The 108,052-nt window shown below is 53.4% G+C and overlaps 3 protein-coding genes across 7 annotated transcripts; 1 reads left to right on the top strand and 2 right to left on the bottom strand.

Annotated features, from left to right (window-relative positions):
* The first annotated feature begins 29,483 nt into the window (after positions 1-29,483).
* PPARA (peroxisome proliferator activated receptor alpha) lies at positions 29,484-87,955 on the top strand. 3 transcript variants are annotated; one of them, XM_012757132.3, is made up of 8 exons: positions 29,484-29,618; positions 30,833-30,914; positions 61,178-61,421; positions 69,258-69,418; positions 71,161-71,299; positions 72,472-72,674; positions 77,348-77,795; positions 80,270-87,955. In XM_012757132.3, the coding sequence occupies exons 3-8, from the start codon at positions 61,214-61,216 to the stop codon at positions 80,518-80,520; spliced, it is 1,410 nt and encodes a 469-aa protein (XP_012612586.1). In that variant the 5' UTR covers positions 29,484-29,618; positions 30,833-30,914; positions 61,178-61,213; the 3' UTR covers positions 80,521-87,955. The 3 variants fall into 3 exon arrangements, with proteins under 3 accessions (XP_012612586.1, XP_012612608.1, XP_012612593.1); XM_012757154.3 differs by having other exon boundaries at positions 80,142-80,496; XM_012757139.3 differs by lacking the exon at positions 29,484-29,618 and having other exon boundaries at positions 30,456-30,914.
* A 1,076-nt stretch (positions 87,956-89,031) lies between these two features.
* CDPF1 (cysteine rich DPF motif domain containing 1) lies at positions 89,032-95,370 on the bottom strand. 3 transcript variants are annotated; one of them, XM_012757083.3, is made up of 4 exons: positions 95,336-95,370; positions 91,445-91,557; positions 90,456-90,567; positions 89,032-89,322 (listed from the first exon to the last, which is right to left on the bottom strand). In XM_012757083.3, exons 2-4 carry the CDS (start codon positions 91,555-91,557, stop codon positions 89,176-89,178), a joined length of 372 nt encoding a protein of 123 aa, XP_012612537.2. In that variant the 5' UTR covers positions 95,336-95,370; the 3' UTR covers positions 89,032-89,175. The 3 variants fall into 3 exon arrangements, with proteins under 3 accessions (XP_012612537.2, XP_075863030.1, XP_012612555.2); XM_076006915.1 differs by lacking the exon at positions 95,336-95,370 and adding an exon at positions 94,977-95,326; XM_012757101.3 differs by lacking the exon at positions 95,336-95,370 and adding an exon at positions 92,095-92,389.
* Positions 95,371-99,679: 4,309 nt separating this feature from the next.
* PKDREJ (polycystin family receptor for egg jelly) lies at positions 99,680-107,645 on the bottom strand. The gene has a single exon (XM_020287828.2). The coding sequence runs from the start codon at positions 107,643-107,645 to the stop codon at positions 100,824-100,826; it is 6,822 nt and encodes a 2,273-aa protein (XP_020143417.2). The 3' UTR covers positions 99,680-100,823.
* Positions 107,646-108,052: the final 407 nt, after the last annotated feature.

Below are 108,052 nucleotides of genomic sequence, written 5' to 3'. Positions count from 1 at the left end.
GAGGCCGCCGCCCACCGCCGCGGGCAGGGCGCAGGGGGCAGACGGCGCGGGGCCTCGCTTCCCTGAAAGCCGTTCTGACCTGAGTTTGTAATTGGCCTGCGTGGCCACGCCCGGGCAGAGCAGCACCCTGTCCCGACACCTGTCGGTGCCCGTCCTGCACCGCCAGCACCTCCGGGCCGGCCTTCCTGCCACGCTGGGCCGGCGGCCGGGGGAGCCCAGAGGGGTCCAGGGAGGGCTTCCTACAGCAGGGGCCTTCTGAGCTGGGTTTTGACAGCTGCGTAAGAGTTTGCAGCTGGAGACCATGGGAGCGCTCCGTCACCCCCTCCCTCGTTGTCCCCTGGGGCCAGGGTGGGTGACACACGGGCACCGTCCACCTCCCCTTCTTCACTTCATGGTCAGCGGTCAAGTCCGGCCATGCCTGTCCCCTGCACATCGTTCCTGCCCTTCCACACTCCCACCACCAGGCCTCTGCCGGCTCACCCCTGGGCCCACCCGCCCCGGTCCTCCTCTTGGCCCCGCACGGCTCCGGGCGCACAGCACCCCGCCCGCCCCCCAGCCGCAGCCCCGCCTGTGTCTGAGCAGACGGTGAACCCCCAAGCACTCAGCCTTTGCCTTCCGGCGCCTACGCTGCGTCGTTGGAAGCGGGTCAAGGCTGGTCGGGGCGCCCGCGGGCTGTGCGGGCTGGAGACCCTCCAAGACTCACTCCCACCCCGGACGTCGAGCTCCCCCGGCAGGCTGGGTGTCCCTCAGAGACGTGGATGAGTGTCCTGGAGCACGACCAGCCCGCCTGCAGCAGCGGAGCGGGGCACAAGGGCCCTCGGTGGCACGCGGGACCCCTCCCCGCCTCTCCTAGGAGGCGGCTCGACTGACTCAGTGGGCGTCCAGGGTGGGCCCTCTGAGAGGCCGCTGAGGTTCCAAAGGGCCACCTCCGACCTTGGCCTTCCTGGGCGGCATGGCCACGCAGACCCTGCAGCCCCGGCCCAGCCAAGGCCCGCCCGGCCTCAGGGACACGGAGAGACAGAGCCACCGTCCAGGGCCAGGCAGAGGACAAGGCCAGTGAGGTGACGAAGACACGGGCCTCTCGGGGACACCTTCCCTGGGCCGGCCATGCACCAGCGTGGGGCACAGGGCCGAGGGCCGCGTCTGACATCCGAGGGAAAAATGACCGTGACGATATCGAATGCGTGATACATAGGGAATGACACGTGACGTATGTAATACGCTCTTCTACACAGTACCGTGTTTCCCCGGAAATGAGACCTGCCCGTAAAGTAAGCCCCAGCAGGGTGTCTGAGCATGTGCACAATACGAGCCCTACCCCGAAAGTAAGAACCCAGTGGCGGGCGTGGCTGCGCAGCGCATCTGCACAACCCGTGCGTGTCGTCATCGCGGAGCGGGAAAGAAGACGGGCAGCCCTTCTCATCTGCCCCATCGTGGCAGCTGCTGTCCCAGAGGTGACCGGAAAGGTGCGGCAGCCCCACCAGCAAGGTCGGCTCCCCGTCGGGTCCCGGCCACCCTGCGCGTGCTGCGAGCTGAGGCTTTGAGGGGAAAAGAACACGTCCCCCGAAAATAAGCCCTGGGGTGTCTTCTTGAGGAAAAATAAACATAAGACCCCGTCTTATTTTCGGGGAAACGCGGTACGTAAGGCGCGTGTTTTACAATATAACGTTAGGTTTGCATCACGCAGCGCACAGTGACACGTCACGTCAAACACGCGGCGTGATCTCGCCCGGATGGGGATCTTTACGCCCCAGTCACAGCGTGGCTGGTGATTATGTCATGGAGGAAGGGCGGGAAGGCCAGGTGCCGGCCTGCTCTGGGCCCCGAGCGCCCTCCCCGGCCGCCCCCGCCCCCGGACTGCGCGCTTGCGGGCGGCGACACCGTGTGGCAGCAGGAGGCAGTGCACCAAACGTGGTGAGCCGCCAGCCCGCCCGCCTGCACCCCACCAAGGCCTGGAGGCCGAGGACCCCTTCTGGGCCGTGGAGGGGGGCTCAGCCACAGCTCAGGGGAGCCCCAGGGCGCGTCTCGCTCCCCTGGCACCGGGGCCTGCGGCGCAGCCTGGCAGTCCCCGAGCAGCGCGTGCCTCCACCTGCCCCAGGCCCGGTGCCCACCCTAGTGAAGCTCCGGATCCGCCCAGCCGCCTCCTGAGTCACAGCCAGGCCCTGCGCCCCAGGGGCCATGCCTGGCAGTGTTGCTGCCACCCACCAGGGGCACCCAGCAGCCTGAGGGGCGAGCGGAGGGGGCCGCCGCGTGCCCAGCAGAATTCAGACCTCACCTGTGTCCAGGTGCCGCCCGCCAGCCTGAGCCTGGGGGACTGGGCTATCTGGAGACACAGGGCGGCCCCGGGCAGAGGAGGTGGCCCAGTGGTGGCCACAGCATGGGAGGTGGGGCTGGGGCCCTGGCCAGGACCTCGCATGGGAGGAGGGCAGGCTCTAGGGCTGAGTGCAGGGCCTGGGTCTCACTCTCACTGTCACAGCCGTGGTCTCCCTGAACAGGCTTACGCCCTCCCAGGGGCCTATAGTGGAGATGGGCCTTTGATGTTGCCTCCTGAAACAGGCAAGGTCTGAAGTTTCAGGGCAGGCCATGGGGCCTGGGGGTGTCTCTGTGCCAGCAGGGTGAACATGGCTGGTCACTTTCCCATTCCGAGCTCAGGCTTTTTGTGTCTAGAATGGGGAGAGAGTGGTACCAGGTGGGTTGCACATGTCAGGCCTGGACAAGTGGAGGGCTGAGATGGACCAGGGAGGGGAGGGCCTTCAGGTCTGGCTTGCTCAAGGGGCATCTCTTAGCACAGCCCTAGCTGTTGCCAAGACTGAGGGCAGTGGCGTTGCAGGGTACCCCATGGCTGCCTGGGGAGGAGGGGTAATGGCAGTGTAGCGGGGAACAGGTAGGGTTCTGGGGTCCCTTCCCTGTGGTCAGGAATTGGGCCAGGCCCAGGATCCTTCTGGGCACCTCAGCCTCCTGCCTTGCCCTGATGGTCCATCTTGGGAGGAGAAAAGTGGCCACCCCGACACCCCAGTCTGACCTCCTCGGAAGGGACTCTCCTCTTGGCCTTGATCTGGGCTCACAATGGTGGCACCTGTCCCTGGTGGGCCTGGACCCCCACCCTCGGCCCTGGGCCCAAATCCTGGCATCCGGGCCCTGCCTCCAGCTGAGCCCCAGGCATGCGATGCCACCAATTGTGACAAGCAAGAAATCTGGACCCCCCCCCCTGGTCTCTAGAAGTAAAACAGAAAGGTGACCTTGCCCCTCCCTCCTCTCCTCTCCCCACACTCTCCCCCCCCCCCCCATCACCCAAGCCCGCCCCGCCCTCCTGGTCCCGGCCTCCAGTCTCCTGCTCACTTCCGGGATCAACACAGGTCCGGGAGCCTGGCGAGAGCCGGGCCGGTGCAGGGACGCTCCATCACACCTCATGGCCATCGGGGCCGGGTGTGGTGGGCAAGGCCAGGGTGCGAAGGCCGGGCCAGGCTGGGCTGGGATAAGAGGGGAGGGGAGGAGGACTTGGGGTGGGGGAGTAGGGGCACCAACAGGAGAAGAAAGGGGGCGGGGAGGTGGGAGGAGCCAGTGCGGGCCCTGGGAGGGAGGGGAGGGCGGTGAGCCACATCTGGCCCCAGATTCCCACTGGGATCAGTGTGGTTTCCTGGTGTCCTGAGCTGATGCCCACAGTGTCCTCTTAGAGTCGCTGCAGTGAGCCACCGAAGGCTCTGACAAGGCCTGCAGGAAGGAAACAGGCCCATGTGACCTGGCTTACACAGTTTCCCAGGTAAGTCCGACCACACCAGCTCTGGCTTTTCCAATCACTCCAGTGGCATTCCCACGGGACAGGAGTTGTCACAGGGGCTTCAGCCCAGCCTGGCCTGGCAGTCCTGTGCCGGCCGCCATGAGAAGAGAGGGTCCCGTGGAGGTGGGGAGCCCTGGGGGGGGGGGAGGGGGTGGGCACCAGTGCTCAGGCCACAGTGGTGACCAGCAGTGTTGGGTTGGGAGGCCGAGGCGGGTGGATCGTTTGAGCTCGGGAGTTCAAGACCAGCCTGAGCAAGGGCGAGACCCTGTCTCTACTAAAAAAAAACCAAAAAAACCCCAGTTAATTGGCCAACTGAAAATAGAAAAAAAAAAATAAAGAAATTAAAAAAAAAAAAAGGAGCGTTGGGTTGAGAAACTGTTGGGAGGGGACATCAGAGGGACCTGGGGACCAGCCGGGGCAGAGGCCCAGGCCACCCGGGGTTGATAGGTGGATGGGACAGAGGAGCCAGGCTGGGAACAGGTCCCTAGCGGGCGAGGCCAGGACCCGACATGGCCAGGTGCCCCAGGGGCGGACCTTGCGGACTGGAGGCCAGGCCTTCGCTGCCCAGGGAGCTGGGGGCCGCCCTGCCGGGAGGCAGACTCCTGCACCCCCTCCCTGCCCCCCTGCCCTCGGGGCATCCAAAGAGAGAACCGGCTGGCTCAGGCGCGGCCAGGGGACAGCAGCAGGGTGCCCAAGGACCCCGGCCCAGCCAGGCGCCAGGACGGAGCCGGGCAGTACACTGCGACATTTCAGGAAGGCCCGAGCGGGCTCAGGGCTTGGAACCCGCACAGGATCCCATATGCAATTCTGGGTGCGTCTGCTCCAGGCAAAGCCCTCGCTTGGCCATGGCGGAGTCCCCCTCCCGGGCCGGCGGGGCCTTGGGCCTGGGCAGGGCCGGATCCTAGGTGTGAAGCCCAACAGCGTCTGGGCCCGGGCGTGGCCGAGTCAGGCAGACCAGACCCCCTGTCTGCATTCTGTCCGGGCTGTTGTGGCTTCTGGCCTTGCAGGGCCCGCCAGAGGTCCCTACATCCCCTACACCCAGCCACCTGGACACGGGTACTGGACAGGCGTCAGGGGCCCTGGCCTCTGCCCCTAGTCTGGCCCTGCCTCCCCGAGGGGCCTAGGGAGCCCTGACCACCCCCCACCCTTCCGCTGCCTACAGTTTCCCACGCACAGGGGGCGGGCTGGACCTGAGCGTCCAGACACTTTCAGCTGTGGCCCAGGACGTGGCTGCTCCTGGCTTGACCACCAGGTGGCGCCCGTGCCCAGAGAAACGTGCAGCGGTTGGGCTGGTGTGGCCGCATGGGCGCTGCCCTTGGCCATGTCCCCGCCCTCCCGAGGCCCAGCAGCCGCGTCGACAGCCGAGGTGGGGGTGGGCGGGGGTGGGCTCAGCTCTGTCCTGGCGGCCACTGCAAGGAGCAGCGTCCCCTTCTCCCAGCAGCCGAGTTCCGGGAGGGGCCTGGCGCCCAGGTGCGGCTGGTGGCTGCTGGGGGAGGCCCCTGCCCTCGGTGGGGCTGCACTCACTCCCACTGTGGCGCTGGGCCTCTGAGCCTCAGTTTCTCCATCTGTGAGACAGATAGTAACCCCACCCCCTGTGGGCGGGGCTGGCCACGGGCCCACAAGGAGGCCCTGCCCAGCCTGCCTGCAAACGGGTGTGCCCAGCAGGGCTGCCCACGGAAAGCCGCAGCAGGAGGTGAGATGGCAAGACTAGGAAAGCCCTGTCGTCCTGTGGTGGCAGGAGGCCTCACCTGGCCTCACCTGGTCCCAGCACAGAGGCTAAGGCCTGAGCCCCCCCCCCAGTGTGGGCCCTGAGACCAGAGACGGCAGTCGGGCGCCCATAGCGGTGTCCCCAGGGACAGGGGCAGGCTCCCAGCAGGGAGGGGAGGGCGTGGGGGCGGCGGGGCAGGTGGGCGGGAGGCCCTGGCAGCCAGCTCTCAGGAGCCACCGGCTCACCCAGCCCGGCCGCCCTCCGCCCCAGTGGGTGAGGCCACAGGCGAGTTATTCCATCCACAGTGGGCGGCACAGCGGCCGCGGCCAGCACGGCGGAGCCTGGCGGGCAGGGGAGCAGCCTGGGCTGGGGTCCGGCCCGGCCGGTGGGTCTCGGCCGCTCCCCCAGACCCCGCCAGCCAGGCGGCGCCTCAGCTGGGCATCCTTGTCTGGGAGGGATGGGCACTGCCACCTCGCGGGGTCACCCTCGACAGGGCCACTCTCCCCTCAGCCCCCGAAGCCACCGTGGCCGCCTGCTGCCCAGAGCACAGGCCACCCAGCCCTGCCTGGGACGCCCCTCCTGCTGGCGGTCGCCGCTGCCCACCCCCGCCCGGGCCTCCCCTCCCGCCACCCAGCTTGGGTTGCCCACTGCGTGTGCGCCGGGCACCGCCCGAGGGTGCCCTGCAGACCGTGACGTCCGACACCCGTGGGTGCTGGTTTCTCCCCTTCTTGATGAGGAAACCGAGGTGCAGGGAGGTCCCGCAGCCGGAAGATGCCTGTCCCTGGGGCCCCCCGGCACGCTCGCTGAAACACGGCACGCCCAGCCCCGCTCCGCCAGCCCGGAAGGAACAACTTCTCTCATCTCTGGGGACCCTCCCCGGCCACTGTGTCTCCTCTTTGCCCCCACATTTGTTCCCAGACACCCCCAAGTCCTGGCGCCTGCAGGAGGCAGAGGGGGAGAAGCTCAAGGCCCAGGCAGCCTCAAATGCGCACCGATCAGGACACAATGACCGTCAACCTCAAGGAATCAGCCTGGTGCCACAGCCCCCAAAACTGTCCCTTGTGCAGTACGTGCCAACATGGCAGCTGGGAGACAGACCCAGGACGACAGGGTCAGAAGAGGAATGCCTGGGAGCCTTGGGAGCACAGGAGGGAGGACCCACACAGGGCGGCTGGGGCAAAGAGGGAAAGAGGAGGAGTTCATGGAGAGCGTCCTGGGGCAGGTAAGTCCTGAGTTGGGTTTTGTAGGATGAATAGGAGTTTGCCAGGTATGGCATAGGAAAAGTAATGAGAAGACAGGGCTCGGTGGCTCACGCCTGTAATCCTAGCACTCTGGGAGGCCGAGGCGGGCGGATCGTTTGAGCTCAGGAGTTCGAAACCAGCCTGAGCAAGAGCGAGATCCCGTCTCTACTATAAATAGAAAGAAATTAATTGGCCAACTAATATATATAAAAAAAATTAGCCGGGCATGGTGGCGCATGCCTGTGGTCCCAGCTACTCGGGAGGCTGAGGCAGCAGGATCGCTTGAGCCCAGGAGTTGGAGTTTGCTGTGAGCTAGGCTGACGCCACGGCACTCACTCTAGCCTGGGCAACAGAGTGAGACTCTGTCTCAAAAAAAAGGGAAAGTAATCAGAAGCCCCCACACCCACATCGCGACTGTGTGCGTGTGTCGTGGGAGCCTGTGTGTTGTTGTGTGGTGTGGATGGGAGGGCAGGGGACCCTCTGTGGGCACGGGCCCGCTCATGCCCAAAGCAGCACGTGGTTCCTGAGTTGTTCTCAGAACTAATCAGAAGCTTTAGCTGCGGGGGGCAGAGACGTAAGCCAGACTAGCTCAGGCCCAGGGGAGGGTTTATTGGTTTATGTAAGAGAAAAATCTCAGAATCGTTCCAGCTTCAGGTATGGCTGGATCAAGGGCATCCTCAGGACTGCGCTTCCTCCTGTCTCCCCTCAGGGCTCTCCTCCTTGTGGGGCCAGCCTCAGGCAGCCTCCCCGGGAGGCAGCGGAGGTGGCCATGCCTCCGTCCCGCCATTGCCGCCAGCAGGGCTCTCTTCCTCTCTCCAGCAGTCCCCACAAAAGTTGCCACGTCACCTCTGGGTGGCCAGGCTTGGGTCGGATGCTCGGCCCTGAGCCGATGACTGTGCGTGCCCAGTGGCCAAGCTGGGCCGGGGGAGGGACCAGCCCTGGGGGAGTCCCTTTAGGGGAGGGGCAGACGGGAGAGTGGTGCGTGCCCAGCGGGCCAGGCCAGCTGCTGCTCCTGGCACCCGGGGCTGAGAGTCCAGCGGACACGGGCCCCTGCGGGCAGGCTCCTTGCAGCGACCTTGCGACAACCTTGCAGCGGCCGAGTGTTCGAAGGGGCAGCACCGGTCTCGAGGCGGGACCAGGGTGGAGCTGGCGGTGGCCCCCGGGCGGGCAGGGAGTGGGCGTGAGCTCCCACCTGTCTCCGGGCGGCTCTGGGAGCCGGCGGTCCTGCTGCACCCTGGTCACTCGTGCCCCACGAGAATCCCAGAAGAGCCTCCGGCAGCCTGGAAGAGACGCTGTCGCGTCTGCCCCGTTGTGCGGGCGGGGCCGGGGCATGGCGGTCAGTGGGTCAGCCAGAGGGCTCCTGGAAGGGGGAGCCAGGGCTGGCCCCAGGCTGCGGGACAGTCTGGGCCTTCCTGGACAAGGCAAGGCGTCCATGCCAATGGCCACCCTTACCGAGTGCCCATCCCAAGGACCAAAGGGCAGCGTGGCACCCCACGCCCTGTCTGTCTCGGGGAGCAGCGTGTCCCCACCAGGCCAAGTGCCCCAGCCCGGGAGGGGCCAGTCGTACTTTCCCATCCTGACCGGGCGAGGCAGACACGATGGCATCGGCCGGGTGCTCACTGCTGCCCCGCGTCCGTTCTCTTGGCCTGGCCCTGCTGTCACCGTGGGGTGAAATGTCACCCACACGCTCTGCTCTGACCCTCACCTGGGAGGCATGGGTGGGAGGGATGGCGGGAGTGGCCCTTCCTCAAGTTGGGGGCCCCAGTCCACCCAGCCCCACAGACGGGAGGCGTGTCTGTGACCCAGAGGTTCAGAGCCCAGGGGTGTGCCCTGAGCCACCGCCCCAGGAGAAAGGTCACGAGGCAGGGGCCCACCCCGGGAGGCCGGAGCCTGGCACGGGCTGCTCCTCCCTCCTCCCCAAGACTCCTCCACCCTGCCTCCTAACTGGGCATTCAGTGCCACCGTGCTGTGCAACACACCCAGTGAGTCTCGGAAGCGCCCTCTCTGGTCAGTAAGACGCGAAAGTACAGGGATGCCGCCCAGGATGGTGACAGCTCGGGGAGACCCATGCCGTGGGGTCCACCTGGAAATCTTCCTTTGTGCCCCTGTGACTTGCAGCCCTCTGGCACAGAGCTGACACTAAGTGAGCATCTGTCAGACAGAAAAGCAAAGGAGGTGATGCTTGATCTGGGCTTTGAAGGCTGAATAGGAGTTCGTGGAGGAGGGAAGAGAGGGGCCTCCCAAGCGGGGGGCCCAGCAGGAGCTCTTGTGGTTGACACAGGCACACGGGGGGAGGGGTGGGCTCAGGAAGTTGAGGCCCCTCAGCCTAAAGGAGGAATTGGGGTCCTGGCCCCCACCAGGAGCCAATGTCCACTCCCCTCTGCCCCTGCTCGAGGCCCCTGGCCTCGCTGGTCTGTCCTCGGTCCTGGCTCCCAGCACAGTGCACAGCCCCACCCCTGACAGCCCCCCTTCTTCCTCCAGCCCCTATCACCTCCTCCAGGAAGCCCCTCCCGACCACCCCGGGCCTCCCGCACCTGTGTGCCCTCACACCCGCCCCGGCCAGCCCATGTGACCCCCACTGGTGGCTGGAGAGCACCCACTGCACAGGTGAGAACAGACGCCCAGGAGGTGCCAGTGGCCCAGAGTGACGCCCTCGGCCGGGCAGGTCAAGTTGGGGATCCCCAGGGCCGAGCCTGAGGCCAACTCCGAGAACAAGAGCAAGAGCCCTTCTGCCTCGAGGCTGCTCAGGGGCAGCTGCAACCGAGCCTGGAGCCGGGCAGAGCCTCCTCCGGTCCCTTCCTGTGGTGAGTGACACCTCGAGGCAGACGCCCAGCCCGTCCCGCTGCCTTCTCCTCAGCCAGGGCCTGGCTCTTCTGCCTCCCGGGGAGCCCGCGCCCAGCCCGCCCCTTGCCCCTTGCCCTGCCCGCTGTGGGCTCTGGGCTCCAGCTTCTCCCCTTTCCAAGGGGAACCGGGCAGCCCCTCCTGCAAAGCCATGGCCCTTAGCCTCACTGGCTCTGGGAACCGCTTCCCGGTAAGGGTCACCGGCTGCCTGTCCCCTCTAGGCCCGGCCACACTGCTCACCAGCTTTGCACCCCAGACTATTTCCTGTCTCCCTGCGTTGGGCCTGCCACCCTTCCCTGGGGTGCCCCCGCATCCGATCCCTGCCCCAGGCGCCTGGCTCGTTCCTCCCCACTCAGCCGGAGCTGAGCTCCTTCCCAGCTTCTCTTCCCTCCCCCAGACTGGGCTAGAGGCCACCCCGCCACACCCCGTCCTCCTGAGCACACACAGCTGGCCCCCTGCTGTGTCCAGGCAGCTCCGTGAGGACAGACTGGGCGGGCTGGGGCCAGACCCGAAGCAGGCGCTGGGAGGCCGGGCACCCAGGTGCAGGGGGGTGCCCATGTCCACCTGTGACCATCATGGCTGCCCTTGGCTGCCGCAGCTGTCCCTGCCTTTCTGACCGGGTGGGGGTGCTGGCCAGAGGCCTGCAGGGCTGGAAGCCATGGGCAGCTCCCCTCCCCGCCCCATGGTGTCCCCAGCAGCAGCAGCAGTGTGGCGAGTGTCGGGCTGGGGAGAGACAGGGCACCCTGGCCCGGCCCCACCGCAGTGCAGGGAGGCTCGGCCCAAGTGCAATCCCCGTGGTGACGGGGGCCACGGGCACGGGAGGCGCCAGCCTTGATCCCGCCTGTCTGCCCGGCCCCGCCGGCTCCGAGGACGCCCACGTTGCACAGTCCGACTGCCGCGCCAGCGCACAGGTGTCCCACCTCCCCAGTGAGCACCTGTGGCCGGGGCAGCAGAGAGGTCAGCAGGTCCACCCGGCCAGGCTGTGTGTCCTCAGGCACGTCCCGTCTGCGGTGAGCGGCCACACCGTGTGGAGTGGCCCTGCAGCTCCATAAAGCCTCCGTGCTCCCGCTCGTGGGGGACAGGCCCCGACTACCCCCCCCTGGGAAGTGCCCGGGTCCCCTGGCCCCCAGGCCATAAGCATCACTCCCTTCTCTTCTCCTTGCACCCCGCCCTGTGTCCCCCTGGCGTCAGCCTGTCCCGGAGTCGGCAGGCCAGCTGGAGGCCTTTTGCACAGGCCAAGGCCGGAGAGCTCTGCGTGGCGCTTGGTGGACAAAACGCTCAGCGGAGAGGGGAAGGGCCGGGGACACGCAGCACAGGGGTGAAGCGCTGTCCCCGCTCTGTGCAGGCGCCTTCACGCCTGGCACCACCCAGAGCCTGGCTCTGCTCGGAGGGTCTGGGCCAGGGCGGGGGCCGTGGCTGCCCGAGGTGATGGTGGCTGCGGAGGTGTATGCCCTTGGCGCCTCTGTCATTGCAGGAGGAGCAGGAGGAAGTGCCCAGTCTGCTCTATACGGCGGAGCCCCCGGTGCTAAATGCAGGAACACGGCTTGGCTGAGTGCCGCGTTCGGCCGGGTGGGCTCCCAGAACAGCTGGGCTCCCTGGCTGTCGTGCCCCAGGGCCTGGGAACACAGTGGGACCGGCCCTGCCGGGAGGCCTCCAACAGGCAGACAGCTTAGGAGGCCGGTGACCTTCCCAAGGGCGGACAGCAGGGGAGGCCAGGAGAGGCCAGCTGCAGTTGGCGTCTCCGTGTGCCCGGGCTGTGCTGGGTGGTGCCGTGACAACAGCATCCGCCTGACCACAGCTGGGAGGTCCCTGTGCACAGGGGATCTGGAGTTCTGGACGGGGGATGGGGAGGGAAGGTCAGCCTCGAGGTGACTCGGCCACCCTGAGGTGCACACCGCTGGCCTGGCCTGGCCGTGGAGGCAGTCATCCAGTTGCTGGCTGCCAGCCGGAGCCAGGAGGCTGAGGGCAGGGCAGCGTCTGGCCGGGTGGGCTGGGGCCACTCAAGGTCAGAGAGTGGCAGATTGTCATGGGCACAGCCATCTCCTGGAGCCACTAGGCCAAAGGGCCACCGCACTCTGCATCCGTGTGACAGGGTCCCAAGAGTCCACAGACCAGGCCAAGGTCATGCCACAGCCAGGGCCGTCCAGGGCTGGAAGCTGAGCCCCCTGACCCCAGCTGCAGGGCCAACTGCGGGGAGTCAGCCCGGGCACTGTGGGCTACTGGCTGGGGGTCGGCGGGCCGGAGCTGCTGGGGGGAGACTGAGCTCTGTGGATTTCCAGCGGGAGCCTATGATGCCTCAGCTTTGGGGCTGGCAGGGTGGGGGCAGGCGGCCAGCATGCTGGGGGCGGCCAGCTCTGGCAGGGCAGCTCAGTGCAGGCAGAGGTGTCTGAGTGCCTGGTCCCCAGGGAGGGGTGGCTCTGGGCCACCCTGCCAGGCCTCCTGCCCCACAGATGGTACGGTCACCGTGGTCCACTTGGCAGGCCCTCTGCAGCCTGACATGGGGTCACAGGTCCCATTGGCCCCTGAGGTCCCAGCCCACTGCTGCAGGGAACATCGGGCGTGAGCTCAGCTCCCTGTCCTTCCTCCCCCTTCACCCCAGCCCTCCCTGTCTCGAGCTCCTTCCAGGGCACAGGCCCCAGCGCCATCCTGGGCTCCCACCCGCCCTCCTGCCCTCATCTTACCCTGCCCTAGGCCCTCCCTTACCCTCCCAGAAACCCCCAGAGCCACCTGCCCTGCCCCCCAGCCTGGTGCAGGCTGAGGCTGGTCCCTGGCACCCTGTGGTGGTCCCGCCCCAGCCCCCAGCCCCACACGCTTGCCAGCCCAGCCTCCAGAGCTGGGTCCCGGGTTCAGATCCTGGCGGCAACAGTCCTAGCTCTGTGGCCTCTCTGCCTCAGTTTCCTCAGCTGACAGTGGGGGTCACTGGTGCCATCCCGCAGGGCCAGAGCAGAGTGGAGAGGGGTCGGTTCTTACAGAGCCTGAGGACAGGACTCCGTCCGTTGCTCCAGTCTGAGCCACGCTGTGCCCCGGGCCTCTTCCCACCACACGTCCCCACGGCCTCGGCTCCCAGCCTCTGCGCCCTGCTCCTCCAAGATCCCCACGGCACGCCCTGCTCGGCTCCCTCCTGCAGCTGCGCAGTGTCTGTGGAGCCCCTGGTCGTCTGCAGGCCAGCCACGTGGTCTCCGTCCCCTCCTGTGGCCGGGCGGGCGGCACACTCGGCCCTCGGGCTCCCGGACCCAGGGTCCCGGCCTCTGCACCCGCTGCTCCTTCAGGCCCCACTTCCACCGGACAGCAGCTGGCCTCAGGCCTGGGAGGACCTCTCCTGGGGTCAGGGAGGGGGGAAGGAGAGGCCAGGAGTTTCCCAGATACACACGTGGACGGGATGGAGGCCCCGGAAGGTGCAATAAGGACAGCCACCCCTCTGCCTGCCCCGGCCTCTCCCAAGAGCAGCCACCAGCCTGGTGACAGCTCAGATCAGGGAAGGGAAAAAATTCTTTGGGGCCCTTTCCCATGGCTGTTAAAATTCTTTGTTCCCTGGTAGAGTGAAGGACAGGGAAATGGACGGCATTGGGATCACACAGAAGCCCCCGAGAGCCGGGGGAAGGGCGGCGGGCGGCAGACAGGCGGGGACCCAGGCCGGTCCTTGGGAGGAGCCCGCCGCAGCCAGCCAGAGGGTGGAGCCTCCACAAGGCCCTGAACCCCAAGAGCACAGGCGAGATGGCCTCCAGGGCACAAGTGGGTGGCAGCAGTGGAGAAGGCTGGAGGCGCTGGCAGCCTGTCCTGGGAGCGTCCTGGCCATGTCGACCTCTGCTTTGCCAAGCGCAAGGTCTCAAGGCCTTTTTGTGTTTTGTTTTGTTTTTTGAGACAGAGTCTCACTCTGTGGCCCAGGCTAGAGTGAGTGCCGTGGCGTCAGCCTAGCTCTCAGCAACCTCAAACTCCTGGGCTCAAGCAATCCTTCTGCCTCAGCCTCCCGAGTAGCTGGGACTACAGGCATGTGCCACCATGCCCAGCTAATCTTTTCTATATATATTAGTTGGCCAATTAATTTCTTTCTATTTATAGTAGAGACGGGGTCTCGCTCTTGATCAGGCTGGTTTCGAACTCCTGACCTTGACCAATCCGCCAGCCTTGGCCTCCCAGAGTGCTAGGATTACAGGTGTGAGCCACCGCGCCCAGCCCTCAAGGCCTTTTTGGTTCTGAGCAGACTGTGGGTTGACACGGCAGGCCCCGGCCCAGGACGGCTGCCCCCCTGAGCTCTGTCCTTGCGCCACATCCATGCTCGTGATTGCCCAAGGGAGCAAACAAAAAAACCCCATGTGCACGCACACACAAACACGCATGTGCGCACACAGGAGCACACACAGAGAGACCCGTGTGTACATACAGAGACACGCACACATGCTCACTCCCATGCACACACACAGGAGAGCACTAATGCATGCACACGCATGCCTGTGTGTACACCGACACACACGTGTGTGCAAGCACACATGCATATTTGCACATCGGTGTGCATGCACATTCACACAGGTGCTGCACAAATACACACGTGCACACACGCTCATATGTATGCTCATGCACACGCATGAAGATGCAAGCACACACATGCACACGCCCAAGGTGGCAGGTGAGCTCCCTGAGAAAGTCCCTTGGCCCCCTGCTCCCCCAGGGACTTGGCGGTGTGCATTTGGGCGTCTCTCCGCCCTCATCCTTCTCCTCTGGGGCGTAAAGGTAGAGCCTTTGGACATCTTGGACGGCCCAGCGCCCCGCTGTGGGCAGCCGGCGGCGCGCAGCTGAAAGCCCGATGGGCCGTGGGCTCTGCTTGCTCTGGCGCGTTTCCGGGCTTCCAGCGTGGACAGCAGGGACTCCCCAGCGCCAGGGGAGGACACAACACAGGCGGAAACGCAAGTCCTCTTTTCTGTAAATCTGTGGAATCCAAGAAAAAGCCCCTCCCTGGCTGTACGGCCACAGGTGGCTCCGGCCACCGGCCTGCCCTCCTGGCCCTCGCTGTCCAGGGCGTTCTCTGGGGTGTGGGCGTAGTCGACCCTGGGCTTAGGGAGGGGTGGTGGGCAGCTGTCCTGCTCACTGGTCTAAGCGGTCGGTCCGTCCTCGGCTACAAGAGCCAGGGGCAGGAGAAGCTCCGGAAACATTGCCACCAGCCCCGCACCGCATTGGCAGGAGGAGTGTGGGGACAGCTTCAAGTCGGGGGCAGGAGCCAGGGGGCAGCGCGGCCCCCCAGGCTGGCTTGGCCTCCGCCTTCCCCCTGCAGAGCAGCTGGTGGCCCGGGACCTTTCTGGAGCCACAGCAGAGCAGCCGGGCTCTGCCCTTGAGGACCTTGCTCATGTTGTCTCATCGACTTTTTCAGCAAGCCGATGAGGCAGGACTGTCATTACCCCTCTGTGCAGGTGGAGAAACTGAGGCACGGAGCAGTGACATGACTTGCCCGAGGCTGCACAGGCAGCACGTGGCTGGGCCCACCTGCTCCCCGGCCAGGCTCTTGCCCCCTGACGTGTTCACATCGCAATGCGCAGAATCTGCAAGCGTGTCACCTTGCAGGGCACGAGGACTTTGCAAATATGAGTAAGAGTCTCGAGGTGGGAAGATTATCCTGGCTTATCTCCATGGGACCCTGGTGGTCACCTGGTCTTTTTTTTTATTTTATTTTTTTTTTTTTGAGACAGAGTCTCACTGTGTTGCCTGGGCTAGAGTGCTGTGGCGTCAGCCTAGCTCACTGCAACCTCAAACTCCTGGGCTCAAGCCATCCTCCTGCCTCAGCCTCCCGAGTAGCTGGGACTACAGGCATGCGCCACCGTGCCTGGCTAATTTTTTCTATATAGTTTTAGTTGGACAATTAATTTCTTTTTATTTTTAGTAGAGACGGGGTCTCACTCCTGCTCAGGCTGGTTTCGAACTTCTGACCTCGAGTGATCAGCTCGCTTCGGCCTCCCAGAGTGCTAGGATTACAGGCATGAGCCACCGCGCCCAGCGGTCTCCTGGTCTTTAAGAGAGGAGAGAGCTCGTGGTCGCAGAGGGATCTGAGGGGATCAAGGTGGGAGGGTGGGGCCAGTAGCCGCGGAAGACAGGCGCCTCTAGAAGCCGGGCGAGAAGGAGACATTCTCCCCGGGGCCTTCCAGAGGGAGCAAGCCCCCAAAACCTTACCTTCAGGGCCGGGCGCGGTGGCTCACGCCTGTAATCCTAGCTCTTGGGAGGCCGAGGCGGGCGGATTGCTCAAGGTCAGGAGTTCAAAACCAGCCTGAGCAAGAGCGAGACCCCGTCTCTACTATAAATAGAAAGAAATTAATTGGCCAACTGATATATATATAAAAAATTAGCCGGGCATGGTGGCGCATGCCTGTAGTCCCAGCTACTCGGGAGGCTGAGGCAGAAGGATCGCTCGAGCCCAGGAGTTTGAGGTTGCTGTGAGCTAGGCTGACGCCACGGCACTCACTCTAGCCTGGACAACAAACCGAGACTCTGTCTCAAAAAAAAAACAAAAACCTTACCTTCAGCCCAGAAGACCCCTTGCTGGCTCTGACCTGTGACACTCTAAGAGGGCAACACTGGGCTGTCTACAGCCGCTGAGTCTGGAGCTTTGTTAGGGCACCCGCAGGCAGTTCCTGCAGTCCCCGTGTTCCTGACACCCACTTCTCCGCTGCCTCGCCAGCGACACCTGCCCTGCGCTTCCCGCGTGTCCCCGTCCTAGGGACACATGAGGAGTTGGCACGGAGGTACTGGGCATGGGGACGTCTCCTTTTGATGGTTGCAAGCGATGCTGCTGAGACTCCTGTCCCCACAGGGCCTCAGGCAGGGGGAGAATGACTCTCAGCGTCCACCTGTCCATGGGGCACGAGGACCCCTGCCTTTCCTGGGAGGGCACCCCCTGCGCCCACCTGTCCTCCACGCCTCAGGCAGGGGGAGAATGGCCCTCAGCGTCCACCTGTCCATGGGGCACGAGGACCCCCGCCTTTCCTGGGAGGGCACCCCCTGCTCCCACCTGTCCCCCACGGCCCCCCAGGCTGGGCAAGTCCGGGGAGGGACGACCACAGGGAGGCCGTGTGTCCACCTGAGCACGTGGAGGCCAGACTTCCACCGCGGCCACCAGCCCGCCAGGGGACACCACGCATGCCACTCCCCCACTGGGCCCCCATTTTCCCACCTGCACCCCACGGTGACAGTGACTCCTCTGAGGGCGCTTGTGAAGACTGCACGAGAGAGCAGCCCATAGAGCGTCCCTGCTTCTAGCGCACTCTGGGGCCACCTCCCCTCTGCTCGGCCAGCCCCTCTGCCGCCTTCCTATTGGGGCAGGGACAGCCGGGTGGCCCCCCTCTGCCCACTGTGCCCTCCCTGATTTAGCCTGGCCCAAGCCCCCCATCATCTGTGCCCTCAGGCCCCCAGGGGAGAAGAGGTGATTGTGAGTGTTGTACCCCTGTGACTACACCGAGCACCTTTGAAAATCCTGCCCTTTAACCTGTGCGGTGTGCAGAGACTGCAGACAAGCTGTTACAGCAACAGTGCACCTGCCGGCTTTGGGGCAGAATCAAAGAATCCTCACGACGGTCTGAAACCACTATAACACCCCCCCCTCTTCCACCTGCAGTGCAGTAAGGCCGGAGCTTTTCATAGACATCAACAAAAACAACAGGGTGCAGAGGGAGTTGTGAGAATCCAGCACCTTCTATTAAAACAGGCATTAAAGGGATTTGCAAAATGTTTTAAAATATTTTTTTTTTTTTGCTTTGAAAAATACGATCACTTTGATGCAAACGTTATTTGTTAACCTCCGATGGCTTATTTCTATACGCACTCATAAATAGTTAAAGTCGTTCTCAGTTTTAAACTCTAACGCTGCAAGTCTGGACAAGGACGGCTGCGTGACCAAAACACTCTGGAATTCTCGGCAGCTTCGGAGAGCACCGAGGAGCCACGAAACCAACGTGTTTGAGGATCACGGCCTTGCATGACCACGGCTCGGCGATCACAATCGGGAAGTCAACAGTGACATCACACTATTATCTACACTACAGGCCTCATCCTGGCTTCCAAAAGTGTCCCCAATACTCGAGGGGGGAGGGGGGCATGGGCAATATAAGCAACCTTAACACTTGTACCCCCATGATACGCTAACATAAAAGTTTAAAAAATACATTTAACAAAAAAATAAATAAATAAATTACCAAAAAAAAAAAAAAAAGTGTCCCCAAAATCTCTTTTATAGCAAATAAAAGTCCTGAATGGGGAATGAGGGTTTTTATGGGTACAGAGTTTCCATTTAGAACAACGAAAAAGTCCTGGAGCTGGATGGTGGTGACGGTGGCACGGCAGTGGGAACGGACTTGATGCCTCCGAGCTGGACACTTACACTAGTAGAGGCAGACGCAGTGGCACCGCCCGTAGTCCCAGCTACTCGGGAGGCTGAGGCAGGAGGATCCCTTCAGCCTAGGAGTTGGAGGCTGCAGTGAGCTACGATGACACCCCCTGCACTCCAGCCTGGGTGACGGAGCAAGACCCTGGCTCTTAAAGAGAATAAAAGGACATTGAGTCCCTCTCAGCGTATTGTATCTGCAGGCCCGTGACGACGTGTCCCAGCCCTGCCATTCCCGGTGGTCTCCTGGCGCAGGTGGTCTGCCAGACCTCTCCACTGGAAAGTGAGTGTCCTGTGGGAGATGCTTTAAGACTTTGCAAATACCCTGTCACTCAAACTTTCACCCGCTAGTTTTAGCAGCCTTGGATCACTCCTGCCTGAATCAATTATTACATTACATATATTTTTTTCATCCAACAAGAAGCCATAACTTCATTAATGATAGAAACGGTATGAATTTCAAACCAAGCTGCAGTTACTCTTTTGAAACACCAAAAAAAAAAAAAAGTCCTTGTTTTCAGATGGTTACATTGTTAACTCCATAATAGCATTTACAATATCATTACTGTTGTTCTTCAGGGCTCGAAGTGCCTTTGCTCTCGACACATTTGCCTGTGACATGACCAAGTCTATGTCTTTAACTTCCACACCTGTTTCATCAGCCTCTTCCTCTTCGCTCTCCTCTTGCACAGTTGGAGTCTGTGTGTTTCCTTGAGTGTCTGAAACAGCTTCACCTTGAACTTTCAATTTCCCAGCAGCTGCTAGCTGTGCCTGCTGAGACACATCCTCGATCTCGGCTTCTCCAAAAACTATGTAGGCATCTGAAGCTGGGCTCTTGTAGACGTCTGGTTTCGTGATGACAAAGAGGATATTCTTTGGATAGTGACTCTAGTAACCCCTGTAACCTGTCGAAGACCCAGTTTGGACATAGCCTTCCGCGCCTTCTTTCCACTCCGACTCTGTTTTGCTTTACTGACTGCTTGCCGGAGGCTGATTTTTCCCCATCGTACTTGTTGTTACTGTTGGTGATCATCTCAGATGAGAGCCCAGTCCCCAAGAGGCTTCCAGCCCAGTGACCGAGACGAGGTGGTTGATAAACACATGACAGTGAGGTCAGCATGGGACTGAGTGAGCACAGTACAGCCCAGGAGGGGTGATCCGGGGGGCCTGCCCGGAGGAGGCAGTGCCTAAAGTAAGTCCTTATGGGAAAAGAGAAGAGCAAATGCACGGTGGTGGAATGGTGGTGGAGAGCAGGAGAGAGAGGTGATGGCGTGGCTGAGGGGTGGACCCCAGGGCTCAGGCCGAAGGGATCTGCCCAGGCCAGGGGGCAGCCAGCAGCGCAGGGGTGGACAAGTGGGAAACGAAAGGGCAGGCGGGCGGACGGGGACAGAGCCAGGGCTGTAGATTGTTGACGTGGGCCCTGCTGAGCTTTTTTACCTCTGGCCCCCACAGGGACCTCCAAGGGTGGTCGTCTTCTCCCCGGGAGAAACCGAGGCACAGAGAGGTGAGGCGACCAGCAAGGGTGCCCCAGAGCAGCCCAGACGCAGGGCAAACGGTGAAGGGGAGAGGGCACTTTTCCTACGGGCCTGTGCCCGGCCCTGGGGACCCACAGACGACTCCCTGGAGTCCTGCCCTCAAGGAACCCCTCAGCCCAGAAAGTTCCAGTTGGGCCTCAGGGCAAGCCAAGAGGTTCCTTCCCAGCTGACTTCTTGGGCTCCCACCCAAAGGGGGCAGAAGGGACTGGGCAAGGGAGCCCAGGCCTGGCCTTCATGCCCCAGGCCCCAAGTCCCCATCCTGGCACACGGGGTCGGGACCCAGGGAGCCAGCCTCGGGTCCCGCCACTTTGGTGATTTGCTGAAGCCCGTCGGTGACTGTCTACACCTTAGCAGGCCCGTCAGCCCTGCAGGTTTCCACAAGAAGCCAGAGCATATTTTTAGACCGGAGCAGCGGGTGGGACAGGGCTGGGATGGGACGTGGCTCTGAGCTTCTGCAAGGCAGAGGTGGTGACTTTCGGCTGACCTGCCTCGGCCCAGGCAGCGCCCGTGGAGAAAGGGCCACGAGCTCAGTTGGGGGCCGGTCCCGAGAGCGTTTCCAAAGCACAGAGCACGGGACGCTGCTGTAAGTCCCTCAAGCGCCCGGCCAGGGGATAATCATGTGTCTGCCCCGCCCCGGCCAGGAGAAATGCCTCCCTCGTGGCCCTGGCAGTGACCTCCTGGGGCATGTCACAGTCACACCCTGACACAGCGCAGAGTCCCGAGCTGGCAGGGACGTCTGGGATCAGCCAGCCCAGCCTCTCATTTTACGGACGGCTGTGGCTGTCCAAGGTCACAGGGCCTGGGAAGGAGCCATGGGCACAGTGGAAAGAGTGAGAACACGTGACCAGGCTGTGCGGGCACCAGGCCCAGGCCTGCCGCTCAGCGGGCGGCTCGGCCTCTCAGCCTCAGTTTCCACAGCTGGGGGCAGGCGGAGGCACACCGCCTGCAGGGCTGCTGGGGCACAGGCAGGGCTGAGCATGACATGCCTGTGCACAGTCACCCCTGCAGGCGGCTGAGGCCGGGAGGGACCCTCTGCCCAGGAAGAGGAGCAGGGAGCCGCTTCCCCCTGGATCAGTGGCACCCTTAGCAACCTGCCCCCAGTCCCTCCCTGTGCTGGGCCAGTGTGGGCACAGTGTGGACACATGGAGCACGAGGACAGGCCCAGACCGCCAGCTGCCTCACATCTGGACGGAAAGTAAATATCCGTCATTGAAATAACGGTCCCGGCTTCCACATCCAGCAACGGCTGGCTGGGTTACCTGGAGCACCTCTTCCTGGGAAAATAAGTACAGATTTTAGATTTAAAAAAAATAATTAGGCCGGGCGCGGTGGCTCACGCCTATAATCCTAGCACTCTGGGAGGCCTAGGCGGGTGGATTGCTCGAGGTCGGGAGTTCGAGACCAGCCTGAGCAAGACCCCGCCTCTACTAAAAATAGAAATTAATTGACCAACTAAAAATATGTATAGAAAAAATGAGCCAGGCATGGTGGCGCATGCCTGTAGTCCCAGCTACTCAGGAGGCTGAGGCAGGAGGATTGCCTGAGCCCAGGAGTTTGAGGTTGCTGTGAGCTAGGCTGACGCCACGGCACTCACTCTAGCCAGGGCAACAAAAGTGAAACTCTGTCTCAAAAAAAAAAAATAATAATTAAAAAATATATGTTAAAAGCATCAAAGAGTTGCTAAGATAGCAGGAAACACTGGGCCAAGTTCAGGCGAAAGCAGGAACCTAGAGGGGGGTGTGGGGCCATTCTGGCCCGAGGGTGTTTGCCAGGCAGGCTCTGGCCTTGGGGGGCGGTGGCAGATGGGAGCCAGGTGTGAGGAGTCTGACGGGGCATTCCCCTGCGTTGAGCTGGGGCCCGGAAGGCCTTTGACCTACCCCCAGCTTCCCCTGCCAATCTAGAAGAAACAGTTCCTTGGCATTAAAAGGAATGGGGGGAGGTACACACGGTGGCTCACGCCTGTAATCCCAGCACTTTGGGAGCCGAGGCAGGAGGATCAGTTGAGCCCAGGAGTTCAAGGCCACAGTGAGCTATGATTGGGCCACTGTACTCCAGCCTGGGTGATAGAGTGGGACCCTATCTAAAAACAAAAAGGGAATGAGGATAAAAAAAAAAAAGATAGGAAAAAGTAGACTCAACTGTAAAGAGCTGTGGCCCCTGCAGATTTGGAGCTCTGATTCTTATCACCCGGGCGGTCTGGGGAACTCTAAGCCATGCACTTGGCCGTCGGGGGCAGGTGGTCTGGGCTGGTAGATGTAGCAGCAAATACGAATCCTTGCTAGAAGGAACCTCCGCCCTTGGCCTCTTGTAAACCCCACAGATGCCCCTGCAAGGGCCCAGGGAAGCACACCAAGTCTGGAAGGAAACAAGGCACCGTGAGTGAGAGCCAGCGGGCAAGCAGGCGGGCGCCTGCACTGACTGCGTGCAGCGTGGTCACTAACGAGGTTCTAGATGACATTTCACACAGTAACGGAGGAGAAGGTGGCAGGTGCTCGGTGGCCAAGCCTAGTGTGCAGCTCAGCATTCCCCCGGGAATTCCACAGAGTGATGGAGACCTCTGGAGTTCGCCAGTTCGCCACGCCGTTAGGGGGGCAGCAGGGGTGCAGGTGGCTGATGCACAGAGAGGGGGAGGGGAGTTTCCTAGCAGCAGGTGGGAGAGGGACACGCAGCCCAGCGGCCTCACTGGCGGCCCCACGCACAGGTGCCTGCAGAGGTGTGTTCAGCCTCGGTGCAGGGGGACGGGGAGAAACCCATCTGCTGATCATAAAACGTGCGTGCACAGACTACTCACCGCCCACTTCTGCTGGTAGAAGGAAAGTCTGTTCTAAAACAAATTGGCATTGCTCTATGGTTGTTTTTCTGTCTCCAGTTTTGTTTGCAATTTTCTGAGCCTAACACCTTCTTGGGGGGAATGCTAAAGAGTTTGGAATTTAAATAATAGCCGAAGTCACTTGTCGAATCGCCCCCACTTGATGAGCAGCACACTCGTTAAGTTCTATCACTTTGCACTTGGCCTTTCCTGCGCGTGCTTGTCACAGAAATGCACAAGACAGAAACGCCCGTGCTTGTGCCACGCAGGGTGCTTTGCAATTCCCACTGCGTCTTTAGACTAGGGCAAGGCCGCCTTTAATTCTGGCCACCTTCGCAGCAGCGCTTCATTGTGCCTCAAGGAACAGTGCCTCAGGACACTGTCCCCTGCTCCCGCCTCTGGCGCTGGGCAGGTGAGGGCGGTGGGTGGAACGCCTCCTGCAGGTGAGGCTGCCGCTGCCCTGCCCGGGCGTCTTTCCTGGATGCCCAATGTCCACGGGGCAAAGCCCCGACTCCTGTGCCTGCTCTGCAAGGCGCTCCCCGTGCCCCCAGACTTTTCTACGGCCACACCCTTCGCCCGCCCGGGCCCCAGGTCTGACTCTGGCTCCCAGGGTGGGCAGCATGGGGCTGGCACCACTTTGCAGCAGGAGGCATAGCAGGGCAATTCTAGTTAGTTCTGGTCGGTTCTGCAACCTGCCCTGTGAGCCTCCTAGGTGTGGCGAGAGAGGCAGCGAGCAGAGATGCCGAGAGAGGGATGAGGCGCAAGGGGCGGTGGAGGTGGGCTCCTCGCCCGGCGGGCTGGGGAGGCGTCCTGGGCACACAGCCTTGTGTGGACAGCAACTGGGCCAGGCCAGAGAGAGGACCAGCCCAGCCCTCGGCACACCCTGAGTTCCCAGGGAGCCAAGGAACAAGGGGTGCTGAGAAAACGTCCTGGCAGGTGCCCAGAGCCCACCTTGCTCTCTGAGAGGGTGTCACCAGGCAGGGAGACAGGAGTCACTTGGAAAGGGCCTGCTCAGTCTCTGAAACCCACCTAGAGCTCACTAGATAGTTTTCTGATTTTGTTTTCAAAATCTAACACAGCACCAATGCTTGCCAAGATGCTTTGATTTAATCTAATGCTTCCACCTGGAGCAGTGAAACAACGGGTTTACAGTCCTCCACCGGCCATCCAAGAACCCTGCCTGCCAGGGTGCTGGTCCCACATCCACCTGCCCCATGCCACCGTCACCTGCCAGAGAAACACCGGGTGCCTTTGCACCCAATTGGGATTCAGCATTCTCTGCCTGCCTCCAGCCCGCCGCCCCCTCTGCGCACAGCTCCAGGCTCCCAGGCCGGGGGAGGCTCTTCCCCAGGCGTGGCCCCCTGGGAGGGTGCCCATCAGCTCTTGAGCCAAGGCCCCGCGTGGGCGGAACCCCTGCTGGCTCCCGAGGCAGCCGCCCACACCCCGTTCCCTCGCTTTGTCAAAGATCAGAATCAGGCCCCAGTGTAGAATTCCATGTTCCGTGTTGCAAGTCTCAACACAGGCCAACGTGCTGCCTTGAAAACAAACATCACGAGCAAAACAGGAGGAGAGGGCTGCCATGGGAAGACTGGGGAAGTGTCGGGAAGCCTTGGCAACGTGCTCTTTATCAGCCAATAGCATCCGGGCGGGGGCGGGGCCTCAGCTCTGACAGCTCTGGGGCTGACCTGGGGGTGCCCGGCCTAGGCTCTCCCCAGTCACCATGAACCCACCCGACCCCCGGCAGCGCTGAGCAGCGCTACATCTAAGAAATGTTCACCAAGAAAAGACATTTTCAACAACAACGGAAGAATATAAAGGCCATGCTCTTGGGAAGAGAAGGGGTATTTTTTCCTTAAAGCAACTAGATGAAGCTTTATAGAAAACTGTCGGAAATGTCATTTTTTCCCCCCTTTGCTGCAGACCAGGAAAACTCTGTCAAACAAGGCCTGTCCCTTCCAGGTGGTCAGGGACCACGGTCTAATTCCTCCTTCTAGGGGAAACCGAGGCCTGTGGATGGCGGCAAACCCCCCTCTGCACTGCTCGGCCGCACTCCGGGCGCCGGGAGCTGCGTGAGCCCTGCTCTCGGGTCTCTCGTGGGGGGCGGGGGGCTCGTCTTGGGGCAGCCAGGGGCCTGCAGGCTGCTCTGGGCTCAAGTTCAAATCGCCCTGACTGGCTTGCAGGACCTGCTATCTGGTGACAGGCAGATAACAGGGTGGGGCGGGGGACCACGTGAGGAACAAACGGCGGGCTGGGGGGGAGCGTGTGCGAGGTGGCGGGCTCCGTGCCAGCTGTGCTGCACGTGAAGACAGGGCAGGGACATGGGCCTCGTACAGGCCGTGCCCGTTTAGACGAGAGCCACACGCAGCACGGGAGGTTGCCGCAACGCGGGGCAGGGGGCGGCTTCGGCAGGCGGATGGTCGCCGAGCAGGCTTCTTGGAGGAGGTGACCGTTGGCAGAGCCCTCAGGCCAGCGGTCACCAGGTCCCAAATATGACCCAGCTGTCAGGCCCTGTCCCGGAACTCCTGGCCCCCACGGCAGGACGGTGGAGGTGGGCACCTCTGCCCGCTCCGCATGCGAGGAGGCTCAGGGCAGCGCCGCCTCCTCCAGGCTGTGGCCTGAGGGCAAGGCGGAGCCAGTTCCGCTGGACTCAAAGTCTCGGGCTGGGCCTGCTGGTCCCACGAGGGAAAGCAGGAGGGTGTCGGCGCGGCGGCGTGCACCGTGCCCGCGAGTGCTGCGCGTCTACGGCCGTGGCAAAGCACCGGGCCCCTCTCTGCACGCCCGCGGCAGCGCGCTCAGGAGCGGGCCCTGCCGGGGTCACTGTGTCCCGGAGCCCCTGTCCACGGGGAGCGGATGTCCTTTAAGGACCGCCTCCACCCAAGCGTGGCGCTCTGCGTGAGACACCCACGGCAGGTCACACAGGCCTGAGGCTCCAGTCCGTGCTCTGGACTGGATAAAAGACAGGCGTGTCCCAGCCCTGGAGCCTAGGCCGACCGGGGATGGGGCAGTGTGTGCCGGCGAGGAGAGCATGTGTCTCTTGACAGGGGCCGGGTGGGGAGGCGGTGTGGCGGGCGGGGAGGCGGCGTGGCTGGCGGGAGGGCTGCCTTGGCCTTCTCCAGAACTGGGGACGGGCATCTGACCATGGCGACCTGCAGCAGGGCCAGGCGGTAAACTTTGGCCAGTGACAGGTTAATTATCACAGGGGTAGAGTGTCTATGACAGCAGGAGTTTCCGGGCCTGCGGAAGGTTCCAGATCCTGCAGACCTAGAGCGAGTGCATAGCTTTACCCCAGCCTCATGGCAGTACCCGGCCATGGGTTCGAATGCTTTACTTCTCACTTGTTATAATCCCATGGGGTCACGCCCCCGCTTAGAACCCCCCTGGAAGGCTTCCACCGCCCTTAGAGCAAAGGCTAGACCCCTGCCAGTCCACAGGTCTGCCTGGCCAGGGCCCTGCCCCTCTGCCCATCTTGTACCATTCCCACCACTGCACGTGGCCCCTCGTGGCCACAGGTTTCTGCACGTGCTACTGTCCCCCCCCCTCGGAGCCGTGGGGCCAGGGCTGGCCCAGGGAATCTGGTCCTTAACCCCTGGCTCCTGGGTCTGCCAGAGAGGCTGAGGTCTCGGGCCAGCACAGCCTCTGCGCCAGACAGCCAACCCGGGGTGCCACGGGGCAGGTGCCGATGGCAGCGTGGACTTGGACCATGAGGGGTCTCACTCCCTCTTAGAGACCGTGGCCAAGAGCTGTCGCTCCCGGCCCTCAGTCTCCTCAACTGTAAAATGAGGGTAAACCCAGCTGCCTGGAGGGGTTGTTGTGAGCTCTGCACGTTAATGCGACAATACTTTGTTACCCGGGCCCGTGAGGTTTCCCTGTCAGTACCAGGGTGGCAGCCAAGCACGGGCCCATGGTTGGCCCTCACGGAGGTCCAGTCTCGGGCCACCAAGCAGCTCCCTACTCACTGTCACTGAGCTTTCCCAGCCCATGTCCCCCGCCTGTCCTGAGGGCACACTTCCAGGAACTCAGGGGCCACTGTCCTGGATGATGACAGCCCGGAAGCACAAACTCCAACTCCACGGGAGGGTTTGCGGATCAGCAAAGGGCAAGTCAGTGACCCTCGGAGGCTTCAGATGGTTCCTGGAAAAGGGCTTACCTAAGCCGCCGGGTAAACAGACCCAGCCTGGACCCCAGACCCGGGGGGGAGTGTCACCCTGGCAGGGTTGGGGCAAGCACACATTCTCTCCAAACACAGATGACCGACATCACCTGCTCCCGCTGGCCAGGGTCAGGCCCGAGGCCCGGTACCAAGTGGCAGACCCCACCACCCCAGGTGGCCGCCTCCTGCTCCCCCTCCCCTGCCTCTGCATGGCCCGGCTTCCTGGCTCTCCCCCAGGGCCGCGGGAGGGCCTCGCTGCTCTGGCCGCTTGGCAGGTGGGTACTCGAGAGAGCGGCTGAGCGGGGCCGCCAGGGGCCTTCCACACCTGCCTTCCGTCCCGGGCCTGCCACTGGCCGCGTGGCCTGGTACAGCCGGGCCTGCTGCGCTTCAGTCTCCCTCGGGAAACGTGGGCATGGTAGTCACCACCAATCAGGACATCTTCAAGATCAGAAAACATGAAAGGGGCCGGGCGCGGTGGCTCCCGCCTGCAATCCTAGCACTCTGGGAGGCCGAGGCGGGAGGATCACTCAAAGACAGGAGTTCGAAACCAGCCTGAGCAAGAGTGAGACCCCGTCTCTACTAAAAATAGAAAGAAATGAATTGGACAACTAAAAATATATAGAACAAAGTTAGCCGGGCATGGTGGCGCATGCCTGTAGTCCCAGCTACTCGGGAGGCTGAGGCAGGAGGATCGCTTGAGCCCAGGAGTTGAAGGTTGCTGGGAGCTAGGGTGACGCCACGGCACTCTAGCCCGGGCGACAGAGTGAGATTCTGTCTCAAAAAAAAAAAAAAGAAAGAAAGAAAGAAAGAAAGAAAGAAAGAAAGAAAGAAAGAAAGAAAGAAAGAAAGAAAGAAAGAAAGAAAGAAAGAAAGAAAGAAAGAAAGAAAACGTGAAGGGGACCTGCGATGGCATGGGCACAAACACAGGGAGGCCTCGAACCAAGGCGCGCTGGCTCTCACAAGAGCAGCTCAGGCCGTGCCCAGAGAGGTTTTCGAGAGCACTGACTTGTCCCCAAAGTTCCAGATGTCTACCCAGTCCCTGCCCGGGTGGTGTTCTGTTGTGATGCCCACACCCTGTCAGCACGGAGGGAGGGCAGGAGAGAGCCTGGAGCTGGCGGGGGTGCGGGGCGCCGTTTGTGACAGCTTCTCCCCTGCTGGGTGCCTGGCGAGGTCTTCGTGGCAAACAGAAGTTAGTTCCAGCTCTCTCATCTGAACGCGGACTCCCTCAAAATAAAACCCCACCGTCCTCTGGGGGCAGCAGACACGGGGCTGCTTCTGGCCTCGGGACGCTGCCATGAGAAAAGTCCTGAACTTGCTTCGACCTGCAGGTCGCTGGCTGAGAGCATTCGGTCCAAAGTGACGTCTCTTTACACATGGATGAAAAACAAGTTTTCTCTCCCTAAAACCTTGGGAGCCCCAAGTACCCAAGAATATCATTTTTTCTGTGTCTGCTGAGCGCACAGCTACTCCGTTGGGCCTTGTATGTCCTTTGTCCTCGTTCATCACAGTGTTTGCCAGGCCTCTCCAGCTGCCTGGTTGCACTGGGTTTATGACAGGTGTCCATGCACCTGTGTTTGGACTCTTGGTCCTTGAGAGCCTGGGATAGGATGGGATGGGGGGGGCAGGGAAGGTGTCTCAGCCTGGATGTCCTCTAAGGGTGCAGGCCACTCACCTCCCTGCTGGAGCCCTGACACCTAGCCGGGTAGGACGCTAGCTGGGTAAGCAGACAATGCTGCCATCGCCCAACCTGTGGGATCCCCGGACAGAAGCGGTACGGTCCGCTGTCACTCGGAAGCAGAACAAACGTTAGTGACCGCCAGCCAGCATGTGCAGAAACACGTGCGCCTGCCTGTGTGCCAGTGGGCGTCTGGGGAGGGGCAAAGTTCACCACTGGCAGGGACAATCAGCAAGGGCGAGTTTAAGAGTTTGTGGAAGGGCCAGGTACGGCTGGTCTGCAGCTCCCTGCGTAATGCGGGGTTTGTGCTGAAGCTGCGTGTCTTTGCTGGAACGGGTCTTTGGCGCTCCCCACCACAAATAGCACAGAGGCGGCGGGAGGGAGGGAGGGGCTGGCATCGCTCACGGTTCCTTCCCAAGGGCTGGGTGCCCTGGTGCGCTAGCACCGCGGGGCTTTTCGAGTTCCCAGCGGGGGGAGCTCGGAGTCCTGGCCAAACAAAGCCGCTTTGCAGCGCTCTCTCCTGCTCCCCGCCACTGGCTGCCGGGGCGCGACCTCCCCTGCGCCGGCAGAGTCCCAGAGCCTTGCGTGGGCACAAAGTCAGCCCCACAGCCCCAGCGCACGGCGGGGTGCTGGCACCGCGCTCTGGCAGCCGGCGGTGGCGCGGGGATGGGGGGGTTCCAGCGCTGCCAGCGCCTCCCTGCGCGCGTCCCGGTTGCCCTTCACCTCCTCACCCCTCTACACACACACACACCCACACACCCGCCCTGGCACCTCTGACACCTGTTGACACATTCTCCCGGCTCGCGTCTCCTTTCTCCTTATTTTGCATCCTGGGTAACAGGGACAAGACCCTTCCCCGCCCGCCCATCCCAATCACTTCCGAGACTCTGGGGTACCCAGTCCTTGGTCCCGGGTCTAGACCAGCTCATCGTACAGACTGGCAGAGCTGGGCTCGCCGAGGGAGGGGCCCCGCCAGCGTGGCACGGGCGCCGGGCAGGAACCTGCACCCGGGCCCGCGGCCTCGTGCCCGCTCCCGCCTCGAATTCAGCCCCCAAGTGCACGGGGCTGGACGGGCACGGAGGTCGGGCCGCATTGGCGCTGCACCGCCCGTCGGGTGACCTTGGGCAGCCGCTCCGCCTCAGTTTCCCCAAGTGTCAACTACCAAGTGGTAACCACTGAGAGCTGCCCCCGGGCTGCGGCGGCTCTGCTCCCGCCCCCGCGAGCAGCCAACCGGGCGCTGCCGTCTGGGGGGTGTGTCCCGCCCGGAGACTCGGGGGCGGGGCTTCCGGGTCGGTCCCCGGCGCAAGTTGTCCGCGCGGCGCGACCGGGGCGGGCCGAGGGGCGGTGCGTGTGGCGGGGGCGCGGCTGGCACGGGCGCGCGGAAGCGGCGCCGGGCATGGGCCAGGGCCGCGGCGGGGGCAGCGGGCGGCGGGGGCGGAGACGGCCGCTAGTGCCCTGCCCGGCGCCGCTTCCTCCGGCGCGCTCGCCCCGCGGACCAGCAGGCGGCGGACCGCAGCCCCAGGTGCTCGGGGGCGGGCGAGCACGCGCGGGGTCCGCGGGCTGGGCCTCCCGGGTCCCGGGAGCTAGAGGGCGACGGACGGGGGAGGGGCAGGGGCCAGCCGGCGCATGCGCGGGGCCGGGGGGCCTGGGGGCCCTGGAGCCCGGGGCTGGTGACCCGGGGGCGCAGGGCTAGGACACACACCAAGGACTCGTGTCGGGGCTCCCGGGGCCCAGCAGGCCTCCTCCTGCTCGGCCTCCTTTCTAGCGCTGGGGGCCTGCCTGGAACCCGGGCGTCACGGCCGTTGGTAGGGGTCGGGGCTGCGCAGGGGTCGGAGCCAGGGACTGTAGCGACGCGGGACCCTCCGGTTGGCCCCCGGAGGGAAGGCCCGCGGGCGGGACATCGAGGCGCGCGCTTCCCTTTGCTCGGTGAAGTTCGGGCGTCACTAACTTGGAGAGTTTCACCCGGGACAGCAGGGTTCCCAAGGCGAGGTATCCCAAGACCCCGACAGACCGTCCCCGGGGTGCGCCCGGCTGCCGCAGGGGTGGGAGACACTCACGTGAGTGTCAGTGCCACTGACCGCACGGCTCCCACTTCGCGCCCGAGCTCAGTGGGGCCACCCCGGGGCCAGGCTCCACTGGGTCGGGCGGCATCTCCGCAGAAGCCACACGACGTCCCTGTGGAGCCCGGGCCACCCGGGTCCCTTACAAGCCTTCTCAGTGCCCGGCTCTCCGCAGAGCCCCTGGGTGTGCGGCCCGCGCAGGGCGGGTGGAACCGGAGGGGCGCAGGCGCCCTGGGGGAAGTCGGGAGGGTCGGGTCGGCTCCCACGCCCTCCCGAGAACGACACGGGACAACTGCACGCTGCCGTGCTTCCCTCAAGCCGCTTTCTAACTTAAAGGAGAGAGGGTGTGCTCCAAATTGTCAAGATTATTTCTGAGAAAAATCCATGATTGTATAATGCCTTGGGCTTCGCGGGACCTTCAGGGATGCGCACCCCCCCACCAGCCCCAGCCAGTCCCTGCCCCCGCCCCGCGGTGACACTGGGAGGCCCCTCCTCTCCCCGGGCGCGCTGGGGAACTGGGAAGGGGAGGAGGGGCGCAGTGTTCCCGGACCCTGAGACAGCACTGGTTGCAAGAGGCAGGGTCAGGGTGACTTTCCCCCGTCCAAGGTGGTGGAGAGTTGGGGGCGATCCAGAGAACACATGGTAATCATTTCCTCTTTACCTCCTCCCTGCCAAGGCTGCAGCTAAGGGCCCTTCCTTCTCTGCCAAGTGACAGTTTGTGGCAAGACAAGCTCAGAACCAAGAAGTCTTCACTGCAGGTAAAGAGAAGGTTCGCTTTACTAATATTTCCAGAAATTATTGCTTTGTGATGGGAAGGGACAGAGTCCCTTTTAAGTTCCCAGCTTTTGTGGGGGGTTTCACTAGGAACCTCATTTCTTCATGGCGGGCTGGTTTCACGTCATTTAAAACTTGATCATATCAATATAACTCTGAGAAATGTTATTACTCAACGGACACCTGTTACACAGTCGTTGGTCTGAGCTGCTCCGTTTACTGTGGGTCGTATGCTGTGGGCTGGACGGGGTAGGTCGGTTCCAGGGCAGGGGTCGCCCCAAGAAATGGGCCAGAGGATACACATATTCGTAGTCACCGTTTGTGAAAGAGCAGAGACAGTGGGCCCGATGCAAAAGTGACATTAAATGACTCTTTCTTTTCCCACATCTTAAACATGTACGTAGTAAGAGGCATGCTAATCAGCAAATACTGTAGTTCTTTTCACTGGCTCGTGTTTGTCAAACTTGTAAATGGTTTTAAAAATGTATGTGTGTGAGAGAGAGAGAATGAGAGAAGAAACATGTTTCTTCTATATACACTATTTTGTAACTTGCTTTATTGACTGTTTAGGGTATGAGAAATCTTTCTATGTGGATAAGATATAGTTCTGCTTCGTCATTTTAAATGTCTATATAATATCCCATTGTGTATTTAGCTGATCTCTTTACATATATATATATATATATATATATTTAATTCATTTATTCTATAAATGTTTACTGAGTAGCCACTATGGGCTCCAGTGCCCAGCACTGTACAAGACAACCATGGATCGCTCATGACACTGATTTTCATACCAGAACATAAAAAAGAAACTTAAAGATGATCCTCACTGTGGTAAAAGATGAAGAAACCGTCTTTCCAGGACATCTTGCTCTTTTGTGATTGGAGAAAGGTGCTCTTCTTCTTGCACACTGTCTGTGAGCATCTGTGTTTTTGTAATAAATATTCTTTAAATAGTCTTCTCAAAAAACACACTAATTAAAATGTTTCTTTGCTTATTGTAAATAAATTTTAAATGCACCAGATTCACTCCTGTTTTTCTGCTCCCTCTGTGTGTATATTCTTAATGGCAAATAGGGTAAGTGTCTTAACTTCCAGGTAGCCAGCATTTGTGTTTAATGGCCATACTGATTTGGTTACATTGCAGTTATAGGATGTGGTCTAATTTCTGCCTTCTTGGAATTTGCAGGTCTCTGCTTTTATTTCTGTACAGAGTCAATTTTTCACATTTTCCACAGACACTTTTTTGAAAGGCAGGGTTTCTGCCTGTGGGATAGGCATTTGCTCTATCGGTTATTTAAGCCTTACTAATGATGTAGAATAAGCTAGATCACCTCTGAGGCCATGTGTTTAGGGAAACACAGGCACAGAATTGAAACTTACAACTTGGTAGCAAGATGTTTTTGAGGTAAGAATGAAATAGGAAAAGCCTTAGATGTTCCAGTGGGTCAGATTTCAAAATAAGAACTCGTTTCTTCTTCCAAGCACTCTGTCGCTTGCACACGCAGAACGCCCTATGGAGAGGTGCTCCGTGCGTGTGAATTTTCCAGCCTGTTTTTCGGATGACAGGCATATGCTCGTTATCTGGAGGTCTGTGTGCTCTTTGCTTCTAAAATATTTCATTACTTCGCATCTCGCAACAGTGACATTAGCGGCCGACCCGTCCGGGGCCCGCAGTGCGCGTGGGTGGAACGTGCACCGAGCTCTCCAACGGGCCGAGGGACAGTGCACTGGCCCCCTGTTTAAAAAGTTTGAGGACCCCCTGGTTTATACGCTTCAGAAACTGAAGCACTCAGTCCTTGCTGGTCAGCCACGTTACGGTCACCTTTGCAACTGAGTCGCACGTGTTGTGAGGCCCACACATGGGGAAAGAAACAGTACTTGAAAGTTTTTGGTTTGCATCAGGAAAGCAGCTTGATATTGTGGGAAAGGCATTAGGTCATTCGTCGTGAGATCTGGATTCCAGCCCCCTCGCCACTGCCTGCCAGGCCTGGGGGCCTTCGTCCGCCTCTCTGAGCTGCTGTTCTCGCGTCAGAAAACGGAGTTCCTCTTCATCCCGCCTCTCGGAAGGGTTGGAAAGCTCAAAAGCGGTGGCTTAAAACACCGTGTCCACCCTGCGTCTTCGGGAGGAAGGACATGCCCTCCGCCGCCTGCGTTTCTCGCGTGGCCGGATCTGACACCTGTGCTCATCTTGCTCAAACCACTTTGTGATTTTCCAGAGGCTTTCGGAAAGCGCCGCGCTACCGCCCCCGCACACGCCGGGATTTCTTTTTCCTCTTTGGGTAGGTTAGCAAGGTTCTCTACCAGTGAGAACAAAATTGTCACAGTGGTTCCTGTCTGTTTCCAATGTGACTACCGTGAGTGAGCTCAGGTTTGGTGGTGATACGTCTTGCTCTCGTTCTTACTCCCAAGTGTCTAGACCAGGCCAAGCGTTGTTCTGCAATCTCCCCAGACTGCAGCGTGACTGCGCTGTGCCACGTGACTCAGCAACGCCACGGATAGGTGCCGTCCCTGGTCCCCGTTCCTTGTTAGCTGGACTCTCCCCAGGAGTCTAACTGGCCTGCTAGACCTACGTAGGTACTTGTAGATGTTCGTGGAATATTTACAGAATTTCGTTCAGCAAGGATTTATTAGTGGGCCTCTATGGTCACCGCGGTACTCGAACGTGGCCGGGAGCTGGCTGGAGGGACCTAAACAGGACAGGCAGCCGTGGGCCTGCAATGGTGACACACCCCGTCCCACCGAAACAGGATTGCCCCTGGGCATGGTGCTGCCTCCCTCATCCCTGTGCGGCCAGAGCCCCTTCTTCCGTGACACGGGGCAGGTGGCCTTGCCGGCCAGCCAGCATGCAGCTCCCGTTGCCATAGCGTGGGAAAGGTGGCGGCGGGACTACAGGCATGCGCCACCGTGCCCGGCTAATTTTTTCTATATATATTAGTTGGCCAATTAATTTCTTTCTATTTTTAGTAGAGATGGGGTCTCGCTCTTGCTCAGGCTGGTTTCGAACTCCTGACCTCGAGCAATCCTCCCGCCTCAGCCTCCCAGAGTGCTAGGATCACAGGCGTGAGCCGCCGCGCCTGGCCAAGAAAGAGCATCATTTTGAACAGTAAGGGTTAGGAAAGCAAGACTGTTAATAGAATGACTGACTGTTTCTAAGGTTATGAAGATTCACGCGAATGATCTGAGATTAGCCTACAGTTAAACAAACGGCATGTCGTAGCCTCCCCTCCCTTTTTCTCTTCATTTTCAAGAGTGAGTGAGGCCCCAAGTTTTCTTGGATCCATTTGCAACCAAGTAAGTCCGTGGTTATGGGATGACCACACCGAAATGACAAATCTGGAAGCTTCAGCAAAGGAGACCCAGTTATTCAGAGGTCAGCATATGGGTGTGTTCCCTTTCTCAAACATTCTAGAAAGTCAGTGGCCAGCTTTGCATGAGTGTTTAAATGCATATTCACAATTAAGCGACACGGCTTATAAAGTACAGGATCGCACAACCGAGGGACTGACACACACATCTTGATGATCAGAAACAAGTTTTATCCTAGTACCCAGACGTTACATGGCATGTTTTTGACGGGAATATTTTTTGGGAGCGTTTTCAGGCAGCCAGCTTTCCTTATGGAACCAAATGAGACCTAGTGGCTGTCGACGCGAGGAAGGTGTCATGCTCTGTCTAGGATCGTAAGCAAATGTGATGAATTCTGGACTCAATCTCATTTTAGCTCATTTCTGTTTTTCAATGCATACGTTTAGGGATGGGATTAACATGAGCGATGTGTAAAGAAAAATTGTTTGGAGAAGTTTGAAATTTGTTTTAAATGGGAATCCTCTCTTAGCCTGCAGAGGTTATTCGTAACAGAAGCAAACAGAGCAATTATCCACCTGCTTGCAGTGTCCTGGGCTTTGCAGTTTCTGGGAGGAGCACTTAGCTCCAGTATCACAGCTGCCTTCCCCCCACCTTGAGAGATGTCCCGGAATCTGCCACCAGACACAGGCGAGGAGGGAGCTGGGGCCCCGCTGTGTCCCCACCGTTGTCGTTGCGACTCCCAAGCAAGGCGTCAAAAGGGCACGGACTTGCGGGACACGATCTTCGCTCTCCTCTCCCCTCTGGAGAACTCACTCTGTTGAGAGCACTTCCCAGAAAGGAAGACATTCTGTTGCTGCAGTTTTCAAGCCGTACAAATAAGCCTGATCCATCGCGTCCGGCAAGGACTTGCGAGAGAGGCGAAGAAAAATTTCTCAGAGAAAAGTTCAGCTGCGCAGACGAATTAAAGGCAGGAGGAGCTCGATGGAGAGGGACATCCTTAGAAAGCCTTGCAGCGTGAGAGGCGCGGTGGGGAGAGAAAGGGCCCTGGTCTGCAGCTGGGGTGCGGGCAGCAGGGGCAGGACAAGGTGCCGGGTCCTGTCCCACCACCACTGAGCACCCCTCAGACTGGGACAGATTTCTCAACTGACCCGTGCCTCAGTTTCCTTGCCTACAGCGGGGGTGACACTGGTACTTTTCGTAGATGGTTGTGCCTGGCAGGTGGTGGTGAGAGCCCGGCCCGCCTTGCCTTGCTCATTATTAACCCTCGCAGCTCCGTGTTCACGCGTCCAGGGGACGGTTATCGGAGAAAGCAGAGCGTCGAGGTGCATTTGAAGCCACTGATCCTTGGGCGCAAACGCCAACACTAACAGGGCTCAAAGAACTCGTGTGACAAGTGATGACTGAAGAACCCGGGGGTGGACGTGTTGGTGCCTGGCGTGTTTGTCCAAATCGGCAGAGAGGATTCTAGAGCCGGGGAAGAAGGGAGGAGGGGCGGACACCCGGGGGCAGCCGTGCTAAGACAGAGGGAGGCTCGCTCTCGGCGGCGAGTGCAGGCGCCGCCCCGCCACTGCGGCGGTCTGGGACGTACAGGTGAGGGCGTGCGGTGCTGGGCCCAGAGAGGAAGGCTGCGGCCCCCAGCTAATAGTGGTGGCCCTTCCAAGGGGAAGTTTAAGTGGAAAACTTCAAATGTAGGGAACAGGAAGTCCTCCCGGTCCCGAGCTGTGCGTGTGAGTAGAGTGTAGAGAGCGCCGTCTGGATGTCCGTGTAAGAAGGGGTCAACGTGGTGTTTTTCTTTCACTCTGTAAACCAAAAACTATTGACTTTTTCTCCTGCTCCATACTCTTTGCTTAGATGGATCTAACGAAGTTAGCTGTTGGTGTCTGGGTCAGAAGTCTAAGGGAAGGTGAATGTTTAACCACACTCAAGGACGGCTGATAATCTCTAATTGACAGGGGCACAAGACTTCGGAGAAAGCAGAATCCGGAAGGAAGAACATAGCCAGGGACGCACGTACGTCCATGGCAGCCTCCACAAGCCGGTGGTGGAAGCACCCGAGCTGGGAGCTTAGTCTTTTCAGAGCAAATGAATTCAAATGTGGGCTTTCTTAGCAGGTTAAATCATTTTCTAGAAGGTATTTCAGAAAGACGCAGGGCCCATGATGATGTCGGGTCTGGTACAGGCTCTTCAAGGATGAAGCCTCTGAAAGACAAGAGAGCAAACAAAACTAGAACTCAAAAAAGGAATTACTTCTTTTCTGAGACCGAGTCTCACTCTGTTGCCCAGGCTAGAGTGCCGTGGCGTCAGCCTAGCTCCCAGCAACCTCAAACTCCCAGGCTCAAGCGATCCTCCTGCCTCAGCCTCCTAAGTAGCTGGGACTACAGGCATGCGCCACCATGCCAGGCTAAATTTTTTTTCTATATATTTTTAGTTGGCCAATTAATTTATTTCTATTTTTAGTAGAGATGGGGTCTCGCTCTTGCTCAGGCTGGTCTTGAACTCCTGACCTTGAGCAATCCGCCCTCCTTGGCCTCCCAGATTGCCAGGATTACAGGCATGAGCCACCCTGCCCGGCCCCCAAAAGGAATTACTTTTAAGAGTTGAAAAGATGAAATTCCAGCCTCAGGTTTGACACCTCCACGCACCAGGCCCACAGACAGCTACGGCCACCCTATTCATACGAGTGCAGCCACATTGCCAAAGGGCCAGGGGAATGGGTGGTCCCTCTCTGGTGGCGCAAGTGCACCCTCCTGGGAGTCCTCTTCCCGTGGTGGCATCTAATCCCCGCCGTAAGGCACGTGCCGCCAGCCCCTCCGGCTCCCTGGAGACCTGCGCTTTGCCGTGGCTCTCGTGAGCTCCACTCGCACCATCCACCGCCTTCCAGACATCACCGGCGACCCTCCTTGGGGCTCTGGAACTCCGTGTGTCCGCTGAACCCCCCAAGTCTGCCCCACCCCTGGTGTCCTTTCCGTGTCTCGGTCCCTGATCTGCAGCTGGAGTGCGGGCAGCAGGGGCAGGACAAGGTGCCAGGTCCTGTCCCACCACCACTGAGAACCCCTCATACTGGGACAGATTTCTCAACTGACCCGTGCCTCAGTTTCCTTGCCTACAGCGGGGGTGACACTGGTACTTTTCGTAGATGGTTGTGCCTGGCAGGTGGTGAGAGCCCGGCCCGCCTTGCCTTGCTCATTATTAACCCTCGCAGCTCCGTGTTCACGCGTCCAGGGGACGGTTATCGGCTTCCGTGGTTCATAGCAATGCAGGGCCTGACTGTCGGGGCCCGACGCTCTTTCTACGCTGGCCCCTCCCGGTTCTTCTCCTGCGCTGTGCCTCCTCCACTGCTGCCCGGGACATGCTCCCGTACCCCGCCCGTCACCCCCATCTCGCCCCTGGAACCTCTACCCTGCAGGTGTCAGCTTAAAATCCTAGGGAAACCTCCCCAAACTGCCTCCCGGGGTCGTGCAGTCGGATGCAAGTACTGACAACGCCTCATGGCTGTCCTCCAGAGTGCCTGGCACCGCGTTTATTCGGGTGGTGGCTTGGTGGAAGCGGCTCTCCCTGGGGAGACCCCGTGGGGCGGGAAGCCTTGGCTGTCCCCAGTCACCGTGGTACCTGGAGCCCCTTCCCGGCAGGTGCTTGAGGACTGGCCGTGGCAGCTCCTGCCAGGACACCCTCTGCTCCAGCTCCCCCCAGGGCTTGCCCTAACACCGCCTCCTTCCGGAAGCCCTCCTTGCTGCTCCCCAAAACTGCATGCAGGGAGTTTGTCCGCCGGACACCCCATGGCAGTTTGAATTGCTCGGATTTGACGGAACGTCAGTCATTTGTTTGGAGTTCATTCATTCGTTCAGCAAATCTGTACTGAGCCGGGCACTGTCGTGGGTGCTGGGACAGCAGAGGGAAAACAGGCGGGATCCCCGCCGCTAGGAAGCGCTGCGCCTCCGATGGCTGCCAGCGGGAGGGGAGACCCCTGGGGACCCCGATGCTGACCGAGCGTGTGGGCAGCGGGGGCGCCTGCGCGGTGTTTGGCAGGGATCCCGACCCGCGGCCCTGTCCGTGTGCTCAGCTGTCTTTAAAATTCGGAATTTCCTTCCACTAAAGGAACAGAGTCCGGGGAGAGGAAAGAGTGAATGAAAATCATCCGAGAAACTTTAGAGCCCATTTTAGTCCTTCTGATTATGATCTTGAAGGCATTAAGTGCTCAAGCTAAACTCCTTTTGACCCACATAGGTGAGCAGAATTTAAATCTTAGGTGATTACTCGTCTAATCGCACATCTAGTGACCTCTATTCAGGCAGCGCTGTGCATTCAGTTACAGGGTGGCCTCTGCTCTGTCGCCGATAGTGACAGCCGGGACCGCAGATGAGCCCTCCGGGCAGCGGCTGTGCCTTCATCATAGGAGTGTGACGGCGGCTCCCGGGAAGGAGCCTTGGAGGGATGAGAGCAGGCGAGGGTGTGGCGAGCTGGGCCCCCTCTGGTTTGGGGGAGATGAATGAGGCAAAGGGGTCCCCGGACAAAGTCAGCTGTTACCCAAGCCTGTTGTCTGGGGCAACAAACGAGGGGCGGTGTCCTCGTTCTGCCCGCCAGGGGAGGGAGGGAGGCAGCTGTGTCTGCCGGGAGTCCTGTGATGTCAGGTGGGAGCAGGTGGCTCCCCGATGTCCCTGCAGAAGTCACCCTGCCACCCTCCTCCGTGGGGGCTTCGAAGCGCTGGGCAGCTTCCGGTGGCCGACACCCCTGCCCACTACACTCCCTGGACACCGGGCCCTGGGGGTGAGTTTGAGGGCTTTTTTAAGTCAGGTTGCTTGCGGTATGATTTATGTATGGCGAAACATGTCCTCTCTAGGTGAACAGTTCTGTGAGTCCTGAGAAACATACACAGGCCCCGGTTCCTTGCTGGCTGTCGGCCAGAGGCGGCTCTCGGCTTCCAGAGCCCGCCCGCACTCCTCGGCTCGGGGCCCCCTCTGTTGTCAACATGACCTCGCCTCTGCCTGACGGCTCTGCCCTGCTCCTCCCTGCCTCCCGCCGGAGAAAGTTCTCTGCTTCTAAGAGCTCAGGCAGTTCAATTGGGCCTGCCTGGACCGAGCAGGATCATGCATGGTCCCACATTGGGGTCTGCACCGAGTCAGCATCCCGGGGCTGCCATAGCAAGTGCTGCATCCTGGGGGCGCGTGCTCTCACTGTTCTGGAGGACAGAGGTCCCACGTCAGGGTGTCGGCAGGGACACACTCCCTCCCAAGGCTCCAGATAGAATCCTGCAGCTTCCGGTGGTGGCCGTCAGTCCTCGGCGTTCCTGGGCTTGTGGCCGCAGCCCCGCGTCTCTGCCTCCTCCACGTGGCCACCTCCCCCTGTGTCTGTGTCTGGGTACGAGGACACCAGTCACCTCGGCTTAGGGCCCCCCCACTCCAGTGTGACCTCATCCTAACTTTCATCGCACCTGCAATGACCCCGTCTCCAAGCACGGCTGCATGCTGAGGTCCAGGGGGCTAGGAAGGGATTCACGTCTTTTGGGAGAACACAAATGAGCCCACCGAGGCACCCTCAGCCGTGTCTGCAGAGCCCCTTTTGCCACGTAAGGTGACGGGTGTGCACGAGCTCCGGATCAGGCAGTGGCCGTCTTCGGGGTGTCGTCATCCGGCTGCCGCACCACAGCCCCTGCCTTCGTGGAGCGTGGAGTCGAGTGGCGGCTCGCGCTCGCGCCGGCAGTGTGGGGCACGGGGGCAGCCGAACACGCTTGCTCAACCTTGGACGTGGGGGACCCGGGCCGTGTCCAGCCGTGCCCATGAAGGACAATCCGAGACGAGCGCTGGGAGTCCCGGCCTCGCGCAGGGAGTGATTTGCAGGGCAGGGATGTCCACAGAGCACTGCGCGGGGAGCGTCAGAGCTTGGGCTGGTTTTGGGGGGACGCTGCTGCCGAGGCCACCGGGGGTGCGAGCGGGTGGCGGGATGCTGAGAGTCTGGGCGGGGCGGCCCCGGGATGGCGGTGGCTCCACGGCGCCTGTGTATGGGGAGCAGGCAGCTGTGAGTGTGCCCCACGCTGGCCGGGGATGTCTTCCCTGACCACCTTCGTTGTCACGGCAGCTCCTCCCTCCACCCTGTCGCCGTGTCACGTGGTCCCTGCTTGTTGTCTTTGCCTGGTTCTCACCGGTCTCTCTCGCTAGAGTGGCAGCCCCAGGAGGGCAGGGACATCTCTCTGTTTTCTTCACGGCCGGGCCTGAGCTGCCACAGGGCAGGTGGCCCAGCGCAGGAGGGACCGAACGGAGCCTGCCTCTCTGCTCAAATCTACGCCCTCGTGCTCGTTGAAAAGATGACAGTTTTTCTGTGTGAGAATTTTATTAGAGTTTTAATTAGAAAGTTGCTACCTGAGTAACGTTGCCCGAATACGAGGAAAAGCTTAAGGGTAGAAACGTACTAGCTTTGCTATGTTTCGCTCTGTAGATTTTATTGGAGAGCCCAGAAAAATACTTCTTTGTAACTCTGGAAGTAAAAGATAAGGAGGCAAATAGCCATTTCGAAGCGCACGGCCGGTAAATGTTCACGACTTTTGGATGGTCTGGAAAATGATAGTTAGGGAGCTCCACCTCTGACAGCAGCCGAGCAGCGTGGGAGTCCACCCGAAAAGGTGGACAGAAATCTCCAAACGCATGCCATGGTGTTGGACAGCTCACAAGTGAAGAATTGCCAGGCCAAGGTCTAGATAAGATGGAAACTTGACATTTGGGGCACTTTGTCCCTGGGGTATTTGCCAATTTATGGAAGAAGCAGTTAAGAGCCCAGATAGCACTTTTGGGGGCTTGGAGGCAAGAATTGGTACATAACTAAAACCACAATGTAAATGATAGTGTAATAAAGAAAAAGAAGTATATGCTTAAGAATGTAGATTATATAAGAAAAAAAATAAAAAAGAATTGGTACATAATGCCTACTGAAAAGGGAAGACCCTGGTACACATCCCAAACTTTGGATTGGGACCAAAGACAGCTGCACCTGAGAATGCAGGTGACCTGGAAGTGCATCAGCGTGGTGAAGGACCGAAGTTCAGTCGTAACTAATCTCGATCCTTGGGACTGGATTAAGGGGATCCCAGACTGCTCCGAGCCCAGACTCCCGGCAGGAGCACATGCGTGTCCCCTCTGGAGAAACAGAGCATCGTCCTTGGCCTCTAACTGTGGCTAAGGACAGTTTTCAAATGCGGGCTGCCCTCGCCCTGCACGGCTGCACTGTGTACACATTTCAATTACCACCGTTTAGTTTTCAATTACCATCGTTTAGTTAAAGAACACCAGCGTCTCCAGGACACAGCTCAAAGTCCAGCTCCCCTGGTACCGGAACTGTGAGCGACCGCATCAAGGGCCGGCTCTGCTGCCCGCAGCCCGGTCTGCTGATGGCTGCACAGACAGCAGGTGTGCCTGACGACCGGCAGCCAATCACGTGCCACGTCTTCCAAAGCCGGGCTGCGATTGGCCCCTGAGCATCTGTCCGGCAGGTGGCACACAACAGCAAAGCGTGTCGCTGTGCCACCTCCTTGTCTCCCACTTGTTCTTTTATAAAAATGGGTAAGTGGCCGGGCATGGTGGCTCACACCTGTAATCCTGGCACTCTGGGAGGCCGAGGCGGGAGGATCATTTGTGCTCAGGAGTTTGAGACCAGCCTGAGCAAGAGCAAGACCCCGTCTCTACCAAAAATAGAAAGAAATTAATTGGCCAGCTAAAAATATATATAGAAAAAATTAGCCGGGCATGGTGGCGCATGCCTGTAGTCGCAGCTACTCGGGAGGCTGAGGCAGGAGGATCGCTTGAGCCCAGGAGTTGGAGGTTGCTGTGAGCTAGGCTGACGTCACGGCACTCACTCTAGCCTGGGCAACAGAGTGAGACTCTGTCTCAAAAAAATAAGATATTATAAAAATGGGTAAGCAAAAGAGCAGTTGGCCAACAAAGATGAAAGTGCAGCAGATAAACGAAAAGGGGTAATGCTCGAAGTAAAATTAGAATCCAACATAAATGAATCACAGGAAAAAAACAGCGGACCCTAGATTCTAGGAGCATTCGAGAGACTCCTGAAAGTGCAGGTGTGCAGTGAGATCCACTCACCGCGTAAACGAGGAAAGGGTTGGGATGGAAAGGATGACAACCTCCCGGAGGAAGTAATCCCAGCGAACGGCCGCACATCAGAGGAGCTCTCGAAGACATTTCATGAAATCGAAAACAAAGGTTAAGGTGTAGGAAGCGGATCCAAACTTAAAACAGAGTATGACAGCTTGCTAGGGCATAGAAAAGAGGCTCACTCTGTTTCGTAAGCAACACAGTGAGGAGAAGGCAAGCGCTGTTCAGACTGATCTTCTTAAGTTTTTTTGCAAAGAATTAAAGCACTTTGATTCTCAGTGTTTCTAATCTTTTATATTTACTTAATACAGTGTACTAAATATTAGTTTTACTATCATTTTTATTTCCCTGTGCACTTACAACTGTTAGTAAGAGAGTTTTGTTTTGTTTTGTTTTTGTTTGTTTGTTTGTTTGTTTTTGAGACAGAGTCTCACTTTGTTGCCCAGGCTAGAGTGAGTGCCGTGGCGTCAGCCTAGCTCACAGCAACCTCAAACTCCTGGGCTCAAGCAATCCTGCTGCCTCAGCCTCCCGAGTAGCTGGGACTACAGGCATGCACCACCGTGCCCGGCTAATTTTTTCTATATGTATTAGTTGGCCAATTAATTTCTTTCTATTTATGGTAGAGACAGGGTCTCACTCTTGCTCAGGTTGGTTTTGAACTCCTGAACTCAAACGATCTGCCCGCCTTGGCCTCCCAGAGAGCTAGGATTACAGGCTTGAGCCACCGTGCCTGGCCAGTAAGAGAGTTTTTAATATTTTGACAAAAAAAAATGTTAAAGGTCATGAAACAATTGTAATTTTCCCCATCAATAATTAATTAAATCATTTCTCACAATTTCTGCTTGCATGCTCCTTCTTATGGTCTTGCATGACCAAGCATGGGTCTTGCACAACCATCAGTATAGGAATGACACACAACAAAACCAACCAACGACATGCAGAGAGAAGACCTCATGAACCAGCAGAGATGACTCATGGCAGAAACAGATTCTAATAGACTCTGAATGTTGGACTTATAAGACTTAAACTTTAAAATAACCTTGCTTGCTGTACTCAGGAAGATGAAAGATCACATTGAGACTTTTGGTCGAGCACTAGAAATTACATTTTAATACAGACACTGATTTGAAAATAACCAAATAGAAATTATAGAGCTAAAAAACTGAAACTATGTACTCTGTAGGCAGATATAACAGCAGGACAGACACAGCTGAAGAGAGAATTGGTGACTTGTAAGATAGATTAGAAAAAAAGTATCTAAAATAAAGCACAAAGAGGAAACAGGATGGAAATACAAACATAAAAGGATATGTAAAGGACACAGTGAAGAATTCTACCACACGGGTACAATAATTGGAACCCTGGGAGGAAGAGAGAGGAAGAGCGGGGTAGAAGCAATACCTGCAGACATAGTGGCCAGGGTTTTCCAGCACTGATAAAAGAATCCTAAAGAACTAAGCAGAAATTTTTAAAAAATCCATACCTAGCTGGGATTAAGAGAAGTCTAGACCTCGTATGAAAAAACAGACGGAGGTAATCTTAAAAGGAGCTAGAGGAAAAAGGAAAGACGTTACCTTCGAAGGAACAACAAGTGAGAGCTGATTTCCGAACCCCAAACAGCGGAAGCCAAAAGACGATGAGGAGACATCTCAACGTGCCGAGAGTTGGGTTTATCCCGGGAATATGAAGTTAGCTTAACATTTAAAAGCAATCAAGCTTCAAAATTATGAAATTCTTAGGGATGAAATATGTAGGGCCTGTACACTGAAATCTACAAAATGTTGCTGAGAGAAACTTAAAAGGACCTAAATAAGCGGCAAGTTAGATCATGCTCTTGAGCCAGAAGACTCAATGTCCTGGAGACAGCAGTTCTTTCCAGAATGATCTACAGACTCAAAACAATCGGTGTCGAATCTCAGCATGCCTATACGTGGAATCTGATGAGTTCATTCTAAAGATGACATGCAGATGCGAGGGACCTAGAGTTTACTGAAACAGCTTTGAGAAAGAGTAACGCAGTTAGAGGACTTAGGCTAGCTGATTTCAAGAATTATTATAAAGTAATAACAATTACAGGAATCAAGACAGTATGTTTTTTTCTTTCACACTTCCCACTTCATGGAAGGGAGTATGGTACTGATATGAAAACAGATAAATAGATGAACGGAAAAGAATAGCAAGTCTAGCAATAGACCCACAGGTGTATGGTCAATTGATTTTCAGCAAAGTTCCAAGTCATTTCAGTGGGGACGAGTTAATCTTTCCAACAAATGTTACCACTAGAGCAATTGGATAGCCACATGTAAAAAAAAAAAAAAAAAAGAAACTTCTCAATACTTACCTCATACCACATACAAAATAATAATTATTAAAATTAAAAACTATGGACCCTAGTTAATAGTAACATGCCAATACTGGCTCATCAATGGTAACAAAACACCACACCTCACCAATGGAGGATGTTAATAATAGGAAAACTGTGGTGGGGTGAGGTGGCTTATGGGGACTCTCTGTACTTTCCCCTCATTTTTTCCCGTAAGCCACACTGCTCTAAAGAGTAAGCCTATTAATCTAAAAATTAAACTTGCAATGCATATGTCCTATATCTAGGAATAAATCTGAAAAAGATACATAGGACCTCTACTCAGAAAACTGGTTACACACTCTGGGAGGCCGAGGCGGGCAGATTGCTCGAGGTCAGGAGTCCGAAACCAGCCTGAGCAAGAGCGAGACCCCGTCTCTACTATAAATAGAAAGAAATTCATTGGCCAACTAATAATAAATATATAAAATTAGCTGGGCATGGTGGCGCATGCCTGTAGTCCCAGCTACTCAGGAGGACGCTGAGGCAGGAGGATCTCTTGAGCCCAGGAGATTGAGGTTGCTGTGAGCTAGGCTGATGCCACGGCACTCACTCTAGCCTGGGCAACAAAGCGAGACTCTGTCTCAAAAAAAAAAAAAAAAAGAAAAGAAAACTGGTTACATTATTGAGAGAAATTAAACATAGCCTGGATAAATAGATGGATATACTATGTTCATGGAAGGGACGATCTGGTAGTGGAAAGGTTTCCGTCCTCTTTTTAAGGAAGGCCTCACCTGCCAAGCAAGGGGCACTGACATCTGGCGCCCAGCACATGCAGGCACCCTGTGTTTGACTGAACGAAGTAGACTCTACGGAGCTGATTACAGACAGTTCGAGTGGCCTGAAAACCCCTACATGCACCCCCTCCCAGCATGTCTGAGGATGCACTTCAGGAACTTTATAGCAAAAACTTCGATTTTTTTGCCTCAAACAGCTTGCTTCTCTTCCCTTAGTGTTCTCACCACTTTAAGTTGCACTCGTGCTTTTCTTAGACAAGGATTTGTTCTACAGCCAGCTGTCGTCCTTTAAACACCGGCAGGAGCCGCCGTACGGGCCCTTTTCATAGGTTCGTTCCTGACAGTGATTTGAGTTTTCCATAAGACGGGGAGCAGTGTTCAGAATCGGGCACCGTCGTTAGACTCGTCCAGCAGATATTTACTGACCACCTGACTTGTGCAGGAAAGGAGGGTGACCGGCGAGAATTCTGCCTCAAGGAGTTACAACTGGGACAGCTCCCTCCAGCAGGGGGGATCCAGGAGGGCTTCCTGGCGGAGCGGCCTCTGCCCTTCCCCTCGGCGGGCGCGTGAGGCTGGGAGGATTCCAGGCAGGAGGAGCCGGGGGCCTGGCGCCTGCCAAGTGGTTTATTTTGGCCAGAGGTTTGCCCGAGATGCACGGAGAAGACCACCCGTTCTTTCAGGATCCGACTTCATATCGACTCTTTACTGTGCTCCTCCTTCGTGCCAGGCTTGGTTCTAAGCAGCGCGGATGCGGGAGTGAGCAGCGCCCGTAGAGTCCCGCCTCTCAGAGTGCTGACGCCCTGGCCGGCCTGGCCGGGGAGGGAGAGGGCGCCGGGAGGAGGCCCAGGCGGTGGCCAGGTCGTGGTGCCTCCGGCGGTCCGGCAGCAGGCACAGAGCGGGTCTGGCAGAGGGCAGGCAGGGGCGTCCCTGCAGAGCGGGCAGCGGGCGGGCTCATGAGAGGAGCAGTGAGGAAGAGTGACTGGAGGAATGTTCCGGAGAGGAGGAGGAGGACATGAGGTCCCAGGAGAGGGCCAGTGGCAGGAGGTGGAGGCCGGGGGGGCAGTCCTGAGGACTCTGGTGTGTGCTTTTGGGAACGGCCGGGGGTGCGGCCGGTGGGGCTGCGACCCGCTCTGACGCCGCTGTTGAAAGGCTCCCGCTGCAGCCGGGGGTGGGTTCTGAGGCTGGGGGGCGCTTGCTGGGGGCCCGAAGGGGTGCGGCTGTCCACGAGACGCGGTGAGTTGGAAAAGCGCCCCACCCACCGCGTGGGGGCCAGGGAGACCTTCACTTCAGATCCAGCCCAGCCACTGAGCAGTTGCGGGCCCCTGGGTGATGCCTGTCCTTGGTCTGTTCCCTGGCCTGCAAGCCCAGGTCTGGGGGCGCGGTGCTCCTGAGAGGAGTCTGTCTGCAGGAGGTGATGAGGGCTCTCCCTCAGGACGCTGAGCCTGGCAGCCACGCAGGAGACCCTTGGAGACGGGAGGAGACAGTCGGGAGGCCGGGGAGGAGGCCGTGGCTGGGGTTGAGGCGGGAGGGAGTGATCCCAGGAGCCAGATGGAGAGGACGGGATGCATGCAAGTAATTTAAAAAGAAAACAGTCTTTCAAAACAAACCACAGACAGACAAACCAGGCTGTCCAAAGGACCGTAAGTTGTGGCTTTGAGCAGGTGTGAAAGACCGAGATCCTGTCAGGCTGTGTCAGGTCCAAGGCATGTTGGCAGCTGTGCCCAGCCTGAGACAGACTCTACTGCTGGCAGGGTGGCCCCGGGCACATGGCTGCTTCCCCAGGTTGCTCAGTGTGCTCTGCTCGTCAGTGACCCGGAAACGTGCCTGTCTCCTTGAAACCCCCGGCGCTGGGTCTCATGAACAAACCTTTAGTGGGTCTCCCGTTTTCTCTTATTTTTATGCAGGGCTTTACTTTATAGCAGAAAATTCCATTTTTTTTTCCCCCTTAAATAGCTTGCTACTGTTCCCTGAGCGTTCTTGTCACTTTAAATTGCATTCATCCTTGTTTCTTTTAGAAAAGGGGCCGTTTGGGGACCAGCTACTGAGAAGGTGCTTGGTTTATTGTTACCAGCCTTCGCCAAATGCTTGGATTATGCCGAGCTGCTTAAAATCAGTGTTACCAGGTAGACGGTGTGGCTGTTCTTCTCAGTCTCTTATTTAGGGATTTGCAGGATAATTGTGTCTTCGGTTTTCTTTCATTTGGTTGTGTTGAATAGGAGCTGAAGCTACGAGGCTCTGGGAACCTCTGGCAGCAAACAGGAAAGCCTTGTGCCCATCCCCGGCTGGCGGCGGGCAGAGCCGAGGGCTGGCGGCGGTCGCTGGGGAGGCTGGGAGCCTGCCTGGGAGCCAGCTTCAGGATGGGGCGCGGGAGCCTGGAGCTGGGGGTTCTCGAGTGTGCATTCTTCTCCAAAGACGCCTGCTGCAGCGGCCGTTACTGAGCAGGCGTTAAAGCAGCTCCCACGTTCTATTTAACCAGGCGAGGGGAGCTGGAAATGATATTCCTTAAAAATGTTGCTATTGCAAAAGACAAAGAAAAGCTGTGGCAATGTTTCAGATCAAAAGAGAAATGATGGCCGGGCGCGGTGGCTCACGCCGGCAATCCCAGCACTCTGGGAGGCCGAGGCGGGAGGATCATTTGAGCTCAGGAGTTCAAGACCAGCCTGAGCAAGAGTGAGACCCCGTCTCTACTAAAATAAATAGAAAGAAATTAACTAGACCAACTTAAAAAAAAAAAATATATATATATATATAATTAGCAGGGCATGGTGGCGCATGCCTGTAGTCCCAGCTACTTGGGAGGCTGAGGCAGGAGGATCGCTTGAGCCCAGGAGTTTGAGGTTGCTGGGAGCTAGGCTGATCCTACGGCACTATAGCCTGGGCAACACAGTGAGACTCTGTCTCAAAAAAAAAAAAAAAAAGAGAGAGAGAGAGATGACAACAAAATGCAATACCTGACCCTAAACTGCTTCCTTTACTGGAGGGAAAAAATACCATCAAGGACATTACTGGGCCGGCTGACAAGCTTTGACTGTGAATCATAGGTGACAGTGTGTGTCTCTGTTAGCCCTGCGGAAGTTCCGCACGCCCTCACGGTACGAGCACATGGCTATTCTTAGTGCAGCGTCACAGTCAGGATATCAGCACCGACAGTCAAGATGCGGCACATGCCGTCACCCGCTGATCCCTCATTATAGCCTCACTCACTTTTGCCCCATCCCCGATTCCTTTTAAACTTTGCCAACCATTAATCTGTTCTCCATTTCTATCATTTTGTCATGCTCGAGAACGTTACCTAGTGAATCGCACGGTGTGTAGCCTTCGGGGTTGGTGTTTCTCTCGCTGTGTAATTCCCAAGAAATTCATCCAAGTTGCTGGTGTGTCAATAGTCTGTCCCTTTTCGTGGCTGAGTAGTACTCCATGGTGTGGGTGTACCACAGTCTGTTGAACCATTCACCCATCCGAGGACACCTAGGCTGTTTCCAGCTTGGGTTGTTAGGAATAAAGGGTGCTGTGAACATGTGTGTACAGGTCTTCTGATTTTCTGTTTTGTTTTGTTTTAAATAGTTCTATTGAAATGCAGTTAACATACCATACAGCATTGATTTAAAATGTACAATTCCATAGTTTTTGGTATGCTCCCAGGATTGTGTAACTATCACCACAATTCTAGAACATTTTCATCGCCTCTAAAAGAAACGTCACGCCCATTGGTAATCACTGCCCATTCCTTCCCACTCTCTTCCCTGCCCTCCTCCAGCCCCTGGCAACCACTGATCTACCTCCCGACTCTCTCATTTGCCTGTCCCGGACGTTTTGTGTAAATACAGTCACACAATATGTGGTCTTTTGTGACTACCGTCTTTCACTTAGCATGATGCTTTCAAGGGTCATCCACGATATAGCGTATATCAGGATTGATTTCTTTTAATTGCCAAAAATATTCTGTTGTTGGACGTGCTATACTTTATTTATCCCTTTGTCAGTTGGTGGACATTGGTTTTAACTTTTTGGTCATTATGAATAATGCTGCTTTTAACATTCACATACAAGTTGTTGTATGGATGTATGTTTTTTATTTCCCTAGGAGTGGAATTACTGGGTCATATGGTAACTCTAGGTGTAACTTTTTGAGGAACCGCCAAACTGTTTTAGAAAAGACTCCATCATTCCCCTGGCAACGTCTGAGGGTTCCAACTTCTCCACATCTTTGCCAACACTTGTTATTGTCTGTCTTTTCAATTACACCCATTCCGATGCATGTGAAGTGGTACCTCACTGTGGTTTTGTTTTCATTGTGGTTTTGATTTGCATCTCCCTAATGACTAATGACACTTAGCACCTTTTCGTGCGGTTATTGTCCACTTTTATCTCTTCTTTGGAGAAATGTCTATTCAAATCCTTTGCCCATTTTTAAACTGAGAGGTTTATACATTCTGAATACAAGTATCTGAGTACAAGTCTCTTATCAGAGATACGATTTGCATTTTGTGGGTTGTCTTTTCACTTTCCTGGTGGTAGTATTTATAGCACAAAATTTAGAATTTAAAACTCTGATGTCCGATTTATTTAGTTTTTTTTTTTCTTTCTTGTTCTTTTAGTGTGTGTACAGGTTTTTGTGTGAACAGCAGTTTCATTTCACATGGATAAATGCCCAAGAGTGTACTTTCTGGGCCATGTGGTATGTTTAGTTTTATAAAAAACTGCCAGCCTAGGGCCGGGCGCTGTGGCTCACGCCTGTAATCCTAGCTCTTGGGAGGCCGAGGCGGGCGGATTGCTCAAGGTCAGGAGTTCAAAACCAGCCTGAGCAAGAGCGAGACCCCATCTCTACTATAAATAGAAAGAAATTAATTGGCCAACTGATATATATATAAAAAATTTAGCCGGGCATGGTGGCCCATGCCTGTAGTCCCAGCTACTCGGGAGGCTGAGGCAGAAGGATCACTCGAGCCCAGGAGTTTGAGGTTGCTGTGAGCTAGGCTGACGCCACGGCACTCACTCTAGCCTGGACAACAAAGGGAGACTCTGTCTCAAAAAAAAAAAAAAAAACTGCCAGCCTATTTTCCAGAGTTGCTGCACCCTTTTACATCCCCACCAGCCATGTGTGAGTGGTCCTGTCTGCCTGCATACTCGCGAGCATTTGGTGTTGTGATTGTATTCTATTTTAGCCCCTCTGATAGGCTTGTATGATATCTCATTGTGGTTTTAGCTTGCATTTCCCTGTTGGCTGATGATGTTAAACATCGTCTCGTGTGCTTATTCACCATTCGTACATCCTCTTGGGTGTAATGTCTCTTCATGTCTGTTTCCCATTTTCTAATTGGATTGTTTGGTTTTTTTGTTGTTGTTGTTTCAGTCTTGAAAGTTCTTATATATTCGAGATACTTGTCCTTTGTCAGACATTTAAGTCTATGATCCATTTTGAGTTAATTCTTTAAGATGTGAGACTTATGTTGAAGTTCTTTTCCCTCCGTGGATGTCCATTTGCATAATTTGCCAAAAAGGCTATCATTCCTTATGGAATTTTGTGCCTTTGTCCAAAGTCAGTTGGGCATGTTTTTGTGAGTCTGTTTCAGGGTTTTCTAGTCTGTACCATTGATGTATGTGTCTCTCCCTCTGCCAGGACCACGCTGTCTTGATTACTGAGTAGGTTTTAATATTATTAAGTGGAATGATTCCTCTCACATTATACTTCTTTGCATGATTATTTTAGCACTTATAGGGCATGTGCTTTTCTGTATACATTTAAGGGTAAGCCTACCTATGTCTATAAAAATTATTGCTGGGATTTTGATAAGAATTATAACAAACCTATAGATCAGTTTGGGGAGATTTAACATTTTTATTATGTTGAGTCTTCCAATCCATGAACATGGTATGTGTCTTCTTTATGTAGGTCTTCTTTGATTTTTTTTTCATCAACAGTTTGTAGTTTACAGCACATACATCCTGTGTATGTTTTGTTGGGTAATGAATACTTAAGTATTTCGTTTTCTTTAGAGTAATTACAAATGGCATTATTGTTTTAACTTTTGCTTCTGCCTATTTATTGCTAGTAGGTAGAAATGCAGTGTATTTTTGTATGCTGATCTTGCAATCTTGCTGTATTCACTTGTTACTTCCAAGAGAGTTTTTGTAGATTCCTAGGGATTTTTGTGACATCTGCAAATAGGGAGCATTTTCTTTCTCTCCATCTCTATGTCTTTTATTCCTTTTTCCTGCCTTATTACAGTAGCTAGAAATTCCAGCACTGTGTTGAGTACGAGTGTTGAAAGTAGACATCCTTGCTCTTGCTCCTATCTTAGCAAGAAAACATTCAGACTTTCTTCATTGGCTCTAATGTGAGCTGTAGGTTTTTGTAGATGTTCTTTTCCAAGTTGACACAGATGTTCTCCAAACTTGCTGAGAGCTTTTATCATGAGTGGGTTTCATAGTTTGTCAAATACATTTTCTGTATCAATTAATATAATCATGTGATTTTTTTCTTTTTTACCCTGGTGATATAGTGGACCACATTGATTGATTTTTTTTTTTTTTTCTAATGTTAAACCAACCTTGTATAACTGTGATGAATCCTGCTTGGCCATGGTGTATAATTCTCTTTAGACATTATTGGATTTGATTTGCTAATATATTGCTAAATACATTTATGTCTAAGCTCATGAGCTCATTTATGTCTAAGCTCATACATTTATGTCTAAGCTCACTATCTGTAGTTTTTTTCTATTTTATACTGGCTTTGTCTGGTTTTGATATTAGAGAAATACTAGCTTCGTGAAAAGAAATTGCCAAACTATTTCCTCCTCTTCCATTTTTTTGGGATGAGATTATATAAAACTGGTGTGGTGTTGTTTCTTCTTTAGATGTTTGGTAGAATTCTCCAGTGAAACCAGCTAGGCCTGGGAAATTGTTTTTTCAAGAGACTTTAAATCACAGTCTCAATTTTTAAATGGTTAGAGAGCTATTGAAATTGTTCACTTCATCTTGGCTGAGTTTTGGTCATCTGTGGCTTTTGAGGAATTGATCTAGTTCTTTTTATTTGTCGAATTTATGAGCCTAAAATTGTCTGTGTATTTTTCTATTATCCTTTTACTGGTTGTAGGATCTGTTGTGCTACCATTTTATCCCTGATATTGGTGATTTATATCTTGCCTCTTTTTATTTTTGTCAGTCTTGCTAAAGATTTATCAATTTTGTTGATTTTTTCAAAGAACTAGCTTTTTGTTTCATTGATTTTTCTCTATTGTTTTCTTGATTTCAATTTTATCAATTGCTGGCTCTTATCTTTATTATTTCCTTTCTTCTGCTTATTTTGGGTTGATTTTGTTATTCTTTTTCTAGTTCTTGATATAGGAATTTAGATTATTATTTTGAGAACTTTCATCTTCTCTGCTATAAACATTTAGTGACATAAATTTCTCTCTAAGCACTGTCCTTGCTGTAGCCTACATTTTTTTTTTTTTTTTTTTTTTTTTGAGACAGAGTCTCGGTTTGTTGTCCAGGCTAGAGTGAGTGCCGTGGCGTCAGCCTAGCTCACAGCAACCTCAAACTCCTGGGCTCGAGCGATCCTTCTGCCTCAGCCTCCCGAGTAGCTGGGACTACAGGCATGCGCCACCATGCCCGGCTAATTTTTTTTTATATATATATCAGTTGGCCAATTAATTTCTTTCTATTTATAGTAGAGACGGGGTCTCGCTCTTGCTCAGGCTGGTTTTGAACTCCTGACCTTGAGCAATCCGCCCGCCTCGGCCTCCCAAGAGCTAGGATTACAGGCATGAGCCACCGAGCCCGGCCTGTAGCCTACATTTTTAGATATATTTTTATTTTCATTCAGTTCCATATATTTTGTCATTTTCTTTGAGATTTTTTTCTTGACCCATGCATTATTTTGAAGTGTATTGTTTAATTTTAAAACATTTACAGATTTTCCTATTGTTTTTCTGTTATTAGTTTGAGTTATTATTCTAGTTTGTTATTATTCTAGTTATTATTCTTATTCTAGTTATTATTCTAGTTATCTAGAATTATTATTATTCTAGTTATTATTCTAGTCTGTTATTATTCTAGTTTGAGTCCGTCGTGATTATAATATGAATGCTGTATGGTTTTAGATTTAAATTCTTTTAAATTTGCTGAGGTTTGTTTAATGGCCCAGTATATGGACTGTCTTGGTGAATGTTTCAAAGGGTCTTGGGGGAAAAATAGTATATTCTGCTGTTGTTGGGTGGTGTCTTAGTCCACTCAGGCTGCTATAACGAAATACTATAAACTAGGTATATAAACAACAGAAATTGATTTCCCACAGTTCTGGAGGCTGGGAAGCCCAAGATCAGAGCTCTGGCAGATCCAGTGCTGGTGAGAACTCGCTTCCTGGTCCACAGGGCAAATTCGAGTGACACTGTTTGTTCCTGTCTTCTCTGAACTTTACTAAAGACTCCACCGAAGGATTATATCCATTCAGCGGAGCATCTACTCAATGTTGATAAAAGTGGGAAGGAAAAACAACTCGTGGGTAATTGACTGATCATGGACAGGAAAGCTGGGAAACGTCAGCGCCGGGCGGGGTACACGGGGCATCAGACCAGGGGTCAAGGATCGCCATGGGGCAGTTAGAAACAGATGCTAGAGGCTGGCTGCCTGGGGTCAAAAGCCGGCCCCACCCAGTCCCGTGGCCCTGGGCATGTTCCAACCTTTGTGTACATAGGTTTGTGCACCTGGGAAGTGAACATCATAGTAGTGCCCGCCTCACGGGGTCGTAAGAGTGCACGTTAGGTATGTGCTTGCGGCAGTGCTTGGCACATGATAAGGGCTCCTCCCTCTCTTCCTCCTTCTCCTCCTCCTCCTCGTCCTCCTGCTCCTCCCATACTTATGGCAGGGCTATGTCTAAGAAGTGGCTGAGGTCTGTAATACTATAGTAATGTAGTGCAAATAAAATACAAGCAACGTGTAGCACTCCACTGCAAGTTAGATGTCTAGAAAAGGTACCAGGAGTTAAATTCTACAACTTCATAAAAAAAAAAAAACTATGTTCGCTAAGAATTACTCCGACAGGAGAGAAGCACCGAGTACTGTGGCGGGAGAGATTCTAGCGTCTCAGAGACACGGCTGCCGCACTGCCATGGTGTTGGAAGTCACGGGTTGGAGGTTATTTTCCTCCTGCCTTTTTGTGACCATTTTTTTTATCCACCATTCGGGGAAGCGGCAAGAAGTGACCTGCAGGAGTAGGCGGGCCTTCGCCACCTTCGGGACTTTGCGCTTCACCCTGGAAGCAGTAGGGAGCCACAGAAGGCTGCTAGGCAGGAGGGGGACGTGGTAAGATGTGCACTGGGACTGTCTTGGTGGCCTGGCAGAATCCAGACTCGAAGGAAACAAGCCTAGAAGCAACAGCACTGCTCACGGGGCTGCCGTGACCGTCCCGAGAAGAGGCGAGGACACCTCTGGGAGGCAGGAGCACCGCGGGAGATGGGGCGCTGACGCCAGCACCTGGCGGCCGGGCAGGAGCGGGGGCGCCCAGGACGAGCCGTGCTCTGCCAGTTACCTAAGGTCCCGAGCGCCGAAAGGGAGGAGCAGGGCTGGCTGGGCGCTCAGAGTCGCAGGAGGCGGGAGACGAGTTCAGCTTTGAACCACATCCCTCGGGCGGGTAAGGTCCTCCTCCCCCTGCGGAGCAAAGATGATGTTCACCTCATGGGGGCTCTCGGCAGCTGCAGCGTCTGGGGGCATGCAAGTCCCACTGTCTGGGGACAGCAGTGCTGCCACCTTGAAAGCCGCAGGGGAGTAGACGCCCTTCCCCTCGCTGCACTGTCCACACCTGCAGTCACGTTACCTGCAGTACAGGACGGGGATGCTCAGGGAGGGAGAGGCCCTTTAAACACAGTGTATGTCGTCATTATTCTATTTCATTATCGCCATTGTTTACCTCTTACTATGGCTAATTTATGAATTAGACGTTATCACAGGTATGCACGAAGAAGAGAAAACACAGTATATTTAGGCCCCACCTTCCGTCCTGAGTCGGGCCACAGCGCCCGAGAGGTAAACACAGGTTCCACGTCAGTTTGCTATTGATTCTGGTGACAGGCTTCTCAGCAGTGGGCACCAAACGTGTCCAAACTTGCAGCTTTCCTTTCATTATTTGAATATCACGGTCCATAAAGGTGAGATTATAGTCAAAAACAATTAACTGCGAACTTTCAGAAAATTAAAAAGCGGTGCTGGGTTTGAAATGGAAGTCATGGATACTGTCATAGTGTGGGAACTTTGGGTCAAGCTCAGAGGGAGTTTTTCTTGGAAATGGTTCGGAACATTCTTTTTACACCTTTACAGGTAAAGGCATAGGAGCTCACGGTAGGTACTCTTGTGCACACTGGGCTTGTCACTCTCCCTTACATGCCAAATTCTTTTGATTACAAAATTTTGAGTTTAATGCCTTAGGCATTGTTGAGAAAGATCTAGATGTCTCTAGGTAAACCTAGGTGACATGCAAACTCTGTAGGATGCCTATGATATATATATATATTTTTTTTTTTTTGAGACACGATTTTGCTCCGTCACCCTGGGTAGAGTGCAGTGGTGTCATCCTAGCTCACTGCAACCTCAAACTCCTGGGCTCAAGCGATCCTCCTGCCTTGTAGCTGGGACTACAGGTATGCCATGACACCCAGCTAATTTCTTTCTATTTTTGGTAGAGACGGGGTCTCGCTCTTGCTCAGGCTGGTCTGGAACTCCTGAGCCCACGCGATCCTCCAGCCTCGGCCTCCCAGAGTGCTAAGACTACAGGCAAGCCACCACGCCCGGCCAATGCCTTTGATTTAATTCATCAACACACATAGTGCTAGCTTCTCTACCACTTTTATGTTCTGCCCCTTTCCTCCTCTGTCCCAACTGTGTTTGCGTGGGCATTTTCTGCACCTACTCTGTTAGCGTGTTAATCATTGTGCAGATGGTAATGATTAAGCTGTTTCTGTGAACTGTTTCGGGGCGAAGGTACAGAGGGCTTCTTAGCTTTCTTCTTGTTTGTTTATTCTGAAATGTTATTTTAAACTTTAGCCCAACACATTGAGCTAAAAGACTTCTAAATATTAAATATAATATTTTTTAAAAAATGCAAAGCCCTTGACAAGGTAGTGGATTAGAATTGGCGGAACCTGCGTCTGATGGCTGTCGCCACCGCGGAGCGGCTCCTTTGAGAAGACGCCCTTCCACCTTTGCCTTTAAACCACTCCCAACGGCTTATCACACTGAATCTCACTAAGGAAGTCGTAAATAGATTTCTGTGTCATCCAGCCTATTAAGTGATAATCTGAGGGGTTTTTCGATATGCTAATGCAGGGCAGGTTGTACAGAAAGATAGTGGAAAAGTAAAAGTCTAACGTTGGCAATGATCTGGACGTTTCTATGTCAAATGTAAGTTCTGAGTGTGGAAACTCAAGCCCAATTCCATTTGTTCCTTTTCTTGGGTATCTGGTCACATAGCAGATGAAGATTTTTTTTTTTTTTTTTTTGAGACTGAGTTTCACTCTCTAGCCTGGGCTACAGTGTTGTGGTGTCAGCCTAGTTTACAGCAACCTCAAACTCCTGGGCTCAAGCAATCCTCCTGCTTTAGCCTCCTAAGTAGCTGGGACTACACGCATGTGCCACCATGCCAGGCTAATTTTTTCTATTTTTAGTTGTTTGGCTAATTTCTTTCTGTTTATAGTAGAGACGGGGTCTTGCTCTCGCTCAGGCTGGTCTCGAACTCCTGAGCTCAAGCGCCTTGGCCTTCCAGAGTGCTAGGATGACGGGCGTGAGCCACTGCGCCCAGCCAGATGAAGATGTTTTGATAGCTGGGACCGGATCAGGCTACCTGCTGTTTAATAGGTAATTTCAGAAAGTGCTTATGAAGGGCCTTCTAGGTCCAAGAACCCAGGGTGCAGAGGTGAGTAAGGCCGAGTAGCTGCCCTGGAGAGCCCCCCTGCAGGGGCACTCTTGGCCTTCTTGTAGTCAATCAAATGTCGAGACGTCTTCTCACTACAAAGGAGCGCTTCCCAAGCCCGGGCCTGTTGCTCCCAGAGGAGAGAGAGAAACTGACAACCAGCCCATCCCCATGGTCTGTGTTCCTCTTCCGGGCTCTGTTCCCAGCCCTGTGAGGATCGTAATTTACTCTGCAAATGTCTGGTCACTTTTCCAACGCCGAATCCCTCTGGCTTGTGTTCTAGATACACGCTCGGTTTGTGCTGTCGCTGGACACGCCGTGCGTGCCGCGCTGCCGTCTGGGTGACGGCAGCCGTGGCTGCTGGCGCAGAGCCCGGGTGAGTTCTCCCGGCCCGTCACCTGGTTGCTCGTGGAGACGTCCCCGAGTGCGCCTCTGTGCTGAGCGTCAGACGCTGCACCCCTGCTACTTTGCAGGGATTGTGCTAAAAGTATGGATGCAGAGATTAGGGGAATGCACTCCCTGGCCTCACAAGTGTACGGTCCAGTGGGAGAGACAGGCAGGTAAGAAGTTACAACGCCACGAGTCCTCAGGACTACGCCAGAATTGGGCCCAGGCAGAATGGGCTGCACAACGGAAGCGCTCGTTACACCACCGACCACTCATTTTAGCCCCATCTTCCAAATGGTCATGCTTCGGCGAGTCGTGATGCTGAACACACCTTCGTGTTCACGGTTACCGATCGATGCTAGCTAGCGTCCTCCCCCCCTCTGCCCGCCCTGCGTGCAGGTGACATAAACGGTAGCAATTGAACGCAGTGTCTGCTTCTTCTGTTTGTCCATTTCCTTTCTAATGCTCTGTAGTTTTTACCTACTCTGCTCTGTAGGTCTCAAAGGAATATTTTGGTTGGTAAATGTTCAATTACTAAGACCTAAAAAATAGAATTTCAGTATTTGGAGCTTGTGATGTACAAGATGCAGCTCGAACGCTGAAGTTGGGCAGGAAAGAGAAGGTGGATTTAGGAACCTAAACGGTAAGGAAGGAATGAGGGTGTCGCAGAGAACCACGTGTCATTGCCGGGACCGGGGGCAGAGGGGCTACTTTTTCTGAGTCCCCCTTCCCCATTCATCCTTCCCTCATCCCTCAACTAACGAGAGACTCCACCCGAGCCAGGAAGCTGAAGACCTGATTACGCCCTGTTTGACTTGTCTGGGACCAGATTAGGAGTCCCTGAGCGAAGGGATCGTTTGTTGTCTCTCTTAATCCCCCCGGATCATGTGTGGCACAGGGCATGGGAACTGGCTGGCCCGGTCTGCTCGTCTCAGCGAGCCGGGCAACGGCAGCGTTATGTGGGCAGTAGACGGAGCTTTGGGGGCTTCCCCGAGATATTTCTGCTCCCGAGCAGAAGCTACAGCGACGGGGGAGAGCCCCCATGTCGGAGCGTGCCAGGAGGCCATGCAGGTACGGGGTGCCCGTGCTGCCCCACCTGTCCGTTGGGGGACACCTTCGAAGGGAGCCGCTCCTCATCTGCTCTTGCAGGAAGCAAGAAGGGGCCAGTGTGTGCCCTGCCCCGCCCTGTGCAGGGACTTGATCTTGTTTAACTTGTCATGAATGGATGGCAAGACCAAGGTTTCTCTAAGCAAATCTCAGGCATTCTTTCAAAGCAACTAAAAAGTAAAATGATAACGTTTCAAAACTTTTTGACTCCCTGAACGTAATGACAAGGACACTAACATGGTTATGTTAGTCTGGGGCACCCGGCTCGGAGAAAGAGTATCTGCGGGAATCAGACTGTTGTCCCCATGCCTTCTCCTCTGCAGGGCCGGGACCGCGATTGTGGAAGTGGAGGGGGCCGCAGCCCCACCCATAACGCGCCTCTGCCCCACGTTTGCTTTCTAGGAGGAGGAACTTTGTGGTTACAGAGAGTTAGTGACTGCAGCTTTTGAATTCTTTGTTTGTAGTGACAACTATTTTAAGCAGTGCTCACCTGTCACCTGGCTGGCCATTTCAAAGCCTCTTCCTCCGGATGCAGTGCAGAATGAAGTGCGATAGGCAGCCACACAGGCTCACGGCCTGACTTACACCCATGGATCATGGGGAAAGAAAGTCTTCTAAATCCTACGAAAGGCTAAAAACAGTTCTCTTCTATTTTTCTGTGTTACTGGCAGCTATGATAATTTATTATCATAATTCCAAGCATGAGATGTGAATCTCACAAAGGTGTGTGAATTGTACGTTATTTTTCCTATACGGAGGGAGCCAACGCATCCCTTCCTGTTTGCCCTTGACGCTGTTATCTACGTAGAGCAAACCTGAAATGTGAAAACGTGTTCATACAAACACATCTAATGGATGGATGTTTGCTTTGGAAAGTGTTCTTCACTCCATCTGGGCAGTCTGGGGTCCTGTGGTCGCAGTGTGACAACAGGTGCAGCCCATGTGACGACAGGTGCAGCACACGCCTCCTATGACCCTCCCCGTGCTGTGGGCAGTGGGCATCGCCGTGACCACCCCCCCCCATGGGAAAACGGTTCCGGGAGCTAAATGTCACCCCCTCGGCCTCCAGAAGGCAGCGCTGGGGAGGGCAGATCAGGCAGGTGCCCCTGGGCAGGGAGGGGCAAGACTCTGTAGGACGGTGGCATGTGCATGATCAGGTGGGGACACGTCCTGAAGGGTCCAAGTGGTGTGCACAGGAGACTGGGCATTGTCTGGAGGCTGCAGGGAGTGGTTTAAGACGTCTGAGCAAGATTGCGATGCAGATTCACCCAGAAACTGCTGTTTTGTCGCCATGCCCACGTGGAATACATGCTTTCGTTTTTCTTTTTTTTTTTTTGAAATAGAATCTCACTGTGTTGCCCGGGCTAGAGTGAGTGCCGTGGCGTCAGCCTAGCTCACAGCAACCTCATAACTCCTGGGCTCAAGCAATCCTACTGCCTCAGCCTCCGAGTAGCTGGGACTACAGGCATGCGCCACCATGCCCGGCTAATTTTTTATATATCTTTTTAGTTGGCCAATTAATTTCTTTCTAGTTTTAGTAGAGACGGGGTCTTGCTCTTGCTCAGGCTGGTTTTGAACTCATGCCCTTGAGTGATCCTCCCGCCTCGGCCTCCCAGAGTGCTAGGATTATAGGAGTGAGCCACCGTGCCCGGCCTATACAATCATTTTTGAGGACTGCCTACGTGAGTCACTTCCGTGGGCACAGGGCGAACACACAAGAGTGACACATCATACCCGGCACACGTGCTAACGGCTCCCCGCGCCCCCCGGCCTGAGCCACGGGCCCCCTTGCTGTTCTTAGACTGTCCCAGCACGTTCCGGTCCTGGGGCCTTTGGGTGTTCCCTTTGCTGGAACATTCTCTCCCAAGACATCTACACAGCTCGCTCCCTCGTTCCCCGAGGTCTCTCCTGGCTCTAGGCAGTGAGGCCTTCCCCGTCCACTGTCCTGCGTCATCTTGTCACCACCAGACACTCCACACGTGTGTTTGTTTACGTGCTCCACTCCCGTGTGCCCAGGAGAAGGGTGGCTCCCTGAGAGCCGGGACGCTGCTTCTGCTGTCTCTGTGCGCGCCTCGAATACGACGGCCCGAGCTCAGCACACAGCGCGCAGTCAGTAGGGCATGACAGTCTCGGCTTGACAAGCTTTGGCTCCTCGAACATTTCACTGCCTAAAGACTCCTCCCTTTCTCGGTGTGTCAAGCCTGGAAAAGATGCTCAGCAAAATGCCGTGCAGGTTCTGGGTTCAGGCACATCCTCAGTGGTAAGTGGTGTTTCGTTTCTAAAAAGCAAACTCGCGTTCTTACCGATCAGTTTACCCATGACTCCTCTTCCCTCCACGCAGCCGAGCTCCGCGGCGTGAGCCCGCCGCCCGTGCGGGATGATGGACATGGAGAGCCCCATCTGCCCCCTGTCCCCACTCAAGCCCGATGACCTGGGGAGCCCGTTGTCTGAAGAGTTCCTGCAGGAAATGGGAAACATTCAGGAGATCTCTCAGTCCATCGGAGAGGACAGTTCTGGAAGCTTTAGTTTTACCGAATACCAGTATCTAGGAAGCGGTCCGGGCTCGGATGGGTCTGTCATCACCGGTAAGTGTGCTGTTTCCTAGAACACTTGAGAGTTGGAAATATTTCTTCCTCAGAGCAAATTGTTGTCTTTAGCCGGAAAAGAAGTCACACCTTTTTGCAAAGAACCCTTCGGACATCAAGTCCAGTGCTGTCGGGATCTGGGCGCTTTTAAAGTCTCTCTCGTGGAGGGGTGGGGTGAGAAAAAAATAACTAAAAAAGAAATAGAGTATATCTGGCTTCTCATAGTGAGCCTGCGCGTAGAGGCTACACACGAGGCAAATGATGCCCGAAATGCATGTTATGTAGAGCACTTGAAAGTGCACAGACCCCGAACCCCAGCGAGCCCGGGGGAGACAGCTGGACATTGTTTCAAAGGAGGCGCACACAAGGGTCCGCATTGAAGCTGCTGCTTGCCATTGAAGAGTAGGAACAAGCCGATCATTCATTGAGGGGAAAGGGACACATCGTGGTGGGTTCATACAGTGGACTAGTTCATAGTCATCTAAAAGAAGGAACCGGCTCTGCGCGTATCAACACGAGCCCAGCCAGAAAGCAATGTTGAATGAAAACAAACACGCTCAGGGATGTGTTCAGTGTGCTCGATTCATGTGAGATCTCAGCCACGGAACAATGTGCCACCGGCGGGCACAGACACACACACGTCGCGAAGCGCTACGGTCTCGGGCATGGCTGGAGGGAGGGAGGTGGCCCTGCGGAGGTCTCGTGGGGACCCTAGTTCTCTCTAGGCTGTATTTGTAAAAGGACACGAAGCAGTGCGATGGACCCGGGTGGGGGATATGTGGGCATCGCAGTCGTGTGTCACTTAGTGACAGGGACAAGTTCTGAGAAATGAGCCACCAGGCGATTTCTTTGTTGTGCAAACATCGCAGCGTGCACGTACACAGACCCAGATGGCGTAGCCCGCCACACACCTAGGCTACCACTCCTGGGTGACACATCTGTACGGCATGTGCCTACTGCATACCGTAGGCAGCTGTAGCACAATGGCAAGCATTTGTGTGTCTAAACATATCCAATCAGGGCCTGGCGCGGTGTGGCTCACGCCTGTAATCCTAGCACTCTGGGAGGCCGAGGCGGGTGGATCGTTTGAGCTCAGGAGTTCGAGACCAGCCTGAGCAAGAGCGAGACCCTGTCTCTACTACAAATAGAAAGAAATTAATTGGCCAACTAAAAATATATAGAAAAAATTAGCCGGGCATGGTGGCGCATGCCTGTAGTCCCAGCTACTAGGGAGGCTGAGGCAGGAGGATCGCTTGAGCCCAGGAGTTATGAGGTTGCTGTGAGCTAGGCTGTCACCACGGCACTCTAGCCTGGGCAACAGAGTGAGACTCTGACTCCAAAAAAATACAAAAACAAAAACAAATATCCAATCAGTGAAAGGCATAGTAGCAACACAGTATCACGGTCTCTGGGATCATGGCATGGTGGCTGACTAAAACGTCATTGCCAGCACTTGACTGTATAGAGATGATAAACTCAGAGAAATTAAGTCCCTTGGCCTGGTCCACACAGCTGGAGATGGTGCCTAGACGGGACCCTGCCCTCTTGGCTGGCTCCAAATCTGTGTTCTTCGCATCTTAGCATGAACATGCCTCGTAAAGGGCAACAGTGTCCTCAACTTAGCAAATCAGGAATTGCACGACGCAGGTGAGACACTGAGGACTCGCGGGGATCTTGGTGACGGAGCAGCCTTTGTAGCAACCCCAACGGACCTTTACAAGTGGCTCCAGTTTTGCCCCCCTTTCTCTCGCCACATTACAGAGGGGACAGGCTCTGGGGGAAGGACCGAGGGGACAGGGCGATGGCAGCTTCCAGAGCAGGAGGAGAGCAGGGAAAAGTCTCCATGGCGGGCGCCTCGCGGAGCCTGGGCAGGGCGCCTTGTGGCAGACCCGGGTCGGTGTAGTGACAATGACAGCATTGGCTGCTGAGCACCGTGCAAGCCACCCCTGCACCTTGTCTCCCCAAATCCCAGGAGCAGCCTTGAGTGTTCACCACTGTGTTTATGTGATGAGCAAGGAAAGGAGGCCGGCCCCAGGACTCTGTAACGTGCTGCAGATCACAAGCCAGGGGACCGGGGTCGAATCTGGGCTCCCGACCCTTCAGAACAGGTCCTGTCTTCACTCATCACAGACTCAGCCCCCGATAGTTAAAATCATCCTCTTCTGCTGACTACTGGTAGCAGTTATCAGAAAGTGATTTTTTTCTTTATAGATTTGAAGAGATTTATCTGTTTTTGTTTGTTTTTCTTTTTTTCCTTTCTCGTCTTTTCTTTTTTAAGAAAGGCAGCTTCCCCACCCCCTACTCCCAGAGAGAAAAATATGGTTCATTTTAAAATGAAAGAGTTTATTTTGTTGTTTTTTCAAGACTGGGTCTTGTTCTGTCACCCAGGCTGGAGTGCAGCAGGGTGATCATAGCTCACTGTAACCTCCAACTCCTGGGCTCAAGCGATCCTCCCACCTCAGTCTCCTGAGTAGCTGGGACTACAGGCATGTGCCGCCACCAAGCCTGGCTAATTTTTAAGTTTTTTTTAGTTTTTTGTCAACTGGGGTCTTGCTATGTTGCCCAGGCTGGTCTCAAACCCCTGGCCTCGAGAGATCCTCTGGCCACAGCCTCCCAAAGTGCTGGGATTACAGGCATGAGCCACTGTGCCCAGCAGAGACATACTTTTTTCTTTGGGTCGGATACACTCCAGAGGTTGTTCCAAAATAAAGAATTTGTGTGAGTGGCGTGGGTGTGTGGTTGTGAAACCTCTGGAAAGTTCTTTCCCAGAGTGGGAGGAAAGAACGCTCAGACCCGTCTGGCCTTCCCCCGGAGGATCGAGCTCACCCCTGAGCCTCTCACGCTGTGCTCTGTCTCCCAGCTGCTCGCCCCCAAGTAGGAGGGTTCTCAAATCACGATCTTCTATTTAATTTAAGTCAAGGTTCCTTTTCTAAAACTAGTGTCTTTTAAGTCATTGTCAAGAACTATAATCTAAAATAAAGTTCTAATTCATCTAAAAGTTCTGACACAGGTAAGGCTTGAAAATTCCATGCAGACCAGCCTCGAGGTCTGCACCATCTGCTGACGGCCACATTTGACCTGGTTCCACGAGCTGACCTGTGCTTCCATCTAAATGCAGTGAGGGCGAGGGTTTAGGGGACAGAGGCAGTCCCAACTTTGTTGTTAGCCAGTTCCAAGGAACTTTATAGCAAGAAGAAAAAAAAAAAAAAGAGGAACTTGCAAAAAGTGACCACACTTAAGTGTCCGGGGTGCACATTCTTGATTTTCGGCCGCTGGCCTTTAAATCAATGCGTGTGTGCTCACCCATCTTCCCTGCCCTCTGAGCTTCTCCTGGCTGTTTTTATTAATGCTTTTGGTCACCTGGAATCATCTGATGATTCTTAAGCTCTTGCTTTGCTTCCTTCCAGATTTTTCCTTGTTACTGTTGCTGGCTAATTTTGAGAGATGGGATTATTGAAGACGAGTTCATATTTGTGAATTCGATTTTTCATCTTTGTGTCTAAGCTGATCCTTTGGGTGGTATCTCTAAAGTTATGTAAACTTGTCATATAGAAGGGCCATATGTGAAACGCATCTACTTTCAACTTTACCCCCAGGAGGTGGGGTGGGTGAGGCCAGCTCTCTGGTCAGTGTATCTTTTCCTCCCCAGTACCATAAACTGCGTGTATTTGAAGTCTGCATCTGCTGCCTGTGCACACACACGCACTCATCCGTGAAACCTTCATCAAACAGTGACCGCATCCGTCACCCAAGGTTTACCTGCGCTCTTTTGTAATTCCTCTTCCCCCACCTCTGGACTCCTCTCTCTCCCAAGTAACCCCTGCTCTGCTTTCTATCAGTTAGTTTGTATTTCCTAGAATTTTATATAAATGGCATCATACAGCACGAACTCTTTCTAATCCAGCTTCTTCCACTCCCCAGAATTCCTTCGAGATTCTTCTGCCCTGCATCGTGATTCAGTAGCTCCTTCTTTTTTATCCACTGTATGGACATACCACAGCTTGTGTATCCATGTACCTATTGTTGAACATCTGGGTCGTGTCCAGTCTGGGGCTATTACAAATAACGTTGCTATGAACATCGTGTACAAGTCTCTGCTTTCATCTCTCCTGGGCAAATGCCTACGGGTGTTATGGCTGGGACGTGTGGTAGGTGTTTGTTTAACTTTTTAAGAAACTGCCAAAATCTTTTCCAAATTGCTGTACTGTTTTATGTCCTCCCCAGCAGCATAAAGGAGTTCTAGTTCCTCCATAGCCCCGTCAGCTTTTTAACTCTTTCTATAGTTGTGTAATGGTATCGCCTCGGTTTCCCTCGTGACGAATGATGTTGAGTCTCTTTTCTCATGCTTATTTACCATAAATCTGTCTTGATGACGTTTCTGTTCACATTTTTTGCCCATTTTTTAATTGGGTTGTTTGTGTTCTTACCATTGACTGTTGAAAGTTATTTCTGTATTCTGGGTATATGTGCTTTACCAGAAATGTGACTTACAAATATTTTCTGCGGTCTGTGGTTTGTCTTTCTGTTAACTGTGTCTTTCAAAGAGCAGTTCTTAATTTTGATGAAGTCCAGTTTATCAATGTCTTTTCTTTCATGGATCATGCTTTTTGTGTCATGTCTAAGAAATCTTTGCCTGATCCAAAGTCACTTCTTGTAGAAGTTTTATATTTTTAGGTTTTACATTTAAGTCTAAGATCCACTGAGTTAGTTTTTGTATGTAGTTCGAAACTCCATTTTCCTTTTTTATAATTTGCAGTTGCAACTTTTCTACCACGTTTATTAAAAAGAGTGCTGTCTCCACTAAATTGCCTTTGTACCTTTGTTGCAAGGCGTCTTCTGGGCTCTCTATTCAGCTTCGTTGATCTGTCTCTTTTGTCATTGATCTTGCAGTGTCCTGATTACTGTAGCTTATAAGAAGGCCTGAGGTCACCCAGCTTAAGTTCTCCAACTCTTCTCTTCTAAAGATCTTTTCAATAGCATAGGTCCTTTTCATTTCCAGATGTATTTTAGAAGCACTTTGTTGATTTTTACCAAAAAAGCATGCTGGGATTTTGATTGGAGTTGCATTGAAACTGTAGTCAATTTGGGGAGAATTGACAACTTACCAAACTAAATCTTACCCATGAACATGGTTGTTTCTCCATTTAGCTAGGTCTTCTTCAATTTCTCTCAGCAATATTTGTAGTTTTTTAGTGTTCTATTTTTTCACATTTTTGGTCAGATTTATTTCTAGGTATTTTAATATTTTTGATGGCTATTGTAAATGGTATTGTTTTTTTTTACAGTTTGATTATTCATTGGTATATATAAAAATGTAGTTGATTTTTAGATATTACTCTTATATCCTGCACCCTTGGTAAACTACTTAGTTCCAGTAGTTTTTTAAATAGATTATTTAGGATTTTCTACATAGATAATTATGTCATCTGCCACAAAGACAGTTTCTCTTCTTCCTTTCCAAGTTGCATACCTTTTATTTCTTTTGCTTACATTATCACACTGGTTAGAACTCCAAGTACAATGTTAAATAGAAGTGGTAAAACACCCTTGCCTTGTTCTTGTTCTTAGGAGAAAAGCTTCCATCTTTTGCCATTAAGTATGAGGTTAGCTACAGTTTTTCTTAGGTGCCTTTTATCAGTTTGAGGAAGTTCCCTTCTAGTCCTAGTTTGCTGTGAATTTTTATTGGGAATTGGTGTTGGATTTGATACAGTACTTTTTCTGCCTCTAATAAGATTATCAAATGGTTCTCCATTTTTAGTTTGTTAATATGATAAAGTACATTGTTTGATTTTCAAAGGTTAAGCCAACCTTGCATTCCCAGGATAAATCCTCCTTGGTCACAATATAGTACCATCTTTACATAGTATTAGATTTAACTTGCTAAAATTTTGTTAAGAATTTCTGCATCCATGTTCCTGAGGGATATTGGTTCTAGTTTTCCTATAATATCTCTGTTTGATTTTGGTATCAGATTAATGCTTGCCTTATGGAATGAGCTAGGAACTGCAGGTTGAGCATCCCTTATCTAAAATGCATGGAACCAGAAGTGCTTTGAACTTTAGATTCATTCAAATTTTGGAATATTTGCATGTACCTAATAAGATATTTGGGGATGGGATTCAAGTCTAAACATAAAATTTATTTATGTTTAATATATACCTTATACACATACCTGTCTAATGGTATCAGAGTTGTTAACCCATACCCCTGTGGGAAACAACTTTATCAACTAGAGCACCGTGCTTACGTGCAGGTCCTTTTGCCTTTAGTGTGACAGACTCTGCTCATTTACAGAGTTACTTAGGGGAGCACTTCTTCTCCTCACTTCCTTCAGGGAGGTTGTTGCATATATTTGTGACACAATTAGATTGTTTTTTCACATTCTGTGTTCCATCCTGGGATCCTCCAACCTCCTAAATTATTTTTGTTTTATTACTGCACATTAAGGTTCACTCTGAACTGTAAAGTTCTGTGGGTTTTGACAAATGCATAGTGTCATGTATCCACCATTACATTTTCATATGAATAATTTCAGCACCTCAAAAAACTCCTTTGCTTCAGTATTCAACCCTGCCTCCCCTATCCCACCCCAGCGACTGATTGTTTTGCCACCACTATAGTTTTGCCTTTTCTAGAATGCTGTGTATTTGGAATCATATTGTGTGTAGCCTTTCAGACTGGCTTCTTTCACTTAACAATATGCATTTAAGAGTCACCCATGTCTTTCCATGACTTGATATCTCATTTCTTTTACACTGAATAATGTTCCGTTGTCTGTATGTACCACAGTTTATCCGTTCACCTATTGAAGGGCATCTTGGTTGCTTCCAACTTTTGGCAATTAAGAATGAAGCTAATATAAACATTCATGTGTAGGTTTTTGTGTGGACATAAGTTTTCAAATCAGTTGGATAAATACCTAGGAGTGCAATTCCTATCGTATGGGGAAACTGTTTTACTTCGTCAGAAACTGCCAGACTGTCTTCCGAAGTATCTGTCCCATTCTGCATTCCCACCAAGAATGAATGAGGGTTCCACATCCTGATCGAATTTGGTGTTGTCTGTTTTTTGGATTTTAGTCATTTGAGTAGATGTGTGGTGACATCTCGTTGTTTAACTCACAATGCCCTATAACGAGTGATGTTGAGCATCTTTTCATTTGCTTCCTTGCTATCTGTGTATCTTCTTTTCTGGTGTCTTTTGGATCTTTTGCCCATTTTTTTTAATTGAGTGGTTTTGTTAGTGTTGATTTTTAAGACTTATTTTTATATTTTGAATACAAGTCTTTTATCACGTGTGTTTTGCAAATTTTTTTTTTTCCTGGTATGTGGCTTGTCTTTTTATTTTCTTAGCAGTGTCTTTTGCAGAGCAGAGGTTTTTGGTTTTCATAAATTCCAACTCATTTTTTTTTCTTACATAGATTATGCATTTGGTGTTACCCACATGAGTGTTTACGCTGTATGTATTCTGGTCCCATTTTGCTGAGTTAACAATTGCAGAAGAACTGGAAGGAAGGGAGTAAACAAAATAATGAGTTCTGTGTCGCACATGTGGAGCGTGGGGGACAGGGGTGCCCCGTAGGTGGAGGCACGTGTGGATCTGGAGCCCAGGGGTAAGCAGGAGCCAGTGAGAGTGTGCAAGCTTTGGGGTCACCAGCACTATGGTGGCCACAAGAGCATGGGAAGTGTGACCCAAAGACAGGGGCCTGTCTCGGGACGGTGCCCTGCCGACTCTCGTGCTCAGTGCTCGTGTGCTCATTCATGTCCTCAAAGACCGATCTCGATGTAGGATAGTGACACTTTGAATATTCATCAGTCTTCCCTCTTTTTCCCCTAGATACCCTTTCACCAGCTTCAAGTCCCTCCTCGGTTACCTGCCCTGTGGTTCCTGGTAGCACAGAGGAGTCTCCCAGTGGACCATTAAACATTGAATGTCGTATCTGCGGGGACAAAGCCTCAGGCTACCATTACGGAGTTCATGCGTGCGAAGGCTGCAAGGTAGAGTGACCTGGCACGGGGCAACCCCGCCGGCAACTACTACTTGTGGTGACATTTATCTTCTGTGCAAATGCCTGTCATTACCAAAAGAGATCCGCAGAAAGTCCCAGATGAGAAGCTGACCTAAATGACAGATTAATTCCTGTCTTCAGGGAGTCTAGGGTAGATTGTTCTGCTGTACTTTGTAAATAACGTAGAGAAGTGCGTTCTTTAAAAGAAAATGAGCCACGTTAGGGTGAAGAGTGACCCTTTCGTGTGAGTACAGGTGGAGAGCATTTGCCCACTTACCTCTTGACCCTGCCCAAAGGCCAGGGAGGGCAGGTGTTCTCGCGTACCAGGGGAGGGGACTGGCCCTCACAGGCAGAGGGTCCTGCTCAGGGTACCACAGCACCCAGCGGGGGACTGGAACCGGCTCTGGCTTCTCTGCTGCTACTCCCGACCCCGGGCAGCTCCTGCTTGGCGGAGCCTGTGCACCCGAGCCCGTGTACCCTGTGCATGTCCTCGTGCTCATGCCAGCCCAGCCGGGCCCTGCACGGCGCTGACCCAGGGCCGGGGGGCGTGAAGACAGGCCCTTGTCCAGCAGTTGCCCACGGAGCATCGGCCCTTCCGTGTAGCAGAGTCCCAAGGGCCCTGGAGCAGCTCACCCTTTCAGGGTTGCATTTGCGTGCTCAAGCCTGGCCTGGCGCTTCATGCGCATAACACGAGGGAGATCTAGCACCATGAATGTTCGCTCAGAGCCGGACATCCCTCCCATTGCTCATGCTGGAAGCTTGCACTAAACTTTTGGAAAATGCCACGGCCTTTCCTGGTACTACGCTACACAGTGCACGTTCCTGAAACACCAACGTCTGCCCCGGGCCAGGGCTGGCCTTGGAGGCCGGGTCCACCGGGACAGTGGGCAGCGCTGCCGGGGCGCCAGCAGAACTGTCCCTTCGCGCCCTTCCTCTGTCATCCCGCACGGCCTGTAGCCATCCGGTCTGCGAAGCTAGGTGGTGAGGGCACCCAGTGAAGGTGTCAGCCTTGCTCTCACGTCCCCCAGGAAGTCACTGTTCCTTCTCCCGTGGGCCCGGCAGACCCGGCACGGCAGAGACGCGGGGGATAACCTAAAAGCAAAGACGGGAAAAGAACGCAAAGCAAAAATAAACTCCTTCCATGTTTTCTGACCACATGCCTTCTAAAAAGCTACTCATAAAACAGCCTTTTCCTTAGGGCCATGGTTTCATGACTTTTGTTTAGTTTTTGGTTCTTTTATGGACTCACTAATAAAGCTGTTCCTTACTGGGCAAAGTTTAAGGCGCTTTTAGGAGGCAAGAAAACCGTTCGCAAATAGCTGGCTTCCTTTTATTACAGTTCTTGTCTTTGAGGAAGTTAATACGCTCTTACAGAAATTCCTAGGAAGTTTTTGGTCACAAATATGGAAATGTCACCATAGAGGGGAAAGTTTCATTCAGACACATCACGGCAGGGCTGCGCAGCTCTCTGGAAACCCGCCATCGTGTCTCCCCAGGTCGGATGAGGACATCTTAGAATTGCTTTGAATTTTCGCTCGCTTTTATTGTTTTTCATTTTGAACGTAATGAAGTTTAAAATGATTTGTCGCAGTTATATCCGGCTTTCCAGAGCAGTTTCTCTGTGTTTGGTTGGTTTGAAAAGAGAGGACAAACGAGCAACGAAGGCTGAAGCACTGGCGCTGACTTGCCAGCGGGCCGCATTCTCTAACAGACCGTGTCCGAATCTCGCAGGGCTTCTTCCGGCGGACCGTCCGGCTGAAGCTGGTGTACGGCAAATGCGACCGCAGCTGCAAGATCCAGAAAAAGAACCGCAACAAGTGCCAGTATTGCCGTTTCCACAAGTGCCTCTCGGTCGGGATGTCCCACAACGGTAGGTGAGGCGGTCCGGCCCTCTCCCGCACGCCGCCTCGGTTCGCCCCCTCGGAGCGGGCTGTGCTGGGAACGGATGTGCTCCCGCGTTGGCGCCAAGTCTCTTTGCAGTCAGAGTAGTCGAAGAACATAGAGGTTTCAAATAGCCGAGACTCAGCGGAGCACTTGGACTTATCGCTAGAAACCTCAAACGGCAGGACTCTGATAGGAAATGTAGAAACTAGCGGGAAGTCACTGAGATGGCAGAACGTCCGTCTCCTCAATATGAAGTGTGTGCCGTTCCAGACATTTCACCGTGTTACGAATGTCCTTTCATTCAGTCGTACTGTTAGTCATTTTAGAGCGTGCTAATTGTGACGTGAAGTCATATTTAAAATAAGTACCGTGTTTCCTCAAAAATAAGACCTACCGATAAAGTGAGCCCTGGCAGGATGTCTAAGCATTTGCGCGATAGGAGCCCCACCCCGAAAATAAGCCCTGGTGACGGGCGGGCGTGGCCACGCAGCGCGCCCGCACAACCCGTGCGTGTCGTCGCGGGGCGGGAAAGAAGAGAGATCGGGGCCGGTGGTTCTAAAGGAAATAGGGTCGCAAGACATTCAGGATGGGATTCGGGGTTTGGAGAGTTAGGATGATGTTCCAGAAGAAGACGACTTCACTATATTTGAATAAATGTAGATGGTTGTACCGTACTTAAAAAAAAAATAACACATCCCCTGATAATAAGCCCTGGGGTGTCTTCTTGAGGAAAAATAAACACAAGACCCCGTCTTATTTTCGGGGAAACACGGTAGTTCCTAAGGGTCCCGTCCCCACCTGCTGGCAGAAGGAGCGGGCACCCTGCAGAAGCCCGTGGGGAAGCTCACTTTCCCGTCGTCCCCGCCCTTAGAGGGCGGTCGCGTGGTGAGGGCAGGACGAGCGGGGGGGAGTGTTACCTTTGAGTCTTTTTAAGAAGTCTAGAACTTATGGCGTTTGGGCTTCCTTTTCATCTCTCCGCGTTGGAAAGCTGAGTAGGGATGAGAAGCGGCTCTTAACTCGCCGTGCGCTTTCATTCCTGCCTCGATTCCGGGTGGGACCCTCCCCGCCGGCCCCTGCGGCTGGCTCGGTAGCCCAGCGCCTGACCCCCCAGGCTCATCCCCTCGGCTTCTCGCTGTTGTGTCTCCCCTCCCCACCCAGCCATTCGCTTTGGACGGATGCCGAGGTCCGAGAAGGCAAAGCTGAAGGCCGAGATCCTCACGTGCGAACACGAGGTGGAAGACTCTGAGTCCGCAGACCTCAGGTCGCTCGCCAAGAGAATCTACGAGGCCTACCTGAAGAACTTCAACATGAACAAGGTCAAAGCCCGCGTCATCCTCGCGGGGAAGGCCAGCAACAACCCAGTAGGTGTCTTCCCGCGGGGCCGCCGGTCGGTGGTGTCTGAAGGGTTCCGTGGAGTCTGGGGCGGGATTGAGGAAACACGTTCAAGTGTCCAGGGAACAGTATTTATCCCAAGGTCAAACAAAAGGCAATGGAAACGGTCCATTCTGAGACGGAAATGTCGCTTAACGGCAATCCCTGTCTTCTTGCTCGGATCTTCCTGGAAGGTCTCAGCAACCAAGTTAGTATAATGGCTGTGTCATTAATACCCCAAGAGAAAAAAAAAAAAAAGCCACTAGGCCGGGCGTGGTGGCTCACGCCTGTAATCCCAGCACTCTGGGAGGCCAAGGCGGGCCGGATTGCTCAAGGTCAGGAGTTCAAAACCAGCCTGAGCAAGAGCAAGACCCAGTCTCTACTATAAAAAAATAGAAAGAAATTAATTGGCCAATTAATATATATATAGAAAAAATTATCCAGGCATGGTGGCGTATGCCTGTAGTCCCAGCTACTCGGGAGGCTGAGGCAGGAGGATCGCTTGAGCCCAGGAGATTGAGGTTGCTGTGAGCTAGGCTGATGCCACGGCACTCACTCTAGCCTGGGCAACAAAGCGAGACTCTGTCTCAAAAAAAAAAAAAAAAAAAAGCCACTAGTTAATAGTTTACCAAGTGCTAGGGTTGTTTCCTAAGTGCATTTTTTTTTTAATCCCTATTTTAAGGCCAGAAAACAAAACCACTCATGTCGCCATTCAAAATGTGCTCTTGCATCCTAATATTAGTCCCTGCACTTGACCCTCCCTGTCCCCTCCCCTCCCCTCCCTTCCCCTCCCACCCCAGCAGCCCATAACCCGCCTGCCTTTTCTTCAGTGAGGAGGCAGGGATGTGTCAGGGCTTAGAAAGGGTCATCTGTTCACAGAAACTTTATTGTCTTTCTGGAAAGTTCTGGACCTTTTCAGAGGCAACCGAGATTGCCCCTTGTGGTCACCTGCCTGGCCTAACGTCATCCTGCCCCCACCCCCACAGTGAAATAAGTCTGTCTCTATTACAGACCGGATCTCAGAGCTACCTTCAAAGAGGGGCACGGCCCTAGGCTGGGATAGATACTTTGCCGTTTTCCTATGAGCGTGGCCAAACAGGTTTAATTTGTACTAATGACTAGCTTGGAACAATGCTCATTGGGAATTACTAGCCGGGATTTTTAGTCATAGAAAATAGAGTGTTTCACAAGCTACTTACTTTCATGAACAAACCAAACCTCTTTTTTTTACTGGGTCTTTTAATTCTTCAGTGAATTCTCCAATTAAATAGGCCGAGACATTTTAGAAGGTTCCACCAAACGCCCGCGCTGGGCAGCCCAGCTCACACCGACCGATTAGACCCTTTCTGGACGATGAGGGTGAGAGCAAGGGTCATCTTTTTACTTTGCATTTCTGTCCTAGAGATGGCTAGCGTGACCACAAACTTAGGGTGACCACAACTGTCGTCCCCGATCTTACAGTTCTCCTTGGATTTTAAGCATTTAAAGCAAACTTAAAAGTCATCTTTGCTCTTAACAGAACACCCCCGTTTAGTGTGAATGTGACTCCATAGAGTGTCCTTCTATGTCTCCCCACGGGGACCCCCACGGCTCTTGGAATGAGCCCGTCCCCCTCCGCCAGAGTGAGGAGGTCAGGGCGGTTGAGGGCCCTTCACACAGGGTCCCTCTTAGGCAGGAATCTGTATGTTGGTCTTAAGGAAATAAACAACAGATCGATAGTCTAGGATTGTGGCTGCCAACTCTGTTTTCGGGAGACAGACAGAACCTGGTGCTCTACTGAGAGTCAGGTGCTGGCTCCTGTCCACACACCTCCAGGCCTGGGCACTGCAGGCTCTGGCTGCAGGGAACGTCCAGCTATTGCGTCACTGGTCATTTGAGACCGTTTGCTCCAAGCCAAGGTCATGTCCCACCGGTGTCCTGCACGCAGGGTGTGGGAGGCACGGCCGCTGGCTTTCTGGAGCCTGTTGCGTGCGGTGTGGGGCCCCCCTCCGCTCAGTCTGGGAAAAGGCCGAGCCAGCTAGACGCCCACCGCCAGGCCGCACTGCCCGGATCTCTTCGCAGGGCTGTGGTTTGGTGGCTGCGGTGGGTGTTGGAAGACCACAGCCTGTGTGCGTCCCTTCCACGTTTCTGAGAGCAGTTCCATCTGTCCGTAGATCTGTTAGGGGACCAAGCATGGGCCCAGACACGCTCACCTCGACCTCAGCCCTCCCCAGGCCCCGCAGAGCTTCGGGACGGCAGCCAACCCCGGGCCTGCAGCGGCCTTCATTTCTGCTCGGGGGTGGGAGGAGGGATGATGCATTTGCCAGTAAACAGACGCAATCACGCCATCACAGCTGCGTGCCCGGAGGGGGGACAGGCCCGCCTCCGCGCTGCCGGGGCTGCCGGGGCGGGAGCAGGTGCCGGGCCCCACGGCTCCGACCAAAACTCGGCCCTGCAGTGTTCAAAGCCTGGATGCGGAAAGACAGAGGCCGGGCGGATTTTAATTTTAAAGCAGTCCCGCTGGTTGGCTAGAAGCGGGGGCTGCATTTATCTTCGTGGTGGTCCAGTCCTTTGTTCCGTGAAGACCACCTCGTGGCCGTCGATCAGATAAAGCACAGCCCTGGCTGATGGGAACAGACTAGGGTGCTGGCGGGACCTGGAGGGAGGACACTTCTGCCGGGGGAGGCGCTGCGGGGAGCCGGGGGCACCTTGCTCGGGGAACAGTGGGTTTTAGCAGAGGGAAGGGGCGAGCGGTGGCCGGAGAGAGTCTGTTTCCATGTGGACACTGGGGCTGGTTTGAGCCCCTGAGATTTCGGGACTGTGGGGCAGCAAATGGTCAGGGCCCTTAGCGACGGGGCCGGAGCACCTCAGGGGAACTCGCTGGTTGACAGGGACGGAAGCAGAGCCGAGATTAAGGGGACACAGTAGTCCCCTCTGAGCATGGCTTCCAAAAGAGGTGCTTTTCAACAGCATCTTAAAAAGTTATATTGTAGGCTGGGCGCGGTGGCTCACGCCTGTAATCCTAGCTCTCTGGGAGGCCGAGGCGGGCGGATTGCTCGAGGTCAGGAGTTCGAAACCAGCCTGAGCAAGAGCGAGACCCTGTCTCTACTATAAATAGAAAGAAACTAATTGGCCAACTAATATATAGAGAAAAAATTAGCCGGGCATGGTGGCTCATGCCTGTAGTTCCAGCTACTCGGGAGGCTGAGGCAGGAGGATCGCTTGAGCCCAGGAGTTTGAGGTTGCTGTGAGCTAGGCTGACGCCACGGCACTCACTCTAGCCTAGGCAACAAAGCGAGACTCTGTCTCAAAAAAAAAAAAAAAAAAAGTTATATTGTTGACCTGTCAGAGGTTAAGAATGTCATGAAAAAGACTGTGGAAGAAGCAACGTGGGAACGGACTGAGGGGCTGTGGTGAAGGCAGTGCCTTTCTTGTGACGTTTGCTTCCCCACAGCCAAGGGCTCGGCCCCCAACACGCATGTGTGTGCACGTATATGTGTATACACACGTGTGAACACACGTGCACATGCATGCACAGGCTTGCACATACTCACTCTTGCTCAGGCTTAGCTTCTTTTGGCTTTAGAAGCTACCTACACCTTGAGAAAAAGTCTTTAGAGTCTGTGTCTTTGGTTATGGAAAATCTTTACCCTCTGAGAATATAATTGAATTTTAGACAAAACCATGAGTCCCTTGTAGCTATTCTGGTATACAAGGTGAGACTAAACAGAGTAAAATGTCTTGTTTGGAAAAAAAATTATGAAGCAAGGAGATTAATTTTTGACACGCAGCTGAGCACAGGTTTTAAGATCAGTTCCGAGAGAGGAATCCAACGTTGTTCTCAGCGTTTCAGAATCTTGGGAACAGGCTGTCCTCGCAGGCACGTGCTGGAATAGAACTGCCCCCTTGGACAAATGTTACCTTGTAGCATATCTTGGAGTTTTGCTTACCGTGTGGTCAAATATTATACCTATGACAGGCCGGGCAGGGTGGCTCACGCCTGTAATCCTAGCACTCTGGGAGGCCGAGATGGGCAGATCGTTCGAGGTTAGGAGTTCGAGACCAGCCTGAGTGAGACCCTGTCTCTACTAAAAATAGAAGGAAATTGATTGGCCAACTAAAAACATATAGAAAAAATTAGCCGGGCATGGTGGTGCATGCCTGTAGTCCCAGCTACTCGGGAGGCCGAGACAGGAGGATTGCTTGAGCCCAGGAATTTGAGGTTGCTGTGAGCTAGGCTGACGCCATGATACTCTAGACAGGGCAACAGAGTGAGACTCTTTCTAAAAAAAAAAAAAAAAAAAATTATACTTATGACTTAAGTTGTCTTTAGTTTAAAATACGTGCCTAATATGTTATGTTCTTCTAGAAATGGCAGTAAAACATAACCAAGATATTATTAAATAATTTTATGCAGAGCAATTTTACCAATGATTCACCTTTAATGATTCCTCAGAGGTGACAGCTGCCATCGTAGAGGAATCCTCATGAGTGGCGTTGGTGTCAGCTGACACCACGGAACACAGTGAGCTCTGGCAAGGACAGCAGCTCATGCATGTTTTGAATTCTCCGTAGCACCAAGCGTGGTGGTTTGGACACAGCAGCTACGTGTTAGTTTACTGGTGACTGAAAGCACAGCTTGTCACAAATTACCTGACTTAGCTCTGCGTGTCCTTCCTTGCAGCCCTTTGTGATACACGACATGGAGACTCTGTGCATGGCCGAGAAGACGCTGGTGGCCAAGCTGGTGGCCAACGGCATCCAGAACAAGGAGGCGGAGGTCCGCATCTTCCACTGCTGCCAGTGCACGTCGGTGGAGACCGTCACTGAGCTCACGGAGTTCGCCAAGGCCATCCCGGGCTTCGCGAACTTGGACCTGAACGACCAAGTGACCCTGCTGAAGTACGGCGTTTACGAGGCCATATTTGCGATGCTGTCTTCCGTGATGAACAAAGACGGGATGCTGGTGGCGTACGGAAATGGCTTCATCACTCGTGAATTCCTGAAAAGCCTGAGAAAGCCATTCTGTGACATCATGGAACCCAAGTTCGACTTCGCCATGAAGTTCAACGCACTGGAACTGGATGACAGTGACATTTCCCTTTTTGTGGCTGCTATAATTTGCTGTGGAGGTGAGTAGCTGGTTTAATCCGCTGGAGCCGAGTCTCTTACAGGCTCCTGTCTCGAAGCGTTGGGCAGCGGTCAACCCCGGACCGGCTTGAGCTGTGCGGGCGGAGCGGACGCTAGCAGGGTGGGGGACGTCTGAGCCCCGAGTTGCTGCTAAGTAGACTTAAGTGGGGATATTGTCAGTGCTGCATGATACCGCAGCATATAGTATTATTATATATGAATAAATATTTGTATATTGTGTAAATTATGCTTTAATTCTAACATATAAATATACCGCTTTTATAGTTATATCTAATATTATAAACAGATATAAGATGTTTATAGCTAATATGTTAGATATGATATAAACATTAGATACAATTACAATTGTATCATCATATATAATATATATATGGCCTATATATTATAATTATAATATGATATTCTTATAATATTACTATATAATTGTATCATTATATTATATCCATGTTACAGACGATAGTCTCTAAAGTGTCATACAGACGTTAGTGTAATTGCTGTCACTATTGGCAATATTTACGCTGTTTCCTAATGGGAAATCTCGGCACCTAGCAGGCAGAGACCACAAGGTGTGATTTGCCAGGGGACACGGACCCCAGGGAAGGGTGCAGGGAAGTCTGGGCCTCTCTGCAAGGCTGGCTCTGCAGCCCCCAGACTTTTGGCTCCATGTCACCATCACGTGCCTTTAAATCGCCCTGTCTCGGGTGTAGGAAGGTCATCCTACTACTGTAAACTCTGCTGACTGTACCCAGCCTTGGCGGAGACTGCCCGAAGCCACGCTGGCCCCATGGCCCACCCACTGCCGGAACTGAGGCTGGCTGCCCCCGCCTGGACTCAGCACTAGCAGGCGGGTCCCTGTGACCCTCTGGCCGGGCACCAGTCAGAGGAGGAAGTCCTCACCCTCTGGCATGAAGTATAATACAGAAGGGCAGAGCAGTTACATAGGACCTGTCCTTTTCGTATGATCCAGATGTAGCATGTGGGTAAAAAGCAATTCCAGAACTATGTATGTGTAGCATGATCACACTTTTATAAAAGAAATTATAATCCTACATCAATCCTATATATATAGAAAAATGTCCAGTAACATATATGTTAAACCTGTTATGGTGGGGTTAAAATTATGAGGGGAGATTCCTTCTGTCTTTTAAATTTTTTTTTTCTTTTTTTGAGACAGAGTCTCGCTTTATTGCCCAGGCTAGAGTGAGTGCCGTGGCATCAGCCTAGCTCACAGCAACCTCAAACTCCTGGGCTCAAGCGATCCTCCTGCCTCAGCCTCCCGAGTAGCTGGGACTACAGGCATGCGCCACCATGCCCGGCTAATTTTTTTTTCTATATATATTAGTTGGCCAATTAATTTCTTTCTATTTATAGCAGAGACGGGGTCTCACTCTTGCTCAGGCTGGTTTCGAACTCCTGATCTTGAGCAATCCGCCCACCTCGGCCTCCCAGAGTGCTAGGATTACAGGCGTGAGCCACCTCGCCCGGCCTTTTAAATTTTTCTCTGAAACTTAATAATTATATTTATTTTATAACCTAAAAAAAAATGAAGATAAAAAATGTGCATCATTAGCAACATTTGAAAATTATAATAAGAAATGGGACTTCAAAGGGAGCCCTACCGATTGGGTGCGGCCTGGGGCAGTATTTCTGAGACTGTGCCAGGTAGGCTGGTGCCAGCTGCCACAGGGAGGGCACCCATCCTCCTTCCCCCCCACAGGGGGTCCTCAGCATCCTTCCCAGCCAGGACCCCTTCCCCACCCCAGCACCCCATTCCTTTCTCACCCTGCTTTCTTGTCACCTGAGTCATATGAGAAGGTCCCTGTAACCTTCTCATGTAAGGTCACATGAAAGCTACATGTAAGCTACACGCCACAAAACCTAAGTCTACCATAATCACACTCCTTAAATATTGGTGGAAAAGTTGAAGCCGAATATCTAGTTTTGACTCAGGAACAGGAACTTCATTTCCCATAGTCTGCAAAATGGGTTGTTATCGTCACCATGAGAATGTACCATAACTCCCAACGCTTTCGGTTCTGTCCCGGGCGGGCTGCACAGGGGCCATGTGGTGAGGTGGAATTCGGGCGCTACTGTGGCCGAAGAGTTTGAGTATTTAGGAACCAGCGTTGTCCTGTCTGTCCCTATCTTGCTTAGTGACTTTGGAAAAGTCGGTTTCTGTCTTCCAGTCCAGTTGACCATGTCTAAAAGCAAGCTTGGCTTTTTCTAAGAAAGGACACGTAAAATAGGAATGTTTGGTTCCTCGAGCTGATAATCAGCTAAGTAGGTGACTGTCGCACTCAAACGTCTCTTTCTTCTTTTGAGGATAGATCGTCCTGGCCTTCTAAACGTAGGACACATTGAAAAAATGCAGGAGGGTATTGTGCATGTGCTCAAACTTCACTTGCAGAACAACCATCCGGACGATATCTTTCTCTTCCCAAAACTTCTTCAAAAGATGGCCGACCTGCGGCAGCTGGTCACGGAGCACGCGCAGCTGGTGCAGATCATCAAGAAGACGGAGTCGGACGCAGCGCTGCACCCGCTGCTGCAAGAGATCTACAGGGACATGTACTGATTTCCCAAAGCAACAACGATGACAACTTTTCAAGGAGTTTTATAGTCGACAGCACTACAGAGGAGAGATGGGAGCAGCGTGATTTTGCACAAAGATCCACCACTTTGGCCTTAGAGGTTGGAAAAGTCTGAGCTCTAGGTAACCGGAATATTATTCCATGTCTGTCTTTGTTTCAACCAGTACTTCTAAGAGCGTGCATAGCACTCGAATGCTGGTGGTAGGTGGCTAATACCAGGACTTGGAAAATTAAGGGGAATTATGTTCAGCGGTCTGATTTTAACTCACCCAATGTTAATCGGTGCACATTTCTTTATATCACATGAGTAATTGACCATTTAATTAACTGGTAACCTTGAATACGTGGTCTGTCTTCCCTTTTTACTACCCTTTTGACTGTTGTGCTCCTTTATAATTTTGAAAACTAATCAGCACTTTTTAACGACGTTTATAATTGTGTAAATCTAGATGTATCCAAAGGTTAGGTGTTTTAAAAGCGGCAAAATATTTATTTGGAAGACTTCGTTCTGTTTCCTAAATCTGAAGAAAGACAACATGCTATTTTTTAATCATAGGATTGAGAGTTTTATAGAACTATTTGATAAGCTATCAAAATGCAGCTGTTGTTTCATTTTCAGTTCACTGTTCTCATGGTTGTAACTAATAATGTGGACAAGCCTATTTCCAGGTTTGTGTAGAAGAGCCCAGAAAACCACGTCACGAGACCGCCCCGGACTGTTCTAAGCTAGCGTCTGCGGTGAGCAGGAACATGACAAACTCTGCGCGTGTGCTAGCGTCCCTCCCCCTGCCCCCTCTTCCTGTGAAATCCCAACCAACTCAATCGGGCTGTTTGTGGGCATGATGGTTATTTTTAGGGACAAATTGACAAATTATTTGTAAACGTTCTTCTGGGCCCCATTTGGCAGCTCCTACCTACGTCTTTCCCTGTGTTGCTTTTTGGAATGTGATGCTTTATGTGTTTAACTCTTGGTGGTAGCAGGTGCTCCCTGGAGCACATGAGCACATGTGACTTTCAGCCTAGGCTGGGAGGGGCTGCTCTCCCTGGAGATTGAGGGAGGGGAGCTGCGTCCCCCAAGCGGCAGTTTTACTTCGTCTGAGATTTCGCAGCAGTTGGTTGTTTTTTCACAAAGATAGTCAAGTCTCTCTCCCCCCCACTGCATATGTAAGGTAGTTTTTCTGACATCTGAAATGTTGCTTTTAGCCTTAAAGATCAAGTTCTCCACCTCAGTGCAGTGGGGAAAGCAAAGTTGAGATGGTACTTTGTCCAAAACACATGGACCTGGAAGTACCTCCTCCTCCCGTCTATCTGGTGGATTAATTGTCCCTCCAGCCAGAACTAGACTGGCCCTGCCAGTGCTGAATGTGACTTCCATGGCGCCTTCTGTGTCTTTGATGCCCCTCCCCCACCTTCATAAAATTTGGTGCTTCTGAGGTTGTTATTTAAAGAGTGATCGGGATTGACAGGGGTGACGTTCCCCAGATCCACAGCATGAAAAAATGACAGTAGAAAGGACAATGAAACTGTGAGACTTCCACTAGAAAAAAAGTGAAAGTTAGGATTAGGACATCCTTTTTAAAAAAAAAAAAAAAAAATTACACATTTTTAGTGGTGTTTGGGTTTTGTTTTTCTTTTTTTAAGCTCCAATCAAAGGACCTGCTGGCCAGCAGGCAGCAGGCGGCCTGCCCAGGCGTCTTAGGGGGTCAAAGCAAAGGAAAATATTTCCACACATGACACCAATCGAGAGGTGATCCTGACTCAGAGGGAAGCTAGGCCTTGGGCCACATGGCACATCCGTCCAGTGTCCTTCCCTGGAATGAGAACTCCCCGTACCGACGGGACTCACTTTGGGATCAGTGGCTGGAGTCCGTCGCCAAGTGGGCGTTGTCCCCCCCCCACACACACACACACACACGGCCTCTCCCTCCAGACAAATGCTGTTCCAACAGGCGTGGCCCAAGAGCACAAGCCTCAGGGTTTTCAGAAAAGCCATTCATTCTGCTTAAATTTTCATAAAACCTATGTAAAACCGCTCCCTATTTCGAGCTCTCGGCAGCAATAGGCTAGCTGACCAGCCGCCCTGCGTGAGCTACCAGGGTCAGTGAGCCCTGTCCCCCGGTACCTAGCAAGACTCCCGTGGGGTCCCCACGAAGCCAGAAGGGAGCCTACGAGTGACCTCAGCTTGAAAGTCACTCGCCACCGTCCACTTGTATCCATAGGAAGGAAAAGCACAGGTTCCCATTTCTTTAAATAACAAAGTCACTAATTGCCACTCAGTGCCAGAATGTTTTGGGTCACCTAATCACAGATTTCTCAGGGTATCAGCAGTCAAATATAGGCTGATTATGCACCAGTTCAAAAATACTGTGGCATTTCAAATAGGAAGTGTTAAAAGAGTGCACGTATTGCTTGCTGGGTTCCCCCGGACTTCGGCAAAAAGCACGATAGAGATGTCGTAACGGGTTCGAGGAGTTTCAGACCCCTGCGTGGGGTCCACTTCCTCTGGCAGCGAACGCAGGAAATCAACTTAACCCACTCTTCAGCAAGTCAGTGTTCAAACCTGGTTCTTCATTTTCTCAAGTTTTAATAGCAAAAAGTGCCAGACTCCTCAGAGACCACAGAATTACCAAACAGCCTTGGTCTCACGTGCTGACCAGAAGGAAGGGACACCTAGGGGCTCATCTAAGATGTGCCTGGTGGCACGCCGGCCAGCTGCAGGGCCCGGGTCAGACACGGGCCTCTCTGGAATCGGCGGGGAGCCTGGCAGTGCCCTGCCCCTCTGCGTCCGGGCGTGTCCAGCTGGGCGGCCCCACGCTGAATTCTGCACCCACCATACCTGCAGGGCCAGAGGGCCACTCAGGCATGAGACCGTTTGGATGAAGTGCAGAACTGTCAGAGCGAGATGCTTCCAACCACAGCAGCAAGAGTGGCCTTGGCCTTGGAGGTGGCATAGGCGCTGAGTGCACCAGCTAGTGGCCATTCCTCCTTCCCACCTCGCTCACCGGATTCCCTTCACCTTCCTCCAGCTCCGAGGAGTGCAGAGTGTCCCCTGCCCATAGATAATGAACGTGCAGAGCAGGAGAGAGAAACCCAGCACTCAGGGCGCTCAAGCATGCCTGCTGGAGCTGTCCCTATTCTAAAGGGTTTTTCATTTTAAGAGCATGCTACTGCAGAAAGAAGGTACCTTTCTGCGTGTTCTGACGGCATTTCCTGCACTGGCCATTTGAGACCCCAAGGGACACAAACTGTCTCGGGCATTGTCTGGAGGTTCCGGGGACAGCACAGGATCCCAGAGCTGAGCTGCAGCTCGAGGGAAATAGTTGGCGTGTGACGCGAAGGACACCGTGGAGTGAGCAGCCACTTCCCCCTACCGTGCTGTGCACCAGCTACCTCAATAGGCGCCGCCGACGCACTGTTCACATGAAGGTGCACGCACACGGGGCCTCACTCGTGTCTGTAGTCAGGCCATTTGTGACGGGGGCTCCTTAAGCACACGCACGCCTGTGGCTGCCTGTACATGGAGAAATAATGGCTTTTGTGACTTTCTAAGAAATCTGGACTGTTTAAAGGGAGCCTTAAAGAAACGCACATGCACAAGTTGCTGCCCCAGTTTGGTGCAACTGAGATTGGGTGTGACCTGGGTTTAGGATGGTTCCAGTCTGCAGTAACTCCCCCCCCCCAACCAGGAGCTCCCCTCTCTTATCTGCTCCTGCCAGCCTGGGGAGGGTCCCCTCCTGGGAGTGGTCCTGCCAGGGGAGGATGGAGACAGATGCCCCAAAGCAAGCCTTGACACAGCTGTGACTTTCTAAGGTCTGTCTCCTCTTAGCATGCACCTGCACCCCTCTGTGATTCTGGGCCCTCCCTGCCTCCAGCTCCCACTGTGACAAAACCACTATGTGTCAAACCACGGTGACACCCGGCACATTTGATACTTACCAGCCCAATGCACGACAGAGGGAGATTTGGATCTTGACCCAGTGGACACACTTACCTGTTTTGGAATGTCTCTCTGAACTCCAGACAGGCCTGGATCCATCATTTCAACCCAGCGGGCCCAGCTGAGATGGATGAGACCACCCACGTGGCTTTTTGTCAGGGGCTTCCAGGGCCCGGGGAGAGCCAGCCACCTTCAAAGTACCTCTTCAAGCCGTGAGGCCTTTCAAAATGCAGATCCCACTAGAAGAACGGGCCAGGTGCCCTCAGCTCACCGCCTGTGCGGTGGTCTCCTCCGTGCTTCAACCCCTTGTGGGGTCACGATGGGAATTAGCCCCCATTGTACAATGAAAACGCCAGCCTCAGTATGCAGGGCCAAGTCTTCGAGCCCTGGGCACAGAGCACTTTCTGCACCTCTGTCAGCCCCTGCTCTTCCCTGGTGGCACTTACAACTGGGGGGTGCGAGGCCAGGTGACCGGCCGAGAGGCGGCAACCTCTGCTCGGCTCCCGCTCTGAGCACGGCCGGCCAGCCCTCTGCGGTCAGCACCGCCTGCCTGATGCGGTGTGCTGAGGGATTACTCTTTAAAAGACTGAGTTCAGAACAGTGGTGTAGACTCAGAAGAGGCAAGGAAGATTGGTGCCACCAATGGAGGGCTTACTGATGGGTCCACAGAAGATCTGTTTCAGTGCACCCAATTTTTACATCACTGGCATTGCCGAGCATGGGGAAGTATTTGCTCTTCTCGTTTTAAAGTGGTCCAGCTTCTCTTAACGTCTCCAAGCTGATTTTTTCAGCTGCATGGGAATTTCTTTCCAACCCAATCTTTGCGTGGGTTTGTCAGTCTGCGGGACTGTGGACCGTCCTAATGGCAGTGGTGATGGAGCTGTCATTGAAGCCCATCTTCAGAAACGTCCCGGTCTGGAAGTGAAACATCCACGAGCACTGCACGCAAAGGCACTCGGCCCGCTCCGCTGTGAGAAGCAAATGGAGAGTTGACGACCGCGGGCTGACTTGCCCCAGCCGCGCTGGAGGAATTCTCTGAAGCCACTAATCCCTTAAGTGGTCCTCCTCCCCCTCTGAGAGTCCTGCTGCCTAGAAAGATCCAAGATTAGGTTCCAAATGTTGAGCCCTAGGTTTTTGCTGGGATTTATATGTTTTTAGGTGCCATTTGATGAATTCAGGAAGATGGTCATTGACGCCATAGATTAGGGTAAGAATAAAGGCAGTAAATTTGGTCGGACTCAGTATAGGAGATCTATTGTATTTCTCTGGAAACCACAATACACACTAAAATGTGAAACTGGAAGTTTTGTTTTTTTTTAAAAAAAAAAAGACCACGAGCTTCATGCTTTAGTTAAGTGATGACGCGATGCTTCCCAGGCTGGTTGTGGAAGGCAGCAGCTTCTCACATGCTACTGCAGTGTCACGGGCTGCGGGCTCGTCACAAAAGCCCCCTGTGATGAGGCCCCTCACTAGGAGGACAGAGAGCAACAGGCTGGCACCCAGGGCCGCTGCCCTTTTACCAGCCGCGGGCACCCGGGGACGTCGAGGCAAACCTGGAACAGGGTGGCCAATTTGCTTCTCAGAAGTTTGGTCTGAGACATGAAAAGTACAATCGGTCACTTTCCCCGCTCAGAGGAGCCCTTTGTAGGGGGAGGGGCCTCAGAACGCACGCAGCCACGTCTCCTGAAGTCCTTGGCCAAGGAGGATGTACCTAATTGTGTCCACGTGCAACGTCACAGCCTGACGCAGTATCAAGCACTTCAGGGGCCCGTGGCTATTAGATGCATTATTTGCAAAAAATAAAAAAAGTAAGAAATACAGGTGTTTATATCATAGAAAATTAAGACCTACGTCAGCTTTTTTTTTTTTTTTTTAATTAGAAATTTGCTAGTCTGGGTCAAATGTGAAAAACTTCGTTTTTCTCCAGAGAAAGGAACATACCAGCCCCCTCCTCTCTTAACCCTTCCTCTCTCCTGACCCAGCCTCAAAAACCCGTTGATCTGATGCACTGGTGCAGCTTCGCAGGAGCTGGGGCGCAGGCGCCGACCAGGGCCCTGCCCCAGGGGCCATGCTGAGCAGGGCTGCGCCACCCCAGGGGACAGGCGCCTGGCACCTTTCCGGGCCCCAGGCCGCAGCTCTGCCTCAGGCCAGGGACAGTCCGGCTTCGAGCCCTGCAGACTAGTGAGTGGCTGATCTTTTCACAGTAAAATCACTCACTTTTGGAAAATTCACTTTTTTCAAGGCACAGTCAGTTCCTTTTTCAGGCCTAAAAAGAAAACGTACCTCACAAAACATGGATACCACTGCGTTCCCTTTTTGGTAAGACTTCAGTGTTTGTGTTGAGTATCACTATTTTTTCTACACTGTGTGGTAAAAAGAACTGTGTTAATAGCTGTTATCTTAAATATTGTGATTTGTTGTTTTTTTTTTACCAACATTTTAATACAGATATTTTACTAACTTGCAATCATTCATCTAATAACAGACGTTAGGATTCTTTTGAAATCAGTGTTAATTGATATATATTCTGAAAAGCCTGGCTCTCGAACCTACTGGAAACACAGAGAAAGCCGAAATGAAGCAACGGAAGTAGGACCGCACACGCGCACACAGACCCAGCTTTCCGTCGCTCCCGGCCGTGCGAAACTTACTCTCACGTGCAAACCGATCCCCCCGCCACTCTTTACACGCAGCGAGCGCGCGCGCCAGGGCCCTGTCTGTCTGCCCTCCTGCCAGCAGGCCCTTCTCAGGGCCGCGCTTAGAGGCCACTGATTTCAAAGGACAGCGTTTTGCTAAAGACCCTTAGCCACTCTCGTTTAGTGAACAGCTGTCTGCTCTTCAGGGAATTGTTACCTATGGGTATTACCAAAGAACGTCGGCAGTTTGAAACATGCTCATGGAAATTATCTGTACGCGCTGGTGCTCTGGCATCCTCCAGACGGCCCAACCCGAGGCACAAAGCGGAACAGACAGACCCCGTGAGTTTCTTGTAGGTTGTTTTCAGTATCATGGCAAAATTTCTTTTCGGTGTGTGTTTGTAATGCCCTCTGGGGTCCACGATGCCATTACGCTAACGCCCCTGGGGAGAGGGAGGACAGGGCACAGGTTCCAGGGCAGGGACGGAAGCTGGCTCCTTGGTACAGGTGTGTCGTTCCTGGCCTTGGGTGCCTTCTGCTCTCAAAGCATTTAGGGGCGTCAGACCCTTTGTTTTCTGTATCAGACAGGACCAGCTCCAATGTAGGAATTGTTGAGCAAGCTCTGGCGTCCCCTCTCCAACTTCCTTCTTCTTCCCAGGTGGGGAGGGAACCCGGGACCTCAGGAATCAAGGGTGTGCAGAGAAGGGTAAATGGAACTTTTCTAGTCACATTAACCGATTGTTTCCAGGCAATGAGAAAATGGCTATAAAATAACCTTAATTTTCATAAAATCTTGGGTCCTCTTCATTTTCCTGCCAGGAGATTGAACTGACCACATGTATTGATTTATGTCCTGAATTATGGGAACTTGCGTGTCTGGAATGTCCTACTGTAAGACGGATGAATGTGAAGAGTTAATTTCAGGGTACAGTTTTGCCTTAATGGTTTTAAAAGAATAAACTATTTTTTAAAATGTTCTGGCGAGTTTTGGGTGGTGCTGTGAAATGAACGGCTCGGTTCCAACAAGCCGAATCCCCGAGGTCGTGTCTGCTCTGCCAGACAGTCCCCGCGCCCCTCACCTGGGGCTGTCTTCCCCTGTGGAGGCCCTTCTCTCCTTCAGTGCTGCCCAGAATGGATCTGGGACGGTGTGGCCCCAGAATGTGACATCCTTTCATCTAAAGTAACATGAAACAGGAAGCTTTTAAAAGTGTGGGCACCTTAAAATCAATCAGAGCGCAGGGCGCGCAGCGGAAGCTTCTCGCTCACGGCTTTATCACAGCCAGGCGGGTCGCAAGCTCACAGAGCGCTGCGCGCACACTGCCGCTGGGGAAGGTACGGGGACAGGGGTACCTCGGGGGAGGGGTGCTGTGGAACATCGGGCAGCCTGCGGGGTCGGGCTTCAGGGGCACCGAGGACGGAGTTCCTGGTGGCGTGGGGCAGGCAGGCAGCATGGCGGCCTTGAGGGGCAGCATGAGCGCCAGACGCCCATGGCATCCTGACTCGGGCGGGAGACAGACAGCAGAACTGGGCCTGAGCTGCAGCCAGAGCCTGAGGAGACTGGAAGGGCTGGAAGCCAGCACTCCGCTTCCAGGAGACCCCACCTACCGACGCCCAGAGTGCCCGGGCAGATGTCGGGCCTCCAAAATTTTTGGTGGAAGGATTACTTTTCAAAACATTGGCTGGTTCTTTGGGGTTTTAATTATAAACACAACTCTGGTAGAGATTCAAAATAACATTTTCCTAAGCATTGCACAAGGATGTGAAATAAAAATTCTATCCCACTTAGACCTACCATCTGGTCTCGAAGGCAGCCAGTATCAGCGGTTTTCCTTACACAGAGACCACTGCTGCCACCTAGCATGCCCGCGGCCCCAGCATGCCCGGCACCCTCCCCCACACGCCTGCAGGCAGCCTCTTGGCGAGCTGTCCTGCTGAGAGAGGACTTCCCTCTCGCTCAGTCACCTCTGAGCAGCGCTCACTGAGGCCGCAGCCCGGAGGCGAGCCTGGGCGTGCCTGGCCTGGATGTCAGGGCTGGCATCTGCCTTTGGGGCTGCCCTCTGGGCACAGCTCCTGTGGCCCTGTTGCTGCTGCCAGCTGACCCCCAGCTCCCTTGGGCCACAGATGCTGCTTCCAATGACCCAGGCTGGCCCAGGGGCTCTGCGCAGGCTGCTGCCTGCTGCCCTGGCACCGGCCTCGCTCATGGCTGAGCACTGGGCTGGCTGGAAGGCTTCTTTGACGGAGCTTTCCTTTTCTCCAAGTCTTGCCGAATTTCCTGAGGAAAAGCACTGATGTTCTTCTGGACGCAAGGGAGGCAAAATCTCTTGGAGTAGAACAAGCTGCACTCCTGAAAGAAAGGAAAACAAGGAGGCTGGCACCCTGGGGACACGGTGCAGCTTCTCTCAGAGGCAGGCCGGCCCCTCACCACACGCAGGGAGCTGGGCAGAGCCTCCCAGGATGCATGGGACAGGGACATGGACAGAGCCAGGCCAGCAAGAGGGAAGGAGGGGCCCAAGGGCCTGCCTGGCAGGGTGTCCGGGAGAGGCAGTGGAGGGCCTGGGCCACCCTGGGAACAGCTGGGATGGGATAGAAAGACTCTATCCTTCACAGTGAAGTGACAATGACAGGAAGCTGTAGCACAAGCCACACCCAATAAATGGGGAATGCTGGAGTCCTCCCTCTCCTAGTCCCCACAGCAGGAACAAAGGCTTGGTGACAGCCTGGTCCTAGGAGCAGCCAGGGACGGGAGGGACAGCCCCACAGACCATGGGCGGGAGGCCAGGACTGGCCAGCCGCATACACTCTCCCCACGACCTGAAACACCAGAACCCCTAAGATTCACCCTGGTACGCGCTAATCCTGCGGCAGATGCTCGGGGACTTCTCAGACCAGGACCACTCTGGTCACACTGGCCATGCTCTGAAAGCCACACTGCTACACCTCCACCCATCCTTGGGTTTTCAGCTGTCCAGGCGAACCTGGCCCACTCAGCCTCTCTGAACCTCAGTTTCCTCATCTACAAAATGGGTTTAGCACTGCTTTACCTGACTAAGCTTGGGGCAGGAATGAAAAAAGCCTCACCTGTAAAATAGGTCCCAAGCACAGGGCTTGGCACACAATAGTTGCTCAAGAAAGAACAGTCCCTTCTTCTGGGATGTCCCTCTAAGAACATGTAGAACAAAGGTCACTGTCCATGGAGAGAGGAAGCACAGGGCAGTCTGCACTATCTGTGGGACAGTGAGGAGCCGTGTGCAGCCACTGGGGGTGGGACAGAGCCTCCAAGGATCTTCGCCCCAGGCTGAGACCCTCTAACTGACCCGAGCTGGCCCCCTCACCTGTCCCCTTTGTCAGCTATAGGGTGGACCAGCTGGCCTCTAAGGACTCTCACAGCCTCCCTACCTAGGGACTATTTTTGGGGTCTCCTGGAGGCTCTCAGGGATCAACACAGCAAGGACAGGCAGCCTCATGCTGCTCACCCACCTGGCCCACGCACACCAGCCTGCTGCACAAACTGCAGCGCGAGCCGAGGACCAGGAACCTGTCCTTGTCCGAGGTGAAGGGATCCTTCATGATGTAGCTTTCCTCCAGGAGGCTGCAGGAGAGTAATGCCCGCGGTCAGAGTGGTGGGCAGCAGCACGTGCCTCCCCAGGGCCTGCACGCTTCCGCACCCCTGCATGGGCTCGCTGGGGTGGAGGACTCGTCCGCCTGTGCTGAAAGGTAGTGACAGGCCCAGCAGCTGGGGACCATGCTGGAATTGAAATCGGACCTGCTCTCAGCTCACTGGGGCATAAGGCCTCCATCTGAGCACCCTAAGCCCTCCCCTCTATCCCAGCTGCCTGCCCGCTCCCATGCAGGGAGAACCTGGCACCTTTTCCATCCTCGCAGCCCCAGGAGGCAGGCTGGCCTCATGCTACACATCAGAATGAGACCACAGTGTAACATGATGACACCCAGGTCCCTGGTCAGCGGAGGAACCACAGCCAGAAGCTGGACGTCAAGACGTGAGCCCCAGGACCCCCTGGCTCTAGTCCAGGCCTGCTCTGGCAAGTCCCTGGGAGGCTGGTCCTCAGGACTCACTCCCACCAGTGCAAGAGCTGCAAGGAGGATGGGCTTCCCACTAAGAAGGTGTCACAGCAGGAATGACAACAGGGTGCAGCCCAAAAGGGAAGGCCACCATGGTCCCTTGTTTCCAGCTGCCTGAGCTGCCTGGGCCACAGTGCCTCTACTCCATTCAGCAGGTGCTGAACTCTGGGCTGGGAGTGGAGGAAGGGCCTTGGGGATTCTGGAAGAGTCAGACGGTACTCAAGCCTTGTCCAGGGTCTCCCCAAGTCACACCTGAAGCATCCAGAGCCTGGGCAGGAATAGGTCTAAAGCACAACACCCAAGCCGTGTCAGACTCAAGCACGGACCTGCCAACCAGCTCTGGGCAGGGGCTCCCCTGGCACTGGCCCCAAAAAGTATGTACTCACACCACTGACTGGGTGTTGGGGGGCTTCTGCCCCACGTAGCTGTACGGAGCTGTCAAGGCACAGAGCTCACATTCAAACATACCCAGGGGCCGGTGCTCTGCCTCGGACACCATCTGGAAGATCAAGAGATGAGGTGCATCACCTTCAGAACCAAGAACCACCCCCATCTCAAAGCCTCCCCACCTGCAGCATACTTCTCACCCACAAAACGCAACTGCCCCCCACTCCACACTTCCAGACAGGGAACCGCAGGTCTAGGGCAAGCAAGAGACATGCTCAACGTCACACATTATTTTCAAGTGCATATGAGATAGTCACCGAGACAAACTATATGCTGGGCCATAAACAAGCTCAAACTTTAAAAGATTGAAATCAGAATATGTTTCCCAATCCGAAAATAATTACATAAGAAATCAGTAACAGAAAAATACCTGAAAATCTTCCAAATATTTGGAAATTAAACAATATTCTCCTAAAGAAACCATAGTTCAAAGATTTCACAAGGGAAATTAGAAAATATTTTGAACTAAATGATAACTAAAATATAATATACTCAAATATATAGAGAGCAGCTTACGCAGTGCTTAGAGAGAAATTCATAGCTTAAAATTTTTATATTAGAAAAAAAGGTCTCTAAGTTTCCAACTTACGAAAGTGGAGAGGCCAGCCACGGTGGCTCACGCCTATAATCTTAGCACTCTGGGAGGCTGAGGTGGGAGGATCGCTCAAGGTCAGGAGCTAGAAACCAGCCTGAGCAAGAGCAAGACCCTGTCTCTACTAAAAATAGAAAGAAATTAATTGGCCAACTAAAAATATATAGAAACAATTAGCCAGGCATGGTGGAGCATGCCTATTGTCCCAGCTACTCGGGAGGCTGAGGCAGAAGGATCGCTTAAGCCCAGGAGTTTGAGGTTGCTGTGAGCTAGGCTGACGCCACGGCACTGTAGCCTAGGCAACAGGGCAAGACTCTGTCTCAAAAAAAAAAAAAAAAAAGTGGAGAAAAGCAAATTATGCCCAACATAAGTAAAAAAAATAATAAACAGAAATCAAAGAAATTGAACAGAAAAAAATCAATGAAACCAAAGCTGTTTATTTTCAGCTTTTTAAAAAAGTTCAATAGAATTGATAATCTCTAATTAGACTGATCAAGGAAAAAAGGAAGATACAAATTACCACTAACAGGAAGGAAAGTGGGAGCATCACTAAGACTAGAGACAGTAAAAGGATACTAGGGAAATGTTATGACAAATTTTTAACAATAAATCTGACAATTTTGATGAAATGTACAGATTTTTTGAAACGCACCAATTATCAAAAGTGACTCAAGAAAAAATTTAGAAGACCCTATATCTAGTAAGAAATTGAATTCATAATTAAAACTTTTCGTGGAAATGAATTTTATAAAAAGAACATATGAAAAACATCATGCCTACATGGCTTTACTGACAAATTCTGTCAAGCATTTAAGGAAGAAATAATACGAATTTGACATAACTCTTTCAGAATACAGAGAGAAAAGGAATACTTCCCCAGTTATTTTATGCAGTCAGAACAGTATTATATGGACAAAAAACCTGCCAGTATAACCCTGCTACCATTCACCAGACAAAGCTATTAAAGGAAAACTATGGACCAATATCCTTCATGAACATAAATACAAAAATTCTTGGCAAATATTAGCACGTTGAATTCAATAACATATAAGAAACCTAATGCATCAGAACTGAGTGAATTTCTCCCAGGAATGCAAGGTTGATTTAACATTCAAAAACCAGTGAATGCTATTCACAATAATAACAGAATAAAGGAATAAAATTATATATTCATTTCAGTAGATACAGAAAAAGCAGAACAAAATTCAAGGGTCTGGGCGGTGCTGGAAGGAAAGGCCCAGCTCCCACTTCAAACCAAAGTGGCTCCCCAACTGAATGTAGAATAAACTCCCTTCGTTGGCATTCAGACTCTTTAATTTGGGTGTTACCTTTTTCCACTATAGTCAAGTGGCTCACATCCTATCCTCCAAATATTCCCTGCATTTTCTCACTTCCTTGACTTTGCTCCTCCTGTTCCTTCCACCTAAAAGGGTCTCCCTATGCATTCCCCTCTGGCTGCCTTAAAGATTTATCTTTGGCTTTCTGTAGGTTAGATATCTGGGTTTTTTCTTTTAAAGTTAGTTATCCTGGCCGGGCGCAGTGGCTCACACCTGTAATCCTAGCACTCTGGGAGGCCGAGGCGGGTGGATTGCTCGAGGTCAGGAGTTCAAAACCAGCCTGAGCAAGAGCGAGACCCCGTCTCTACTATAAATAGAAAGAAATTAATTGGCCAACTAATATATATAGAAAAAAAAAATTAGCCAGGCATGGTGGCACATGCCTGTAGTCCCAGCTACTCAGGAGGCTGAGGCAGAAGGATTGCTTGAGCTCAGGAGTGTAAGGTTGCTGTGAGCTAGGCTGACACCATGGCACTCACTCCAGCCTGGGCAACAAAGTGAGACTCTGTCTCAAAAAAAATAAAATAAAATAAAATTAGTTATCCTTATGATGTTTCCTTAAGCAAATTCTTTGATCTGTGATTTGATATATTATTTTGGGAAAATTTAAGTATTTCTTCTACTGAGATTCTAACTGTAAATATGTTACACCATGTGATATTGTTGCCTATACTTCTTGGATGCTGTGTTGTAGATTTGTTTATTTCACTCTCTTTTCTCTTTGTGTTGCAGTTTGGGTAATTTCTATTGACTTATCTTCAAGTTCATTGACTTTTTTCCGTTGGCTATGTCAAATCAACTGATGTCCCTTTCAAAGGCACATCGTCTCTGCTATTTTTTATTACTATTTGCCATTGATTCTGTTTCCTTCTCCGCTGAAATCCCCTATGCATGTTGTCCATCTTTTTCATGCTTTAACATATTAATCCATACTTATTTTAAACTCCCTGTCTGACAGTTCCAACATCTGGGTCATAGCTGAGTCTGTGGATTGTTTTGATTCTTGACAGCAGGGAGTATTTTTTCTTATTTGCTTTTCTGTATGTGGCAAGTTTGGTTGAAAGCTGGGCATTTGGTAAGATAGTGGAGGTTAAGTATTAATAGTATTTATAAAACCTGTAATGTCTCTGTTTCTGCTGGGCCTTTGTGTGGGGTATTGGATCAGTCACGGTTGAGATGGTCTCAGAGTTACCACTGGCTTCAAATTTCTCTGGCATTACCCGTGCTTAGGGTGAGGATTCATTTGCCTGGAGAGGGTTCTCCTCTGTCATCTTCACCCTCCCACGGGCTGCAGCTGCTAGTTATACTGGGCTCCCTGTTGTCCTGATCCAGCTGCAGTCTCAGGCGTTCTTAGGAGCCCTGCCCGGTCCCCAGGTATAGGAGACCTCTAATGACACAGCCAGGACAGCTGCGATCTCCCCTCCTCTAAACCCGTCAGTGCGGTGTACGTACGTCAAACGATATGAGTTTTGAGTCAAACAACCCCAGATGTAAATCTTGGAAGCACGGGTCAAAACTGACTCTTAAAACATTAAAACCCACTTCCGGCGTGCGTGAACCCGATCTCGGTTCGCAGCTGGACACTGGAGTCACCAAGGCCCCAGGCCCAGCGGGCGGCCCGGCACCTGCGAGCCCCGCACACGCCCTTCCCTCAGCGGGCGCCGCTGCCCCGCACCGCTCGCGCGGAGGACCTGGCCGACATCGGGAGGCCTTTCCCGCGTCTTCCGTCAGGTCCCCGACGCCGCGAGGGGCCGCGCCGACCCCCGACGATCGGAACCGCACAGGCCCCCACGCCAGCGCCGAAGCCGGCCCCGGCGACAGGCAGGCAGGCGCTCGGAGGACCGTGGGCCCGGCCTACAGCGCGCTCGCCCCCGCCGGCCGCCGCTCCCGCGCGCACTCACCGCCGCCCGCGCCGCACGGCTCTGCGTCCCAGGGCGCGTGCGCGGCCCCGCCCACGGCGGCCCAGCCAGCCCCGGCGCAGGCGCAGACAAAGGGGGCGGGGCCTGGCGGTCGTCTTCCGCCTCCCTATTGTCCTTCCGCTGGCCGCGGAGAGCGCGCGCTTAGGGACGTACCAAGGGCTGAGGAGAGGGCCTCCGGGCGTCGCGTCTGGGTGCGCTGTGGCCGGAGCGCGCGGACTGGGGTGCAGTCTGGCCCTGCGAGGCGCGCAGCTTCCGTCTGGGGCTTGTGTCGGGTTCTGCGGGGTGGAGATCCCCGACGCGTGGCCCCGCGGAGACCGACACCTCCTTCCGCCCCGCGCCTCCAGGGGCCGGAGTGCCCGGGCCTGGGTTCCCCGCGCGCTGTCCCGGCGCCCCACAGGGCGTCAGCCCCCGCACGCTGCGGGGGACAGGACGGGTTCGAAGCGAGCCCCGTGCTTCCTGCGACCTTTGTAAAACGGCGTGGTCTCCACATGTGCCGCTGGGCTCCTAAGCCTCAGACTGGCCTGCGACGCCGCCCCTCGTGGCGTGCGCTCCTGTCGGCCCCCTGGGCCTCTCCGTTCGCCCCTCGCCCCCACACTAGCCACAGGGCTCCCTCGCCCCCCCTGCCCCCGGGGCACGACACGCTGCTCCTGGACCTGAAATGCCAGCCCCATTCCCGGGCCCTGGTGTGGGAGCAGTGTAGGAGAGGCGCCAGCAGGCCTGGCTGTGCCTGTGGCCTCCGCTCTGCCCAGTTGGAAACCCTCGCTCCAATCGCAGTGGGTCTTCACCTGTGCCTTGGGGACCACGGATTTTGCTGCCCTCCTTCCCCCAGTAATTTAAGGGTTTTCCGCGGAGGAGAAGGCCTGCCCCCTACACCGCATTTTAGTACCATGGAAACCAGAACCACTCTCAGACCTGAGCTAGAGGGGCCCCAGGAATTCGCAGGCATTTTTTTTTTTATGTTTCTAGCAGATATAACCTCAACTGTGCTTACAGCAGCGGCATTCTTTGCATCAATTCAAAGGTTATATACTGGGTTGGTTTTTTTTTTTTCTGGATCTGGCCAAAGATGGAACATGTTGAAGCATTTTAAATTTAACCTGTAACTACTCTCAGATAATGTGATGGCAATCCCATGAATGCTGTTCAAGCAATTAGACTTATTTTGGACAAGTTATGGATGAGATGCATTAGAATAATTAAGTAAAATAATATTCAAAGAACAAACCATGGTCTTTGGCAGAAAAGAAAGTTGATTTTGAATTTGATCTGTCCACAGCCATTAATATTAGAAAAAGCTTTAAGAAATACAAAATGATTAAATTATATTGCTAAGGTTTTTAGGGGAAAAATGGTTTTCCAAGAAAAACTGCATATGAAATAAGCACTAAGATAACATTCAAGTACTATGTAAGTGCCAGGTGTGGTGGCTCATGCCTGTAATCCTAGCTCTCTGGAAGGCCGAGGCGGGCGGATTGCTCGGGATAAGGAGTTCGAAACCAGCCTGGGCAAGGGGGAGACCCCCGTCTCTACTATAAGTAGAAAGAAATTAATTGGCCAACTAATATATAGAGAAAAAATTAGCCGGGCATGGTGGTGCATGCCTGTAGTCCCAGCTACTCGGGAGGCTGAGGCAGGAGGATTGCTTGAGCCCAGGAGATTGAGGTTGCTGTGAGCTAGGCTGACACCACGGCACTCACTCTAGCTTAGGCAACAAAGTGAGACTGTCTCAAAAAAAAGTACTATGTGAGCAAATTTTATATATATATATATTTTTTTTTTTTTTTTTTTTGAGATGGAGTCTCGCTTTGTTGCCCAGGCTAGAGTGAGTGCCATGGTGTCAGCCTAGCTCACAGCAACCTCAATCTCCTGGGCTCAAGCAATCCTACTGCCTCAGCCTCCCAACTGGCTGGGACTACAGGCATGTGCCACCATGCCCGGCTCATTTTTTCTCTATATATTAGTTGGCCAATTAATTTCTTTCTATTTTTAGTAGAGACGGGGTCTCGCTCTTGCTCAGGCTGGTTTTGAACTCCTGACCTCGAGCAATGCGCTTGCCTCGGCCTCCCAGAGTGCTAGGATTACAGGCGTGAGCCACCGCACCAGCCCTATGCAAGCAAATTAAAACTAGGAAATAGAAACATTCACTGGAGTCTAAAGAAAAACATTCATATACAAATAATCCTAAAACTAATTTCTATAGAGACTGTTTTCTGGCCACTGTAGATCAAAGTGTAGTCTCTACTGATAAAGAGAGATTTGAACAAGGTGAGTAATTCACTGCAATTTTCAGCTTTATAATAGCACTGAAAAATGTAAAAGAAGAAAAACTTAAGAAATCCTGTATGAATCTAGATATTGTTGTAAGAAATAGTAATCATAGTGAGATAACAGCTTATATGATGAAAGCATTTTGTAATGTTTTCTGCAATCATAATTTTTCCTGTGCATTCTCCTTAACAGTGTTTAAACATGATATTGATATTCATGGTTCAATTCTGAATATCAAGCCTTAAAAATCTTATTCATAAGTGCAGTTGCAATCTCTCAGCAAAGTTTCTCCCTATTGAAATAATTGAAACCTGCAAAGTAGGAAAGGTTGTCTAATTTGACACTATTTTGAATGGAACACAATTGTGTGAAAATCTTTATTATATCAACACAATGATTCTTCTGAAACGAAGGCAAGAAAAATAAAATGTATAGAATAAATAATTTATGGATTATGTATGTCTTTATTACTCATTAAAACATCAGTGGCCCATCACAGAACACCCAGGGGTGGACAATAAAGATTAAATTCAGTTATCTTTAATAGCTTGCCAATTTTCAGTTACGTAAAACCATAGCTTTATGCATAATTCTTTATTTTGTCCTCATGAAGGTCTATTTATCAAGGTAGATGGATATGTTTTATATAAGAGTTTGTAAGTTTTTAAATATTTAGACATATAGAGATTTGTAATCCTGCTCTGGGGCCCACAAATGTTAGGGATAAGTTTGCAGGGAAAAATAATTACCCATATGTTGTGGTAGTACTTATAAAATGTATAAATGTGGTCTGAAAAGCTAATTACGGTATTGAACAAATTGTACATCATGTATTTAGATGAAGACTGAGAATAGAAATCTGAAAATAGAAGGAATTGAATTCATATTAAAATCTAGAGCTAAGTGTTGCTAACAGCAGCAAAGGGGGTTCTGTGGAAGAGTAACTCCTTTGCACCCCATCTCACTGAGGATGAATACCATCCTATTCATCGCATCCCCCATTCCTGCCAATAACGTTCAGGTCTAAAGGCTTGCATTTTGCTTTGAGTGCTAATTAATGAAATGCCAGAAGCAGGCCTTAAAAATGCCTGTCTGTGGGAGTATAATGAGAACAAAGGCGTCTTAAAAGACTCCTTTAGAAACTGTTGCCATGTCCTGCAAAATGGCCTTCAAAAGAAACCTGAATTATTATTTGTCTTACTTGATACTTTGTCTTCCTGATAAGGTTAAAATTGGCATCTCTGTCTCTAAACTATATAAATTCTTGTCATTGCTCTGTCAGGTTAGAACAAAACCTCTGGTACTTACCCCTTTCCCATCATGCATGGGAAAAATCCTATGACTGCTAGATTTCTCATTTTTACCAAGAAATTGAGAATCTTGTCTCATTCCGTAGGACCCACAGCTGCTGTTCCTTGTCCTCACTCACACCGCCTCCAGTGCTCATTCCTGCCCCCCCCCCCCCCCGACTGCCTGCCGCCTCTCGGGCTGACTCTCTAGTGATTGTCCCGCTGCACAGCTCTAGCTGTGTTGGGGGAAAGCTGTCCCCCTTCCCTGTGCTTGCTTCCTGGGAAGGGAAGCCAACTTACATAGCCCTGTGCCCCCCTCAGCCCCTGGAGAGTGGCAGAGGCTTTAGCTGATTGCTGAACTGGGGGAGAATGCCTGGGCACACCCACAGAGAGCATGAGTTACACCCAGCCCGCCAGCAGCCTCCGCTGCCTCCAGGGGCCGGCTGCCCAGCCCGGCCTGCAACCGGGGCTCCAACTCCCTCTCTCTGCGGCTCAATCGGCAAGTGCATTTGACCAGGCCGCATCTGGCCTCTCTCAGCAAAAAGTCATCGTTTGGCCCCTTGCAGACTCTTTTTCTCAATCTGTCCAGAAGTCTGGTGGTTACCAGAGGTGCCATCTAATGAGCGTCTGCTCCAGTCGGAACCAGTGGGCCAGTACGGGCCAGGCCACTCCCATATCCTCCCCACCAGGGAAGTCAGAAAATCCAAATCTGACCCTCGACACCTGTGGCCTCGAGCTAGTCTAGGCCTCTTCATTTTCTCACCTAGCAGAGAAGACTGCCGCCTGCTCAGGGTCACAGGCGTCCCCTCTGGAGGAAGCGATGGACGTGCTGTGGCCATTTCAGTGCAGCTCAGGATGACAAAGACACCAACGTGTGCACAAAGCAAGCCACCCACCTGCCTGGGCTGTCCCCCTTTCTGGCCCTCCACTTGGAGGGCGGGAGCACTGTGTATATGCCCCTCACGCAGAAATCACTGCAAGTCTCACAGAAGTAATCTCACATTTAATTCCAATGAAGTTTAAAGTGGCATCTACATAAACAAACATGCTTCTGAGTGAAATGTCACAGCCGCTGGCCCTTGTTTCTCTTAAGTAATGAACTGTATTTTCCTTATTGCTAAATAACCCACCATACCACAAATAACCGAATGCCCAAATCCTGGGTGTACATATATTGCTATATTCGATACATAGAACACTTACTGTATTTCAGTGTTAACCCATATGCACCTTTTTGTTGTTTAACAAAAGCCTCGTCTCCTGGTCAGACAATGTTATTAAATTTTACTTTAACTCACCGCAAACTTAAGGCATAAATGGGAAGCTCCCGACTTCTGACCCCTGTATTCCCAAGCACAGAGCAAGTCCTGGAACTCCCTGTGAGGCCCTGGCCCAACAGGACTGGGGGAGCGGGGCCCGCAGCCTTGATCTGCAAAGAAGACTCGCAGTGAGGCTGAGGAGTCTGGAGCCCTGCCCCAGAGCAGCGGGCCATTGGCTTCCAGCGTGGGTGGAAGACAGCAGCGCCCGGAGCACCCTTGCCCGGGCCAGGTCCAGGGTGGGGCCCTTTCTGCTCCCTCCCTCAATCTGGTTCTCATGCCGGGTGGCTCTAACTCCTCCAAACTGCTGCAGGGTTTGCCGCTGTACCAGGAGTCAGGTAATTCCCCTGTAAAGGGAAATCAATCCAGGAATCCTACACTGTGATCTCCTCTCTCCCCAAATACTACGCTACGCTCCCACTTTCGAGTTCCCAAGAGCGGAGGCCAAGAGCGGGGACACTTCCACATGCAGGGTGCGCACTAGCAAGGACACAGGTGGAAAGCATGGCTGAGCCACTAACACCCCTCAATCCCCTTAGTCCCACAGACCCAGCGTTTGGGGAGACCCTCGCTTACGGCGCTTGAAACCGCCGTTCATCAAACGACAAGGTAAACCATTTTCTTCCCGTTGATGTTCCTGGTCTTCAGCCCCAGATACCGGCGGTTATTCTTCTCTGGCTGCCCGTACAGCATGTCGACAAGGAACTCGGGCTCACCTTTGGCCCTCGACTGGGAGGTCTGAAAGCCAAACACAGTCCTTAGCTTGCCGCACAGGTAGGCCATCGCTTCCACTTCGTCCGACGGCTCCTCGTACACGGGCTGCTTCATCTCCTCGTAGGCAGACAGGATCACTGCCTGAAATAAGTTGATCAATATGCAGATCATCACCAGCATGAAAGACGAGAGGAACAGGACCCCAAGGATCCTGTTGTGGGAAAATTCAGTGTTCTGGAAAGCCGAAACACAATAGGAAAATATGGTCTGAGTGGCATGAATCAGATTGCTGTAGTTCCACTCGTGCTGCCCGAACACCAGGTAGCCGAAAGCCATGTATACAAAGAAGTACACGGACACCACAAACGCCATGTGACAGATGCCAGGAAGGGCCGCCTGGATGGCCCTCTGAGCCAGGCGCACGTCGTAGAAGAATCTGGTATACCTGAGGGTCTTCAAAATTGTCAGAAATAACAGGAAACCCAAAATTATCCTCATGGTGTGATCGACTCGAGAAACTGCATGGAAGGGAATGAAGTCATTGGGGTTCGACGAGTAGAACTGAATCATACCGGCGGCCAAGAAATGCTTCCGGAGAAAGAGCACAATCAACACAGTAAACATGCATTTTAAAGCAAAGTTGAGCAAATTATACACACTTCTCATGTAGGAGGCTCTTTCTTGCGTGATGACATAACCCTCGTCAACAATGTAGGCTAAGAAAAAAATGAGAATGGCCACGTACAAGTAGATTTCTGCTGAAGTTTTCCTGTTGAATTCAGCAAGTGAGAAGGAGTATACAGATATGCTGGTGTTGACAACTCCCAACTGTGAAACCTCGAATATGACCGAAATGCTACAGAACAGATTCACGTCTGGATTAAAAGTTGTTAATTCTAAGATAACAGCCCACGTCTTCTCGTCAAGCCAATTGCTTTCTTGAAGTTCTTTGAGCCTCATTGTGGAATGGAACTTCTGCTGTTTTGGAAAAAAGTAGAAGGCGTATCCTCCTGATCCATAGGTATACAACGACCCGTAGGAATAATACACCCATTGCTTTCCTTGTTGCTTATAAGCAAAGCCATTGGTATTGCGTGGGTGCTGTTGATCGATTTTATTCCAGGAGCTAGAATAGTCTTTTGTGTCTTCCGGGTCGATGCCGTATTTGGGATGACAACGAATTTCTCCTTTGATGCTGTTCTGCACAAAGTTATCGGCTGGCAGACACGGTCTCTCGCTAGATGTTGCTCTCACTTGCCTCATCAGCGGAAGGCCAAGGATGGTGGACGAGTCGTCGGGGAAGAACGTGGGATTCAGGTCATTGTGCAACAAGGGCAGCAGCACGCTGCTCAGCCACCGGTAGATGTCTTCCAGCTTGGTCACCCCGCCCAGGTCCACGGAGAGCTGGTCACGGAGGAACTGGTTGTAGTAGAAGCAGTCGGTGTGGCGCAGCAGGCCAATGGCGACCAACAGGAGGGCCAGGAAGATGAGGTGAGTCACCAGGTAGCTCAGGAACAGGAGGGCTCTTCTCTTGATCCTCTTCTTTCTTTTGAAGATTCTGACTTCGTCCTCCGTGAGGGGCTGGTACATCCTCGTGCCTCGGATATGGCTGATGTGGTCGTGCAGCCTCCTCATCTCCTCTGGCTGCATGTTCATTCTTTGCAGACTGATCTCCGAGTAGTGATACTTGGTTGACCACGAGAGGTTTTTACAGTACTTGGTCTTGTTTGTCCTGATGCCTGACAAGAGTATGATTTTGGACGGTTGCACCAGGAAGACTGACTGACAGAATGAACAGAAACATGCAAAGAGCCACTCTATTGACTTCTCGTAGCCGTAAGTCAGCCCATAAAAGACAATGAAGAAGGAGGATATGCTGGAAGTGGCAAAAACCAAGAACCATGCCAGATAAACACACCACCGAGGCAGGACAATCCGGGACTTTTTTTTAGGTTGGGGAAGATCCTCCTGAGAGGAGCTCTCTTCAGAATAAACAGCCTCATCGTCCTCTCTGTTGTTGTTGTTGTTGTTGGAATTTGCGTTTGGTCTTTGGGTCTCCTGGGCCTTGGTTTCTGCTTTCTCAGACTGGCGCTTTGATCTAAAGGTTGCTTTAACAGAAGGCTTGGGAAGCCCAGGCTTCCGCCTGGACGCAGGCTTCGCTGTCTTTGCGGTCTTCGCAGTCTTCGCGGTCTTGCCGGCGTGTGTCGCTGCGGCTTGACGAGCATGCCAGTTTCCCAGGCGTTCCTCCCAGTGGCTACCGTCTTCTGCTATCAGGGGGTGCTTCTGAGGAGACACCTCCTCTAGGTTCACTTGAGGTTTCCTCTGGGAATAGGTGAACAAAAAGGTTATTATTAATTGCACAGGGATTGTAATTAAGACACTTTCAATTCCTATCATCATTGATCTGAGGTAGCGCCTCTCTCTTGACTCGGTTTCTTCTGCTCTATTTAGATTAAAGAACATGATGTTACAAACAAGAGAGCTTAGCAACATTGCTAAACAACAAGACAATCTTTGGAGCCTGGTGAATGGTTTGGGAACCACACTGGCGAAAATGGAGAACCACGTGTGGTTTTTCCCTAGCTTATGATTCACATCTATAAAGAAAAAGTCTTTTTTGGTCAGAGGCTCATCTGGGTGGGTAACGTGAAATGTCCTGTCCAAAGTGGTGTCAACAGAAAGCCATTTCCGGCATATGAACAGCCAAATGTGCCTGCTAAACAGATTTTCCACTTTGATTCGACTTAAATACCAACTGGGTGCTCTGCCCTCGTTGTTGTGCCACACGCGGATGGAATGGATGTCCCCCAAGTCACTTTTTGTCGTTAGGAGGAAAGTGCTGATGCTTGCTCGGTACAGAGTTGTAAAATGTGGATGGCTTAAACAGTGCACGTCACTGGTACTTGCGGTGCCCCTAAGCTGCACAAAGACATCGGCTCTGGTCCCAGCCCCACAACGGCTTCCTGTAAAAACAGTGACCAAGTAGCATGTGTCATCATAAGGATCATTATCAGGTAGAATTATCACATTTTCCCGAAGAATCTTGTCCATTTCATCCCTGTGCAAGGCCCAGAAAGCTAGGGCTGTGTAAAGAAAGATGATAAAAAGCACAGTTAAGAGGCTCACAGGGTTTTGGTAAACATTCTTGATGACCTTTAACTTCAGATCCACGTGGTTAGGGACCACAATCACCCTGGCCATCACGTAGCGGGTGTGCAGGGGAAGGCTGCTTAGCCTGACTGTGCCCACCTGCCGCCTGGCCCGCACTGCATGCCCGCAGACACAATGTACCTTGTGCCAGGTCGTCTTCTCCCCGAGCACGCAGTTGTCTTCCCGCCAGTCGCTCTTGCTCCCATACTTGTCCAAGCACTGAACGCTGAAAAGAGAAATCCTCACTAGCCTGTCATTGGGCCTTATGACAAAACTGGGTGCCTGCAGAACCACAGATATGGTACACTGGGATGAGTGGCTGCGCTGAGCTATGACCTGCAGCAGAGACAGTGGTAGGCACACCACGCGGGCTGCCTTCACCGCGCAGGCGGGGTCAAACAGGGCACTCTGACTAACAACTGGAGGGATGTCATGAGGCACGAGGAAGGTGGCGACCAGAGCCGTGGGGGTGAGCTGACTGCCTGCGTACACCAGCACCTCGAACAGCAGGGTCACTTCAGTTGCAATGTGGACCAGCACCTCCCTGAATGCTCTGATGTCCACTTCAAAGCTAAATGCCCCTGTTGTCTTCTTCAAGGCCCCATCAAGCTCACGGCTGGGTCCCACTGTGAGATTAAAAGCTGCAAAGGTCACGTTTTTTCTGACAAGGTACACTTCCACTACATCGGGGGTGATCTCTATCACAGTACCATTATCTGTGGCTCCTGTCATTCTGAATCCAACCACCTCCGCTGAAGTGCTTTCTCCATCATTTAACCAAGGAAAAGGGTCCTCTGCAAACTCACAAAACATCGTAGAAATGGGAGCGTCTGCAGGCAGGGCGGGAACACTGCTCACATTGAGTGTTGGATAGAAACAATTTCGGCAGTGTTTCTCGTCTCTGAAGACCTGGGTAACCTTCCACTTTTCAACTTTCTTGACGTACATGTTGAAGTTGGGGGTTCTCATGACAGTTGTTTCAGTTCCTGGCACTTTACTAGCCAATATTGTGTCTGATAGAGATTCTATTACATAGAAAGGATCTTCAACCATCTTCTGAGAATCAATCCGTTTTAAGATATTGGACAAACCTGTTAAGATTCCAGTGCTCACAATTTCTATTTGTTCAGAGCTAAAGCGTTTATCTGTTTGTTGATACTCTTGCAGGGCTTGACTTGCTTGCCACATCCTCTCTGTGGCACGTTTCTGAGCCTCTTGAGTGAGTTCAAAGGGTTTCTGCGTTAATATGCTAAGAGTCGTTACTAACTGGCTAATTTCCGCCAAAGTGCTTGTAGGAGGAAGGAAAGACTGACTGACAAGGTGTTCTCGGAGATAGTCTTTACTATCTTGGAGAGATAATTCAGGTTTCATGCTATTCAAGATGGAAGCTGCTATATACGTTAAGTAATTGGCAGATAAAAATTCCTCATCTCGAATCAGAGTAGTTAGCAATGAAAATGGCCCCATGGTGAGTTCGAATAACTGATCCAACACAATAGTTGATGAGTTTTTGTCAGTAGGAGCATGTACGGTGGCATACAAAGTCACCTGAGTAAAAGCCCCTAGAGAGTCATAAACCTGAGCATATATTTTTGTGGCATAGTGATTAGCCAACATACCAACAGGAAGAAAGGAAGGGGGTGCTGTGGACTTAGTACCCAAATACAGGATGGCCCCCAAGGTGTTTTCTTTTACTGAACTGATTTCACCAATATTGTGCAGATCAGAAACAATTATTTTATATGTAAGAGGGATATGCTTGTCCTTAAAATTACTACATTGGACAACAAATTTAGTAAAAAGTGCAATTCCTTTAGTTGGATTAATTTTGCATTCTCCAATTTGAGGGCCATGGTTAGTAACAAACAAATGGCTGAAGACTGAGATATCTCCACCCCAACTTGCTACATGTAGAGAAGCTGAAAACTCAGCTTCCAAAAAATGACTAAAAGCAAAAGTTTTTATAGACAAATAAGCACTATTCCTTCCTGTTACCGTTTGCCCCACCCAGTCAAATAGCACTTCACTGCCCAAAGAAGACAAAATAGACCACTTATAGAAATCACGCCTTGCACAATTTGTGCAATTAAAAAACAGAGAAAATCTATCTGATACAATTAAAATTTGATCGCAATTTTCAATACATGAAATGAGTGCGCTAGCTTTTGGTCCTTGGAGGACATGCACCCTTTTATCAGAAAATGCTGTTCTGGTATCTTTCTGTATCATCATTCTGAAAAAATACACCTGGGCACCTTTAAGTGTTTCTGGCAAAAGTGTTAGCACAGGGCCAGTGGCCCACGGCCAGTTGAGATTAGTCTGCTCTGGGTGGCAGACTTCCTTGCTCATCACCAGTATCTGGTCTTCATGGTAGTTTTGTGGATTTGTGGTACAGTGCCAAGAAAACCGGAGTCCCTCTAGTGGGTCATCGGCCTCTGGGTCAGAGGACATTGTTCCGTTCAGAATCAGCTCCTCGTTGAAGTCCACTGTCACGTTGGGATTCCCAAGAATAACGGCCTTCAGGGGACGCGTGACAATGCAGACGTAGATGGCGTCCGATTCCTCCACTACAGGCATCCTTGGATTGCGCGTCTTGATGGTCAATGTGAAATTGAACATGTACACCCCCACGGGTAAAGAGTAGGGGGGGATGCCTATGAATAACACGCTGCGCCCTCTATCGAGTCGCGACAGGTCCATGGGTTGCGTCCAGTCGGGCTCGTCGTTCACGGAGGGCACGGCGAAGACATGCCAGCTCTCGGAGATGGAGTAGGCGAACAGGCAGTTGTAATCTGCGGTGGCGTTGAGGGTGACCTCCTCCTTCCTCGACAGGAACACGGTGGTGCTGTCGTTGTTCGTGTTGATCTTCACCTTCTTGATGGTGCAGGCCCCTAACTGACAGGACACGTTAGACGCCGTGGCGGTGCGGTTGGGCGAGCCGGGGGCCTCCAGCACGACGGGCGTGGGTCCGTCCGTGGGGCACGGGGTCCGGGCCACGAGGCCGGAGGAGGGGCGGCGGTCGGCGGGCGAGCGCGCGGCGCGGCGGGCGCGGGCCGGCCGGACCTCCCCGGGCCCGAGCAGCCGCAGGCGGAAGGCCCAGGCCAGCGGCCCGGCCGAGCGCGGCAGGCGGGCGGACCACGCCAGCGAGAGCCGGCCGCGGGCCGCCGAGACGCGCAGGTCCACGTGCGCGGGCGCCGCGGGGCCCAGCGGGCCGCGGAGCAGGACGCGCACGCCCAGGCAGTACCAGCCCGGGGGCCGCGGGGACACGCGCCGCCAGCCGCCCGCCCGGCCGGGCCCGCCGCGGAGGAAGCAGAGGTCGCGGCTGCCGCTGAGGAGGACGCCGCCGTCCCGGGCCGCGCGGCGCCGCAGGCTGAGGCGGGTGGGGCCGCCGCGCTCCCTCAGGCCCCCGGCGCCCCTGAGGAGGCCGCCCGGCGGCCAGGCCGGCGCCCCGGCGGCGGAGGCCCGGGCCCGGTGAGGAGCCGGCGGCGGTGGCGGGAGCAGGCCCAGGCCCAGGTGCAGGCCCAGCAGGAGGAGGAGCGCGGGCCCGGTCCTCATGGTGCCCGCCCGGGAGGAGCTGGGAAGGCGCCGGGCGGGCCCAACGGCCGCGGGGGCGCGAGAGCAGGCGGGCCGGCGGGGCTCACGGGGACAGCGGGGCATCCGGCATCGAGGGTCGCGGGGCGGAGGGGCTCGGCGACGGCGAGGTCCCGGGGGCAGCGGGGACGCCGCGGGGTGAGGGGGTTCGCGGTGCGCCCCCACCTCTCGGTCCTCATGTCGTGTGGGCCCCAGGATCAGGGGGCGCGGGGTGAGGTTGATTCCGCCGCGTAGACAGACCCGGGGAGCAGGCTTCGTAACCCCACTCCCTTGGGAAAACCGGTTACAAAACACTGGAAATCAAGAGGGAACCGTGAGATCCTGGGGGCCCAGGGAGGCCTGACTTTGGGGTTCCTACTTTGGGTTTATCG

Source organism: Microcebus murinus, chromosome 10, assembly GCF_040939455.1.
Source record: "Microcebus murinus isolate Inina chromosome 10, M.murinus_Inina_mat1.0, whole genome shotgun sequence".
Taxonomy (NCBI): Eukaryota; Metazoa; Chordata; class Mammalia; order Primates; family Cheirogaleidae; genus Microcebus; species Microcebus murinus.
This window is presented reverse-complemented; position numbering and strand designations above follow the sequence as displayed.

Bases quoted from the DNA above. Each gene is read 5' to 3' on its own strand.
- PKDREJ (XM_020287828.2), bottom strand. From the start codon at position 107,645: ATGAGGACCGGGCCCGCGCTCCTCCTCCTGCTGGGCCTGCACCTGGGC.
- CDPF1 (XM_012757083.3), bottom strand. From the start codon at position 91,557: ATGGTGTCCGAGGCAGAGCACCGGCCCCTGGGTATGTTTGAATGTGAG. The intron at 90,568-91,444 runs GTGAGTACATAC...ACTCTCCTGCAG, and splicing joins CCCAACACCCAGTCAGTGGT to CCTCCTGGAGGAAAGCTACA. The intron at 89,323-90,455 runs GTGGGTGAGCAG...CCTTTCTTTCAG, and splicing joins GGCTGGTGTGCGTGGGCCAG to GAGTGCAGCTTGTTCTACTC.
- PPARA (XM_012757132.3), top strand. From the start codon at position 61,214: ATGATGGACATGGAGAGCCCCATCTGCCCCCTGTCCCCACTCAAGCCC. The intron at 69,419-71,160 runs GTAGAGTGACCT...CGAATCTCGCAG, and splicing joins ATGCGTGCGAAGGCTGCAAG to GGCTTCTTCCGGCGGACCGT. The intron at 77,796-80,269 runs GTGAGTAGCTGG...CTTCTTCAAAAG, and splicing joins TGCTATAATTTGCTGTGGAG to ATGGCCGACCTGCGGCAGCT.